This window comes from Barbatula barbatula, assembly GCF_947034865.1.
Source record: "Barbatula barbatula genome assembly, chromosome: 10".
NCBI classification, from domain to species: Eukaryota; Metazoa; Chordata; class Actinopteri; order Cypriniformes; family Nemacheilidae; genus Barbatula; species Barbatula barbatula.
This window is the reverse complement of record NC_136773.1, coordinates 14,375,925-14,520,103: the sequence shown is the minus strand read 5'-3', so window position 1 is coordinate 14,520,103 and position 144,179 is coordinate 14,375,925. Positions and strand designations below refer to the sequence as shown.

Genomic DNA, 144,179 nt, shown 5'->3' with positions numbered 1-144,179 from the left:
AATTCTGATTCTTCCAGACAATGAACAATTGAAGACATTTGCAAGGATGGGGGACACCAGCAGTCACCCACAACATACCAGTATGCTGGACCTGTTCTTTCTTTTTTTCTGAATGCTCACAGCAGATGAATGATCAGCAGTACTAATCACAGCCATACTCATTCTATATAAAACCAACACTGATCTCACATCATTCCTTCCTACACAGCTAGTCAACACACAAAATAGGGCAAGGCTGTATAAATGGAAGACCGTGTTTCTCTCTCTATCCTGCTCTGCCAGCATCACCCAGTGCAAATTGGGCCGCACGGCTCTAGCTGTGTAACTGGCCATTCACGTGGACTATGAGATACAACATCTAATAAACCACAGTCGATTCTAGCATATGGGAAATGCAGCTTGGCAGGAACGGTAATCCATTCCGTTTCTTTTCCCCCCCTACAAGCAATTTTATGATGGCCTATCAGAGAACTTTGCTGAGAATGATCTGGTTGGCCAAACTTTAGAGGAAGGCATAAAAGAAGCAGATGTAGATCGAGAATTTGTTACAAGCCCTGTGGCACACGTTTCAGAGCACGAGTCTTTTTAATAACATTCACGCTCAAATTTGGCGCTCTTGATCTTTATTGCACCTTAGTCAGTTATTCACTTAATCATATAGTAAATTAATTTCATTTTTCACCCTGGGAAGTTTCCGCTCTCAATTAAGATAAATTACATCCTTGATGAGAGGAGTTAGCTTGATTCTATTGATATCCTTTTTTTACATTGGTCTAGCGCAGGTTAATGGGTGTGTTTTCCTGTGAAATATGTAGTGAAAATATTGAAAAAAATAGAGCATATTATTGACAGTGGAGACACAGTTTATTGTTGAAGGTTTGCTTTGGAAGCCTTATGATGTGTAATACCATTACACCGTGTCCGTATGGTAGGATAGTAGTACATCTTAGCCAATGTACAGCTGTAAAGCAAGTTTATACAAAAAATGTGTGGCAGTCTCAAGAATGTATTTACTCAAGAGGAAAAAAAGGTATTAAATAAAGATGAGCCTATAGACCTATTCGGAAACATAAACAATGCTGGTTCAGAGGAACTTCCTATTTCAGTTTTTAAACAGTGCACAAACGTTTGAATGGAATAAACAAAACAAACATTTATAACCATTTAAGATGTTTAACAAATATCTTTAAGATCAAAGAAAAAAAGGGAAACAGAAGTGCTTCTGGACCAGTTTTTACATATTCCAAATGGCCTATATACATTCTTTCTAAGAGCAGTCTCTTGCCTGACGGCGAAAGTTTGGAGCCTTTTGCAGCTCAGCCAAGACCCGCCTGTTTAAAAAAGAACTTGTAAACATGGCTGTTTCCTGGTGGAATGCTAAAGATTTCCTCAGTTGAGGCTTCTGATAATCCTGTAGAAGTTAGCCAATCAGATTAGGTTTGGCCACCCTTATAAATATGCAAAAACGCATCAGGCGAACAAATTGTGGGAGGCCCATGGTATCATGATCAAATTAGTCAAATTTTTTATAAACGAACATCCAAGCTGTGGGGGATGTCTGTGTATCGTTTTGTGAACGATGGGCTTTTGATTCCGGCATAGTTCTGTGGGTGCAGATTCTGTGTGGGCATAATAATCAATTACATTTTTCAGAACCTTCAATAAGATCTCATTAAGGTGTCACTACAAAAGTGGTTCAAAATGTAGATCTATTTTAGATGTACAAAGCACATCAAGTAAGTCACTAAATTAAGGTAATTTAATACAGATTCCTTGGGAAATTTGTTCACAGTGATGAATCATCTGTAGGTTGTTTAGACTGAAGCACAGTTCCTCTGTTTAATTTGAGAATGAAAAATTAATTGACACCGATGCTGCTAATACAAAAAACTAAATGTGCACTGAATTTGCAGAACTCCTGCCAAGGTTTGCAGCGATGTTGTGCAGTCAGTAGGTAGTGATCCTTTTGAAGAACAGAGACTTGGACTTGGGCTTTGATTCGGTCTCATATCTTGGTGTTACAAGCTCTCTGCTTCTCAGACTGTTTGATTAGCACTTGCAAGATGTTCCTTCACATCTTTTGACTTTCACACAAACAAAAGTTCGCTAACTACTGTGGGGGAGTTGGTCGACATTTGTGGGCAGATAAAGTATAGATGAATGAATAAATTCAAATCTAGATAGAAGCCTAACGTGACTTTCTGTGTAGAAAGAAGGCTGTAAGACTCAGCGCTACAGGAGTGACTCATTTCTCTTTGAAATATGTCTCGCTTAAGCTGTTGCATATGCTGCTCTGTGACATCAGACTCTGAAGGCTGACTGTAATATGTAAGCTGGGGTCAGAGAATTTTGGTGGTGTGAGAATATATTTTTATTGAAATTTGTGTATAGTATCAGTACTGATTTTTCACTAGCACTTATAAGGCGGAGTTGAGAAGTGAGTGAGTGCATTTGTATATAAAGTTTAAAACTGAAAACTTTCAGATTCATTTTATTCCTTAGTTTGACATCACACCCATTTGTTCTTTGATTTTGTTTGAAGTACAGTGGAGCTTTAGATATGGTGCCCGTAGTCCCAGGGGTACCCTGACAAAGAGACAAGAGGACAGTTCATAATAGAAGTCTACGGAGGAGAGGCTTCAGTACGCCGAGTCAGCTGCTTTTGTGAGAAAACAATTGATCACATAATGAATTAATAGCCTGTGCAAATCTTCAAGGTGAGCAGTTAATCTTAAAATGAATATTCTCTCATAATTTACTCACTCTTATGCCATCCAAGATGTGTATGATCTTCTTCTGTTGAACATTGTTATATTTTTATTTGGAAGCACATCCATCCTTCATTAAAGTCCATACAGAACCGAATATAACTAGTAAATTGTAATTTGTCTGTTTCCTCACAAGACAAAAACAGAGAACTGACATTGTCAACATGCTGCCATTTAAATGTAGTGCTTAGTTCTGCTTCTTTTATGTACATTTTCTCTCACAAAAGTATCGTACTGGAGAGATTCATGGGTGTCTGAAGCACAAACAATGTGGGTGGATCCTCCCCAGCGAAAGTTTTAGAGAGTTAAAGCGAAGTCTCTTTTTCAGCATCTTCAGTGGTGTTCAAATCCACCTTTTGACAAACTCGCTCTTTAACATTTTCACATCACATATCAGATCGTACAGGCACTTATTATCAACAAAATGAAATATTTCAAAAATTGCTAACAGGTGGTTATTAATAAAGTGCATGGTAAGGTAGGGGTAGTAGTGAGGTCTCAATGGAGGTCAGTGAAGCAGCAGATACGATTTTGGTTTTAGACAAAAACAGAAAGAAGCTCTACCCGTACAACTAGCTGCCCGGGGGGTTACCACTTTGGCCATGGAGTGAACTGACTTTTTTATAGGCATGCAGGCAGACAGACAGCATCAGAAGTGAGAAGGGGCAATGGGACAGGGAGCTGGTAACATTTCTATTGAGTGGGGTTTAGAGCTGCTGCAACCCTTTGCAACTGCGGAGGATAAGTGTAGCAGTTGAGTGCTCGTCTGACAGCAAGAAGCTCCAAAATACCTGGAGAGCTGTCTGTAAGCATTCCCATTCATCTTTCTACAGCTGCTTAGCTGGCACACGCCCCTCTCCATATACCCCAAGAAAGTATATGCCATCTTTTCCTTGCTTGACTTTTGACTTGCTCCGCAGCCACGAAAAAATGACATCACAACACGGCAGCACACAAGTCAAAAGTTTCAAAGGACTACAGATAGGACGAGGCAAACTAGTGCGCTAGTGCGAGATGTTAGTCATTCATGAATCTTGCATACAATTAGTTCTCTGAAAAACTATGGGGAGTAACCTCTCTCACCATCTTGACGGTCGTAAAGAATATAGATGAATAAGTCCACGCTTCTGCTGCTTTGTGCTGTTTTGCATGATAATGATTTTTACCTCAAGTCTAGCACAAAGAGTTGGGCACAGAAACTGACCTACAGTTCTTCACTGTATCGGAGGTACCGTCAATGTTCCTCTGGGATATAATTAAACTTCGACTTCAAAGCTGACATGGCACAAACAACAGTGCACTGAACTACTTGTAGTCAGTCACAGCAAGATCTTTGTTATGTAACTGGACGATAAAATTTAAAGGACTGGATCATACGAAATTAAAATTGTGTTGTTTTTTATGCACACTGGTTGTTGCAAACCCGTGTGCTGTTCTTTCTATGGTGCACCAAATTTATTATGTTGCTTTTGACATACAATACGCTATCAAATCACTACCAATAAAAGTTTCATGACATGCGCTATAAAGCTGTAAGTCCACCAGAGCGTTTTAACGGCAAACATCAGGCACTGAAGTCTCAGCCAAGCCGTTCTGCTTGCTATGATATGGAATATCTACCAAAATAATGTTATAAGTATCTGATTTAACAGATAGTTTTACTCAACAATGGTTTATAAGATTTTTGTCCCGCCCCTCCTGCACTGTGATTGGACAGTTAAGTATGTTAAATGTTTCATTGACGAGTGCACTATTTTTCTAATTTGTTTTTCAATGCCGAAAAAACGGCCCATTTTATAAAAGCGCTGCTCTTCCATTGCAAACAATTGAAAAAACTTGCTGACCTTAAGACAAAATGCTTTGGCGAACACGGTCACCCCGTATTTACACAGGGTGTCACGGTAACGCTTCTCATTTACTTTGAATGGGTGACATCACTTTGCCGAACTGAATTGTGGGTCTGTTGGCGTGGAATCACTGGTGTCGCTCACGGCAGGAGTTTCTCAACTTTCTTAAGCGCCAACGCAGGTGTCAGCCATTCAGATCGCCTTATGCAAAAAACCTAGTGCAGACACTAGCCAATTGCGTTCATGCAAGACCGGAGAACAGTGTGATTAGCTGTTGTCACTATGACGATCGTGTCAGTCCATGCTTCAGACACACCCTCCGTCGGGTGTTGATGCTGACGCCCCGTGTGAATGAAGGGTCTTCAGTCTCTTGGAGTAGTTAAATAGGTTTGGATGAGTAACACACCATCAGTTAAGTTAAGTCATTATGTACTGATAATTCTGTGTTCTACTAAATTTGCATTGGAGTTCATGTCCATAACAAAATATCTGATCATTACACATGTAAAATATTTCTGTTATAAAGTTTCTGTTGATATTCATAATGTCAGTGAATAAATTATCTAAATTGCTGATCTCAAGTTATTATGTTACTTCAGCTCCTTAATGGTACTTTTATGGTGTCACACTCCTTTTTGGGTCTTGACATTGAAATTTGCTGCGTAAGGAAATTTCTGCTTTGGTGTTTCAATTAGGAAAGGCATAAAACAGAACTGCAGTGGATAAAGTACTAGGTTGAGTAAATGAAAACAGATTTCTTTGAACTCCTTTATGATCTCTTGTACAGTTGCCGGACCTTGGCCCAACACGCTTTTAAAACGGTTATTAGTCAGTCTTATTGAGGACCTTGTTATGAAATCCAGGCTTTTGATAGAGTTTGAAATGTAGTCAGACGATTTCATGCAATGACTTATAGCAACTAATAAGGGTCACATATTTTATGGATGAAGTGGAAAATGTGAAATATAGTTGAATAATTGATCAGGCCTAATGATTCATAAATTAATCATTTTAAATTATCTTTGTACCACAAGCTGCTCACCCAGCATGCAAGTATTTGAAAATATAGCACATATATGGCATGCAGTTTTGGTGCAGCTCTTCTAGAAAATTCAGCTATCAATTTATCCTCATTTTATTCACAAGACGTCAGGAGTGTCCGATGCTCTTGGGGCAAACAAATTTTAACATGACATTGATTTATTGACTAAAAGAGATGCTCTCATACAAATGCGGAACTTTCAAAAGCTCAGTCAGGAGCTCAATATAAAGAGGGTTTCTGAGTGTTGCTGTATCACGTGCAAATATTCCTTTACAACCAAGTAAATTTGTTGCTACTGGTTACCAGATTTCAGTGCATATGTTTGGACAGAGCTCTGCTTGTACTCAGCTTTATCTTCTTCGGTATCTTCCTCTAAGTTTCAGTTGAATAGGCCTGACTGTTATGGCCTTGCATCTTCTGACATCAACACAATTTGTATTTTATGCATTTCAGAGCAATGAAATATCAAGTAAGAGATCACAGAATGCCTGAATTGTTAAAGCTGAAGAATTTCTCACTTTAACATGATTGGTGTAAAGGGTAGCCATTTCCTATCCGTCTTATGTGGTACCTCTTAATGTTAAGGACAATTTCTTTTCTCTTTGAGAAACATGCAGACTCTCTCAGGTGAAATCAAATAAATAATATTATTATCTTGGATGACACCCTCATCGTCCTGGGCTCTTCAACCTTGTTCAGGCCAAGGACCCTTTTGTGGGTGGAGAGACAGAACAGTTGTCACATTTAATATCAACTTGTGTGTTAAGAAAGGTTTAACGTATAGTACAAAATGATTTTACATTTTTTGGAAACATTTATGTTGTACAGATTTGTATAACATTCTTATTTTACATAATGAATTTAAATGTGGAAGGATCAATAAAACATTTAGCTTTAAACTTGGGCATACATTTTTTTAGAAGTTTTGTGAAATATGCATTTTAAATAGTTTACATTAAACAACAAACAATAAAGGGATAGTTCATCCAAAAATGAAATAAACTGTCATCATTTGCTCACCCTCAGGTTGTTTCAAACCTATATAAAAGTCTTTGTTCCAATGAACACAGAGAAAGCTATTTGGAAGAATGTTAGCAATTTTCAGGTCTGGGACATCGTCTACTAGCCTGACTACGTCAGACTTTGTACTTCTGCTCAATTTCAGTTCAGTTAGCTTCTGTACTCCGTCTGATATAGCAAACCAGCTCCCAGATTATCTCCGGCAGCTTTCCAACCAACAAACAGAGGGCGGGCTGAGAGCCGTGACGTTGAGCCGTATTTAAGTAAAAGAACTAGACCTATGTCCAAACTAGCATTGTAGTGCTTATCCCACCTAGGTGACACAGCTCCTTGATGGCAAGTCCACGGCCTTCCTCAGCGTTTTTATGGTCCTTGGAGTTTAAGAGGGTGTATCTTGGTCTATTTTATCTGCCGAACTTGAACTGGCATCCCTTGGACAGGTCAGTGTCTCCTTTCTTTTCCAGTCCTTGAATATTGCCATGTCCTGTTGTAATCTTGCAATTAGGTCGCAGCATTTCCGACAAACTCGTAATGATCAAAGAGCTGTGTTTAACATAACTAATCCTAACTTTTCTGACAGTTGGCTGCAAATATTTTCTTGTCTGTCTTTGCTGTCAAACAGGGGCGATTCTAGGATTTTATTTCAGGGGGGCTCAGCCCCCAATAAGGGTATGATTAAAAAAATATTATTTGACTATTAGGGTAGGTTTGTATACTACTAACCTTATTGCTATCCACTATTTCATTGTATTCGAGAAATGTATGTATAATAATATAGACAAAACATGTATTAATGTAATTGTCTATTGGAAATATGTTTAATCTGTTCTATATTTATTTCTATTTATTAAAAATAACAACATGAATTATCAATTTGCCACTTCTATAAATCAATTACTTAAAATAAAACACAAATCCCTTTACTCTACTCTTACTCTAATGTATCATGATACACTAATGATTCATTATTACTTAATACAAAAAAATATTTAATATTAAAAAACAAAATAACTCCACATGATGTTTCTCTCTCTGTGCCATTTGTTGCTTTCAGACAATGATGTGTGTATTTAACCATTTCTGGGCATGGCTGCACAATGTAATGCCGAGATACACAATAATATGTTTTAAATTTTAAAAAGTAAATTAAATCATGATCGTTTTCTAAATTATGTTTTCATAGGTGTTTTCATGTTCCCTTTCTGTCGGTCTCTCGACGTTGTGTCGAAGCCGACAGATGGGGTTCGCCCTTGAGAACCAATCGTCTCTGACTATTTTGAAAAGGCCAATGAAATTGGCGAATGAAATTTGCATGCCGGGCTCCGCCCCCGGATATCCGGGTATAAAAGGGGAGCCGGCGTGCTCATTCATTCACCTTTTGTTCTTCGGAGCCTTCGCATCTGATGACATTCTTCGAATTGCCGATTTCTACGACGCGGTGCAGCGGAGATTCCCCTGGGCGTCCTGGCAGTTCCTGAGGTATTTTTCTAAAAGAGCAATTTCCTCAGCGTGGCATTGCCCGCTGATCTCTTGGGTGCAGTACACTCATCGAGGACGGGGACGGACACGGTGGTTGCCGCAAGTGTTCGGGGGTCCGATCACTGTGGCAGCCTCGTGGATTCGTCCTGCCCGCACGGCGCGCGGATGGCTATTCAGACGTTGCGTCACTGCGCGCGGATGGCTAGTCAGACGTTGCGTCACTGCGGGCGGACGGCTATTCAGACGTTGCGTCACGTTGGCTACGTTCTGTCAAGAGCAAGCCACCACCTCGTTTGCTTCCCGTTCTGTGACCGCAGCGGCTACGGCCCTGCCGTCAGCGGCGGCGAGCAGCGAGGGTGATGTGGGGATTATCGTGAGCGTTAATCCGTCAGCCGGTCGGCTCGCGGACCGCTCGCGCCCCGTCTCGCTTGTTTAGCAGGTCCCCAAGGATGGTCCTAAGCCATCTTATTCCTCAGCCACGCGCTCGGACACGAGCCGTGGAGATGAGGTGTCTCTTGCAACATCGGAGCGCGACCTGCTGGCATCAGACTCTGGCGATTCCCTGAAGCTCCCTCCCTCGGGAGGTCGAGCACAGGTGAGAGCAGACGTCAAGATGTCAGCCATGCTCGCTCGGACCGCCGTGAGCGTCGGGTTGCGGTGCAGCCCTGGTGCTCGCGGCTGGGTACTCGCACATTGGGCCCGGCTCAAGTGCCAAGTTTTACCGAGCTGCATAAGGAGTTCAGTAAGACCTGGAGCGTCCCTTTCGGCGCGCTTCCGTCTAGCTGACTCTATCGCCCTCTCTTCCCTCGGGGCGGGGAGGCAGCTAGGGACTATGTCAATGCACCCTGGGTGGAGCATGCAGTCGCGGGTATCCGCAGACGGCGGCCACCTGGGGGGCTTGACCTAGACTCACCGTCCAGGGCATGTAAGGTCTCAACATCTCTGGTGTTGAGGCTGGCAGTGCCGTGGACCAAGCTGCCTCCACTCTTACGCATGGCCTTCCTGCAGGCCAGGGCGCTAAAGAGAGCCCCACGGGGTAAGACCGACCCAAGTAGTGCCGCCGCCGACTGGCCCTCCGGGGACCGCGGTGGCAGCGCAGGCTGGGTCGGACGATGTCCACATCAGTGGCCCGGAAAGATGCCTCGGACCCAATCTTGCGCAGGGGGGCGATGTCGAGAAAGGCCACTTTCCCGACTCCCCTCTCGCAAGGTCGGCTGATTGGTGGCGCTGTCAAGGACTGCTCCAGCAGCCTTTTGACAGTGTAGAAACAGACCGGCCTGCTGTGACCCGGCCGCCTTTCGGCCGTCGAGGTCTCGCACGTGGTCTGCCCCCAGCAGCCCTGGCCTTCTCCAGCGTCGACTCCGGTTCTGGTGCCCCCGCAGGTGGCCCCCCGGAGGAGGACGTCAAGAGAAGGACCACCTAGAGAGATTGAACCATCGGGCCCGACCCAGCCTGGGTTGCTGGATGGTCGGACTGGGGCGGTCCCTGCCGCGTCCCAAACACCTTCTGGGCCCCTTCGGGGGCCTAGTGCCCGCCTTCTCACAAGGAGAGGTCTCTCTCTGGGTCCCACTTGCAGCCGCTCTCACCCTCTGAAAGATGGTGTTCGGCAACTCGACGTTGCGTCGTGGCGGCACGCAATGACGAGTATAAAGCAGCCCTCAGCACTCTCGCTTCGACGGTGCGTCGAGCTGCGCCATCGCCTGGCAGGTGATTTAGCGGAGCCGTTCCCCCCGGGGAGAACAGCACTGCTAGTCATTGAACCAACCCCCGCGGGTTGATGAAGTAGATCGCAGCCCCCCCTGTGAGGTCTCTGGGTGCTTGGTTAGCATTTCAAACCATCACGGTGGCTGGGAGTGTGGTCCGTCTCGGCATTCGATCCAGCTCGCCAGACCTCCGCCGGACTTCAGGCATCCTCTTACCTCAGCAGAGGCAGGGATGTTCCTGTGCTCCAGGCCGGGGCTGCCACCCCTCTGGCGAAGGCTATCGAACCGTCCCCTCGGCCGAGATGTCCAGTGGCTTCGACAGCCGCACTTCATCATCCCCAAAACCAGGGGTCGCTGCATACCTTGAGCAGCACCTTGCAAGGGTGCCGTTCGGGAGGCGCAGAAGCGCGTCCTGGTGTCTGTCAGACGCCAGGAGTGGTTCATGACAACTGACCGCATACTCTCATGTACAGTTCCCTCGGCACTGTCGAGGGGCTGGCATGTCAGTAAACGGGTCAGCCGGGAAAAAGAGAGCAGCTCTCCCTGGCGCGGAGCTCCCCCTTTTCCTGGTAGAGAACTCAACACTGTCTCCATGACGGCGTGCTCGCTCACGAGCACGCACAGTCAGTGCTGAGCTGCTTGAACTTTCAGGCAGCAGCCAGCGGTCCCCTGAAATCAGTTTCAGAGGCTCCTGGGCATGGTGTCCTCGGGGGTGGCCTGTCCCCCTCGGGTTGACGCACATGGGACCGCGACAGCACTGACTACAGAGATGAGTTCCCTGGAGAGCGTGGCGCACCGGCAGTAGGCGTATCGTCATTACACCTGCTGCCATCGCATCCTAACCCCGAGCAGGTCTTGAGGCCGGTCGTGGAACGACAGACGCCTCCCTACGGGGTGCGGGTGCGGTGTGCAATGGGCGCGCAGTGTCGGGTCGCTGGACGGGCCCCCGCCTGCGTTGGCAGATCACTGCCTTCAAGTTGCTAGCTGTCCTGCTTGCACTGATGAGGCTCCGGCCTCTCGTGCAGAGCCAGCATACTGGCCCGGACAGCACGACCGGCGTAGCGTACTAAACCTCAGGGTGGCACTCGCTCGCTGCAGTCATCGCAACTCGCCCAAAACGCCTCCTCCCGTGGAGACAGCAGGTGGCAAAGCCCCTGCAGGTCACATGCCCACCGGGCGTCCTGAACCAGACAGCCAAGCGCTCTCTCGTCAGTTGACACCCCGTGGGAAGTGATGACTCCACCCCTGCGGGCTGGCCTGGGTGTAGTTTGGGCGGGCACCGGGGGAACTGTCGCCTCCCTGAACACCACCCAGTACCGCTGGGCATTCCTTGGACGAGGACCCCCTCGACACGGAGGCCCTAGCGCGCAGCCTCCAGTGGAGACAGCAGGTGGCAAAGCCCCTGCAGGTCACATGACCACCGGATGTCCTGAACCAGACAGCCAAGCGCTCTCTCGTCAGTTGACGCCTCGTGGGAAGTGACGACTCCACCCCTGGTGGAGACAGCAGGTGGCAAGGCCCCTGCAGGTCACACGCCACCGGGTGTCCTGAACCAGACAGCCAAGCGCTCTCTCGTCAGTTGACACCTCGTGCGAAGTGACGACTCCACCACTGCGGCCGGCTTGGGTGTGGTTTGGGCGGGCACAGGTGGACCTGTTGCCTCCCTGAACACCCCCCAGTGCCGCTGGGCACTCCCTGGTCGAGGCTCCCCCCCGACACGGAGGCCCTAGCGCGCAGCTGGCCGCGGGACAAGCGGAACTACGCTTCCCCCCAGTGAGCTTCATTGCGCAGGTCCTGTGCAAGGTCTGGGAAGGGAGTATCAAGTGCTGCTAGTTGCGCCTTACGGGCCCAACTACACTTGGTCCTCGGAGCTAATACTCCTGACGACAACTCCCCCTGGCCAAATCCCCTGGCGAAGGGCCTACTCGCAGGGGATGGACACGTTGTGGCGTTCGAGCCGGACCTCTGGGTCTGGCTCCTGGATGGGACGAGGAGTTCCTGGATGACCTACCCCCCTCAGTGGTGGAGACTGTCACTCAGGCAAGGGCCATGCCCACAAGGCTGGATGCCTTTAAGTGGCGCCCCTTCTCGTCCTGGTGCTCTTCTCGAGGAGAAGACCCGCGGAATTGCTCGCTCAGGAACGTGCTGTCCTATTGCAGGAGAGGCTGGGGAGTAATCTCCCCTTCCACATTGGAACGTGGGTACCCGCTGTCGCGGTTATCACGTACCAGTTGCTGGTGAGCCTCTGGGGCGGCATGACCTGATTATTAGGTTCCTCTAGGGCGCGAGGGGCTAAGGCCTCGTCCGCGCCCCGTACCCTCTTGGGACCTTAAGGTGGACCTTTGGGTCCCCTTTTTTCGGGCCCTGCCGAGAGCCCCTTCCTCGTTCTGCGAGGGGGGTTGGCTCTCCTGCTGGGGCTCGAGTCCATCCAGAGGGTGAGGCACCTGCAAGCATTCCGTGTCCACCGATTGCCAAATTTCAGGCCCGGTGACTCTCACGTGATCCTGAGACCCCGGCCGACTTACGTGCCCAAAGTTCCGCCGCCCCCCTTTGGGACTAGGTGGTGAACTTGCAGGCGCTCCCACACCGGGAGAAGGACCCAACCTGTACGTGGGGTGTCCAGTAAGCGCATTGCGCCTCTACTCGAACCACACTGAGGGCTTCAAGGCCCTGAGCAGCTCTTGTCTGTTATGGAGGTCAGCAACGGGAGTGCTGTATCCGAGGAGAGTTGTAGCGCTGGGTCGCACACGCCGTCACTACGGCGTGCCGATCCTAGCCCGTGCCCATTTGAGTGACGGTACACTCCGCTCGGGGTGTGACCTCCTCGTGGGCATCGGCTTAGTGCGCCTCTCTGGCAGACATCTGTAGAGCTGCGGGTTGGGCTACGCTATACCTCGCAGAGGCTTACAACCTCCGTGGGGAGTCGGCAGCTCGAGTCTTGCCAGCAGGTGAGACCAGCAGTCGTGGGGCGTACGCCTGCCCATAGCGCCATTCCCCTTCTGAGGTGGACCAGTGCGCTATGGGCTGCCTCCCTTCTTTCCCCAAGGGTGAAGAATAGGCAGTCCGTCCATCCATCAATAGCACTCAGGGCGGCGGGCTCGGCGGAGCAGCCCTGCCGCCTATGGCCGGGTATCAAGCTGAGTTATTACATATAGCTCTAACCGGACCTAGTGCCCCACACGTAGTAACCCCCCACTAGGGTGGTTCCGTCTGAGATGTCGTCATGAGATGGTTCCCCGCGTGGCAACCCATGACCTCCCCAGGTGGACATCCACCTTGCGGCATTCCGCACATACCTCCCATGAGTTCTCCCCTATTTGGTGAGACCATGTTGGTGTCTCCACTGTATTCCCCCCTAGGGTGGGAAGTGGTCTCCGTAGCGCACGTCCTCATTGAAGGAACAGCGCTTACCCAGTAGCCCTACGACTGGATGGCCCTCGCCAATGGGGCCGTCTGAGTTGGCAGAGGGCAGGGGCTACTCATCTTTGCCAAAAGCTCTGGGAGCCCCTGCCTGCCCACTGGAAGGTTACAAATTTCGCGATAGCGCTCACGTGTGGCTCGCCCAGGCCGGTCAACGTCGCTTCGCTAGAGATTGTGACGCGGCTAGTGCCGTGGCGTTTTCCATAGGAACCCCATCTGTCGGCTTCGACACAACGTCGAGAGACCGACAGAAAGGGAACGTCCCGGTTACGTATGTAACCTCTGTTCCCTGATGGAGGGAACAAGACGTTGTGTCCTTCTTGCCACGACAATAGCCGTCCGCTGCAGCAGTCACGAGATGCTCTCAGGCTCCTCAGCACAAAGGTGAATGAATGAGCACGCCGGCTCCCCTTTTATACCCGGATATCCGGGGGCGGAGCCCGGCATGCAAATTTCATTCGCCAATTTCATTGGCCTTTTCAAAATAGTCAGAGACGATTGGTTCTCAAGGGCGAACCCCATCTGTCGGCTTCGACACAACGTCTTGTTCCCTCCATCAGGGAACAGAGGTTACATACGTAACCGGGACGTTTTCACGCTTCATTTTTGTTGGAAGAAAAAACAACTACCACACTATTGGATGAGAAACCGAACCGTGTATTGGTCCAGTAACATTATGTAAACTGCAATTACAAGAACTGCACCGATGCAGATGTCATATCATAGCAATCTATCAATAAATGCACACACACACACACACACGCACACGTACACACGCACACACCTTGTACTCTCTGATGTTCGCTCCGCTCGGCGCCCCTGCGGATTTGAAAAACGCACTGAATCCATGCAGACTCAGATCAGGGGAGGAGCCGTAACTTGACGCAGCACGCCGCCGTTACAAATTTGTTTTTAAAGGGGACTGAAGCGATCACAAATTAATCAATCAAACAATTTTTAGGGGGGCTGGGTAGAAGTTTTTCTGGGGCTGACGCCCCTGCTGTCAAATATTAGTTTACTTGCACTAATTGTACCTTGGATGCGTAGATTGTTCACAGCCATCTTCACTCCAGTATTTCGCTCGATGGACCTGTGTTTACAGCGGAAGTTCAAGGCGGCTGAGCCTGCGTATTACATATGTTATAACCAAGCGTTATGTGATTGGCTTACGGGTACATCAATGATTTGCTTCCCCCCCTACGATAATGCTTACAACCAAGTAAATTTGTTGCTACTGGTTACCAGATTTCAGTGCATATGTTTTGACAGAGCTCTACTTGTACTCAGCTTTATCTTCTTCGGTATCTTCCCCTAAGTTTCAGTTGAATAGGCCTGACTGTTACGGCCTTGCATCTTCTGACACAATTTGTATTTTATGCATTTAAGAGCAATGATATATCAAGCAAAAGATCACGGAATGCCTAGATTCTTAACGCTGAAGAATTTCTCACTTTGACATGACTGTATACGAAGCAAAGCGAAGTAGCAAAGTTTGGTATTACCAGTCTAATCATCACTTCCGTAGTAGGAAAATTTTTTGGTATTTTCTTGTTCTGTCAAACACATAATGAGATATTTTGAAGAATGTAGGATCACAAAGATTTCTCGGGCACCTTTGACTACCATTAAATTGTTCGTACTGGTAGTCAATGATGTCCCGGAACTGAAAATTACTAACATTCTTATTTTGAAATTCTGATATTACATGAGCTGAGTAAATGATGACAGAATTTTCAGTTTTTGATTAACTTTCCCTTTAACATCTTGGTTTTAGCCATAAGATTCCCAATTACTGTCAAGGCTGTTTCTGTTACGATCGGCAAATGAACAATGATGGGAAAAATGCGTTTGCCTTTTAATTAATGTTTATTTTAATTAAAAAAACTACTTGCATAGAAAATCAAATCACAGTCATTAGTAATTTATGTCAAGGCATTGCACACAATGGTGCATTGTCTTTTTTTATACACCAACAAGACAATTAAATGTATCGTTCCAAAACCAACATGCTGGGCTAACACAGCCTGCGGATTGTTTTTCCATCCTTCTCTTAGCCCGCCTTGTTTTCTGAAAGCACTCAAAATAACTGCGCTAATTTCAGTAAATAAATTATTAAGGATATAATTTGTCTCGAAATCAGCAATGTGACCGCAACAATCCATGGTGAGTTTGAGCGACAGGGAAAGACCCCAGATGAGAACAGCAGAAAATGCGCTTAATTCATGGCATTACTGTTGTGGAGAACTCTCAGGGGTGGCATGTAATGCTGATTGCATTTCCTACACCTGTCAGGGAAGAGCAGCGCAACGATGGCTTTAGATTAAAGCAGCTCTTTGGAGGAGCCGAGAAGAAGACTCCATTAAATCACTGACGTGCCTCCTCTCTCTACTGCACGGCATTAAATCTAGGCATGCCAACCTTCCTCTCCAACTCTCCAAAGCACTAACCATCTGTTTATTCTGCCCACTTTTCCTGCCTTTTTTACAGCCACCATTAGGACTTTATCTGCCTCCTACGTAAACAGCTCAGTATTTATTACCCAGTCTGGTCAAGTAAAGACTAATTAGTTACAAGATGAAACATGTTGATGTGGTAAATGTATCATGTTTCATCAAATCAAAATATAGACCCAGAGATGGCTGGTTTTTTTTCTGATTGGAAAAAAAAGCAATTCTTTCAATGCTTATTTCCTGGTATCATTAAGTAATCAGATTATTGATATTCTGTGGTATGAGTAATGGAAACTATCCCATCGATCTTATTGAGGCTTTAACCTGTTCAGCAGACTTACAACTTACCTGCATAAATACAAAACAGACAACACAGCTATCCAGGCAAAATGCCTCTCAACAGAAGTACACCACTACAGCAGCCTATTTACACAGATTGCTGAGGGATCCAGGGCTAATAGAAGTGTCAAGTGCAATTTTAATGAATTGCTACATGGCCAGTGATCAATATGTGATTACCCTCAACTTAGCAAGGCATAACTTAGACCCCCAAACAGTTAAGAGGCTCTGAACGAAAAAAAGTTTAGTGTTTTTAAATTACTCATACATACCAAGCTTTTCAAATCAATAATGTAGCTGGAAGTAACTACGTCAACCAGGAAGACAAAGTTAAAGTATATAGCTAACAATACATTTTTATAAACTATCGTACCTTTACCATCAGAGGGGCTTCTGCTGCGTGTTTTGCTGAACGCTGCACTATAGTTCTTCAGAAAGAAAAGGTGCAGTTTCTTTAGAGATGAATGTCGTAGAAATCTTCTTTTGATTTTGATCCTACTGTAAGTTTTCATTGTTTGTATGGTCTGCCTATTTATGACTTGGGTATTGACTTTGTTCTTTTGCATTTGGTGAGCATTGTATAATTCAAACAATATGGAGGCTGTGCATGCGTCATGGAGGTTGTCTCATTTTAGTTAAAAACATTATAAAATTAACTTTTATTTCTCTTAAGTCAAACTCCACCTTATTTTAACATTGGGGTCCACTGCCAGACCCCCGAGGAAAAAGGTTTGTAGCACCAAAAACTACAGATAGTCTTTTGGCCATTTCTATCCCAAATTTTATTACACACCACAGAAGAAATGGCGGGTGCGATACTGTGTGAGAAAATGGATGTGTGTTATGAGAGCTTGAGAAAACAGTCAATGGCGTTTCATAGCGAATGCGTGCAGGTTGGCTGCCCTGGTATTGTAGTTTGAAGGCATCCTGGGGTTTTCTTCAAAAGTCATCCTTCAGGTTAAAAAATGACGAAAATGTCTTCCATTGCTTTGGGGTCCATGTTATGCGCTTCTTAAACTAAACCATTGGTCTTCATAAGTTGCCTGTTGATACAAGTGACCTCAGAATGGATGTCTGCCGTAAATTTCAGCTTTTTGAAGCTCCGTTTAGTTTTCATGAAGTCAATGAACCTGATTATTTCAGTGCTAATTTTTTGAGACTGCACTTTTGTGTCACTTAGCAACTCGCTGAGGTGTCTGTAAGCTTTCCATGTTCACCACGATTTTGCTTTACTTGTTTTACAGGATGTTAAATTACCAGAATTTCTGGCACATGGTTATCTGTCTTTGTAAGGTGGTTAGTTGCGTCATTAGGCTTTGAATATCAAAGTGTTATTTGCTGGCTAAATTGCAAGACCTTTTTATAGCTGACACCTCATGGTAATTTGTGAATGAACCTGAAGTGATTAATGTGATTCATCATTGCAGCTGCATTTATAATTGGATATAATAAGTTATATATTAAACTCTGATGTTTGTTTTTTGCACACACACTATATATGTTGTACTATATACATGTTGTAGTATATGTAAATCATGTTTTTGATCATTGAGGTTGTTCACACAAAACACATCTTTGCATCAAAAGCGCAAGATGCAGCTCTCAGGATTGGTTTACAAAAAATGCGCAGAGCAGAAAGGGAGGGTCACTAGACACACCTTTGAGATGTGATGCTATAACCGAATGTGTTTGCCATGCTGTAAACAAAAGCTTGAAACTCTTGCCCCCTATGGTCTTTTCCGATTGGTGTTGTGACATTTAGTGATGTTAATGAACAGTACTGCATGTAAAAGTAGAAGTAATTTTAACTTGAAACGCCTTCCTAAAAGCACGCCTTCATATCGTTGCTGTCCTTCCTAAAACCTCTGATGTTCACATTTGTTGTTTTCTGTGTCGTTTTAAAATGATCCATTCTGTGTTGTCAAGCACTTTTTAATACTTTTTATTGGTCAGTTATTTGCAAAACCCAATGACAGATATAATGGGTGACTAATAATAATATACAAAGAAAAGTGTATGAGACACGAGCACAACAGTCAAACTCACATTTTTATAAATAAACCGTTGTTTTTATAGATAAACACTGGAAAGGTAGCACAGTGGAATGAAAACGTGTTCTGAACATCATCTTGGAGTGACTCAAGGAATGTGACGATAAAAATAAAATGTGTGGTTAATGCAAAATCCTTACAGTTCGTGTCCAAAAAACATAGTAGTATCATGGTGCTTTGTGATTCACCACCAGTTAAACTGATTATTTTTGTTGTTGTTAAAGCGACAATCCGCGACTGCCTGTGTACCATCCGTGATCGTCTTCCCCTCAGAAAATACATACAATATAAGCATGTAACATGATATGTACTTTAATCTGTGTCCCTCTTGGTTATGGTGAGATAGTGACTGACGCGATCGTTTGTTTTCGCTTATAAATATAAACATAAGCCTGGATATCTTGATTGACAGGAGTTTAATCCAATCAGCAGATTTGCGATTCTGTTTTATCACAGATTTTTATTTTGCTTCTAGATTTGTTTTTAGTTCTGCAACTTGTTGTTTTGTGTTGCACTTCTCGGCCACGGTATAAATATAATCAGAAATAAATAATTGAGTAAATACATAGACAGATCAGTGTTCAAAACGATTGTCTTTTCTAACCCTGATTCACAACGGTAAGCTTATAATAATGATTTATAATTAGCTCTGTCGGGTTGCCCCATGCAGGAAATTTGAATTTGGGGGAGTACCTCTTTGCGTCATTTACATTACGTCCGTAAACACCAAGGATTTGTTATCACGTGTGTGTGTGTGTGTAGATGGCGCCGCAGAGGCACTGCTACGGGTGACAGAGTGTTGTTCATTCTTATAAACGGAACTTCGAATCATTAACATCTAGATGGCTGTGTTAAAAAGTGATCATATGGGGAATATCATGTAAACATATTAATTTATTAAGGTCTGACTCTGATTACATCTGGGGAATCATCTGTTGTATTAACTGTTTGTAACCTTGCACTCTGGAAAGCTAAAGTGACAGCTTTGTGCTAAAGCCAAAGCTAATATCGACAGGGATTTTGAGAGTTGGCTCCGACATCTGAAAGGATTGGAATTAACGGTTAAAACATCACTATCGTGAAGTCTTTGTTTCATGTAGTCAGAACAAAAGCGGCAGATATTGTATGTAGTCAGAACAAAAGCGGCAGATATTGTATGTGTTCAGACGACATGTTTCAGATATACAGCATTACTTGTAGGATGTTAGGTAGGCGCTATTTTTCATGTTATTAAGAGCTTTTGTCTATATCAGGCGCAACGCCATATCAAGCGCTACAATTGATTCTATATAAATGATGTTTTCAAAATGTTGTTTCGTACTGAATCTGGAATAAACACAGTCACATGTTACTGTCTTGTTGATGTAAAGATGTGCTCTGATGTGGTGTGATCAGTCAGTCATTTAGCACAGAACTCGGATTCATCCGCGCAGTGCCAAAGCACAACCCACTTAAAAAAATATATATGCACATATAACTGACATTTATGTTTCAAACTCAAATGTTGAAAAGAGGCCAAAGTTAAGGACTGCAGCTTTAATGTGTCTTGTTTTACAAGAATTGTAATATCAGTGGAATAAAAAATGTCTATGGTTTCAGGTATTGGCTGCAGTTCTACCATGGCTTCTTTGGTTCTCTGATAATGAAACTTTATAATGCTCTTCATTCTGCTGCACCAGCTGTTATTCTCTCTCTCAGGGACGGTGTTCACCTCTTCTTGCGTTCCTTCACAGAGCACTTAACATTCTGCTGCTTCTAGCTCTCCTAGTGTCACAGAGACTCTTGTGCTGTTGAGGAAAGCTATGATGAAAAGAAAAGGGTATACATTTGCCTAATGATTCATTAGTCATCATTGCACTCATTACAACATTCTGGACGTCAGCTGCCTGCCGATGCAAACGAATGCCAAAGCGAGCTTGCTCAAAGCTCAGTTCGGGGCCTTTCTCACTTCTTGCTCTCTCTCATTCAGCCAGCTTTCTGCATACCGCATGTCATGTTGAAAAATGGTCATTGGAGGAAAAATGGATCTCCATTAGTGTTGCCCAAAGGTTGCACTAAACCAGCACAGAGTTGCCACAAAAAAGTATAATCTTAGAGGTGGAGACTGGTCGCAGTCATGTTTTGTTGATCTCAGAGACTTGGCTACCTTATAAGTACTTTAAAGCTACACTAGAAAAGAAGGATGTGTTAATAATTTTTGTTTTTGTTTTATGGATTTATAACATGCGTCAGTTTATGTTAATTTTGTGTTAAACAAATAAAATAGACAACACAAGGTTGAGTTAAAAGTAACAAAAAGGTGTAGACAAAGAGTGTGTTTCAGAGTATAGAGAACGTGAAGCTACATTATGCTGTGTTGAATCTTGGGAGGATCGCTGCTAGTGCGTTCAATGCACGTTTAATTTTCTTGGTTAATTTGGAAATATATCTATGGTAGGTTGGTCTTGGTGTGTTGTAAACTGCAATAGCATTACGCAGAGTCGTTCAGGAAATGCCCCTGGTTCTTTCACTTTAGATCTCTCTATATATCAAATAAAACAGTAAACTGCAAAATGCAACATTGGCTTCACATTCTCTTTAGATTAAGGAACTATGAGTACAGTGGCTTTTAGGGAACTTTTCACAGGACACGTAATGAAACTGAGGTTATTCACAACATGATTTATAAACAATGTTCGGGAGGAGCATGTGCAGATAAATAACTTGGCTGGCTTTCTATTATCCTATCCTATCAGCACTAAAAACAGCTAAGCCTTTATACCTCCATTCTCTCGAACTTCATCCACAGCGCTGCACATAAGAGACACAAACACAGCAGCTTGTTTGCTTTACACAGTTGTTTCGACAAAACTATTCCTAAATGAGAAACTAAACCTCAAGAAGGTTTTCATTGGTACAGGGATTCTATTCTCGCTGCTAACGGTTCAGATGCTGGCATCTGTAAACAATATGTTGGTCATGCTCGCAAGATCACCATATTTCGACTCAATTCGGCAAACGGCATATCAGTGCTCATACGTTGACTTTTATCTCGTAGCATAAACGTCAGTTCGCACAATATGGCTGTACACATATCGTTCATATCTTTTCAACATAGCATGCCGTTCCCACCCACGTCTTGCCCAAATTCTGTCCCAAAACGTCCTGCCCAGTGCTTGAGTGCAAGATCTCCCTCATCTCTTGTCTGCAAAACCCGAACACTACTGCATCTTGGACAAATGATCCCAGCTGTATTTGATAACTCTGTGAACATAAATTCCGTGCGACACATACAGATGCGCACAGCAATTTGAAAATATAACAACATTTTATTGCATAATTGAGACCGTTTGGGTGACAGTGACATGCTCACTCTCTGTTCGCGCATACAGATAGGCATCATGCACACACTGGCTACACTCTGTCTGCAAGCGCAGGTACCACCTACACAAGAGTTAATCACGATCGACATAAACTTGTAAAAGGTCATTGTAAACCTTTAAAAACTTAGTGAACACACAATGGTCTGTTATTGCCGTGGCATTTCTAAGATCATCAACGCATACCTGTCCCGGCCAGAAAGCGGACAAAGTCCCCAGATGTTCATTATAAAGGTCTGGTTAAACGACACTACATTTGATCACAACCACATCCCGATCAAAGCCCTGCTCCTGAGAAAGGGCCTTTGGTCATCAGGCTGCAGTAGCAGGCCCTCGGCAAGCCCGGGCCGTGCCCCAGACTCCTCCATTGCTAGCCCTTGACCGCTTCAACTTTCAGCACCATGCTGGCCCACACTGCCACAAGCAGCCTCAGCAGCACGAGCATGCCTCCGCTGGTGAGACAGATCTATCTTCAGCCCTTTGCGTCTTCCTCTTTTACTCATCTGCCTACGTCAAATTCTAGATGCAAGAGGCTGCCTCCCCTCCTGACTTTCCATCTGCCTTTGCCCAACATTTACATTTAGTCATTTAGCAGACGCTTTTATCCAAAGCGACTTACAGAGGAGCCCAAGGAGCTGACCCAAGAGAGAAGCTGCCCTCACTTCTTTCATGTCCCACCTCAGCACCACCAAAAACCTCAAAGCCAGCTCCATTGAAGGGAACCTAAGCGGAATCCCTTTTTCCCCAAACTCATTTCAGGCTCACCCACCCTAGCCGTAGCCAGCTCTCAGACATTGATGCTCATCAAAAGCATCGAAAGAGCCCAGTGCACCCGCCCAATCCCCAAACAACCCATCAACCTGGAGTTATAAACTAAATGCATTTCCATCACCTGCAAAGGCTACCACTCAATCCTCACCGTACCTACGCATGTCGCCATTTTCACTCTAGCCTCCCCCGGCTTCCTCAGATTGTCGGAACTCACCACCACTTCCAGCTTCAACCCAAAACTCCACCCAACCATCTCAGACCTTTCAATTTTAGACAAAGAAACGATCTCCCATTTCATCAAGCACAGCAAGACCAATCAAACGAAAAGAGAACACTACTTCTCTCTTAACCTTCAGTCTCCGATTCAACCATACCAAACCTTCTCAGTCTACCTGTAGCTTCGATGCCCACAGGAGCCCTCGCCAGTATGCCACTACGCATACTATCCATCCCACTCATATTATCCATTACTCATATTTACTGTGGTTGGGGTTACTACATGACATGACCGAAGTGGAAAATAAGCAATTGAGTCAACAGTTGTATACCTGAGATTTTATAGCTTGATGCTTCATTGTGCCTTGTTGCTAGCGTTAGGATTAAATGAGGATACTATTGCTTTGTGAGCATCTGCACTAGACTGCAATTTATGTTTTTATGTAGTGACTTGCTTGTCATCAATTATTGTACGTTTTATATACATTCCTATCTATTTTACATTCAGCTGTCAATGAAAATGAAAAACAAATGTCTGGTAAAATCAATTCATAATTCTATATTCATCATTCAGTAACCCGGCGAAATGTTTATTGCAACTTGCTGCTCATAAACATTTAGAATTTGTGATATATCGAGACAGCCCTGTATAATTTATTGAACGTCTTTTAATTTGATGTAACTGAAAATGTTGAGTAGAAACATTCTGTAGTTTGTTAAACTCTGAATTTCCCATCACATAAAAATAAAAGAATCTATCAAATGTCACCTTTCGCTCATGGAAGGGTTTGTCGTACAATGAAATGAACGTGTCTGAAACGAACCCATCATTTAACATGTTTTAATAGCTCCCCTGCTGCCTGTGATTAAATGTCTTTCAGCGCGTGCTTTGCAGCTTGGAAACGAGCGTTCTGTGTTGTTAATGGGATGATAGGCAGTTACAGCCTTCTCTCTGCCCATAAAAGAGGTTCCTGATACTGCACCGGGTGCACACGGGCTCTACGTTATCATCCGACAGTCCTTTGAAATGCTTTTAATGCGCTAGGTTCGAAACAGAAAATTGCCACCACCCCCGTTTACTGATTTTTCAACTTGCAATTAGCGGTAATTTGTCTGCTCTTTTCTCTGCTGTTGTGTCATATCTGCCTGACAGCCACATCCTGTTGTTTGTCTATTGTCTTATGCAGAAGGCCTGCAGCGTGATGAAACAAACATTTCACACTGTTCCGACACGCATCTCCTTTGTCTGTAGCAGTACATTTTGATGGAATGGATTATTTTCATTTGTATGGCTGCCTGGAAAGAACGGTTTGTTGTGTTGATATATTTGTTAGATTGAAATCTGTTGCATCCTTCAGTATCAGGCACTGGCAGATGGCTTCACAACCACACGGCGTACAACAAGGCAGCTCCGTCTCTTTTAGCTCACAAATAGTTGCGTTCATTCTCCGCCGACAGTCCATGGGACGGAACAGTCTTAAATAATCCTCCTTTGTCTCAATACATTTTAAAGACAGGGATCTGTATATGCCAGAACCATAAGCAAGTGAGCCCCTCGCTCGAGAAAACGTCAAACAAATTGTGATGGCTCATGCCTTCGTTTTGGATAAAGTGCGCGTCTGTGATACAGACCTCCTCCAAAGCCTACAGATGTCAGGGACATCTATCCCACAAGCTTTTGCCTCGTGTCTCAAGGTCGCATGTTTGGGTCACACACACACAGGTTAATGTATCACTCAGGGGATGAGACTGGAGAGTCTGTGGCTTTGTCATTGGACAGAAGGTTGAATGGTTTTAGTGTGAAAAGAGGATTATTGAGCCGTTTTGCTTGCTGCGACCTGACATGCTCTTTTCTCTGGCATTAAATCCATAATTAATTTGCATGATTTTTTAATGTGCTGTTCATTGTGTTCGTACTCATATATTTGTCTCATTAATTGCACAAGGAGGCTCGCAAGTGCATCTGAGGTTTCTCTGTCAACTCTGTCATGTAGTTTCAAGGAGTTAGTCAAGTGAAAAGGGCAAAGAAATAAACTGAATTTTCATTTATAATGTCGAGCTTTAGAAAGAGAGGCCTATTCCTTTTTTAGGACATCTTTGAAAGTCATTACAAATTGGTGGACCACATGTAATAAATTGATGAGGGATCAATTGGAACGTTCAATATGTTGTAATGGAATAGACGAATCTGCAGGTGGTTGAATGATCAAGCTTTAAAAATATTTCAAGTTTATGATATTATTGTATTGCTGATTTAAAACACAGCATGTTCTCGTAACCATCTCACAGAATTGGATTTTTTACCCAATTCAAGTAGCTGTACTTGTGAAACTGTAAATGGCTCCCCGGGCAGTCCTATCTGCTTTTGGTGCTGCCCAAATTGACGCCGCGTGAGCTGACTAGCCTTATAGGAACCTTAAACAAGACCCACTTACATATGACAGACTGTCTGTTTCTGTGGCTTACGCACAGAAGTTGCACTTGTATTGTTTTAAGAACATAGTTTAATATGGCACCCATGAGATGACGTGTACCCTTTTCAAACCCCCTTAATTCTCTTAAGATTAGAGCTCTTTTCATCTGATGGCAGTCTGTTGGATGACAGATCTCCCTGAACATAAAAGATAACCCCTTTGATCGGACAGCGTCACATTTAACACGATCAACCCATGTCATCTTGTATTGCACTCGTAATCGCTGCATTTCATGCACATCTTAAACCCCTTACACCCCGCCGGAGTGGGTGAGCGGGGCTTTTGTGCATGCACGCTGCTTGTTTTCTGCAGGTAAAATGGATGACTGCTGTCTATTGACTGTCTCTAAGGGTGGTGAGGGAAATGTGAGTAATTGTCGTAGGAAGAGGCCATCCCACGTTGGGCGTGCTCACCGTAAGAGCCAGATCCTCTTGGCTGCACTCGCAACCCTGCGGCTTGTTGCAGATTCCCGCAATCTATATCTGTGAGATAAACCGTGAGCTTGCATAGTGTGCGTAGTGCAGTCAGCATTGTTATTTTTTATTGTTAGCTTGTTTTTAACAGGCTTTCTAGATGATTATTGTGGAAGGGTGGGGACCAGGTGGTATAACTCCAAAAAGGTTGAGGTAACTTTGCGGCTATAGCAGATGTGGAGGTAGTTACGTTCTTTAATGGTCATTTGAATTCCCTTTGCACGGATCATTTACTTCTTTCATATGATGAATTATTAATTCTTCCGTGGATGTAATTTTACCTCCTAATATGGAGCAATAAAAATATAATTGTGAATTGTGCCCAAAGAGAAGTAATTGGCCTGTTATTGGCGCTTGTTCTTAGTAATTAATGCGAAGAGTGCTGGAACGGTTAAACAACATATGCTTATTTATTTTCTCCTCATGCCGTTTGGATCGTTTAATAGATGCTGCAGTGTCACGTCAAAACGTTGAGCATGTTGGCTTTTTTCCCCTCTTGGATTTGTTTTGACAGCCCTCAGAGTTCCTCTGGTGCGAGGCTTTGCTACTGAGCTCCGCATTCAGCCGTCCTCTTAGTCACGTCTTCGTCATAGCCAGTGTTTTCCTCCCCCCTGGGGCACGTCCGGATTTGATTGTGTCATAGTTTTTGTTTTTTGCTATTTTTTGACTGATTGAAGTGACCTGCTTCTGACTTTTTGGTCAAAAGATACGCCTAAAACGGTGTGAGGTCACTGAAACTTTTATCGTTGTTGTCGGCGCTGTCAGAAAGTTCAGCGGGAGTCTTACCTCTCTGGTTTATGATATTTTCCTGCTGACACTCAGGCAGGCAACCAGATGAGAAGAGCTGTCGGCAGAGATGGGTAGATGGATGTGTTCTAATCTTTCTAGAGAGCGAGTGACCATGGAAAAACATGTCTCTGTTGAAGTAGGTTTGAAATGACACTTTATCCATGCCAAGTATGAGAGCAAACAATGCTTATGAGTTAATTGATTGTTTGTTTACTGTTGTCTTTGGTATATAAGAATGATTGTTTCACTTTTTAGCTCAAAGAAACATTTTTCTACTGTACGGTCTTTTGCTTTATAAAGATTGACGTCTATATGTTGATAAAAATTCACATAAATCACAGCATCCCATAATTCTGCTTTCTATATTCATCTTTCACATTGTTTAAATTCACATACTTTATATGGATCATCGGTTTGGCAACATTACAAGCATATATCAATAAGAAAACAATTAATGAGGACTATTCCTCGCAGTTTACTCAAGTGTTTATAAATAATTCAGCCCCAAATATGAATGGTTTATTTTTCTTTGAAAGCACGGAGAGGATATAAGAGTCTATAAGAATAATGTTTAAATGGTCATTAGCAAATATTTGTTGTTATTTGTCTAAATTTCCAGCACTAACCCAGCGTGTTGGTGAAACGTTTTTTCTTATGTAATCAAATTTATACTGTGAACTCTGTGACATTATTATTTTCCTAATAACTATTTTTGTCTTTTCAAGTACAAACATCTAAACATCCTTAAAGCAAGACAAATTCACCCAAGAAACATTGCATTATATAACAACTTTTTATATTGAACATATTTTTTATAAGCCATTGGCATTTGTTCTTGTTTTTAGCATAAATCTTAATTCAGAATATATCGTCTAATCTTTATAATTATTTTACACAATTTTGCCTCTTACTTGTTTAGATCATTTTAATTGCAAAACATAAATATCAAAGTAGAATGTGTTTCTCGCAGCACAAATGCACCATGACACAAATGATATTTTTTGGCGTGTTCATTGTTCAAGTGCTCCTCATTTCTCTTACATCTCACATGAGATAGGTTTCTCTTCACCTTGTCTGCTGTGACACAGGCCGCTTGAGGTGTGACTAAGACAGATAAGAGCAGATTACTAAAGAGACTTATTGAAGTCCCAAGGGCCAGAGCCCTACTTCCTGAGTGCCCATGCATCCCATGATACTCTAATTAGACGCAAATCAAATAAGTGAGAATGGTAAAGAATTAGAAGCAGAGTAGAACTAAAGGACAATAGACTCCAAACTCCATTAGGGGTGTAATGGAAACCATTCATCATTCTTTTATAACACGACCTCCACCACGGATGTATCTTTCCTCCTTTTTTGCTGTTCAGATCATAGAACCAGAATCACTCAGCCCTCCATGACTAAAAGCGATGGCTACCCCTAAATAGGTTAAAAGAGAGGTGGCTACTTAGACAAATCTCTGTGTTTCAGTGTCCTTAAATAATAAATCCTTTATTTAGGATGCTGTGGCCCAGGTATCAAAGCAACGTTGTTGTTTTTTAAAGTCTTTTCTAGGCTGTGTGAAAGTGTTTGAAAAGTTAAATATTATTCAAAGCTAAATTGTGTATGTATGAGTATGTGTTTTTTTACTCAATTCCGTTCACTGTAAAAATTAAAAGGGTACATTAACAGTAAAAACTGAAAACTGTGTTTTTAGGGGAATTCATGCTTTTTACTTCAAAAAAACATTTGAACGTGTTTTGCCACAAATTAGCATATCATTAGCATATTAGCTGACCTTCTCCATATTTTGTGTTTTTTTGGCTATAAGTCATTACTATTGGTTACCCTTTATGTTTGCTGGTGGGTTTTTCAAATATATATTATATTGTGCAAATATATATTATATTAGTGCTTGCCAACTTTGTCAACATTTATATAATTTACCAATCATTGAAAGGTATGATGTGTAATTTTTTTCTTGGATCTATTATAGAAATGCAAAATGATATATATATAACAATGTCTATAGAGTTGTCAAATTTCTTACATAATGAAGTTTTTATTAGCTTTGAATTAGCTATTTCTATCTACACACACCGCGGGTTCACTCACCGTGTTGTTTCTACAGTAGCCCATGACGGACAGACTGCTCTACAGAGCTCGTTTTGTAAATACATTACCTCCTTCGGCAAAGAAGTAAAAATGTGACCACATCTTAGCTCTGTGTCAGCCACCGCAGTGCTTCGAAATAGAGGGGTGAGCGGTGCAATTCACAACCTCACTGATAGATGCCGTGCGTTCATGAGAGCACTTCTTCTTCGTCTTCTTCTTGGACGAGAGAACTTTGACGCATGCATATTAGGTTTAGAAGCCGGCACTCTGACTCACAACGTGGAAAAGTGCTCTCGTTCAAGAAGACGACGAAGTGCTCTTGTGAACGCACCCCCTACACTGACAAGACAGAGACAAAGCCAAAGATATCGATCATTTAGGAAGTCGTAATTTAGGTTTGTTTTTCGTACAGAAAGCATTCTCGTTGCTTCACATAAATTCAGCTGAGCCACTATGCGCAGATGGACCAATTTAACAATGTCTCTAGTACTTTTTGGACCTTGGCAAAAACTGACACCATGACGTCTTTGAGGAGGCCTGGAAATCTCTCAGATGTCACCTAAATATCTTTCCTTTGTGCTGCCAAGACGCCGGAAGTTCTCTAAACATGTTTAACATCATGTGGGAGAGTAACAAATCACACAAAGTTTATTTTTGGGTGAGCTTCCCCTTTAAATGTCCAATTACATTTTCACAGCATTGTTTCAAGCGTTAAAACAACCGTTTCTGAAAAGGTGGATGGAGATATCCAATAAAGTAAAGTGGTTAGATGACTCTTAAATGTATCATCGTAGGTTTACCCTCTTAATCGCACAGTATGACACAAGGAGCTGGGAAATGTCTCATCAATTACCTTGATGGACAACAGAGAACAAAATGTCAAACTAATGAACCCTAACATCAAAGTGCAATCTCCTCCAAAATTGATTAATGTACTCTTTGTGGAGTAACACTGCCCGACTCGAGCCCTGATAATCGCCCTGCCCTGTCTGAAGGCTGCAGGTAATAACGCAAGACAGATGGATATCATGTGGGACGCACCAGCAGGTATTCATCTCACTGTAAAACACAGAAAAGAGAGGCAGAAAGCTACTGGCTGTATTGATGCTGACATCACCTTACCACCTCAAATCCTTCACTAGTCTTCCTTTCCCGGACCACCCAACCGCCCCCTCCCCCTAGTTCCTGGCCATTAATAAATCCATTAGTCTCCGCTATTTGAAACCGAAGAACCACATGCTTTCACATACACGCATCGCTTAAAGTGTTGCATCTGTCTGCTGCGGCGTGTGCGCCTGTGCACCAGAGAGAGAGAGAGAGGGAGAGAGAGCGGGTGAGCGAGCGAGGAGAGGGAGAGAGGAAGAGCGAAGGAAAAAGCAGACGATCGAGAGACAAGGGGGAAAGAGACGCCGAGTGCATGAGAGCAAGACAAAGCAATGAAATTCATCGGAGCTCTTTACCTACTGTTCCTCCTCCCCGCTTTGAGCTTCAACAGCAGGTAAGAGCCGATTTACAGCTCTGGCATAATCCATCCATCCATTCCTTCTGTCAGTCTGTCGGGGACACAATGGCTTGTGATTTTCATCTGTGACAGCCCAGTGTGGTTTGGGGTCACTGTCTGTGCTCACAAGTATGTGCATTGCCATGCGAGTGGACGAGAGACGCGGAGAGCAATTGAGACGGCACGGAGAGGCATGCTGAAAGATGCTTTAAAGCTCAACTTTTCCTCCTTCTGCTCCCAGGGCTTGGCTATAGCTCTGCAGACAAAACAGAGACGTTCCATTCTGGCATAGAGAGCGAGTAAAAGGAGCCAGTGGTTTTTGGCTTATAGAGGGTGTTTCGGTAGATCTGGCGATGGAGCAAGTTTTGTATCATTCAGAGCGACGGGATGTTTGGGTATGGCAGAATGCGTTTGTGCATGTATTTGCAGATAGAGTAATGCAGCGAGGGGAAGATTCAGAGACGGTGAATAAAGAGAGAAGCATATAGGCTATGCGAGGAGGAGTCTTGCCGAGTCAGGGAGTTTCAAGGATTGATCATTAATTTAACTACTGATAAAGTCATACCTCTTCCCTTTTTAAACCCTGAACCATTTTCTTCTGGGGGACAAAACCACTGCACACTGAAAGGTCAGAAAGCACATAGGCGAGCGTTAAGCATCCACTTCACAGTCATTTTGAGAAATGAAAAGCATATTAAAAGTGGATTTGTTCTGCAAATACTTCTGCCCTTTAGATTTGTCTGGGCAGTGGTCCCATGCTTCTAATGCAAACATTGAATAGTGATTTGGTCAAATATACAGACTTATTGTACACAACTGATTGTAAAACAGATGATCTCTGTTTGTTCAGGTGTCCTCGCTTAATGAGTAACTTTAAACTTGTGAGCGGTAATGAAAATCAGATGAGATTTGAATAGCATTTTTCTATGATATTTTACAGGACAGCAACATCTTAACTATATATTAACACTACTGTAAACATGTCTTCCAGGTTTAAAACAGAAATTATTGATTAAAAAGCTAAATGTAAAATGTCTCTAAAATAGTCCGATCTTTGGCTGTTAGTGGTGAATTAGTTAAATTAGTTAACACACATGGTTTCTACTTTAATGTTTTCTGTTCTACATTTACTATTATATCCAGTTTTCAATGTTTAAAAAAAGGCATGCAGCAGTATCATGTAGACATGTGGCACACTCTCAAACGGTTAACTACAGTATTAAGATCCAGTGCAGTGAAGCAGAAACAGAAACCTACAACCAATCAAGTACAGATGTAGACATGTGGTGGAGTAAAAAGCAACACTTGCCCTAATTTTCTCTTATTAACTCAAGACTGAGCATCATGAAGGCGGCCGTACGTTTCAGTCATCACAAGCATTTAAAACAAGCTTTTGAGATCTTGTAATGATGTGCCTCTACTGTAATTTGTTTAGATCTTGTTTTTCCATTCATGATGTTTGTATGTTTTTATATATGCCAGAGCAAGGTGCGCAGGTCTGTACAACATACGCCACATGTCTCTGGAATTAATGTACTCTGAAAGCAACCATGACCCATATTTTCAAGAATTGAACATTTTTAAGTTTAATTTTGAATTATTCAAATTTACACGGATCTGACAAAAACGGCAACAAATATATTTATTCTTAATCGAACATCCACAACGTTGGTGTTTGAAAGCATTTAACAAATGGTAACAAATGATCAAAAGCATCAAACAACTGAGTCAATCTAAATATTAACTTTCAGCAGAACACATACAGTAGTTCTACATATTATGTAGTTTGTTGTCATTTACTGGTTCGTTTTTTTCTCATTTAGATTCTTTAAAAGCGAGGTAATAAAGTGTGGCTTTCATTTAGGAATACAGAATTCCAACTCAGCAGTAAACAGCACTCACGCCGATAGCAAATGCTCACAATGTACACCAACAGTTCATCAATTCTGCTTACCGGTCTGCCCAGCTCAACTGACGACCGTATTGAACTACATATGTATAAATCAGCGAGCCATACTATTCAGCATTTTGTAAAGAGAAATGATTACATTATGCTGCATAAGCATTCAACGTTTCAGGAAGCCTTCTCAAAACAGAACTGTACTCAATGATTTCATCAGATCCTCATAAACACTGCACAAATGGCTGTTGTTGGCCCTATCGGTAGTGGATTCCTTCCAATACCACATTTGCATGGCATGGCCGTTGGGCGATCCTACTGGAAGCTAGCGGTTTGTCTGATGATGATGATGCTGTATTTAATTTTAAAGGCATGACCTTGCCACAGACCCATAAGCAGAAGATATTTGATGGTGGAAGAAAAAGACCATTCCTGTGTTCATTGTCGCACCTGTAGGTTTGCACTGCATTTTGTCTACTAATACTGCACATGTCAGATTTTTTCAGGCGTTGATAAGAGGCCATGCACTTTTACATGGAATTCTTGTACCTTATGTATCATGCATCACCATTAAAATATTCTATATACAGTATGTCAGGGTTGGGCCAATAGACATCCGTTGCCGATGGCTGACAGCAATCATGATGTTGGGCCTGCATCGTGATTCTCCTGCCTGACGAAATGTTCGTCACCAGGAGGGTCTGCGGTCGTCCAAGACAAATGTTGACAACCGACTGAGTCCACAGTATGACATTCTGCGCATGTGTCAAGCTCGTCCATTCGCCCTTATCTGAGGTTGAGTGTGATTTGTAATCTGTGTACACGAGACTGAGACGGACGTAGAAAGCGATAGCAAACAGTGAATTGTAGTAATGCACTCACGGTGTGTGTGTGTAAACTTGTCAATGACGACCTGAACGGTGCGCATCCGCAATGGCAGCGGGAAACATCAGTGACCCGTGACCAGCACTTGTGACTAATAACACAGGCACCAACACAAGCTTATTTTTCGAAACTGATATAACCCCAGCCTTATTAATAATACTTAATAATACTAATTAATAATGGTATGGATACTTGAATTAACCCAGATACATAGTTTGCTCATCTGCACTACGTCTCGGACTCTGAACGTCTGTAATACGTCTGCTAAAGATCTGGAAACATCTGCTGCGTAAAAACATCTGCTAAACATCATGTTCATCCATTCTAAATCATAAACATCTTACAGACATCTTCTAGATGCAGATGAGCAAACTATGTATTGGAGATGTCTTGCATGAGGCCTAGAAGGTTGTTTGGGGTTGACGTATTGAGATCATGACCAGCCAACAATTTTCTTTAGTGGGGCGAGTATACTTAGTATTACTGTCTATTTTACAAAGGTTTCTATTCAAATCGAAGTAATTCTCACAGTTATCAATGCTCCTGTGTGTCATGCTGCTTAAATGTATCTGTGAGAGTCTTTCTCATAAAGCTCAGACAGGTTGTTAAATGTCTCTTATCACTCGCTCTGTATTGTGGGTCTGGGTTTCAGTTCCTCCTCGGCTCACTGTTACAACTGTCAGTGCTCCTCAGTTCCGCTCGCACGCCTACAGCGTCTCCCTCAGGATCTCGCTCTTTCTCTCTGATGGCTCAAACTTTGATGTAGGGAACCGTGGAAGCCTCTTCTGCCAAACCTTTGCCTCCAGTGGAGTGACTGAAATGTCAAAAAGAGCATTGTGCGAAGTTATAAATGAAAGGGTGGGAACCCCCATTCTCAACCTGTATCAAGAATAGTGTTTAGACCATGCAATTGCTGGGATACTATGTTTTTGCTTTCATCATGCGAAGCCTTGGAGGCAGTGTTGTCATGTGGGAAAAGACTGGGAAGACAAACTCATTGCTGTGTGGATCAATGGTGGCTGGCGGAGGGGGTCATACGTCTCATAGCTTTGCTCCGTGGACTCGATCATTAACCATAAATCTCTCATTTAATGGGTCGAACATTCTCACTAATATCTTTGTGCTCCGGCAACTAGGATGCGATAAAATATTCCGTTCTTGCTTTGGGTGAATACCGACCTTGAATAATGCTTTGTGGTAGTCATGGCAACCGTGATTGTTCCCTTGATAGGAATAGTTTTGTCTGTAAGTGTACTAGCAGAATTTGCTGTGAACACAGTGATGAGTGACTGTCATGTGATTTTCTGTCCTTTGTGTGCTTTGTTTTTGTTACAGATTTTGTTTTATTTGTTGTTTCTCCAAGAGAGCAATGGAACCCAGGGAGAGGAAATTGAGTTGTTTTCTTCTCAGCTTCTCAGACCCCAGTTATCTTCAGGGTAGCTATCTCCTTTTAGAAGAAATCTCCAAACAATATCTCAAATGGTGTTGCCAAGATACGGAAGTCTGAATACCAAAGTATTCCGATGTCAGAGATTCGATATGAACTTCCAAGACCAAATTTTCAACATGAATGTGGAAAATTCTAAATGTACTGTATGTCCACAGTTGTCTCGATTGTGGGTATTTTTATTTCTCCTACAGAATTTATTAACATAAAATACCAAGTTACTTTAATAAAGCAACAGAAAACTTTGTTTCGTCAACCTCTTTATCTGGTATGACAAATCATTTTTTTGCATTAATCACTTTACTATTGTTGTTAATTCATGTTAAACCAGATGAACACAATTAAACTTTTTCAAAAGATTGGGGTTTGAGAAGAATTTGTTTCCTTTTCCTCCTTTTTCATTTTTATTTCTTCCACTTTATTCTCTAGCAGCATCTTGGGGGTTAAGCACCTGAAATGAAAAAAGAAGTTTTGAAATATCCAGCTTGACGCAATCGCTTTCATCTGACAGACTCTTGCACTATGTGTCACTGATAGATTCGAAAGAATATGAAACTCTCAACTGTGCTTATATCTCAACTCTGCTTTTAAAGCCGTTCAGAGCTGCGAGAAACACGTGCTAGGCTGGAGAATAGAACAGATTTGCTGGCAGATCCAGAGGTGCCCATGCATGACCGCGCCCAGAGTGCTTGGCATCGTGAGCAGTAAAAGGAAAAGGTCCAACATTTTCTGAGCTCACCTGCGTGATGCAACCACCTTACGCGCTTCTTTCTGTCCTCAGGTCACATCTGTGGTGTGCGTCGTTGAGGGGAGCTTCCATTACAAGCTGTGATTACATTTTGGGTTTATTTATGATGCAAGATTCCTTTAATTCATATTTTAACAGGCTGAATGAGCCCCGATTGTGGTATATTAATGTGTGGCAAAAAAGCTAAATGTTGGGCCTGGGTAACAGTTTTAACTGTTTTAACCTGCCCTACATAGTAAGCATTAATAAGGAATAAAACGTTTCAGCAATTACAGCTTTCTGTGGTTAGTTGAGCCCATAGCTATTTGCAAGCATGGTGTTGGAGGGGGATGGTGCCTTTGATTAAATTAGCCAATGAGAAAGAGAGATTCAAGAGTGATGCTCTGAATGCAAGGACGATGTCATAATGTGTGAACATATGCATGCAGATTGGGGAAAATCGGACGTTCCTGAGGAGAGGCTGCGTTGTCCTGCACTCTTGCCTTGACTGAGAGCGAACATTGAAATGCGAGGGGCATACTGTAATCACAGCGTCATGGCAACCAAGCAGGCTGTCTAAGAGTCGCAAAGTAAATGAACAAAAACCTCACTTTGCTACCACAAATATTAAGGTAATGGATTCACCTGGTGGTATTTGAGAACAATCACTATTTACAAGAAATGTCAATATTCCATAATCTAATTTGAGTGTCAGTATCAGGATAATTTTGTATGAAGAGGGGTAAGCGCCTATTCCCAAAAATTTGACTGAGAAACAATCGGCAGTAAAAGGTTAAAGAAAGGGTGCCAGCAGGATACCAGGGTCTCCTTGTTTCCCTTGAGCTCATTTTGTTCTCATTGAGTCTGCGAATTAGCCTGGAAGGGTCAAACTGGTAAAAACACACGGACCAATTACAGAGTAAACAGCTCACCCACTCGGACATCACCACATTTGGTCCACCTAATATTGAATTAACTTGAAATGACTTGGAATAACATTAAAACGATCTGTCACTGAGATGGTGAGAATTTGTAAAGCTTGGTTAAATTAAAGCTGCACCCCTGTGACTGTGACCTTCTCGATGTCCGTCCTGCTGTGTTGGCAAAGAATTGGATGACTTATGGTCTAAAAAGGTGACTAACAGTTAGTAGTAAAAAACAAACAATATGATGTTGCCTTCTGAAACCTTGGATGTCCAAATTTGCAGTTTTCCAGGAAATGTAAAAAACACTGTTCTTTTTAAATGTTTAAATATGTTACTGTCAAAGCTTACTTGACATAAATCCTTTTTTGTTAGAAATTTCCTAAACCCAGTCATAAAGGGAGAATAATGGATAATGATTTATGGCAAAAAATTAAAATCACAAAATATGGAGTTACAAGGTTTATAAAGAACAGCAGTTATTATACATTTGAAGGCTTTCAGATCATGGCACTGAGAAAAATCGGCATAAATAATTTACCAAATCTTTTGAACATTTTGAAAAGTAGTCTTTGTGATGTGTCGACCTTTAGATCATGTTTTAGTAGCGTTTGCTCATTTCCATGTCAAAACAGGAATTTCAGCCATTTATTCACATTCGATTTGGAAATCAAATGTGCAAAATTATGCAAATCTTTTAGATAGCACATTAAGTGGGAAGTTTTTCTTCATAAACGCAGCAATTGTTTGATTAATTTAAATGCTTGAATCTGCTTTAGACATACGTTTCATTTGATAACATCATTGCACTTTTTATTTTCAAGAAAAAGTTTTATTAGTAAAGCTTTTTTAAGTAAAGTGTGCAATTGGTCCTGGGATCAAAACATGCATGGTATAAAGGCTTTTTGATAATAAAACTAAATTGCATCTATATGTCAGCAGATGTAAATCAGGAGCAAGAGTGCATTTTTTGCATTTTATTTTATGGCCTCATTGAAATGGAGAGCAGACAGTGGATGAGTTATTGAGGTGAAGAATGTTTGTGTGAGAGAAAAAAAAAATATAAAAAATCTACGGATAAGACAAATGGCCTCTTTTTTTTAGACACCCGCGTGCAGCGCTGTTCAGTATGCGTGTAGGTTTGCAAGCAAGTGGTGTCAATCAATGTCATAAGTGGTCTTCTTATATAGACCGAGGATGTCGTACATCATAACCGTAGGCACTTTTAGCCAGCTTCAGGAGATGATTTTACATTGTGTGCCACATGCTGACACATGAATGTATGCGGAATTCTCTACCAGATATAATATCAGAAATCTTAAAGGCATGCATTATAAACACTCTAACAGGATTGTGTGGAACATACAAATAAATAAGAAACACAAGTGCTTTGGAAAAAGAAGAGAGAAAATGACTGCAGGGGATTTGTCAAAGGGATTTGATGTATGTCTTTCCCAGTGGTTTGCCGTTTGGAGCTGTACATCAGCAGGACTTCCACTGAGAGAGTGGGTAAAGGTGGAGTGTTTTTCACTTTTTTAAAAGTTAATGCCCACAGGAGTGAGTTGGATTATATTGTCTGGGTGTTCAGCATTTAAATTTCGCAGACATTGAAGCATGTCTGGTTCTTGTCGGCGTACAAGTAAATTGAACTGTCAAAAAAACTCACAGTTTAGGACCGTGCACAAAAACCTCGGGAACCCTCCAACTCGCACTGAAAAGAATGTAATAAACACTTTGTTGTGGCATCCAAAAGAACCTCCATTTTCAGTCAAAGCAGAGTGGGAGGCTATTTATTTGGATACTGGACGTCTTTCAGTTGCTCAAATGAATATAGATTCTCCAGCAAAAGCGCTTGCCACTGTTGTGCTGACGTAATTGAGAAAAAGACAATAGCATCTTGGGTCTGTTCAGAGAATTTGCAAGCCAGCATGAAGAGCTGCCTTTTATTTATTTATTTCTTTAGTGAACGCTATGATTGGCTAATTCCAAATTCCGAACACTCATCTGATCTCATATGGAGCATAAGCAAAGCTTGTCCTTGGTTCAGGCTGCAGCTATTAGAGAGAAGAAATGTTAAAACTAACCAATGTTTCTGTTCCTTTTCTCATTCTCTCGGGGTCAAGTCGCTTCTTTTTGCTGTCATCTTAATTTTGAGAGTAATTGTTATGTACGTCTAGATTGGTGATGAACTGGAAAGTTCATGAATAGAAGCTGGTAAAAAACCCTGGGGCGGAATAAACATTTTTGTTGTTTTCCGCTGGACTCACTTGAGTGCGCCACATTTGTACCAGTGTTTCTGAGGAAAGTTTGTCTTTTATAAGGGATTTGAGCGAAATGCATTGCTAGAGGCAACATATAAAGGTCACAGAATATAAATGAATTTGTCTGCCTCAACAGCTTTACACTCGTGGATTTTTCATGAAATGCTACGTTGAATATTTAAATTAGTTGATTGCTTATAAACTATTGACTGTATTATGTAGCATAGGTATATATATGATGTACCCACATAATCTATATATTAACACAGAAAATAACTGGTTATTTAATTAATAATTGAAGCATTAAAACAGTATATTGGTATATTTAACTGTTGCATGGCTACGAAAAGCAATGTTTATTTTTAGACATTTTTATTGAAGAAATGATTACAGAGATTAATAATTGCAGAGACCTTAGCATCATGGAAGCTCGGACACTTTATAGACTTTATATGTTTCATCCGATGCGTGTGCCTGGCCCATGCAAATAACAATTTATTTTATATTTAATTGACATGAATGTTTTATATTAATATTTTATTGTATATTATTTGTATTAAATTAAATGAATATTACTCAACCGTTATTGATTCTTAGCTGATGTCTACTGAAAGTGACGTAAAGTACATATTGTTGTACTGTACATGTATATGTTGTTCCTGAAACCGTATATAGACTCTGGGAATCTGTGGTCTTTGGAGCACGATCATATGTTTTAGTTTGATTTACTTTGATTTTCACTGCAGTGATGGTTACACCGTGTCTACAACGGACGCGACACGCAAGTCGTGGGATGGCAACCCGCTTATTCTCAATTGTTTTGTTGCGCCGTGCCGTGCCGCATCCAGTGTGGACAAAATTTGAAATTATAATGGGTTCTAATGCGTTTCTATTGTGTTTTGTCGTGTCGTGTTGAGGCCGGTGCAGACACGGTGTTAGGTTTAGTGGTGGGGTTAGGGAGGGGCTTCAATCCTTTTCCAATAACCGTGTCTTTTTGTACAATTCACATTGTTCATATTAACAAATTCATAAAAATGATCCACCTCAAAAATAATTATGTATTCCTGTGAGATTAGGTTGGCACACCATAAATATCATGTTGAAAACTGTTTGTTCAACTCAATTGTTCAACTCAAAATCGTGCTTTTTCTGGCCGGCACATTTCATTGTTGCATCTTCTAAATCACCTTTGGAGTGTAAGGTCAGTTCCATTTTTCCGTGTGGGAAAAAATTCTATGTTTATCATTCTTATTGATTTATGAGAAATTATGATTTATGGTGTGGATGGAATCAATCCGAGGTCTGGATCTAATTGGTGACCTCTGATCCACACCAATACTGTTATTGTTGCAGTAAATTTGAAGTTGCCCTTCCTCAGAGGAATTCTGCCGTTGCAGGTAAATTACTCTAAAATGCTGTTTTCCCTTGACTTGTCTTTTTTTGATCCTGAGCTTTAATAAAGCCCTGATTATAAAATCAAACACCCCCTTAGGACCCTGCGGATCTGCCTTGTTCTTTTCATTTTGAACTTTATGCATGCTTTAGACGAAAGGGAAAGTAACCTTGACCGCCTCTCTCGAAGAAAAATGGCCGGCTGTCAGTCAAACATTAATCTCCCAGCATCTATGCGACCCGAGGCGTGTCAGGACAAGGCTAGAGGGAAGGGTGGGCTTGTGTGTCTCTGTGTGTGTGTGTGTTTACAGATGTGCATGTATTGACGTTTGGAGATCTAAGGAGGATGAGAGTCCCAAAGTTTCAGGTCGTTTGTGGATTTTATTTGGCTGTCAATCAAATCATCAAGATTGATCGGGGTCCAGGGAGCGGAGTGGCTTTTTCCCAGTATGGATTGTGACAGTGAACAATACTGTGATGCACTGACATAAGCAGTTTGCTAGAATGTCACATAGTTTTATTTTAAAAGGACAGTGGACGACTGACCGATCCTAATACTGAATTATTTAATAGTCTAAAAGTTTTTAGCCTCCTTTCAAACGACGTCCTCCAACAGCCTCAGTTATGTGCGTTTATTTGTAGCAAATCAAGCCAGGCGGTTTGAAAGCATTAGCTGATTGAGAAGGCAAACTGCAAAGTCTTTCCACTACCAAAGATATATGGGTCTAAATGTATACAAGCTTTTCTGCATTTAGGTGCATTTCCACAGGCTCTCAGAGTAAATTAAACCGAAATAAATGATGTCTGTAAAACCAAAATATCATGACTTCCAATCTACCTTTTAGTCTGACTAATGCATGTTTTTTCTTCGCTTTCGTTATGAGTTCCAGCTTTAGACTGATCCGACGGAGAACGCCATGATGAGGACATTTTCGAAATCTTGAGCTGTTTTCTTAAAAAAGACAGTAGGAATAACTAACGTTGTACAACTTTTGAGCCATCTCTCAGGAGCGTCCGTGCAGGGTGTGGTTTAATGGATCGAATCTGATGCCTCTATTTATGCAACCAATTTTAGTGGAGTGGCGTGAATAATTTACGAGGAGAAAGATGGCAGGAGCAACAACAGACTATATCCTGGTGTTTATGTCAAGCAGCCGTCCATCCAGGAACGCTTCTTATAAATCACAATTGGATCTCAGTCTTGGCCTCCTTATGGTTTTGTCTTGTCTCTCTCCTTTAATAGTAATTGGTCCCCCTTGGAACCGAAAAGAAGGGGCAGAGATGCGTAACTCACTAGTGATTACTCGGATTAAAGAGTGCAAAGACTTGGTCAGGCTTGTGCAAAGACAAGTTCATGAATAATACATGCTACAAATCTATCGCTCTGATCATGAAGGGAGAATGGCCCCGGGCCGAAGGGAGACTGTATTTACGTTCAAGACTGGAGGGGCCCATAACTGGATGAGCAAAACTGATGTCTTTGCCTTGAGTTTTTCATAGCATGTTTTTTTCTAAGGTAAAAGAAGGCAGTTAAGAGTGTTGATGGGAAAGCGACGTGATGCAACTCTGCATCCAGTGTGGACAAAATGTTTAATTAAAATAGGTTCTAATGCGTTCTATTGTCTTTTGTCTCTTCGCATTGCACCACGTCCGGTCTAGACAAGCTGTAAGTAATCGTGCATTTGTTTACAATTCACAGCTTACAAATTCATACGATTAAGACACCTTGTAAAATAGTTACGAATAAGGTTGGAAAGCAAAAGACAGTACTGACATAAACCTAAACTAATGCTAGAAAGTGTGAAATCTAAAAGGAATGAATAACGTTGAAATAACGTTGTCCAACAGTGACACTTGGGGAATAGTATAAGATGCTGACAGATCTTTGCAGGAGATCTTCGAAAGATCTGTCTCTTTTCATAATGGCTGCAAAGAAATGCGACAGAAAAATCTATTTTGATGTAGCACGTTGTATAGCACCCCCTGTAGCACCCTTAAATATCTGCCTTTTGTTCACCAGTTTATGTTAACCCCTAATACCTCAACCTTTAAATCTGCCACTTTCCCATGCCTTATTTCATTTCCAAAATGTCATATTTGCTTCTGCCGCTCCCTCCCTACATAAATCTGAATTCCTTATCAGGATATCCGCTACACCCCGAATGACATTGAGGAATGAATACCGTTATTTTTATCTAATCTCTTTCACAAAGCATATTCTGTGTCTGCCTCCATCTCCTCTGACAGAGAAGCCGCTTGCATTAGCGCTGTATCTAGCTTCTGCACCGCCCTGACACCTCTCTGTGATAAGCCCCAACCCCCCCTACCCACAACCCCGGACCCACCCCACCCCCAGTGTGCGCATCAGTGGAGAGGGTGTATTCTGACACCAATAAAATAGCCAGCCAATAGTGCCGCAGTGGTACATTTATCTTTTCAAGACGATATTTCCATTCTTGGTTTTTCGGACCTTTTCTCAGCTCGGTCTATAGATCTATTTCCGCCACACCAGAGCAACTTCCCGCGTTGATTCTCTCTAAGAAAATGCCGGATCGAGACCAAACTGAGACGAGCGGCAAATCCATCCAGTTGTTTATAGGCTAGAACGTGCCTACACAGCGTGAGAGCAGCTCTCGGCTGGTGCTGCGATCTGAACTGCTATGTTAAATCAAATGCCTCATTTGGTTTGAAAGTTTTTCGGAGAAATTATGATTTTTTTTCACAGTTCTGCACTACGGGAGTTTTGCTGTGAAAAGCGTATCTTTGAGGAAGTAGTATTGGCAGGGCTCTGATGTACCATAAACACATTTGTAATTTTTCTTTTTTGTATTGATTTTAAACAGTAGATTACTACTGGGATGTTGTTGGTAATGAGAAACCACTCAGTGGTATATGGCTTTGGCAGTGACTTTATAGCTGGCATTGCCAGTGCAACAGTATGTGTTTATGTGTGTCTGCATCTGTCAGCAGTGTTTGTGCTAACAAGTGTTTACTGTGTGCTTCCTGTGTCTACATGCAGCTTCAAGAACGCAAATGTCGGCATAAACCCAGTGGGGCTCGAGTCCACATTGAAAATCTGGGATGGGAAATCTATTTTAAACATGCAAATAAACTGAATGTTTTTGGATTTAAAAAATGCAAAACAACAAAATATGATTGAATGAATTAAAGAAGTAAGAAGTAAAGAAAGATTATGGCACTACTAACCAAATGTGAGCATATTGTGACATGTATTCACCTAGATAATTTAAATAAAAACATAATTTATTCCCCCTTATGTCATGTCAACCATTTATGAATTTCTTTTTTTCTACAGAACACTAAAGTAGGTCATTTAAATATCGTTGATGAACAAACAACATTTGACACCATTGACTTCCATTGTATAGACACAAAACCATGCTGAAACATCTCTCAAAATATCTTCTTTTGTGTTCCACAAGAGTCATATACAGGTTTTTAACAACATCGCGGTGAATAAATTATGACATTGAATCATCCCTTGAACTCTTTTGTTGTCAGATTTCCTTGCATCAAGTGAAGCACACAAGATGATCTGTAAAAGACCACAACAAAAACAAAACCGTTATGTAGCTAAGATTCCGATTCCTGGACCACAGCTGAATGTGTGCCCATACGCCTGCTTGCACCAGCTTTTGTGCATTTGTTTGACACTCCGAGCCCTGGGGGTGCTGGGAACCGCTGGTTTCTGTGGTGAAGGTTGACGTGGTGCTAGACTCCGGTCAGCAGGGCTGGTGGTGAAACGTTTTTATGTTGCCGAAGTCCACAGCGGCCATTCGCCTGGCCCGCCTGTCGGAGGCTCTCCTGGCTGGGCTCGCGCCCGTGACGACGCTGACAGAATGACAGCAGGGGTGCGGAGGGGTGAATGTCAATGTGGGCAAGTGCTGGTTCCGCATGATCTGGGGCGCACACTTACTCAGACACACAAATACACGCACGCTCGCTCGCTCGCACACACATATTTTCATATCAAGTTTATTGAAGGAGTGCAGAAACATGAGGTGTTACAATAGAGAGCACTTGAGTTGAGAATTTATTCTAAAGGCTCCTGGCAAAGCAGAACCAAAACCAACCATTTTGCAGACCAATCGGGACCACTGTTGTAACTGAGTGTTACATTTTAGGTCTGGCCCAGAAGCATTTCCGGTTTCATTTTTAAATATAACATATCGCTTCTGTCCTTGTGAAACGTCTTCTACATATTTTGCGATTTTGATTATCAGTCATCCATGATGTTTGACACAAAGTTTCGCAAACATCTAACTAATGTAAAGTATTAATAAGTGCACGTCAACTTTGACAACACAGAATGAAATCATTTAAAAGGTACAGTTTTTTTCCATTTCCAGAAAAGCAGCAAATGGAAGTTATCTAAGGAGAGCAATAACGAAATTTGTTTAACGATTTGATTCGGTTATGTTCTGTTTAATTTTGTTCAAATGTTTGCGTAGTGTTAAAAACTGAAAGAGATACAATATTTACATCAAATATTTACATTTTGACACGATGCACTGTCGATTTTCATTTTATTTGAAACATTATAATGTGGTATGGACACTGACATTTGAAATTTAGCTACCGTAGCTGAACTATGGCTGTCACAGTGTTAGATTTTAACTACACAGGTATCATGTTATTAAAATGGTTTTGTAAATAATATCAATATATTTATTTATATATCTACTATGAACCATTTTTTCCTCACACATTTTTTAAAAATCATTTTTTAAGTATTGTCCAAATTTGAGACAAGTGTATTCAGTATTTTTATGAATAAAAATACAACTTGCATATTTCGTCTGTTATAAAAAGCAACCAAAGAAGCATGATGTCTGTCAGTCGGTGTGCCTATGAATATCAATGAATTACTGACCATGGAAATGGAAACAAAACCTCACGGGCTTATACAGTAATGTATGAAGATTTTGCGTCGAGCTTTGCCAAGCAGAACAGCAGTTATTATTATGAAATGACAAGAGGTTGTGGGGGCATGGCTCAATCTGTTGGTGTGGCCTAGTTAGGCTGTCATAAGATTGCCTGCAGATGTGAGGAAAGACGTGACTAATCAGGTGTGCAGACATTGTAGGCACCAATGGATACTACAGTATCTACAATATGCTTCCTTCAATATGCAAACAGATGGTGGCATCTCATGAACGTGTTATGACTTAAGGTTTATGAACACAGCCCAGAGCACACGTGGCTGTTTTTCACTATACGCATTGCTGAGCATATTTAGCAGCATACACAGATGCTTGTTCTGAACCTTTTTCCATTTTCGGTTCACTCATTCACATACAGCCAATTGCCACATGGGTGAATTAATGTGTCACACACACACACATACACACGCACACACACACCTGCAGGCTGAAAGAATGCCCATAATCACACTCTCCTCGACTGTGATGTTCACAATCCATTAACATTTGTGCCAGTCAGGATGTAGGGCATCTCTTGGAACATGAGTGTATCTGCGAAAGCAGCCTCTCTCTCTCTCTCTCTCTCTCTCTCTTAATCTCTTTTTCTTGCTCTCTCTTACCTAGCCCGCTTTGGAGGCTGAGTGAGCTATTTAAAGCTTTTTATTGACAAGTTTGTCATTTTTGCAAACTGATGCCACAGCATGAACTGTGCATATGTTAACTTAATATACATCTTGGCTATTCGTGGGGGATCTGATTCATCCTACAAAGCATACGATCTGAAAATCTATTCTTTGTATGGATGCTCGATACATCATGTTAATATAAGCTAGATGAACAAGACTATTGTGCTTTCATATGGTCTTGTTGGATGCTGGGAGTGAAGTGTTAACATCTTGATTAATCATAATGGAAATGCAATTTACATGCACAACGGAAGAAGACCAGCTGTTCTCGCGCCTGTCTCGAGATGCTAACTGTTCTGAGCTTTGGGACAAGCTGTTCTGAATTGAAATGTGGTAATACACATTCCTCTGGTCTTATTTTTGTGGGAGGTCTTGTGAGAGGTCGTTAAAACATTCACTTTTAACTCCTACTAGGCTTTTCTGTCATTGCAAGGTGAACCGAGTGCTTTCTGTGACATCACTAAATATAATTCCCAAAATTAAGACTAAATAGACTTCCCAAACATTGGTCAGGTAAATAGCTCCACCCCAAACTGTTGCGCTGTTCTGGATTGAAATAGAGCAACGTTTTACGTTGGAAAATTAGGAAATAATCCTATGAATGTCTTATAATTATAGAACAGTGCTGTGCAAATTAAAATTCAAACAAAATGACAGATAAAAATGATTTGTGTAATTCTTTAATACGTTATCTTGTCTCTATAACTTAATCCAAAAATGAATGCGCTGTTTCACTAAAATAATTTCAATGCTCTCAATATTTTTTGAGTCCCAAATGTATGTTTAACCACATTTCAAAATGTTTAATTAAAATGTGCTAATATTAACATAACAATGAATGCTCTTTTTATGTGAACAAGAACCATATTCTCCATAGTTCTGTAACATGTATGATTTCCCAAAGTATTTTCAAATGTTTAAATAATAATACAAAAGTTTCTTTTTTAGCCAAAGACAATTCTAGCAGTTTACATAGTATGTCTATGCACAAACCCATACACCTGAACAATATTTATGCCATAATAATCCATGCAATATCTGAAATCTTCTATGTCCACCTTAGTTCAGCTGTTGTTTGTTTTGCAAGAGTGTGTGAGATTTCTAGGATTTCAGCTGGAGAAGAGCCTGGGAAAGCTTTCATTTCAACACTCCTAAAAATACAATAATACCGTAGGCTAGCAAAACCAACACCAAATCCTTAGACTGATAAATGCTTACATCAGACCAAGAACTGTTGAGATTTTCAGAAAGTGTTTCTTTTTTTGATCTTACCAAAATTGGCATGGATGTGTTGCTTCTTGCGCAAGGGATTTCTCATTTGCTGTAATTCGAGGTTTTATTAAACCTATTATATAACTAATTGTATGAAAACACAATGCCATAAATAACCTTGTCAAGCAAACATCAGATAATAGTTCAATAATCCACGTTAGTTTGAATGTGTCGAATCCAAAACTGAGCTTTGTAAATGTTTATCTTACATATACTTTTTACAAATAAGCAACAAATCAATATTTTTTCAAGGTAATTTGACCGAAGAACATCTTTTTCTCTTTTTAAAGTTATTCACATTGATCGGTTTATCCAGTGTAAATGGTTAGTTTGGTGGTTGAGCTAAAGAAGCAAATCAGAACAGCTGTGGTTGCCGTGGCCTTGGTAGTCTTATCTTAACCTTGGACAATCAGACAAGCACTTCACATTTAAACTGTCATTGGGAACAAGGACATTGTCACACAGGGCTGTGTAGAATCCAGATTCAACAACTGGCAGGGCATGTGGGGTTTAGAAAAAAGAAGCCTTGCATATAAATGTGGTAAACGACAATTCTGTGCCTTCAACACTGAACAAGAATCCAGTGATCTCATTTCAAATGCAAATACTGGCATTTCATAAGCACAGTACTTAAAGTCAATGCGAACCTCTGTTCACAACCATTTTACATCTGTAGTATGCCATATTTACTAGTGCAGAAAAAAGAGAAATTACTCAGTGGAAAAAAAGAGCACCCTGCTCTTGATCTGACGTTTATAATGTCACTGTTAATGGAAACGCGTGCACAGTTTCGTTTCAATAACCAAAGCATTTCAAAAACCATATGGAATACATTTACTGAAATAGAATAAATAAAATACCCTAAATAGAAAACCAAAATGAATTAGTAAACTAGTTCGCCTACCTAGACCGCCTACTAGTTCGTTTTCTTCTTTATGCCGCTTACAAATTTGATAGACCAACTCTTTCGAAAGTTTGCGTGATACAAACAATATGAGGCGTTTGATGAACAGCACCATTTTTGGATCCCCAAAGAACCATTCAGTCAAAGGTTCTTTAAAGAACCATCTCTTTCCTAACTTTTTATAATCTGAAGAACCTTTTTTTGGTTCTAAAGAAACATTTTGTGAAAAAGAAAGGTGCGTCAGATGTTAAAGGTTCTTTATGGAACCAAAAGGTTCTTCTATGGCATCGAAGAATCTTTTGAAACACCTTTCTTTAAGAGCGTAGTTGGGTAGAAAATGTAGAGAACGCTGCACAGAAGGAGCAATACATGCATTGCACAACACATTGAAACAAGTGGGCCATAGTCATGTTATTTTGTGGATGGGGAACAAAGGAAGCGATGAAAGCAGCTGAACCTATTGGGTCCACGGACCAGGACTGAGACCCACTGCAGTACAGCATGTGAAAATATGGGGTAGAAGTTTGTGGGAGTTGAGTTGTAGTTAAAATTTTCTATTAATATTTACCATGTGGGAATAAAGAACATCAAACCGGCTTGCGTGGATGCTTAAGTGGTGTTTGTCAATCCGCCAAGTTCCAGCTCAGCCCCTCGTGTAGGGCTTTCTTCTCTGTATGTTGAGTTGAAAAGAAACGCCCACGTTAACTACTGTGTCCTCTTCAACGTTTGAGTGACAAGTGATGAGGAACCTCAAAGAGAAACTTCCCGTTTACTGACAGTGAACAGGGAGGGAATATTCCTATGTTTCTAAAGAAAGTTTTCTCCCTCACGCTGAACTAAAACTTTTCTACGGTAACATCTTTCCAGTTCAAACTCGGTGATGCTTAGAAGCTTTTCTGTGTAATCCTTTTGACTGTGATGAAGGTCAGACATCAGGGAAATAGACATCAGCTGCCTGTGTCACCGAAAGGTCTTTTTACTTTTGCCTAAAAAATATAATTCATCAAGTGAATGTTAGTACAGTATAAGATACTGTATAAAGTTAGGGTTTCTGCCATTATTTTAATAAGATCTCATTATTGCATTTGACTGGAAACAAGAAAAAACTGCAATTAAAATGAGAGTAAAGTGAGAGAAAATTGATGCTTTGAAAATGAAATGAGGCTCCTGCAAATGGAAAATTTAGATGATGTGCAACGAATAACTATTCTAAAGATGCTATTAGCCTGACACTTTCTCCAGTATTGATATAAAGAGCATTAATGAAGGTTTCTTTATCCACCCACTGACCTCATCAAATGACTTTCTTTGAGAATGAGACAATGAGATTCGAGTTAAAAGATATTTCTGTCCGACAAAAATCTAATACAATTTAAATGGGACTCACATGTCTTGTAATTTGACCATTGGAGAGGCTATATAGACTCTATAAAATTGTAGAAACGTTAAACTGAAACTCATTAGTAGTGAAATATAAACCCATTTGAAATGTTCTATCATCTTGATTTATTCAATGCTGATAAGGTTTCGGATCTGGTAGCTTTAAATTTACTAATCTATAGGCTTTCATTAAGTTTAATGAATGTAATAACATTTCCAAGATTTGCGGAAAGTGTTCACATAGAGAGTCTTTGATTTCACAAGTCACTCTGGGTTTTGCATGAATCAAATCCAATCCATAATGTTCCAAGCACAAACAGCACAGACTCTGCTAACACAACAGTGTAAATCCCATTAACCTAATGGATAGGACCAATAATGCAGCATTATCTCCACCTCAACCTGATTAGCAACGATGTTGTATTTGTAGGGATTTGCCAAACTGGCAGTCTGAGGTTGGCCCTGTAAAGCCAATAAGCCCCTTTATTTTCCTCCCTACAATCATCTGGATTGAAGTATCGTTTTGTATGTCAGTAGCTGAAAATGTTAAGGGAAATGCAAGCTTCTAAGCAACAATTTTCAGTTATATCACAAGCCCGCTTGACGCAAACCATGAGAGAAATAAATACTTAAAGCAGAGCACTAAATGTATCTGTAATATTGCATTGTGGATTCTACAGCTTCTAAAAGGTCAATGATTTGTAAAGTTAATTTTCTACAAATGACCACACTGCATCACTATATCACAAGAGCTGTAGACGTGCTTCAGGCTGTTGTCTCTGGAGTCACAAAATGTCAAGAGTCCTTTCCACACTGTTAAGCCGTCTATCTGCATTCCCCAAAGTGTGAGCTAAACCCACAGAGCTAAAGCTCTTAGATGATTGAACTCATGTTGCCTATGGAAGGTAAATCCTGCCAAATTTAAACAAATAAAATAAACAGTGAAAATGAAAACCAGATTAACAATTTCGTTATACATAACTGGACGCACAATACAATTACATTTATGCATTTGGCAGACGCTTTTGTCCTAAGGGACTTACAGTGCATTATACTATACATTTATTTCTATGTGCAATCCCTGGGATCAAACCCATGACCTCGGCATTGCTAGTGCCATGCTCTAACCACTGAGCTAAAATGAAAAATAAAACTAAATGCTTTTATTTTTACAAAAGAAAATGCATTGGTGATTTGACATTTCATTTTCACTAAAATCTTGAGGATTTTTTTTTACAAAGATTTGTATTAAAGCTCACACAATAATACTGACACAATTCAAATTGAAATGTAAAGTTTTATTTGCACATGATTTTCTCTTTTATTTTCTTTTTCCTTTTCAAAGTCATGTAAATTAAATGTTAATCAGTGGGTGTGGAAGAATTTTTTTTTCCTACGGATGGCATTAAAGGATGAACAATTCCTGTAAGTCACTTTTTTGTTAAATTGAAAGTAGGACTAAGCATATTGGGTTGATATTTTAATAACGGAAGAGGAGGTCAGTGCTGAAAATGTAATGTCAAATTATATTTGCCTGATACAGGAATTTTTTTTGTTTTCATCAGTCTTATATGGGCACAGTTCAGTGCAACTGTGCAGACCAATCGTGAGTACAGTGAAGCAATATGTCCATCCTCATTCAACCATGGTCCGTCATTTCCATCGCATTCTGCTGTGATATTTCAAGAGTTGCTCTGAATGAGTCCATATTTTCTTCTGTCTGTGAATCACTTCTTCATCGGCTGCTTTTTAAATCGAGTCCCAGAAAAAGTAAAACTAGTAAATAAACTAGAATTCCGCGTTGATACCTTTCCCATTGCCTCAAGGACTGGCCAATGGGGAAACAGGCAGACATATGTGTTCCTTGGCAGGGATGCGGAAAGGTTGGCGCAAGCTAGTTTCCGATCCGGTGGGGGATTTTGCTCAGGTGTTGCCTACAGAAAGGGGGACTCTACAGGAGGCGTCGTGACACCGTCAGCCAATAGGAGGGTAATCAGGAAGTGCTGTGAGATGCAATCAGCTCTGATGTGCCGGTGTCCGCGGGAGAGCCTGCATTCCCTGCCACGTGCAGCGAGCACATATGCCTCTTATAAAACCAGCAATACTTTAGGATGATGTCAGAAACTAGACTCTAAAGGATTGCCGCACCATAAAACAAACTGCTAAGCAGGGTGTGATGAAAAATGCAATGACGCATGCTTTTAAAGGGATAGTACACCCAAAAATAATCATCCTTGTGTCAGTAAAAAACCTGTATGCTGCTGTTTTATCCAATCAATCGAAAGCACACTGAAGGTGAACTTTTCTTTTAGTGGTAGAGACTTCAATCCTCTTGACTTTTGTTTATCTCTCTTGATGGTGTTCTCAAACGACTGACATGTTTGTAAGCCCACAGTGATTGACATGGATCTCCGCATTAGCTGGGAACGCCTGTCAATCCCCGCCCCTTCTGGGAAATCTGAACTTCTGGCGAGCCATTCATTCCCTTCCGTTTATTTTGCCTGAGCATCTCGGCCATATATTTAATGTGACAGTGAGTTCCCAGAGGAGTATTGATTAGATCGACCCTTAAGGTACTCTGAGTACATATTTATATTTCAGAGAGCTGCTGTCTGTGTGAATTTTGTCAGGAAATACTGTCAGATTGTAAAGCTTGTTCCTCTGGGTGATCATTTGACTTTCATATTTCACATATGACTAGAGGTGCTCAAGGGAAAGTTCAAAACTCATATCTGTCATGTAAGTCTTCAGGGACTGAATCATTTTTAGCGTTTGTGAATCGACCATACAACTTTTTCCCCTTTCAACCAAAAGCGGCGTTTAAAAGTGAAAAATTTATGTTTGTTAATGCTGTTGCTGTGTGGGACATAAGACAAAACTGGCATCCTAGGACATTTTTAATCAGCTTAGCCTCAGATAATACCCAATCTCGGCGTCTTATGCGTCTTTCCATCCTTAGACCCTACATGTCTTTGCTACCTCCCGAGTAGCTGTTGACCTACAGGCAGAAAATAGGCTTTAACTGTTGAGCGTATGAGGTAAATAAAGTTATTTCTTTTAGGGCCGTTTAACAATTAATCGCAATTAATTGCATCTAGAGTAAAAGTTTGTGTTTACATTATATGTCTGTGCACTGTGCATATTGATTTTGTATTTATACACATACAGGTTTCTATATATGGGAAATTATTTGTATGTATATATTAATATTGATATAATTCAAATGATAAACATTTAATCCTTTTTATATTTTTCTTAAATATATTCATGGATGTGAATACAACATAAATACAAAATCAATATGCACAGACATGCACACAAACTTTTATTCTGGATACGATTAATCACGATTAATTGTTGAACAGCCATAATTTATTTAGATGTATTTGCATCTGACAGGTGGCTCGTTAATTTATTTTCTTCTTTTGTACTCTTCATTATCAACCTAGTTTTCCAATCGTATTTAACATGCCAAAGCCTTTAGAGAGGTCTCATTGTTATCTCCTAATAAGAAAACCAATCTCAGCTGCCCTGATCCAAATGTTATCAGACGTTTGTTGCTTTAAGAAAAAAGAAACAGGTTCTACAACCTGTACAAACCTTTTTGTTTTCTCAATAAATGAATGACTCCGTTGTTGGCAAACTAATGGAATTTATAAGACGTTTTACTAACCGAGACGGTGATATTCTCTGATATTAAGTAAAAAGGCAAAGCAAATGAATAAATGGCTCTATTGCCTTGCAGGTATCTATTATTCAAATGCCTCTGCTTTTATTCAGTGAAGAGAATATATTTTACGCGTTTCGGTGTTGTATCGCAGTTATTTTATCTCACTTTCTAATGGCATGTTGCGTAAGTGTATGACTTTAAAACACAATAATGCGTCTGTTGTTACAGTTAGTTCTGACAGACTGAGAGTCATGACTCAACATGGATAGTTATCCAATGGAAGAAAAGTCCCGCCCACACTGATGCGCTGTGGGATACTGATTTGTACCGTCTCTGCCTGTGCCAGAACTGCATCGTAGCTACAGAACCAATACGAGCACAATGAAGCAGAAATGTGCAGGATCATGAACACAACCACATCTGTGTGTGTGTCACCATCTCTGAGGGCCGCTTTTGATAAAAATGATTCCACTGTGTACACAACTGTTCAATGCAATTATACTGTCCACAAATGTGGCCTCAGATTCACAAGAATCAACAGCATGACAACATTCAGCCACAAGAAAAATATTGACACTCGCGGTTGGCCTCAAAACTAAGTGGTTGACTGGTGTTCAATCTTAGCAGCCGAGAGAAATGCACACGTAGTTCAAGCCCGTAGGCAGGGGGGTTCGGGTGGTTCGAACGAACCCCCCCTCAGCTGCCAAAGGTCCAGAATTTAACTCGTTTTTTTTTTCATGTGATTATTGTCATCATTGTTTTAATCAATGCTTTTGACAAATTTCTGGGTTGCTGTTTCAAAATAATATGATTATTGTTGCTGGGCGTGTGCGTTTGTGTTTGTGTGTGTGTGCGCGTGCAGACAGAGAGAGAGTTCGAAAATTTGCGCCGCGTTAACCAATCAGGAGCTTGCTCTAGTAGGGCCGTGAGCGAGCGTTAAATGCCCCTCCCATGACGCGAATTCACGAATTTCACGCGCAAACGATGCGAGTAAACTCAAAATGTTCAACCGTCCAACTACATGCGAATAGCGCGATTTACCGCGTTTGGTGTGAACACTCTGAGACATTTAAAAAATTTTTTTTTAAATATAGGCCTACAGTTTCACTTATATCATGTCTATATTTGATAATAAATATTGGCTTTCAGACCCAAATTTCGCTAAGTTACTCACACAGCCTAATTATTTGTTAAATTCATAATGTACCATTGCGATAGAACTGAAGCGCGAACCATCGGAAAATTTCAAAGAGACGACAAAATGGCCAAGCGGTTGGGAAAGAGAGTGGTTAATTAATATGCATAAGTAAATGTTTTGAATTTGAGTAGCACTAAACTATTAACTATTAATAAACTATTCTACCATTAGGAGGCATAATAAATACATTTCAAATCATAATTAAATCTCCACCATAATTAAAGTTGTACCTCCGGCCCGTGTAATTTTCTGTTACAAACCGACCCGGCTCCGCATTAAAGACAGGGATAATTATGTGGCCCTTGCAGAAAAAAGTTTGGGGACCCCTGGTCTGCAAAATAATAGATACATAAACGTAGTGTAATTATAATAATAAAACATAGCAAAGAGGCATTGACAGAGAGTAAAGAAATTATGATGAGAATACTTATTATTAATATTTCAGTAAAGTTCATTAAATCTATTCTGTTGTTAGTTTGGTCTTTAAACTTATGAACTGTGTATGGACTGACAAAAGTGTTACATGAGGAACAATTTGACAACATTGCAATAAATATTTTAGGTGCATCAAAAAGCGTGCTGGTTAAAATACCAGCAGACAAACTAATCCAGCACAAATTAGTGCATAAAAGGTCACCAAAATGAAGTTTGAACGTCATAATTAAATACAAAATGAGGAGAAAAACTGCAAAAAGGTCCACTCTTCGAAAAAAAGAACCTCCCCTTTCAATAGGCTGGCTACGGACCTGTAGTTCGACAACTAAATTTACACAGCCCCATTGCCATGGGAACTCCCCTACTCTTTCACTGACCTAGATAGGCATGACCGGTCAAACACTAAACCATGGACCCAGGCAGCAGCATCCGCAAGATCCACTTAAATGAAAGATATGTAAATGTGCAGAAATGTGTTAGTCATTTGCTTAAGGGAATTGTTAGCTCCACTATGTCAATATTTCATGGTAAGCTCACATGACTGTACGGCACAAGTAAATCACACAACACTTTTGTAGCACTGCTTTATTTCTTTGTAGGATTATCATAACAGAAGATACAGGGCTTTGCGTTCCTTGCTTCCGCATCAGAACAGCTTTACAACATTAGTCACAGTTTGCTGCGAGAACAGTCTCTCAGACAGGACTCAATAAAACCCACTCACATAAAGTCCATCTCAAAGAGGGTCTTACTCGTGATGGTCCTCCAGACTGAGTCTCAAACCCGTAAATGTCAGTCTGAAGAGGTGAGTGTTAGCCTGCGGGCACAGAGACCTGCGTGGTTCTGCCATCTGATTGACTGCAGCGAACACGGTAAGGCCTATAAATGACCTATTACTGACAGCGTACAGAAGCACGCTGAGAGCCGAGCCCGAGTGCTGTCATAATTATCATTCTAGAGGGGCTCTAGTGAAGTAAGAGAGATGATGATATTCAATAGACTAGAGCTTAACTAAATGAAGAGGATGAGGATGCACTGCAGGTGAATTTTGCAAGCTGCATGTTTGTTTTATTCCTTTTTTGGGACTGAACTACTCTCAGAGAAGTAGACAGGAAGAAGGTGTGTCTAGCGGACAGACCGACTAGACAGACATCAATTTTGCAAAATATATTAGCACACTGAATACTACGTTGACTACATTTATAGCAGCATTTTGTCTGGGGAGTAGTAGGCATATATGATCTATGAATAAAATATATGTCCGTCAACTCATTAAAATGTATAAACATGCCGTTATTTAACCAACTGTACAGCAAATGCATTTGGGAGACACTGAAATGAATGGGCTTCAGTGCAGTGTTTGGAACTATTGGTCGCTCCATGTCAAGAGTTACTTCCACGTTCTATTCTTCCAACGGATGTCTATGCGAGTGTCATGGCTCTGCTAGGAACATCTTCTTACGATCTCATAGCAAGAGACTCGCGACTCAAAGCAACAGAGTCGCTGTCAGTGTGTACGCAGCTTTAGAAATTCCTGTAAACTTTCACAGTATTCTTATCATGTAGAATATAAAAGCTTCCTAAAACATAATTTCAAGATTAAGTGCAGATTACACGATTGTGTTTTGTAGAAATTCGAAAATCAAAGCTCTGTATTTAGGTCTTTTAGGTTAAATGAATAAAAAAAATCTTATTCCTGCCCAATGAAAATGGATGGGGACCAGGAAGCGTCCAAAAAAGCAAAAATCTTAAATTTTGTGCTATATATAAATTATTTGAAGTCCTACGATAGCTTTGAGGAACAAACCCGTTAGTCATGATTCAATTAAATCTTATCGTACAATCTTGCTTGGTAGCCGTGGTCACATAACATTACATTACATTTATGCATTTGGCAGTCGCTTTTATCCAAAGCGACCTACATTGCATTGTACTATACATTTGGTCACAATTCACTTTCATTGTATGGAAAAGAGCCCTTTGGATATTCTGCTATAAATAACACTGCTGATAAACTTGGTCACTTAATGGTCTAAGTCAATTATTCATGTTAAGTTTGTTGAATAAAGGGCCATCCATTGGAAAACCACCTTTTCCAGGATTAAGTAGCGGTCTGAAACAATTGTTTTAACTTTCCCCCAACCCAACAACAGAACCAAAAGCTGCACAGCTGCACTATCATGAAAATCAGCAGGGATGCAATTCCAAAAATAATAAATGCCACTGAATTCACTGATGACTTATAGAGGCAGCGTGAGATTATGCCTCAGTGCTTTGATGAGAGGTGATCTAAATGAGACGGAGCATGTGCTGCTCTCCTCTACATCACAATGGGCTGAAAAATAGAGAACAACAGCTTGATATGCTGAGGACCTAACGTAGCATTATTTGCGATTAACATTGGACCAGAGTGAAAGTACGTCACTGGAATTTTTATTTCTCCGTTCTGAGCTGCGATTATTGCCTTCTGGTATTTATTTCATATTCCGTGACGGTCCTTTTGTGGCTAGTAGGGACTGCTCTTTAGATATCGACTACCTGTCTGCTCTGGGCATGCTGTACCAATCTCATGTTCTGCTGCGTACAGCCCAGCTTATATCACATTACACGCTGACAACAGAGATGTTAAGGGCCAAACGCTGGCTGCATGCAGGTGCTGGTCAGATAATACAGGCTAAAAACAGGTCTGTCACCTCAATCCATCGTAACATTGTAAACATATTGAAATCGCTCGAATGTGTCAATGTTGCCAGGTTATGTACAAACTCAGCATTGTGCGGTGTACATTTACATTTAGTCATTTAGCAGAAGCTTTTATCCAAAGCGACTTACAACGAGTTCGGGGAGCAATAAGCGATATGTCATACAAAGAGAAACAGTACAATAGGTGCTAATACAAAGTTACTAGTTTCAACAAAAGCTAGATCACTACCTGTTGAGAGAAGAGGGTTAGTGTGTTTTTTTTCCTTTTTCTCTTAAGATGGTAACAGCTTGCTTTTATATTGCAATTTCCAATTATCAAAATTCGATCTGAAGATGTATTAGATCTTATGCATTATACTATATTTTCATTATAATACAGCGTGGTCAGGTTCAATAACTCATTGTTAAACAGCTGCATACAAGGTTGTTTTAATAAAGTGGCTTATGAGGGCACTTGCATATCGTCTTATTAAATTGAACCAATATATTGTCGTCTGGCATGTAGGATATATTCTTAGCATTAAAAGCGAGGGTTCAATACGCTGTGTGTGTGTCTGTGCATGTTTTATTGTTTTATACAGATATTTGGATATCAACTAAAACAATTTCCTTTGTAGAGCCATAAAAGTGCTGCACAAATTAAAACGTGCGTATACATGCAGTATAATTAACCATTTTGCTTATGGTAGTAAACAAATATTAGCATTATGTCTGTTCCTGTTATGTTTTCCAGACCCATAAATCTCATAAAGATTAGTTTTTGTATTTACCCCGAAACAGTACAAAGATCAAGACAACACAATTCAGGCTAGAACAGCCAAGCCCATAATAAATAACTTGGGAGCAGATTTTTGCCAATATAATTCATAATGAGTTACTACATAATTGATTTTGTCTTCCAACACGCAGTGGCATTAATTGGGTGTTTGTCTAAATCAGGCCTCATCCGTGTCACTTTCACACAGCCCTTTTTGTTAGTTTAGTCTCTTTCTTAAAAAAAACCCTGTGTGATTATAACAGATCACTGTATACTGTCACTTAATGCAAAATACGCTAAATAAACCACCGTGAGACGGCATTTATTAGATATTATTTACTAGAATAATTTAACTTGTTATATAAACACCATGTACTCTACAGAATGTCGTTCGAACCAATGCCAATGCTGGTGTGATAGCCTGTGTTTTCTTCTTTTTACCAGGTCTCTGCCGAACATGTACCGTTGCTAAATAAAAATATTTTTTTGCGCATGTGATGTTTATGTCAATTTTGACGGGCCAATTTTTATTTAGTTTAAGTCATAGACTTTTCACGAAAATGCAGTTTAGTTTTAGTTGTCCCCATGATTTTAGTTTTACTCTTGTTTTAGTTGACGAAATATGAAATAAAATTAACTCGATGAAATCCACAGGGATGGCAGGAGTGGAAGCTGGACAGACTCGGCAGACCCAAACGTACTGTAAGGGTCTGCTGGGAACACCTGGCTGAGTCTCCTGTCAGAGAGATCTTTAACTCCCACCTCCGGCAGAGCTTCAACCAGATCCCGAGGGAGGCTGGAGACATTGAGTCCGAGTGGACCATGTTCTCCACCTCCATTGTCGAAGCGGCCGCTCGGAGCTGTGGCCGCAAGGTCTCCGGTGAATGTCGAGGCGGGAATCACCGAACCCGGTGGTGAACACCGGAAGTAAGGGAAACCGTCAAGCAGAAGAAGGAGTCTTAACGGGCCTGGTTGGCTTGTGGGACTCCTGAGGCAGCTGACAGGTACCGGCAGGCCAAGCGGACTGCTGCCCGGGTGGTTTTGGAGGCAAAAACTCGGGCCTGGGAGGAGTTTGGTGAGGCCATGGAGAAGGACTATCGACTGGCCTCGAAGAGATTCTGGCAAACCGTCCGGCACCTCAGGAGAGGGAAACAGTGCCCTACCAACGCTGTTTACAGTGGAGGTGGGAGGCTGTTTACCTCAACTGGGGATGTCGTCGGACGGTGGAAGGAGTACTTCGAGGACCTCCTCAATCCCACCGTCACGTCCTCCATTGAGGAAGCAGAGGCTGAGGGCTCAGAGGTGGACTCGTCCATCACCCAAGCCGAAGTCTCTGAGGTAGTCAAGAAACTCCTCAGTGGCAAGGCACCGGTGGTGGATGAGATTCGCCCTGAGTACCTCAAGTCTCTGGATGTTGTGGGGCTGTCTTGGCTGACACGCCTCTGCAGCATCGCGTGGCGGTCGGGGACAGTGCCTCTGGGATGGCAGACCGGGGTGGTGGTCCCTCTTTTTAAGAAGGGGGACCGGAGGGTGTGTTCCAACTACAGGGGGATCACACTTCTCAGCCTTCCCGGGAAAGTCTATGCCAGGGTACTGGAGAGGAGAATAAGGCCGATAGTAGAACCTCGGATTCAGGAGGAACAGTGTGGTTTTCGTCCAGGCCGTGGAACGCTGGACCAGCTCTACACCCTCTACAGCGTGCTGGAGGGTTCATGGGAGTTTGCTCAACCAATCCACATGTGTTTTGTGGATTTGGAGAAGGCATTCGACTGTGTCCCTTGTGGCATCCTGTGGAGGGTCCTTCGGCAGTATGGGGTCTGTGGTCCTTTACTAAGGGCTGTCAGGTCCCTGTACGGCCGAAGCAGGAGCTTGGTTCGCATTGCCGGCAGTAAGTCGGACTTGTTCCCAGTGCATGTCGGACTCCGGCAGGGCTGCCCTTTGTCGCCGGTTCTGTTCGTAATTTTTATGGACAGAATTTCTAGGCGCAGCCAGGGGCCGGAGGGTGTCCGGTTTGGGGACCACACGATCTCGTCTCTGCTATTTGCGGATGATGTTGTCGTGTTGGCCCCTTCAAACCAGGACCTTCAGCATGCACTGGGACGGTTTACAGCAGAGTGTGAAGCGGCTGGAATGAAAATCAGTACCTCCAAATCCAAGGCCATGGTCCTCAGTCGGAAAAGGGTGGCTTGCCCACTTCAGGTTGGTGGAGAGTTCCTTCCTCAAGTGGAGGAGTTTAAGTATCTCGGGGTCTTGTTCACGAGTGAGGGAAGGATGGAACGGGAGATTGACAGACGGATCGGTGCAGCTTCTGCAGTAATGCGGTCGATGTACCGGTCCGTCGTGGTGAAGAAAGAGCTGAGCCGCAAGGCGAAGCTCTCAATTTACCGGTCAATCTACGTTCCTACTCTCACCTATGGTCATGAGCTTTGGGTCATGACCAAAAGGACAAGATCCCGGATACAGGCGGCTGAAATGAGCTTCCTCCGCAGGGTGGCTGGGCGATCCCTTAGAGATAGGGTGAGAAGCTCGGTCACCCGGGAGGAGCTCGGAGTAGAGCCGCTGCTCCTCCACATCGAGAGGGGTCAGCTGAGGTGGCTTGGGCATCTGTTACGGGCCCGTCCGACCGGGAGGAGACCCCGGGGAAGACCTAGGACACGCTGGTGGGACTATATCTCCCGGCTGGCCTGGGAACGCCTCGGTGTCCCCCCGGAAGAGCTGGAGGAAGTGTCTAGGGTGAGGGATGTCTGGGCATCTCTGCTTAGACTGCTGCCCCCGCGACCCGGCCCCGGATAAGCGGTAGAAAATGGATGGATGGATGGAAATCCACATTACATTTAATCTACTTAAAGACTCGTTGGCAGCGTTTTACGGGCGATTTTGAAGGAAAATAAGACACTTTGTAAACCGTGAGACACAGAATACATATGGCAGTGCTTCCTCAGAGACTTCTCTACCACATATATGAGATATGTAGCACATGCGTGAAAGATGATGTCCGTCAGGTCGGACAAGAATATTTTCGTCACATTTTTATACGTTTACGAAAATGTCAGCACATTTTTAATTTATATTTATCATTTTCGTTATCATGCATTCATTTGTTTAGTTAGTCTCGTTGAAAACATGTTGTTAACGAATAATTTTCTTCATAGTTTTCGTCAACAAAATTAACACTGAACCCTCAAACTTTTTAAAGTTAATCAGCCATTATCATATCTGTTCAACTTAAATGGTCTAGACAGGAGTTACTTAAGTACGACTTGGCAACATTTTATTCACTATATTTGACTATTCTCTTTTATGATGAACACGCGTCCTCCAGATGCGTTGTGCATGTATACAAAAACTTTGTGTGTTTAGAGATTAATTGTTGTTACATTTTATGCAGAACATTATAGATTATAAACTATATGAATGAATAATGTTAATAAAATGTTAAACCAAAATGACTTGAATTTCTCACGAGTCTCATGAGTCACCAATTCTCGAGTCAGCAGTCCACAAGTCCAAGTCAATTCGCAAGTCTCTGTTTTTTGTGACTTAAGTGCGACTCGAGTCCAAGTCGCGACTCGAGTTTCCATCTCTGGCCTGTAACATAGATAAGTAAATGGAATGCTGCATTCTGCTATGAAATGCGATTGACTTAATCTTCCCTTTCCATTCCAGTTAACTGGATATAATGTTATCCAAAGATTTTAACATCCTGGGTTACCAAAAGTTATGATGTTTTACCCAAAATTGAATAAATGAAAATTCTGTCATCATTTTTTACATACCCGCTTGTCATTTCAAACCTGTGTGACTTTCTTTCTTCTGCAGAACACACAAGAAGATATTTTGAAGATTGTTACATTGTTGGCGAACACTTTAAACAAGAGCATGTGACGACAGTATAGTACACAACTGTTTTAACTGTTTCACATACTTTTAGTTTTTGAGTAGTATAGAGTACACACTCTGCACTTAGATTGCATTAAGGAAACATACCGGAAAGCAAAGAATGCAGAAATTCATGAAATGGTCATTACTAGAGCTTTTATCCCATCAGTCTATTTTCACGTGTTCATCCGTCCATCTTGCCCTTCATTCCTTACAGTGCCTTTTATCCGTTTTCAGTCTCATTCTAATGTATTTATCCAGGTCTTCTGAGACACTCTTGTTGAGTATACTCTACCTTATTTGATTCACGTCTTTCAGTGCTCTCCCAGGATTGTATCCCTCTAATTGGGATGCCGAGTTAATTATTCTCTTGCCCACTGTTGGCAGGGTAACTGCAGCCTGTCTGGTTATGGTACAGCACCTGGCACTTAGTCTTGAGAACTCATCAAAGAGGATAATCACAGAAGGGTGTTAACTTCTCGGGCCATTTTCTATGAGAAAGAAAGAAGCAATTATAGATTATGTATAGAGCAGCATCTATAACCCCATCTTTTTAATGTTTATTATAACATTAATTATGCATGCCTTTTCTTCTGTGGATAAGTGGGTTCAGTCATTAGGTTGAAAGAGAACGTTAACTAGATTAAATTACGATGTAAATTAAGGAGTACAAGTTTCTTTTAACTCAAACCAAACAAGCACACAACAGATCTTTTCATGGTCTTTTTTCAATGCAACCGGACGTTTTCATTAAATGAATTAAAAGCTGTGACAAAGTATTGTGATCATTAGGAATCTTTTAACCTCAGGAATCAAAACCGGCCTGTAAAACCTATTCTACACAGATAGTCATATAACCCTTGGCTTTTTATAGCTTTTCATTAAGAACAAAGTTTCACGCCAGCTGTACTGGGACAAAGTAGGCCGTTGAGGATTTCTCCGTCTGATTTCCCACCCCATGAACAAATAGTGAACAAATGTGTTTGTTTAGAGCCAAATCATTAAACAAACTGCTTGTAATCACTATGGATTTGAGCAGCTGCATGCATACATTTTTGCAGAGCCCCAGTAAATATATTTGACTGTGTAGTCCACATTAGAATGAGGATAATGATTGTTGTTTGGTGCTGTATTATAGCTGTATGCATTATCGTCCTATTCTTTTTTGCCTGCTTGTTGTTGGTATGCTGCTGCATGGATTTTCTCTGTCCATGTTTGTTTCCTCTTTAATTGGGGAAGGATTGCTTTTGTTCTTGGCATTTTTAGCTCCTTGTAATTCCAACAGTTTATTACATTAGCTGTTATTACACTATTCCTGCAATGTTGACATTATTAAACGTTTAGTGTAAATATACATTGTATTACCCTGAAAGGAGGCAGAATACTGACAGCTAGTTATGTTTTATTTTTAGACCAGCATGAAACCAGCAAACCTTTACTTTACTTTCATCGGGTAACAAAGTATTACAAAGCCGACTAGAATGATTGTGATCCATGTCTTACCACACACTGTACACCCGAATTACGCACCACCATTGGATTTCTGTCAAAAAGATTTGATTGTGTAAAAAGTGTTAATAATTACCAATAACCGCTTAAACTAATATCCATCCTTCAGGGGGCATGTAATCACAGTCTATTGTCGCTAGAAAAATTTCTCTCGGAGGAAAGAAAAATACTGTAAAGTATAATATGTCATACATTTGGGAGTGACAGTTTGAGACAGTGGATATGATTATCATGCAGTCTGATCATTACCTGTGCTACTGGATGACAAATGCAAACTGTTTGGAACAAAGAGAATGTCGATCAAACCAAAGATGAATTTAGTTTTCAAACAAGTTTCTCTCTCTAGGAAATTGTTAATATAAAGGATGGCACTTGAATTCAGATGGACTTCTCATAGTCCTTATCTTTAATAACTTGTCAAGGACCAGCTCATATGAATTTCTGACAAATATTTTTAACCTTCACGGAAGACGAGATTGACATGCATTTGCTTCGCCTGCCGCGAGTTTGCATCTATACGCCTTTTTGCATTGCCTTTGTATGTCATTTACACGCGCAAACTGCTTAATTTGCGTTTGGCATGAACCTGCCATTAGTATTAGCTGTTACTGTTTTCACCGCAGGTCCCCTGACTTGGAATTCGCCATGTTGTTTCAACAGTAGCCCTAAGCAAAGAAGCAATAACGTGACAACATCTTTGTCCTGTGTCAGCCACCGTAGTGCTTTGAAAGGGAGGGGTGAGTGGTGTACTAAACTGCAGGATGCAATTCGTAACCTCACCGCCAGTATCGCTAAATTTCACAAACTGGACCATTCTTATCTATCTTAAATCCACAAACTTTACTGTAAATTATGTGTAATCCACTTTTGAGTAAATCAATTTACACTTTCAATTGGTTTGACACTATGGTGAGAATTCTGGTAATGACTCTCCGTCACCCGAGCGGGTGGAAATGAGTCACAGTTCTCCAAAGGCTCAGTTGGAATGAAATCATTTGAAGCCTAATGTGCAGAGCTCTTAGAGATTACCCCATTGCTCTGGAAGTGCCTGCTGGTGTTTTGGGATACACAAAAGGCTGGTTTGTTTACAATGTTTGGTCCGCTTGTGGACAAATGGATTTAATGCATACTGTAGGTGGAGGCATTTATTTTGCAGGACTATTGGTGGTCGATTCCCCATGTTTTTCATCCATTCTTCCCATGCCTCCCCCTGAGTACATCTAACAGTAGTGCTGAAACCGCTTGCAGAAAGAATAGGACATCAGCATGAAGAAAAGATCCCTCGATCGATAGTGACATAACTTCCCCTGAGGCTATTCATGCTCAGTACAACAGAGCAACATACATACGAAGAAGCTGACATTTACATCAGACACACGCCAAACATCTCCCAGAGGACCAAGGTGGGCTGATGCTCTTTGGCTAACAGAACCAGCGTGTGCGGTACAACAGGCAACAGGTACTTTACTGCAGGAGATCTTGGAACACAGACACCCCAATTATTGATGTGTCAGTCAGAAATTAAGTGGAAGATAAATATATAAACCTTCTAAAGCGAGACATAAAGCGTGTCGAATCCTAATTGCCAAAGTGAGTTGAACAACAGTTTGTATTTAGTTTCCCCTTTTATAAGGAGTCCAATTATTTGGCTCAAAGCTTTCCAATTGTCTTGCTTACAAATTTGCAAGCTTACAAGTTTAATTGGAGTTCATCTGGAGAGGATATCAAATCAAGCTTGATGTTCATGGCTGCAGAAATAAGGAAGAAAAAAATAACTTCCCCACTCCAAATAACAAGAGCCTCCTTTGTGAAAAGTTTTGAGATTAGAAAATAAATATAACATTTTTATCAAACGCATTTGGCTGTATCTGGTGTGCTTGTCAGGTGATAGAGAGACAGACTCTGCTCCCTCACGACCCGTGTGACAACTAAGGACTCGCTGATGGATTTAAATAACCGTAGGAAGTTGCACCACGAGGAAAGCTCAAATGATGCGCGCTTCACGCAACATAGTACACGTATCACACAGAGCCATAACTTTGAAGTGCACCTTAAATGTTTTGTTGGCAGAGGGGAAATTAAAAAGATACGGGAAATTCATTTTAACAATGTAACATGTTGCATTAAACACTCTACATAGACATTTCTATCGAAAAACATATGCTCGATGTAGACAAACACACTAGCAGTATTGTTATGTAGTCAGACTTTGAGAAAAGTATTAAGAGTTTTGGGAAGTATAAGGTGCCTATATATTTACAGTACTGCGAAGCAGTTCCTTTGACTAAAAAACAAGAGACACAGTAAAATAAACTGTGCAGATAACTGCAATTTTTAGGTTTGTGTGTGAGATGCCGTTATATCAAAATAAAAAAACGCAGTGCAACTTTTAAATAAAATAACCCCTTTGACGAAATAAAAGATATAAAAAGGAATAGCTGTTTAAACCACTATATTGTTTTATTTGTTTTTCTTTCTAGCAAATCTTATGGGACGCCATATGGAATATCTTGCAAGGATGCAGTACAATAATAAACAGTAATGTAATAAAAGTCCAAGTAACCCACCCAACTATGTAAAGTTATTAATTTCAGAGTTTAAATAATTCAAAGTTATACTGCTGCATTAAATCAATAAGAACTTGTTTGCATACAGTAAGTTTGACATTAAACATCGTGCCTGTGAATAAAAGACAATACTTTATCTATTTTTGCTTGATAAAAATGTGAAAGTAATAAAACTTTGCTGCCTTGAAGGATAATGAAAATATTTTTGAAGGAAATCTTTATTTTTCCATTATCTGTAACGCAACTTTGGAACGATGTGTAAATTGTATGTGTAAAACATCTTGCACAAATCAATTGAATTGAATTAAAAATAAAACTCATAATTGGTATTTTCTCTGTGGAGCTCTGGAAGTTGTCTTGTAACATTTTAAGATAAATGATTTGATCAGTCATGTCTGGAAACGTGTCCTTATGATTTGAAGCTGTATTAGTTCAGAAAGCAAAACGCCATCAAATTAAAATTGAGGTTTTGTGACATTTAGTCCAAGCAAGAGCAAAGCATGATATTCAATACTGTGAATACAAAACATACATTGTTTGTATATTCTGAATTTTATTCCTTTTGTGCAGGTGTTTGAATTGGGCCTTTGTCTCAGCTGATGATTGTAATGCTGTAAGTGATCCCAGCAGAATAGAGTTCAATCTTTCCCTGTCTGTTCACATTCATGTAATTGACTTATATAATTAGGGCCAAGATGAAAATTAGCTCCCAACCTCTTGGGAAACTGGGATTGACGATCCTATTCCAGAGGGTTTAAACAGTAGCCTGTCCAGTCATTCAAGGATTTCAGAGCCTGTGTCTTGCAAATGTTCTTCCCACTGTTAAAGATTACAACAGGGATTCAGGTCATTATTTTCCTATCAAACTATGAACCGGAAAAATCGCTGGGCTACTGCCACTGGTCACAGAAGTCCATCAGAACGGCATGAATGGTGAGTCACTTTGAGGGATTGATCATGCGCTAGATGAGAGGCAAGCTGAGATGGAAGAGCACTGATCGGATCAGCCATATAAACATAGATCAGTTTTTCCGCAATTATCAATGTGTATACACTGACAAAAAAGGTAAATTGTTACTTAAACTTCAGATTAATACTGGGGCACAGCAGAATAATACTGGGGTAGGACGGAGTGCCACTCCATAACACCAGAAGAGCCGCACACATGCGGGGAGCAGAGCGAGACGGTCAGCCTTTGTGCCGGGGCTCTGCCCCGGACGGCCCCAGCCAAATTTAGCACCCCTGCACGTGCTGTAAAATAAGGTGCAACTGAAAATCCTGTCTTCATTTACTCAACGTTTTTCAAATCTGTATCAATTTATTGCTTATCTTTCTTTGTAAATTTACAAAAGAAGAATGTAGGAAACATAACAGTTCTGGGGCACATTTGACTACCATTGCATTCCTACTATGGTAGTATGGTATGATATGTTTGGTCACAAGCATTCTTACAAATATCTTTTTCTGTGTTCATCAGAACAATAACATTTATACAGGTTTGGAACAACTAAAAAAGAATGATGTGCGATATGTTAAACGTGGCAAAATTATATTTCTCTCAAGTAATCCTGTCATAGGCAAAACATGCAGCGAGACCACCCAGTGCTAACTCACTTACGGAAACGGGTCAGAACAAATCATAGCAGACTAAGTATGAATGTGGGAATATTCATTGAAACTCATTACCATCTATGGGAAAATTCGGGCAAGAATTTTAAACAGTTTGTTGATGCAAGAGCATGAAGTGAGAAAATCCTCCATATTCATGCATGAACAAATCATCACATTTTTTAAAACATTTACGAAAAGCTGCTAACGCCACAGTTTTAAAATATCGCCTCAATTACTTTCGAGTGCGCGCAGAGCCGCTCTTCTGAATTACAATGAAATAGATTCTGCAATGCTGGAATGATAAGTTGCCTTGCAGCCATTGAAAGTCTGTCTATTTTTTCCTTATCATTCAGGCCATTACTTAACTAATTCAAGTTATTAGACGATTTTCCATTAATATCGAGTTACATGATTTATGGATTTTCTGTCATGAATGCTTCAGTAAGGAGAGGAATATTCATTCATCTTCTCTGTAGACTTTACAACCAAACTTTAGAGATGTGTCCTACTCGCTTAAATTTGGTAAAATAGAAATGCTCCACCTGTGCTACAGCATGTCAGGTCCATTATCAGCCTAGAAATATTGTATAAGGTGTATTATTTATTAAAACCCAAGACTTCAAGTACGTTTTAGCAATATTTCTCATCTCCTGAAAGATAACGAGCTAATAGTGTGCTACCTGTGATGTAAACAAAGCCGTCAGCAAGGGGCGAGTCAATGTCACAGGAGATCTCAAGCCTGACGTCTGTCCTCTGAGCAGAGCTGCAGACAGAGTCGGCTTAAAATAGATGTTGCAAAACATGAAGTGCATCGTCAATGTGGGTTTAGTCACCAGGATGTGGCCCTCACGGTGCACCATGTTTTACATAATAATCTTAGCTCTGGGCTGCTGCGAGGGGTGCATTAATGCAGAGCGATACTGATGCAGCGAAAAGGACAATACCTTTGCTACAATTTACTAAGAATGATGCACCCGCTGATAGCGTTGTTTGTTTGCATGCATTGTTGTGTTGGGTGGATTTACTATGGATTTACAAATCAGGTTATGCCACAGACGTGGCCACAAAATCTTTGTTGGACACATTTTTCAAGGTGGTGCAATTCCCAAGCTTCCTGGCCGGTTATAAATGTTTCGAACTAAAGTGCCATTATCTGGCATACTTTACACAGACTGTACAGCAGGTCTCAACCAGTGCAATTCAGACACCTCAAAGGGCTCGAGGGTGCTTCACTACACTGCATATCTGGATATATGCTCAGTTACATCGCTACTTTCAACATTTGCCAAATAGCTGCTGATCCAGGCAAAATGTACACAAACATCTTTTTATTAGAATTTCATTTGATCGTCTATATTCCATATACAGTAATAGCGTGATGGAAATTGAGGCAGGCAAATAGTGCTGAGTTTTGTAAATAATGCACAGTCTCATTTACTTAGAAAAGCGGCGGTTGTAAGAAAGAAACTATTTCAGCACATTTAGATCTTGGAAGGGCTAGTGAATAAGGGGCAGAACAGTTTCGCGTACTGTTTGTACCCCAAAGATTTTGTGAGAACTGTATTAGTTCCACAGACTCTTCAATGCAGGGAGTGGCATGATAAGTGTGTCGTGACATATATTTTGTGTAGATTTTAATAGGAAGTGATGCAGTGTTTGCTCCCCGAAGCACAATGCTACACAGGTTATAAATACATTTACTTGTGTTTTGTAGGACAAAACCAATTGCATGCTCTCTGAAGTCTTGTTTAGTCCTAATTTTGATACGTTTTTGATGGATTTGCTTTTTTGAAAGAGCTGTCACAAAGGTTAACAATGTGTTGAACGAACCGTGTCTTTTCCTGGGCAATAACGTGGAAATGTTTAATAGCTTTTTTGTAGCCAGACTCTGAGGTGTATGTCTACACTGAAATTGACTTCCAAAAATAAACCCGGTCTGAGAAATATTCACTGGAGTATAAAGTATAAAACTAGTTCTGGTCTCTTCTATATTGAGGGCCAATTTTATGTAGCTTACAAGGATAGCAGAGTACACAGTTCAGTACTTTTTTCACTTCTGCATAGCCTTTTAGATGATGAATGTGTGTCCTCGTCTGATTCATTCTCACCTTAGTTTAGTTTGCAGCTTGTTTAGCACTGAAACAGACATTTCTCAAAATATATTCTTTAGATTCCCGTGAAAAATGTCATACAGGTTTTGTAGAACGTGATGGTGAATAAATGATAACAGAATTCTCATTTGGGGCGAACAATCGCTTTAAATGTTTCTCTTATTAATGACATTTTGGACCTTAATCTAAATGATAATATCATTGTGGATTACAGACATAAACGCAACACACCAAATGCAAAAACTGGACGTGTGTGTCTGTGCAACCATCCCTGTTTATATGTGTGCGTGCATGCGCATAAATGTGTGTTAACATTTTCGAACTTTGATTCCCACCCAGCGAGACATGGGAATGGTGATGGTGCTTGACCTCCACACTGTCAACACTGTCAGCATGCTCCAAAGCAAAAACCCAGCTGAAACTAATTCACAGAGACAAATGCATCACTCTGGCACCTAAGCTAGCATGACTTTAAACCAGACCCTGTCCAATGTAATAAGACCAGCTAGTTTTAACTCGCCACTAATGCAGCCGCCCATTTTCTCCCCTCTAAGCTTGTGAATGGCTCAGTTTGGAGCTACTGCTCGCTGGCTGAGAAGCTTTTTCTGTAAGCCAACTGGTCATGTTGAGCTTCTGAGCCTGATATTGCTTTGATGGACTTTTTATGCATCTGAAATGTTAAAGCGTTTTATAGAAGTTCCTTATGTTTTCTATTTAATCCTTTTATTTCGTCATCCCTTCCTTTTACTAACATCCCTTTCTTTCTTTCTTTCTTTCTTTCTTTCTTTCTTTCTTTCTTTCTTTCTTTCTTTCTTTCTTTCTTTCTTTCTTTCTTTCTTTCTTTCTTTCTTTCTTTCTTTCTTTCTTTCTTTCTTTCTTTCTTTCTTTCTTTCTTTCTTTCTTTCTTTCTTTCTTTCTTTCTTGTATATGACTGGCTTTGTATTTATATGTATGTTGTTTGAAAAGCTTCATAGAATTCTTTATAACTGGTCTTATGAAGCTAATTTTTTCCCCTTGTGTACAACACGGTAAACATTTTTTTTCCGAAAGTAAGTGCCCTTCAGAAATACAAAACAAAAGCTCTCCTCCCTCAAAATGAAGATGCTTTTATCTCTTTCACTGAAAACTATTCAGTATTAGAATGGACCACAGGCTCTACTTTAAAGAGAATCAGTGATGATCAGAATTCACGGTCATTTTTTAATTAATTAAATCACTCATTAAATGTAAGAAGTCCTTTTGAATATGCTGAGCATGTGATATTCTGAGACTTTAGAGTATATTGATTGTTTCGCGTTAATGTCTAACAGCACTGGTCAAACACTGAAATTGAAAATGTTGCTGTCAATGAAAAGTCCTGCCAGTTTTATGATATCAGACTTCGATTTGTTTTCTGCCAGACATTTAAGCAGGTTATAAACACACACACTCCTGGTGCGTACCTTTATATCAGCTTGTGAGTGTGGATAAACCCAAAGGTTGGTACACTGTCAAACCCAATAAACAGCTGTCAGGTGACAGGGAATGCTTATCACTGACACCCTGGTATTGCTCGTTTAATACGCAGCGTTTTTCAGTCCCGTAGGTAGAAACTAGAGGTACACTCAGACAAACTATCATGGGACGGGCTGGAAGATCGCTCACATCAATTCGCTATCATTTTAAAAGCCTCTTGAGAGTTCCAGCAATCAAAATGACTTTTGTGCCTGATCAGTTTCTAATCCAATCGTGCATTGAAAGGTTAGAGATTTTCCTCTGTTGCTTTGAATCCCTTTTCCAAATAGTCTTCTTATAGGACTCACCCCAGCAGCACCATGGCATTACATTCATACACTAGATGACCGAAGCAATACTCCCTACAGCTGAGTATCGAATGTCTGCCACACATCCACACGTCAAGCTTTTACCTTTAGCTGACACCTAATTTGACCACACGTTTTTTTCCCCTGGACATCTCAGGATAGCCCGAGGAGATATTCTCATTTCCACATGAGCAATAACCTTGACACATGCTTTGTGGGGCTCTAAGTGGTCACTGATTGTTCCCTTGACATCTTGTCCCTACAACTTTAATGGGATGTCTAGCACATACAAGATTAGTGAAACCATTACCCCTTCCTCCAACATCCCGCCGGTCCTGACACCTACTTCATGGATGTGCCTCCACAAATATCAGTCTGGGGCTCAGGAGTTAGAGACACACAACCAATCCCAACTACTGTCAGCACTGTCATGTATTACAGCTGAATCGCTGTCCCAACATGATTTTAATTCATGTTTCCATGAGAAAGAGCGAGAAAAGACAGAATGTGAGAGAAGGTTAGAAAAAATGCTTAAAAAAGTTATCTACTAACAGTTATAAATCTGATGGTGGTAAGTTAGGGAACTTGGCCAAGGGGATGAGTTAAATATTTCTTGAAGACTTTGATATCTGTTTAGTAACCATGGCGATTTCAGCAGCTCAGACTGAATAAGCATGTGATAAATTTGGAAGTATGTGATAAGTTATGGTGCCTGGCCAATGTTGTATATAAAAAGCATGTGGGTGGGGATGATTGGCACATGATTGGTTTGCTGTTGAACATAGTATGGAGGACCAAGGCTGCATTAGAAATAAATGAATGTAATGCAATGTATATACACGATTTAAGGTAAAAAAATTCTGTATTTTACACACACCGTGCATGTTTGTATCTTCTCTTTGCTCCGCCTCTCTGAAATGCGCAGAATTTTTACAAAGCTCATCGCTCTGCAAAGCGAAGTGTGCTATGATTGGCTAGTTAACCAGTCCGTATTGATTGGTCCGAAATGTAAAGCCATACCATATTCGGAACATCAGGTTCCAAAGCAATTGTACTGACAGGTACACCCACCTTATCACTCTTAGTCGAATCATCACACGAACTGACGTAGATTTGTGGGGGTGTGGTTACAAGAGGCGTTTCAGTCACGTCGTGGTGAGTGCTCGCTTTTAGATAGAATGCATCTATTGTTTCGACACTACACTTTTGCAATTTTTCATGTCTAATACATGCATGGGCAACTTATAACACACCAAAGACACAGATAAACACGTTTTCACACCATATGAGCCCTTTAAAAGGAAAGTAAAAAAGCAAAATACTTAATTAAACAAATACAAATATTTTTGTAATAATCCCGAATTAGTATTATCCCTTTAGCATATTCCCTTTTTTCCTTTTTCTGTATTTATTTATAACTACATTTAATTAATTAACTCATGTATTGATTTTATTTTAGAATTATTTTCCCCCGTTTATTTCCATATTTAAATATTTCTACGTTTATTATTTGTCATATTTATTATTTTCATTTTTTTACTTTAATTTTTTTTCTGTCTAACATGGAAATGAGGAAGATCCATGGTTGAAGTTGAAGTTTGAAAGTGTATTACATTTATATATTTGATTTATCTTGAATTATCGCAGGCTTTGTCCTGGAAATGTTTAGCGACAGTGTCGGTTCTGCCCCAAACTATCTAGACCCAGTTTCATATAAAGGATGCAGATGTTTAACAGTCCCCTTGCACGCTTGTGTTCCCAGTTACATGAAGCCAATTTCCCTGTTCTCTAATTAGTGATATAAGTAACCACCGAGTTGTGTATTAGTATTCAGTGATAAACTGACAAACAGTTATGTTAAATTAATTTTCTTTTTAGCCTGGCAGTGCCTCTGAGCAAGGTTAGAACAATATCAATAACTTTGTGTTTTACCAATGTTCAGAAAGGCATATGAACACACACATTATAGGTTTATCTCTCTCTCGTCTCGGTCTGTCTTGCACTGTGAATGTAAACACAACACACGAATGCAGACTGTGCAGATGGATCCGTTTGTTATACATCTTCATCATTGGTCGGGATCAACATTTGGGATTTTATTTTGCAAACACAGTTGGCGGCTTTTGAAGCAGCACAACCCGTGCAGTCAGTGCTCCACTAAGATGAATGAGGTTTGAATTCTCAGGCCTACCACTGTCTCTGTGGCAGAAGAGTTGACTGCCATTTGGTTCTCGCTCTTCCTGGCACGTACGCATTGCGAAGGTGCTAAGAAAAGGAAAATATAATGAGGCCAAGAAGGGTTTAATCATTCTTATACATAAGGAACCAGATGCAGCCGCAGTGATGAGCTAACACGCTAACTCTCTGAAGATTGCCGAAACACTTCCACAAGCACATAGGTGGTAAGCGGGGACATTGGATTGTCTATTTGCACTCAGAATTAAAGCCTGGGGAGAAAACATTGCACCTGAGTCTAATTCTCCACAGGCAGTAATGATTGGCATGCTTATTTAGTTCTGCTCCTGCTACGTGCCGCGTGTTAACAATGAACAAACAAAGCATTACAAAATCCTGCCACCAGAAGCAGAATAATTGCTGGTGTTATCTGATACGTAATCAAGATGTATCATAATATTCCTGACCAGCAACGCCAATTTAGATTTCAGTCTGTCCTTTGACATAACGTTCAACCATCTGTTGAAGAGGTTCGATTAAGTAAATATTACATAAAACTGTCCTCTGATTTGACCCCAACGCTTCCCAGTGCTTACATTATTAATGTGACGCCACGTGACAAGAGGACACAAAGCACTTCATTATAAACCGTGGTGAATCTCTTTTTATTGCCCATGTTCTTGGGCATCATGTAATTTAGCCTACAGACTGAGACCATCTTATCACTTTCATTTAATCCAAATTGATGTAAATGGATTGAACGCCACTTGATATTGTGCATCTTGGAATTACAATTATGCCCCGAAAGAAATAATAATGTTCTGGGTAACATCAGCACTCGGGGTTATGAACTGGCATCGATGCTGCTCTCCTATGTCCCAAGTGTGCAAAAAGAGATAAAAAGGACCATTAAGCATTTTTTTGTATCTGAAACTCACACATGCTGTCCCAGTCTATCTGTTTACCTAATAGGGCGAATTAGGGTAATCTGAGTCACTGGGTGAAGCTTGAAAAGTCTGTGTTAATGATATCATATTCTAGTTCGGTTATCTGAGTCCATGGCCCTGATGTCATTAAACAGAGCAGAACAATTCTCTAATCCCCGGAAAATACGTTTATTTCGTATGATAAATACATAAACTTGCCTTAAATTGAACCAGACTTTTTAACTGACAATGTATGTGATGTTTTCAAGTTCTAAAATAAGATTTGTCAATTTATACGTTTTTAGTTTTACAACTTTATAAAATACTATTTAAAAAGTGGGACAGCAAGTTTTTTTTCTGGAATGTTTCTGGATATTCTCTTATACATTCTTAAAGGAATAGTTCAGCTTCAAAATGAAAATTCCGTCATTACTTTCACACCCTCTTGTCATTTCAAACCCGCATGGTTTCTAGACAAAAGATAGTTTGAAAAATATTAGTAACAGAAAACCGTTGGTCCGCCTTGGTTTTGGGTCCATACAGTACAATAGAAGTCAATAAAGACAAACAGTTTATGGTTACCAACATTTTTCTAAATATTTTCCTTTGTTTTTCTCAGAAGAAAGAAATTTATATAGGTTTAAAATAACAACAGGGTGAATGAATGGTGACAGAATTTTCATTTTAAGATGAACTATTCCTTTAATTCTTCATATTTATAAGCATAGTTTGAAATGTTACATTATGTTTAGGCATTACAGCATAGTCAGCAATATACTGTATATTGTGCAACAGTGAATCTGGTCACAACAGACCTATTAAATGAATCTGTCATTTTCTATTTTTCATCATGTCTCTGTGTTCTTCTTGTCTCAGTCATTCACTTTTACATTTTGCTTAGGGCTGGCCTGCAAAAACAAGTGTGATCCTGGTTTCTAAATCAGTGTCCTAAACTTGAAGTGAGCTGTGGCAGGTTATTTATATTTACATTTTTGGATTTGGCAGACACTTTTATCCAAAGCAACTTGCATTCACGTTATACATTTAATCAGTTCATGCATTGCCTGGAAATCAAACACATGATCTTGTTGTTTGAGTATTAAGGTAAATCAGTAGTAAAATGTAGATTTTAATTTGTGAACATGTAAAGTAAGTATTTGTACCTTTACACTAAAATATACACTCACAGCCCCAATGTGAAAATATTTATAAAAAACGAAAGTTGAATGTTGAGACAAAACTCACAAATATGTCTTCCGAATTTGAAGTTGCAGAAAAATTGTCACAAATGTGTAAACTGGCATTTACAAAATACGTTGGCAGATACAAATGCATAGCACATATTTACACATTTTCCTAGATTCAGATCTGAATTGCAACCACAAATAGGCATCTACAACCTCTCAAATCTGTCACTGCTGTTTCAAATCTTCCCGCCTTGACTTTTGCTACTACTTTCGCTATATACCCCTTGCGGAACTAACTTGTGTACTTGAAAGCAGAAGTAGCCACACCGCCCCCTAATGGCAGGAAAATCACAATAAAAGGATCAAGCCTATAACAGTTTACATTTTTTTTTAAATAATACTGTTTTCAACTTATGTGAAACCATCACACTTATGTACACAATCATGTATAACTATTCTTATGTACACTATCATGTATAACGTACTCGGTTACTAACGTAACCTTGGTTCCCTGAGATACGGAAACGAGTACTGCGTAGCAGGACGCTATGGGGGAAAACTCATTTTTCTCCGATGACTGAAGCAATTCAATAGCGCAGTGAAACTGCACGGTGATTGGTTGGAAAAAAGTAAAACTTTAAACCAATCGTAGCGGAGCTGCCGGACCAATGGCGATGGCACCCGCCAGAATGGGCAGGGCTTATGGCTATTTAAGCAGACGCATCGCCGTAGAGTCCTCAGGTTACTTCGACTGAAGCGACGACAATGCAGCTCGTAGCACGGCAGGAACGCAGTACTCGTTCCCATATCTCAGGAAACCGAGGTTACGTTAGTAACCTAGTACGTTCCCTATCGATACTTCACTCGTACTGCGTAGCAGGACGCTATGGGGAACCAGTATAATCATGCCGTGCTACAGATGGAACGAAAACACAGATAGTCTCGGAGCCTTGGCTCGGAGACGAGGTAGAACAGGGAATCCCTGAGAAGGCGGAGGAGGCCAAGCTAGTAGGTGGCCTAGTCCGGAAACGAATGATGAGGTCGTTTTTGCCCACTCCTTTTCCTACGATGAATTAGAATGTGGAAGCATGCGTCTTCCAGGTCCAGAGAGAAGAACCAGTCCTCTGGGCGTATTTGCGAGAGGATCTGCTTCATCGTGATTCAGATGTCTGAGATCGAGAACGGGGCGGAGGCCGCCTTCCTTCTTTGGTACGAGGAAGTATCGGCTGTAGAAGCCTGACTCGATTTGGTCTGGAGAAACCATTTCTATGGCTCCTTTGTCCAGTAAGTTCCTCAACTTTGTGCGCAGAACATGTGAATTTGAGTTCTGTACTCGGGTGGGGATGACCACGCGGAAGCGCGAGGGTCGACGAGCAAACTGGAGTGAATATCCTCGTGATATTTATCCAGAACCCAATGTGACACACCGGGGATGGCTCGCCAGGCCTTGGCCCGGGTGGCAAGGGGTTGGGTGCAATGGGGAGGTACGCCGCCTTTTGGGGGCTTGGCTCCCAAGGACAATGGAAGAGGAAGATTGCTCTTTTTTTGACAATGTTTGTTTTATTAAACATCTTGCAGTATGTTGTGTGGGCATTGGAACAGGCCCCGCACTTACAACCTTGCACATTATCAATATTTAGCTGGCACCCGGAACTGAACGGGGTGACTGGGCAGACATAAGAGCGGTCTTTGAAGGAGGGCCAGTTGGAGCGGGCCCTGTAGCCTTCCTCTTCCTTGCATCGGTCTCAGGAGGGGGCCTGAGGCGCAGGGTTCAGCGTGATCTTAGGCCGGGGACCCTGCCGTGGAGGATGCGGGTAGCGCCGTCCCGATCGGGAGCTTTGACGGCCGTCAGCTCCCGGAGCCTTCTTAGCAGCAGGGGTTCTTACCGGCTGTTGCGTCGAAGCTGTCTTGGGGTGGGTCGCCTTTTTCCTCTGCGCTGTCCACGGAGGTGAGAGCGGAGGAGGAAGAAGGTCGAAGACGGGCCGAGTAGGGGCAAAAACCATTCGTCCAGGCAGCTGCGAGCGGGTTACTCTGGGGGAGACCACTCTAAACCCAGCTCGTTGACTGCCTTTGTGAGGACCCGGAAGAGCTCGGGGTCCGCACTTGGCCCGTGTCCGCTGGGTTCCGGAGACTGAGAGGGGGCGAATCATGTACTGAGCCCGCTAATTCCTCCCCGTCCGAAGCCGCTAACGACATGGCGTCGTCATCCTCGAGTTCGTTTCCACCGAACGAGATCATGTCACTGGCGGCCGCCAGTGGAAGCTGATCTGTTTGGGTGAAGCAAACCGGGGAAAGCTCTCTCTCTGGAGAAGGCGAGGCACGCCGAGCGGGCGTGAGCTCGCGCTTCACAGAGCGCTTAGTTCCTCTACCCCGCTGCTTCATTTGCATAGTGGCCTGTGCGGGCAGAGGCGGGGGGGATCGAGGGGTGGAGTCACTCTCTGAAAAGAAAGTTATCCGCGAGCGCAGAGAGGAGAGACTCATACTCTCGCAGTGAGAGCATTCCGCCTCTTTGAGTGCGTTCTCAGCGTGGGAGAGACCCAAGCATGAGACGCACTCGTCGTGCCCGTCAGCGGCGTGCAGGAAGACCCCACACGAGTGACTGGGACGACGCGGCATTTGTAGCGCAGTGAAAACACAGCAGAAATTTGCTCTTTATCCGTCGCCGGATAGCGGCAGGGAAAATACCGTGCTGAGTAGCGAAACCGCTCGCTAGCGAAGCCGCCAACAGAATCCGCCGGAAGCGAAGCCGCTGAAGCGAAACAGCTGAGCAGGAGGTCGAATCCGCTGCAGGTGCTCTCTCGACGGCGAAGCAGTCAGTCTCGGGAAGCGAAGATCAAGTCTTCGTTGAAGGAGAAGAGATCTGAGGACTCTACGGCGATGCGTCTGCTTATATAGCCATAAGCCCCGCCCCTTCTGGTGGGTGCCATCTTCATTGGTCCGGCAGCTCCGCTACGATTGGTTTAAAGTTTTACTTTTTTTCCAACCAATCACCGTGCAGTTTTCACTGCGCTATTGAATTGCGGAGGAGTTTTCCTCCATAGCGTCCTGCTACGCAGTACGAGTGAAGTATCGATAGGGAACTATTCTTATGTACACTATCATGTATAACTATTCTGTGAATTATACTAACTTGTATAGATAACATTCCTTAACCTATTTTAATAACATCTCTATATACTATGGATATTATGTGGTTTGTTTTTAAATATAATGCCAGGCTGACTACAATGCCACCATAAGCAGTATCGGGGTTGTGGGTTTAACATGAAGATTTTTTTTCTAATGTAATGTTTGGATCTTTTACAGATTAGCTTAAAAATATGAAATCAATATTAAGTGTACAATTATTTACTCATGTGATAAAGATGCAGGATAATGCATCCAGTCGGTTGTTATCGCAGAATAAACCATTCCAGTGTGATACAAGAAATGATTGTAATAATGCAGATATGGAAGCCAAACTTGCTTCAGCTAAATTAGATTTTGAATAAGGTTGCTAATTTATACATCTCCCTTATCAGATTCAAGATCTATATTGTCATATAAACCTGAAATTATGTTTTCCAGATGGGTTACAAAAACAATTTAATAATATATAATAAAGGACAAACTAAGAACAAATATATACTACAGTAAATGAGAATAAAATAGAAAAGTAATTTTTTTGTAAAAAAGTGGCCGCAAGTAGTATTTTAATAAAGGAAAATGTATTTATGGTTTATAGTTTCACTGTTTCACCGTAAATTAATCATTAAAAAAACTCCTCTGAGCTTTCAAGTGCACAAGCTAGTTTTGCAACAGGTTTATAGCGAAAGTAGTTGCAAAAGTCAAGGTGTCAAGATTTGAAATGGCAGTGACAGATTTAAGAGGTTGTAGATGCCTATTTGTGGTTACAATTCAAATCTAAATCTAGGAAAACGTGTTAATATGTGCTATGCATTTGTATCTGCCAATGTATTTTGTAAATGCAAGTTTACAAATTTGTTAAAATGTTTCTGCAACTACAGATTTGTGAGTTTTGTCCAATAGTTGTTCAAATCTCAACATTCAACTTCAGTTTTTTTTACAAGTTTTCACATTTGGGCTGTGAGTGTACATTTTAGTGTACAGGTACAAATATCTACTTCACGTGTTCACAAATGAAAGTCGACATGCTCTCAAGTTTTGCTACTGATTTATTTTCATATTTGAGCTACAGAAAAAGTTATCAAATTAAGAGGAGGAAAATCTTTATTGCTTTAAATGTTTGACAATGCTTGACAAATCCAAATGTATCTAATTTGCAAAAAAGTCCCTGCTAGCAGACCCTGTTTCACTTTGTCTGCTAAATGACACAAGTTCAGATTTTAATTTGTTGATCATTCTCCTTTTTCGGTAAGAACCGCTCACATTTCTGATCATTCAGGTCAGTCCTGCAGCTTGTTTTGAAATCCGCGTCTGATCATTAAATACCGTGTCCTCTTCTTTAATGCCATGAAACGGCACAAAAGAAAATCAAATTAGATTTCCACGAAGGACCGTTCTGCTGGGGCAGCACTCAGTAAACGCTTCGCTGAAGAGGTGTCTCCACACGCGTCCCGGTCTGTTTGAAAATTGCCTTTGGAGTGTAGAGGCCCTGAACCATCCCACAGCAACACTTTACCCTTCCCTACACAGCTAAACCTGAAAGGTCATTCCTTTGTCTTCACAGGGTCTGTCAGATTGCTGTCTTTTCTCGTGTGTAAGAGCGTTGTAATGCTCTGAGTCAGTCAATACAGGTATCTGTGGTAATGGAAAGGGATTGATTTTTAATGTTGCTCTGCCCTTTGGAATGAAATGGAGACTCCTCTCACCATATCGGTAATCCATGCAACATGATTAAAATGCAAGCACATCGGTTAACTGAATTTACCAATGCCGGTGGATACTAGTCTAACTGGTTTGCACAAGAAAAAGTAGACATGTGGAATGTCATTATAGAGCTATAGTTAAAATAAATGAACATCTACTGACTGTGGATATTGATAGTCAGAGACATTTTCAAGTCAAATGTTGTACAGTATGATTTGTGTACCTCCTGTGACTTTTTCTTTTATAGTGTTAGTGGGGTAATCCGTCATGTTTGGTCAGTGGCACATTGAGCTGTGATTTGTGGGAAGAAATCGCAGCGTTGCATGCTGAACCGCTCTTGGCTCTATATGCCGTTGGACGATTTCCAAGCATCACTCATTGCTTTTTTTTGATTGATCACTATTACTAACAACTTTGATTTGTGAAACTTCCATTCTGGTACTTTTTCATACTTTACGGAGCTGTTTCAAAGCATCGGATTACGGAAAGCTTGTATTTACACCCACATAATATGTTTAAAGCTAATTGTGATCCTGATAAGAAGATTATTTGGAATCGGTTCATACACACAAACACAAAAAACAGCATGGGTGAACAGAAAGAGTCAGATTAAATGTAATTACCCCTCTTACAGAAATGTATACACTGCTGCTAAGCAAGATTACTGATAGCATAAAAAATGGTGAAGCGTAGCGTAAACCATCTTGGTGTGTACCAAAATAAAATAGCTTGAACATACATACTACTTAACAAAACAGGCCTAAGCGAACTATACAGTAAGATCTATAATCTTATGATGTATAATACTTGAACAAAGCTACAGTATATGTAAGCTTTCTTTTTCATCTCTCTTGCAGTTTTGAAATCTCTCTACTTTGCTCATGGGTCCAAAGAGTGTAGCCGTTTATATGAGCCGTTGAACGTCATGTGACTATTGACCGTGGAGCGACAGGAAAATGACATCATGACAACCCTGATTGGCTGATGACACCATGACAATGCACACAGCCTCAAGAGTGACTATTATAAACTATGAAAAGCAGACTGAATATTAAAAAAACATACCAGACAATGTCAAATACAGTCTTACATTCAAGGGCAAAATTTATCAGCAATTGCATTAGAACACATGAGTGCTGTCTTGTTTTCTACCTCTATTAAGCAGCGTGCAGAGTGGGACAAAATATATTCCAGGTATTCAATTGGCCTGGAAAATGCTCCAGATCCTGTGACAACACAACTCAAGCTGTAATGCAGGGCTGCTCTGGACACCTCCAGCTGGGCATTATTAAACATCTTAACATCTAAAAGAAGAGAGAGCTGTTGGAGAGAATCATCACATAACTAGATGTGGAAATGTGTTGAAACATCTATGTCAACTGATCCCATAACTCCCTAAAAATACCTTAGTTTATTTAAATAAGATTTATTAGGACATGGAAGCTTTGGTTGGTCCATATTAACAGTACTTACATCTGTATGCCTAAATGAAATGCTCAATAATTCATTAAGGATTACTTTTCAATTACAAGATAAAGATTGGAGCAATTTCTAAATAAGATACCCTTCGCAATCAGTTTGATTGACAGGCGATCTGACCAATCAAAACGCCAACATTATGTGCCTCCATCACTTATCGCTAAATGACGGAAATAAGCAGAGTTCACATCACAACTATACCAATACAGATACAAGACACGATATCGTTGGAATCATTAATATATAAATTACAGAAGGATGGTGCTTTAAGGTGGAATATAATACTTGATATATTTCTTGCATAGAATTACATGTATGAGCAAGCTGACAAAGATATGCTTTGTGTCCCTGTGATGTGATGCCTTCAGAGAGCTGCATTTTAAAGGAAAGACGTTTTTAGCAATAAAGTCGTAAAGCAACAGCTGTACTGTGTTTGTTGTATTTAACACAAATAAAGACGCTGATGGACTGTTTTTCTTTTCTGTACTGAACTAATATTCAAAAGTTTACTTTAATTTTCACAAAAAAAGATCTTGGCAGACCAAAACTCTGTCCGAAGTTACTCTCTCTCTCTCTCTCTCTCTCTCTCTCTAAAAATGTCATAACTGCAAATTTCTGAGTAAATATAAACACCTAATACACCACATTTAGCTTAGCTATAGGCCTACATCCATTTGTGTGACAGTAGCATCCTACTGCATCACGCAAGTTTGGAATTAAGTAACGTTATCGTCTGCTGGTGTGGACGCAATCATTGATATAATTATTGTCACAGTTATCTCAAATCCTGAATGTATCCCTCAAATGAATATCGCATACCTTTCTGTCTGAAATCGGCGTGACATTTTTCCAGAAATTCCTCACTGTTTCCCCAGGGAGTCCACACATTTACACTGGGAGCTCATGGCTGATAACGAATGTTTGTAGGACATAGCAAAACAGGAACGATGGGGCGCAGGGTTTTGCAAATGGTCAGTTATGAAGAATAAAAATGTAGTTTTAACTCAGAAATGCTTTACAATGGTGTGAAAACTGTGTATTGGCCATGTCTTGTACCCCTACATGCTGATGTTCATCACACATAGAATTGTAGATGGGCATTTCACTGCATCTAGACCATTTCACAGATCTCGTCTGCACACAGCAACATGAAAATATGAATTCGAAATTTCACGCCCTCTTCAAACTCGCTCTCATAGAAACAGATTATGAGTACAGAAGTATGGGGAAAAGATGACAAGTGCCCCAATTTTAGCTTTAGCTGAACAAATGATTTTGGGCATCCATGTATTTCAAAGCTGTCTGGAGTTTTGTCTCTTTCACCCATATTCTTTGCAGTGGAAAGACTAGACCTACTCCTGTCAAATTCATTTCACGTGTTTACTAAAAGTGAGCTCTTGTGAATTGGATCCTGAAGAGTTTTGTATTGTCAGCCCAGGGGGAAATGTAATTGCTCAGAGGTTACGGTTTCGTTGCTCGGGAGACTTAGTGGAGTTCTCAGTTTTTCATATTTCGTTTTCAACTTTGTCTTAGATGTTTCTCCTAAAAACCAAAGGATTAAATAAATATAGATTCAAATGAGACATATGTGGACATACAATAATGCAGACTAGTACTCACTAAGGATATACGGCTATAAAATTATGGTTAACTTCAGATATGTTTAGACATTTTAGATGAAAGTTAATGTTTGTAATTTCTGATTTTATATAGGAAAAATGTGAGCTATTATTTGTGATTTCGCATTCGGGACTACACCATTAACCCCGTCAATATAAACTAATTTAAACTGTATATAATATAAATCATTTGTATTCTTCTCTTCGTTTCTTATCTGTGTCATTGAATTCACTGTGGAAGAATCAGCTCTAGCTGTTGCATATTTATTGCATTATTACTCCTGGTTCTGTGGAAGGTTTTATTTTTTCAATGCCTTGACAATTCTTTGGAAAGAGCAGGTTTTTTGGTGGTTAGTTTTGGTTTCCATTATCATTCCATTTTCTTGTTCACAGTTATAATCTTTTGTAGCCAGACCTTGGACATTAACTCTGCGCTCATGTTTTACTCTACATGTTTTGTGTAAAATGCCGGACTCATATGCACTACAAAACCTGTGCTAACCCATAGAAGTTGGCAAAAGTTAGTCTATCATATAGCCATTTTGATTGAGAAAGTCTGTTCCAGTTTTGCATGCAATACGCATCAGATGTTTAATAAATGGACTGTGGGCAGTCTGTGTGGGTGCCGTCTGAGGCTGAGACTACAGTGGCCTTAACATTGGCACAGCTGACATTAACAGGCTGCCGACTCCTTACAAATACATCTATCCGACTCAAAGAACAAAAGAGCCTGAAGACTTGATCTGAATATTTAATCGAATGATATGGATACTGAAAACGATGACATTTCTGAACTCGAAGCTGCATCTCGTTTAATAGGAATAATGCTGTTTTTCTCAACAGTGCTTCATGCAGTGCTTCCCTTTTCATCCCCTTTCTCCTTCTTTTTGTTCTCATTTATTTTTTATGTAAAACTGACATTACAAAGAATCTCAATGCATGCAGAAAATATGTAGAGGATATTAAATCCCACATAGAAAAACAGTGTTAGCCGGCAGATGTTTGGCTGATATGCTCACAAGCTGTAGGGAGCATTCATCTTCACGCAGCTTTTAAACTTGAAATATCGTTGATGTCCTTCCGAATTCGCTCTTTTTCAGGAAATGAAGAAACAATGTACTTTTTAAATAATAAAATTCTCCATTGTCAAATTTGACAAGCTCTTTTTAATACGTTTTATGGTTAGATATTTGCAGACATGAAGGGTGACTAAAAATAATGACTAAAATCACGAAATGCCTAGATACAAGGTTCAGAAGGACAGCAGCAATATCAGAATAGAAAAAAATACATTAATCTCCCAAAGATTGTGGGATAGAGCTAGTGGTCAAATGGGGAAGTGATTATCTTTTATCTTTTAAATGTTTGTGCTTTAGACAAAATTAACAATAGAAAATAACACAAAAAAGATAATGCAATATAAATATCCAAACATTTTTTTTTTTATAGAAAATTACATTTATTAGTAAATGTAAGTAAAATGTCTCACATGTCCATACAGTAAACCAATATGCATTTTCTGACAACAAGCTGAGTTGTTTTCATCTCATGTAGGGACTACAATTTCCATTCCTTATGAGATTATATCATTCTGAAAGCACATAAAACGGCCCTGTAAAGCCATTAGCTCTACACAGAGAGCTCAGCCCAACAGTCTCTAATGGAAGATGAAGAGCGATTGGTCCTGGCGAGTTGGCTCAAGCCCAGTCTCTCCCCATCTGATCTGTACCTCTGCGTATATACATCCATACTGTGCTATAGCAGGAGCTTGTGAAACTCAGCACTTTCCACTTTAATGACCAGGGCTCAGCACTTCTTCATTACAGAGGAAGATCAGTTTCATATAATTCAAAGCCGACCACAGAAGCATACTGGGTGGGTATAGGGAGGTTCAGTCTAATGAGCTGGTGCGTACGTGTGGTTACTTCACTGCTTGTCATGTGCTGTTACTCAAATCTGCCTTCATCCCCAAACAATGGGTTTTTCGAAGAGCATCACCATTCATGTGTGCAGATAGTTTCTGTCAGATCTTTACATCTGACCATCTTTTCCTTGAGTTGGGTGGCGGTTTATCATCATCCATCACATGCGTTGTCTCTAATCACGATTATGTGATAGCTGGCATCGAGAAGCCAAAGAGAGCAGCATGCGATTACAAGGCTGTTTGTCTGACAGCCTGATTCTCATTAGAACGCTTTTTTTGTGGTCTCCCCCTGCCAAAACAGCTGTGTCAAAAGAGGTCACAGCATAATTATCAACCCGTAACAGTAATGACCAATTTATTCCCCATCCCCTCGTGCACGGGGAGCGGACGGAGGGGGTGTTCGACGACGAGCCCGACTCGATTTATTGACCTCTCAAAGGTCTGACCTGTAAGAGCCCGACTCCATTGGATAATGAATAAGCATGATTTTCTTTCCAACGCCGTCTTGTCTTTTACAGCGCAAACCCTTCATCAGTTTCACAGACATCACACGTTGGGAGTTTTACAGGCAGGATGCAGTCCGTCATGATTTATTTATTTTGCAGGTGTTGCCCTCATATCATGGTGGGTATGTATGACTGTGCTTTGGTTGTTGATGCGTTCTCTGACATAGAAAACAGGTTTGTCGGAGTGCAGCTCAGAATATGCCGGCAAAGCCCTTTGTTGAAACTATTTGACTTAACTTTGCGTAACTTATTTATGATTTGTATTCGGGACGATGACAAAGAGAAAATCAATTGTATTTATTTATCTTTTATGCACCGTGTTTAGCTGTGTCTTCTTTCAGGTTGGCAAAGTGTCGGTTTTTCAACGTGTTCCAAAAGTACGTTACAAATATTTTGTGTATTTGTATGTTGTCTATTTTGAGTGAGACATCCGGTGTTTTGAAATGGTGCACGTAGCGTCCGTGTGAAATAAGTACAGATATAAATTATTTTATAAAATATAAGTATAGCACACCTGGTGATGTCATGGTTGTGAGATTTTGGTTGACGTTTGATTGTCATACAAAAAACTGCGATTTACAATGCATTTACAGTTTTGTTCATATGAAAGTATGTGTAGATACAGCTTAAAGGGATAGTTAACCCAAAAATGAAAATCCTGTCTTGAATTACTCACCCTCTAGTTGTTCCAAAACCTGTATACATTTCATTGCTCGGTTAAACACAAAGAAAGATATTCGGTAGAATGTCAGTGACTGACAGTTCTGAGGCACCATTGACTAACATAGTAGCAAAGATTTTAATGGTTGTCAAAGGTGCCCCAGAACTGTTTGCGTTCCTTAATTCCTCAAAATATCTACTTTTGTGTTCAACAGAACAAAAAAATACAGTGAGGAAAATAATTATTTGATTCCCTGCTGATTTTGTAAGATTGGTTATGTGCCTATGTGGACCACAAATTAGTCCTGTCACTAAAATCATAAAGGTTGTGTGAAGTTTGACAATGAACATCAAAATGATTCAGAAAAGGCTTTGGAGAAACCGCTGTGAGACAAAAAAGGACTCGTGTTTTTGCAGGGAGAGAAATGCTGACTATGACCCCAAGAACACCATCCCTACAGAAAAGCACAGTGTTGAAAACATTATGCTTTAGGGCTTTTTCTCTGCTCAGGTACAGGGTGACTTCACAGTCACCGCATTAAGGGTCTGAAGGACGGGCCCATGTACCGTAAAATCTTGGACGAGAACCTCCTCCTCTTAACTAGATCACTGAAGATGGGTCGTGGATGTGCCTTTAACATGACAAAGACCCAAAACATATTGCCAAGACAACCAAAGAGTGGCTTAAGGAGAAGCACATTAAATGCCCTAGCCAGTCTCTAGACCCTAGTCCTGTAGAAAATCTGTGAAGGAGGCTAAAACTCCAATCTGCAGAGCGACAGCCAAGAAACCTTAAAGGTTTACAGAGGAGTGGACTAAAATGTATCCCGACACATGTGCAAACCTGGTGACCAACAATCAGAAATGTCTGACCCCACAAAGTTTTCTCCAGTAAGGATCCAAAACGTATTTCACTGACTGAAATGCAAATCAATTTATAGCGTCTATATAGCATTTTCCCCTGATTTTTTAATATTTTGGATCTATAAGACCCTTATAGAGAAATACTCTATAAGATCCTATAAGAAATCTTGCATCTTCTAAATCATACATTAAGAGATAAACCATACATTACATGGCATTTCTTTGTTGACAGAATGTTAAACTGTATGTGTGAGTGAAATTTAATGTGGATAAAAGCAATTTTTTGCCAAAGACCTAAGCGTAACAACAGAGAATCTCAGAAAGAACATTGAATCACACGTTCGGTTAGGAGTTTCCATTTTATGACACCCTGAATGTGTGAGTTTTGCCAAACATCCAATAATTCATCATCTATTCACAATGGCTTCAAGTGGAGAATGATTTTCCCAGGCATGCAATAGAGTTAAAGAAGTAATCGTCCTGTTTCGTTTCTCTTCCTTCAGCTATGAGGGGCTGGAAAAGAAGCTGAGGGCGGTTTTCACGGAGAGGACAGGAATTTTACGTCAACTTTCAAAAACATCAAAGGAGCTGGACAGCATAAAGGGTAACCTGCAGGTAAGACTCCCTCTGTAATATTTGTGTTGACTCCCAACGTTATAAATGCGTGATTTATGTTGCTAAAATGTGACTAATCCACAGGGCATCTTTGTTACATGATTTAATGCCTGCAGATGTAGGAGGCATTCAAGTGAGGGAGGTGTCTCAAATCCAATTTCCAAACATTTTGTAGGCACTCTTAGCTTCTGCGCTAGCTGTAATGCTGTTTCTGACATCTATTTTGCTCTGAATTAAGTCTACTGTTACCCTGTGTTGAGTTGCAATTTTTATTTTATTGATTTCTACTCTTAATGATTCAGATGTAAGTGCTTCTTGTACTTTAAATGAGTATTGAACTTATGTTAGACTTTTGTGCGCTTGTGAATATTTTAGTCTGACTTTGAACAAAACTCGGACAAAATAATTTTTTTATTTTACATCACATGTAATGAAAAACAAACTCAGGGATCAGACAAATGAACTATTCTTGAAATATATTATTCAATTTGAGATGATCTTAGCAACGTTAGACACAAGGTTTTTATATTTTAACTAACGCTTCTCGCAGAACTAAAACAATCTAAGAAGTGCATTGCAAAATAAAAAAGTTAAAAACAAGCAAAATATAACATCTCTGCATTAATTATTCTCTGTGACTATAAATAAATTGTTCAAGAACGGATACTACAATTCAGATACTGTAACGCTGAATGTATTTATATATGTCAAACAGAAATATAAAGTACCTGACTCATTAGCTCTTAAAACACACAATAGCATCATTTGTTGAAAGCACTATCAAACATTTCCAAGTACAGAAGAAAATATTTCACTGGTAAACTGTAATAACTTTAATTCAGACATGACGTGAACAGCATTAAAATAAGTGCACTAAACATATCATATGTATAATAATTTTTTTAAATGACAGTTTGACCAATAATGATACAGGCACCTCTAAAAGCAAACACAGCTGGCAAGCAAACATTTATAGCAATTGCTGGCACATATGGAGACTGATTAGCCACAGTAAGAACGCATTATTCCAGGCAAATCCATTTTAGGCTTCTGGCAACTGAACCAGTCAATCAAATACTTGATTGCCTTGTCCAATGGCAGTCAACCAGGCACCGGTCCCTGGGAAAAACCATACGCTCCAAGTGCATTAAAGCTAATTCGTAGCTACGATTTATTGTTCTGCTCAAGTGTAGCGAGCGTTAATGGATAAAGACAAAACAGCATAAATTTAACTGACAGAAATGGCCTGGATATAGATATGTTGAGCTTCTCTTTTTTGTTTCGAGTTGGGTCAGGGTGATTTTCATGTCTTTAAATGATCTCATTCATTGAAATTCCACGGATCACTCTGTGTATCTGTAAACCGCTTCTCTCCTGCGATTCTTGCATGAGAATGCATAGAAATGGGCAAGTAAGCTTAATGGGTCTGTCAAGACTTGATGCGGTGGCTCTACTCCGGTCTCTGTGGTGAGCCTGTGCCAAGCTGCAAGATCCCTTGAGTGGAAAACAGAGATCTCCTGTGAATTTATTGTAAAACCACGATCAACCCTATCCTTTTTTAATGTGATCAATTATGTATATGTGACCAATTAACCTTTTGGTGGAACAGATTTACAGTCCATACTGTTTATTTTTATAATGCGATTCCCTCTGAGTGTCGCTCATCATCATTAAACTTCGCCTGATGGAGCCCGTAGTCTTGGCAGAGGCGTGCGAGTTTGTGCCGGCAGATTCCTGCCAGCTTGGCCTGAACAGTCACTGCAATGCCAATCTCAATACAACTCAACAGCTGCACAGATGGTCTTCTACTGACAAAGCTTTGCTGCTGTTATTCACTGGGAACACAGAAGGGTCAACAAAGTGGGGCTGAGACGGAGCAACCGTGAAGGCTAATACATGACATGAGTGAGAGCGTGCTGAAGTTCATTTTAAAGCCGTTTTTCACAGGATCAGCGCTGAGTAAAACGATTTCTGCAGCACGACCACAAATCACACAACAAAAATTGCCATCAATAATATAATAATAAAAAAAGAAAAGTTAATTAACTATTTTTCTTTTGGATTGCTTTCTAAACTAAATTTTTATTGGATGTCTGATGCAGGACAAATTTTCAAAGAGTGTGACCCAGTCGGCGAAAACCAGACTAATGTCTCAATATCTAGCTAAGAGATATCGAGCATCTAAATGCGATTTCAAGCATTAATTCCACTCGTTTTTGTCATTAACATTTTTGCCATGCTCAATCAATATTGAAGATATCAAGGTTACGTTTTTACAAAATGTTCTTTATGTTGTGTTGTGTTATGTTATGTTGGATGCTTTTATGTAGCAAATGTCCTTCCGAAACTTCGGATGTCCACATTTTCTTTGTCGGAAAATGGAAAAAACACTGTACTTTTAAAATGATTAAATACTGTGTGTCATGATTCTCGAGTGGTGAGACACGGAGAGAGGACCCAGGTGCAGACAGCGGGTAAGGGGTTAACAAATAATTTAATAAATAATAAAACAAAGACCCACGAGGGGGTAACAGAACAAAACATGGATACATAACATGACAGGACTAAGACTAACTACACTGAAACAAAACTTAAATTAACTCTTTGACATAAACTACACATGACTTAACTAACATAACACAGGAACTCACCACACAAACCACAATGCCGGTGGTCCCGTCCAGTCCGGTGGTCCCGTCCAGTCCGGTGGTCCCGTCCAGTCCGGTGGTCCCGTCCAGTCCGGTGGTCCCGTCCAGTCCGGTGGTCCCGTCCAGTCCGGTGGTCCCAAGTCCAGCGTCAAGTCCTGCCCTGCCGGCCCTCCAACCTACAAACCAGTCAGCCTTGCCCCAGCCGTTCCCTACTACGGCCGTCCTGTCATGCCCTACCCCTTCTAGTTCCTCCCACTCCAAGAGAGGTATCCCTACCATGCCCAGGCCTTCCTATCCCATCCCTCCGCCCAGCTCTAGGAAGCAGGGTCCTGTCCCTCCTAAGTCCCCACCCAGTTATGTTCCCAAGTTTTTCCCACCAATAGCCCCGCCCCCTTGTTTCCCTGTTAGCAGCCCATTAGTGTTAGTCTTGTCTCCAGCCCTGATCCATCCTTCCCTTAGTGTTTCAGTCCCCTCACCTGCCTCGTGCAATCCTCCTGTTTGCTTTCCCTTAGTGTTTCATCCTTGTCACCTGTGGCCACTCTCCCTGTGTCATCAGTCCTTGTTAGTGTTTTCCCTTTATTAAGCCCCAGTTTTCCCTCTGTCCCTTGTCGGTTCATTGTCATTTTGTCATTATCGTACCTCCTCACGTCACCTTGTTGGATTATTCCTGTCTATGGATTATCGTGTTTGTTCCTGTTCTAAGTTTGTGGATTTTGTTGATTTATTATTCAAAGGACTTTGTTTGTTTTGTTCCCCATGTGGGAAGTTTTAGTTTACACTTTTGTCTTGTTTTAGTTCATGTTCTCCCCATCGAGGGTCTTTTGTTTAAATAAAGTTTTTGTTATTTAACTCTGCTGCCTGCGTTTGGGTTCTGTCCACACACCGTGACACTGTGAGCATATTTTAATGATACTTTATATTGGTTAGATATATACAAAACCCGTGAAGGGTGACTAACAATAATGATTTAGGGCCAAAAAAAATTAATCATGAAATGTGAAGATATTTCAGGAGAGGTTTCAGAAGGACATCAGCGAAATATCAAAATCATAAAATGACGCTCACAGACTAGGATTATAACATTTCATAATATAATAACGGGACTATAGTTCATAAACTATCTCTTTTGATGAACATTATGTTAATAAAGTAAGTGCTTCAATTAACATTAAGTCTTTTAAATGATGTTCTAAAAATGATATAATGTATTTTGCTTATAAGACGAGGCTTGAACTCTATTGAGTCAAATGAGAAATAAGACCTCTCCATTCTCAGTGTAAGCAGCCCTGCCTGGATGTGATCTGGGATCAGTCTATTTCTTTGCCTTTCCCCATTTCCCCAGAAATGACATAAAGGCTTGACCATATTATAGCCTCTGGCTCAAACAGCTGTGTTAAGTGTAAGACTGCCTGATAGGTAATCGATGTGTAATCATGTACTAGATTTTTCTAAACTGATTACACAATTCTCATACATGTAATCTTTTACCAATTTTTTCAAAGTCTATATCCATTAGTTGATGTAATTAATCAATGTCGATGATATGCTTATGATACACAACTCCACTTGTCACTTGCACCAGATGCCCACAGATCAATTAGGAGATGTAGGGTTCCTGGAGAACTATCTGCTATGTGAAGATGCACAGAGAAAGTATACCATGCCTAACAGACTCAATGGGCCTCATTCATGACACTTTCGTAAATATATCAGTAAATTCAGAGTAATTTGCGGGTAAAACAGTCCTTCCTGAAAACTTTCCTCCGGATATACAAATACTTTGTAAACATCAGATTTCATAGTAAAATGTGTGCATGTCGTAAGTGTCAAAACAGGGTGCGCATATGCTTTCTCATTCACAATTAGCATAATCCCCACCTACGAGTTACAGCCACACAAATTACGTATCTAGGAATGCTAGGACTTCATGGTTTGGCTATTATTATATTGCACAAATGCATAAGATACTCATAGGCGATATGCTTACCAATAAATTAATCAATTAAACTGTGTGTACCAAAGCATTTTTAGCCAGCTAAAATAATAATACCTGATGCTCTTCTAAAAACGACCACCTTTGGAGGCACTGTGTGTGTTATTCTGGAAATGCGTTGGTTTAGCCTACTTGTTACTAGTATCTTATTTTGAAGAATATAACTTAATATGAAAGTGCAGTAACCATTAATATTAAGTCAAGTCAAGTCAGCTTTATTTATTTAGCGCTTTTTACAATTTTCATTGTTACAAAGCAGCTGTACAAGAAAACATTGACTATAAGTAAAACATAAAAGGTTATGGAAGTCAAAACACAGGTCAAATATCAGACACACAATAAATTCCTATATGCAGTGTTAATTAAATAAGACTATCAAATTCTAGCAGCCCCCCCGGCCAGGCAAACAGTACAAAACAGTATGCAAACGGTGGCGAGGAACCCAAAACTCCATTGGAGGAGAAAAAAACCTCAGAGGGAAACCAGGCCTAACCAGGGGATTCCAGTTCCCCTCTGGCAAAAACTGCTGCCTCTGCACAAGCTCGACAGTGCTTGCACAACAAGGCAAAATAAAAAAAGTTAGATTTAAAATTATCATTAATAATCTAATAGCGACTGAAGTTTTGTAGAGTCGCCACGTCCTTCGTCCAGCATTTGTCAGGTCTGGGAATGGATTGCGCCCTGCCCGGTCCGGTAACCTTGGACTGCATCCTGCCCGCTCTGGTAACCTTGGAACAATGAGACAAGACTGGCTGAGAGTAGAGTACTGTTCTGCAATCTTTGATGCAACAAATGCATCAGTTGTTATTGGAAGTGTCCCTGGTTCCGGTTGATCTTACTAGTGCAGCCTAGATCTTTGAAATATATATATATTATGATAGTGTAGTGTATGCAAGATAAAAAAGATGCGTCTTTAGTCTAGATTTAAACTGACAGAGTGTGTCTGCCTCCCGGACAGTGCAGGGAAGACTGTTCCAAAGTTTAGGCACTAGATAGGAAAAGGATCTGCCGCCTGCACTTGATTTTGAAGTTGTAGGTATTACCAACTGACCTGACACCTGAGAGCGTAGTGCACGTGATGGACTATAATACGTTAGAAGTTCTCTCAAGTAGTGAGGAGCTAAACCATGCAAGGCTTTATAGGTAATAAGCACGATTTTAAAGTTTATGCAATGCTTTATAGGTAACCAGTGCAAGGTTGACAGAACCGGGCTAATATGCTCGTACTTTTTTGTACGCGTAAGAACTTGAGCTGCCGCATTTTGGACCAGTTGGATTTTTTGTAATAGGCCTGCAGGGCAACCACCTAATAGTGCATTACAGTAATCTAGTTTTGATGTCATAAAGGCATGTATAAGCTTCTCTGCATCTGATGGTGACAGCATATGACGTAGTTTAAATATATTTTTAAGATGGAAAAACACAATTTTACAGGTGTTGGCGACCTGGTTCTCAAATGACAGAGTACTATCGAATATAAAGCCAAGATTCTTAGCTGAAGATGAGGGTTTTATGGAAGATCCATCAATAGTTAAGCAGTATTCTTGGTTGTTACGTAGGGCGGTTTTCGGTCCGATAAGTAACACTTCAGTTTTGTCCGAGTTCAGTAATAAAAAATTGCTACTCATCCACTTTTTTATATCGACTATGCATTCCACTATTCGATGGAATTGCTGTGTTTCATGAGGCTTCGAGGAAATATAAAGTTGCGTATCATCAGCATAACAGTGAAAGCTTACTCTGTGTCGCTTTATTATATCTCCTAGAGGTAGCATGTATAATGCGAAGAGCATAGGCCCTAAGACTGAGCCCTGTGGTACACCGTACTGGACTTGCGATTTGCGTGATACCTCATTGTTTTTTGCTACATATTGAAAACGGTCGCATAAATAAGATCTAAGCCATTTCAAAGCTATTTCCTTAATACCAACATCATTTTCGAGTCTATGTAGGAGCATTCTGTGGTCAATGGTGTCGAATGCAGCACTAAGATCTAGCAGCACCAATAAGGAGATACAACCTCGCCGGACGCCATAAGCAGATCATTTGTAACTCTAATCAGAGCAGTCTCTGTACTGTGATGTGCTCTAAATCCAGACTGGAAATCTTCATTAATCTTATTCTCTTTGGAGGAAGGAGCATATTTGAATTGAGACTACTTTGTCCAGAACTTTAGATAAGAAAGGTAGATTCGAAATAGGTCTGTAGTTAACTAGTTCTCCAGGGTCCAGATGGGGTTTTTTGACAAGGGGTCTTATAACAGCCACCTTATATGCTCTAGGCACATGTCCTAATGTCAGAGATGAGTTAATAATGCTAAGTAGAGGATCTATAATTTCTGGGAGCATCTCTTTCAGTAGATTTGTAGGTATAGGGTCTAACATGCATGAAGTTGATTTAGATTATCTAATGATTTTAGAGAGTTCATCGTGATCTATAGTAGAAAATAAACGTAATTTCTCCGGTATTCACTTCTGGTTGCATAGTTATAATGTTTTCTCTAATATCTTGGATTTTATTTGTGAAATAGTCCATAAAATCATCACTGCCATGCTGGTAAACAAAATCAGAAGTCTCTGACGATTTATTTTTGGTTAATTTAGCCACTGTATCAAAAAAAACCTAGGGTTATGCTGGTTTTCTTCTATTAGTGATGAAAGGTAGGCAGATCTAGACGTTTTTTAGGGCTTTCCTGTATTTATTAATACTATCCTTCCAGGCAGTACGAAATACCTCTAATTTAGTTTTCTTAAAGTTGCGCTCCATTTTTCGTGCCGCTTTCTTTAGAGCCTGAGTGAGTTCATTATTCCACGGTGTCGGTCTGTCATTTTTAATCTTCTTTAAGCGCAGAGGAGTAACTATGTCTAGCGTTTCCGAGAAGGTGGCATTAATATTTTCAATGGTAAAGTCAAGATCTTCAACGTTATTACTCATGCTAGAAATTTGAGACAATTCTGGCAAATTATCAAGACACGCACCTTTTGTAGTTGAAGTTATTGTTCTACAATATTTGTAACTTGGAGTTTGATTTGCCACCATTGGGTAGTGAAGCAAGCATGATACCAGATAATGATCCGAAATGTCTTCACTCTGCTGAAGGATTTTTACGTCGCCCACGTTTATACCTTAAGACAATATTAAATCTAAAGTATAATTACGAAGGTGAGTAGGTCCCGACACATGTTGACTAACGCCCATGGAGTTAAGAGTGTCTTTAAAAGCCATTCCTAAAGCATCTGTATCATTATCTACATGAATGCTAAAGTCACCAACAACAAGGACTCTGTCTGCAGCCAGTACTAGTTCTGATAAGAACCCACCAAGAGATAACTTCTCCATTGTTGTGTATGATGGTTAGTCAATGTAGTGTTTGTCCCGCCTCTTCTCCACCGTAATCGGACGGCTGTGTAAAAAAGGACAGTGACGAGTTCTGCGTTTTACCCAAAGTTAAAAAGTAAAAAATCTACAAAATGTGAAGTAAAAAATCAACAAAATGTGAAGTAAAAATGATAAAAGACAGGTCAAAAGAACCTGTGAAATAGAACGTTGTAGCCTGATGTTTTACGGACTATTTTGGAATGGAGCAGATGTACATTTCTTTCGTACTAACTAAAATTTTGGAAATACGAAAATTTTCCTGGATATGTTAGAATGACTTTACGAATGATTATCACAAAAATATGTTCTGCTCGTATTTCATGATTGAGACCCAATGCCTTTACATCAATAATGACATCAAGAATGAGTCATAATGTTAAAAAGTTGGTTCATAGCTTAAAAGCAGATATTTGTAATGTCTGTCAAAACAGCATGCTATCTCAGCATCTCTAAAATATGTGATATTTTCCCCCTCCTGACAGTTAGAAACTTTGAGACAACATTCACATCCAGTCTTGACTGCAGTGTTTTGGCCGGTTTACCAAAAAGCTCAATCAAACACTCATTGGAGTTCAGAACACAGCGAGACTGCTGATGCTTGTTAAAATGAAGAATTGTGTTATACTGGCACTTAAATCCTCCTCTGGATACCCATGTCTTATAGAATTGATTTTAAGATCCTCTTAACCATGTTAAATGTCTTCATCGCGCTTTCTCAACATACCTCAGCAGAGTGATTGCTAAATTACACTTCTAAATCGCCCAACCACCGCCAGCCAGTGACACCTTACACATGGCAAAAAAAAGTGGTGTGTACATCTTTAGTCCCGAGCTGTTGTGAAACTCTCTCCCTGCAGACCCAAGAGTAGCTCATTCAATTCGTAAACTATCTTTATTTTGTCTTGTGTGTCATTTGTATGTTTTCTGTAAAGCAATTTGTAAACATTCTTTTACATGGTGCTATATAAATGGATTGATTCACTGCTCACAACAAGGGCTACAGCAGCTATAGGAATGATGTATATTGTTCTGAGCCCTTTACATCAATACTTCTTTGTTTTCCTCCCTTTCACCTCTACAGGCCTGTTTATGACTGGCCATTAACTGTGAAAACAAATTAAAAACATATCTGATTTATAAACATCTTTATGAGCATTTATTAATATTAGAACCCTTTGACGTACATTTTGAACAGCGGCATTAATCTGAATGAGAAAGTTTGAGTATCCATTTCTTGTTCTTTTCGTGGTTTCTCCATTATTCATGTTTATAAATATGCTGATTGAAGGAAATGGAAATGAGGCTATAATGAGAATTAGTGAGATTTCCTCTCTATGATCTCGCTGATGTTTCTCTGAGGAGGGAACAGATGCTTTTGACCTGCCCCATAAAGCAGCACTTTTCAAGACATTTTGCAGGCTTTCTGAAATAAATCAGTTTTTAGAAGGTGGTCGTACCTTTATACATGAATTCTGACATGTCTTACAGTTTCTGTCATGTCAAATCCTGAGATAAACAACTGAACACACAAATATATAATATCATAAAGCATACTCCGCAACCTTTCTGTTCTTTCCCGATAGACTCTAAAGAATGATGATGCTGTGCCCAAGAAGGATGTGCAGAGAATCCTGGAGCTCAGTCACAAGCAAAGGTAAGTAAGTGTCCATTTTTCACTTTGTTAGTCACATTGTCATCAGTCAATAAAGCAGAGTTTTTATAGTTTTGTTTTTGGTTACTTGTAAATAATAAATTAGTATTTTTGAAAAAAAAAAATTAATGTTAATTTTTGTTTGTGGTTTTGTTATGCATGTTTGTGATTCTATTTTAATTTTTTTATGGCTATTTAAATTTAACTGATTGCTTTTTCAGTTAGTTTTAATTTATTTTTGGTCAAGTTTCAGTCATTTTAGTTAAAGAATTATGAACTTAAACATATTTCAGTTTATTTCGTTTTACAAATAATATTTATGCTGATATTTTATGCTAATAGTCTAAATTTTGTTAAACTATAATACACTTGGAATGAGAGATTTCTAAAAGATACCCAAGATATCTTAATCCTAGAGATAACAGCGTTTTATTTTATTTATTTTTACATTTATTCATTTGGCAGACTTTTATCCAAGCGACTTACAAGTAGGAGAGCATATAGCATTTTGTCTACAAAAATGTATATATATTTAAAAAAAAATATTTAGCAAGTACTGTACATAAACCATCATTATTCACCACTATTGTCACAAAATGGCTTTGGACAGAACCCAGATGCAGGCAGACGAAGGTTAAATATAAATGTTTATTAAATAAAACACCCGCAATGGGGAAAAACAAGAACAAAAACACACTAGCCAACAAACACTAGAAACAAACACTTTCCACGAGGGGAAAAAACAAGGTCTATATAAAAGAGAAATAATAAGTCTACAAACTGGAACAGGAACAACATGTAATCCAACGACAAGACATCCGTGTTACACATGGACAGTAGACAATAGATAAAGACACCAACACTGAACAGAGAGAAACTGAGACCATATAAAGGGAGACACTAACGAGGAGTGATTACATGGGGAGAGTGGTGACAGCTGATGGGAATGAAACCCTAACGAGGTGAATTACAAAACAGACGATGGGAATGAAACCCTAATAAAATTACAGGAGATAGGAGGGTGGGGCTGAGAGACATAACAGGAAGACACGTGGCATTAAGTAACAACATAAAGCCACATGTCTCCACACATAACACAACAGAAACACGAAAGACGTGGCAATGTCATGACTCTGCCCAGGGAGCTAGAAAGCTCGAGACAGGAAGGACAGAGTCCTAACAACTATTACCTTGGTTTGAAACCGAAAGCTTATGATGATTTATGAGTTTACCTCATGGGTAAGATTTGCCGTAAATGTCAGTTTGACATACTGTAATTTGAAGATGAGTTCCTTAAACAAATTAAATTGTAGGTTTCAAACAAAGATGGAGAATTGCAGCTTTAAAGTTGTAACTCAGTTGTCTTTTATCTAAATCTGAATATTTAAAAAGGTGAAAACTAACTGTTCATTCCGACGGTAATGCTTCAATGTTAATGAATTACATTCAGACATCTGTGTATCACCACTAAATGAATATGAAAATAAACAGTGCAAGAATTAAACACATCTTTACTTAAGAGAAAGTAATTTAAGGACAGGGATGTCAGCCCATGCAGTATTTCCGTCAACTCTAAGCGAAATGAACTTTGAAAGATAAGAAGCTGTGTGTTCTTGAATTAATTACTCTCACACACCAACACCAGTAATTACAAACTGTTAGTAACTGTTTACATGGATTCGGCTGTAGACAGATGCTCCACCATTTGTTGTATACATCTAAGGCTCTCTTGGCGACTCCTGTTTCAAGAGCAACATGCTTCTTTAACACTGCTTTTACGACAAAACTGTCTTGGTTTAAATCAGATTGAATTGTCATGGGTTTTTTAGTGCTGAAGAACTCCGGAGCACTCCAAAATAGTCTTGGTGACATTATGGCAACAGATTGGATCCATCAACGTTCATCCATGTTGGCTGCGGAGAGTTAGTGACAGAATTCAATTTCCCCCTGTGTCAGGTGTGTGTAATGGCTTCTATTTTTAACCCCAATCAACAGCAGACAGATATTGAAATTCAGGGCAGATATGGTGAAGTTTCTGACCTTCACTCTCTTGATTAAAATGACAATATGAGCACTCCGTAGAAAAGAAATGAGCAGACCATTCCATGGGCATCTGCCATTGGAAAGTCATTGGACTGCGCTCAGTTTTGCCTTGTAAAATGCCACATGGTGACGTTTCTTGGAGGCTCGGCTTGGTCATATCAGATTATTACTTGGACAATTCAGTTGCCGATTTAAATGAGCCATCTGCTTGATAAGCATTAAGAAGCGTTATCGTAGCGTAGCGTCTCACAGAGTTAAAAATAAAACTATAAAATGTGGCTGCGAGCAGCAGTTAACAGAATCCAGCATGCTATAGTAAAATTAGCAGATACAATGGAAATTAAGCCATGTCCGAGCGTCACGATTGATGTGGATTTCGCTCATGTGGGTCTGTCCTTGACAGTGTGCAGGGTCTCACTTGTCATTTTATGATTCAGAAGGGCTCCATTTGTGGCCGTTGAGTGGCCTTATGTGAAGCATGCATTGATGTGCGCTTCACAGCGAATTACTACACAAAACTATACAGTATGCATCATAACGTCACCATAATGTGAACTTAAAGGGCTAAATGGTTAGAGGGCTGGGACAGGCCCAAGTGATTTCTGGGTTTTAAATTGAAAAATCTATGTAATTTTCTAGTTTTTCTCTGTATTTGTGATAAACCATAGAACAATTTATCAGACTCTGTACCTGATCAAGCCTCAGGACTTAAATATTTGTAATATTGCAGCTCAACATTAAAACCTGTCAGTTAACTTTCTCTGACTAGAAATAAACACATATTCCACTGCAATGACAAATTCCGTCTTTATTGTATTCATAAATCAAAAACTGCAGACATTTCTGTCTTTGAAAACCTGCAGAAGTATAACATGCCTGCTTCAACCTTCTTCCTTTAGAATCGAGACTGACAATGCAACCATCACTCATCTCAAACTAACTTCTTTCTTAAAGGAACAGATGTCTGTTTAAAGAATAACACACATTTTACATCACAGCCTATGCATTGATTGTCTTCCCTTTTCATTTAGATTCATGAAAGCGGAACAAATCTGTTTAAGAATGTAAACCTATAAAAGCCACATCTTAAAATAAACACCACTGAAACAGAAATTGATACGAAAAAGATTTACCCAAAATGTCAAACACTGAAAAATATTTTAATGGCAAAATACATAGGTCCTTGAGGCAAATTTGTTCCGGATGAGAAAAGAGACACTCCTGTCAAGTATCTCAAATAGGCTAGCGAGGCTGATGTTTTGAATATTGCAGATTCAACCACTAGTTGCTAAGCAACCATACATCCCATCCATCCCAAAATTACACAGAATGCAATTAGGCACAGATCCCTCATCCATGCATGTTTGGCCATTTCTCACCATTAAAAGTTAGAGGTGTTTCAAGTGAGGAAGATAATAATAGGCTTGAGGAAAAGCAGTAGGAAGCCGGGGCTGAAGGGCTGTTATGAAACAGCCCCAGTGTCAACATACTTGGCCCCACTTGACTAGCAGATAGTCGTAGATCTCCAAATAATTTTTAATTAGTTCCGATGTAGCAAGGATGTGTGACTGAAACTTTTGCATGCACAGTGCTGTGAAAGAGCGCTTGCCTGACTTCCCTATTCCCTCTTTAATTGCACATTTCTCTTACTGAATGATTTCATACCATTAAATAAATTGTCATGGTAACGCATAGAAAATTCCAAAAAATAAAGAATTATATAAATCATTACATTTTCTTCATAGAAAAATACTTCGATTGTTTCATTCTATTACTGCAGTCAGTCCTGTTTTATACAGTATTGACCCATGCACAGAAATCGCTACTTTAAAGCTTCTTCAGATGTGCTGTTGAAATGTTATTGAGATATATCAGCTTGCAAAGCCATTAGTAAGACCCCTGGGGCCTGTCCCGTAAATCTAGCTGTACAAACTCAGGGTTACAGGATTAGTTTTGGGATGATAAAACCAAACCAACGTGATCAAACTTTTTTGGTACCATTAAGCAGCACACAGAGTTTCTTTGTCAACTCAAGCTTTGATCCTGAAGCGCGTGCAAATGAACGAATGACGTCGACATCGCAAAACCAAACGCGTTCAACATGGATAGAGGGAGTTCTGTATGTTTCTCAGGAAATTATTATGCACAAATATACAAAAACTCAAAAATGTATTTCAGCCACGGAGTACTGCTGTTTCTGCTGTCTCCACAAGAGAGGACTGTTTCAGCGTTAATGCGCAAGTTAAACTACTTAATAATACATGCTTTAACTGTAGTATTGGCCTCTTATAGTAAGGTAAATACTACAGTAATGTAATACTGTATTTATGATGTTGTGTACTTGTGCCCCCACAGTGGATGAAAATATCCTGCCTTGTATCAGTTACCTTTCAGTTTACTTTTATTAATGAGGGTGAAGCATGTGATGAAGTGAAACTACTGTATCTGTGTGCTGACAGAGTTAAATATATAATTGTAATGTGCCATATATTATATTTTATATATAATAGATTATATTTGACGTTACTGGTGTCTTTGTTCTTGTAGGACATTTTACAACCTTCATACATAAACCCTTTCTCCCACCAACAGGCTATCAAACAGTCCTGTCAAAGAACAAAGAAGAGAAGATTGTATTGAAGCTTGAAATAAATTTTTGGTCACAAATTTAAATCATTTCAAGTGTTTTGTACTGTTCCCCATTTTATTTAACCTCCCAGCACTAACAAAACACGGATGCATTAGGGAATTATACAAGCATTACTGCATTGTATAGGCATACTTTATTATACATTATTTAGGTGAATTCTAAGTGTGACCTGGTTTTAAAAAAAAATATTAAAATAGCACTTTTAAAAGATATGTGATGTCACCTGTCATAACCTCCTCCAGAGCAGGCTAGCCGTGCAGTGTAAGTTACCATGGCTATAAACACCGATTAAAACCGAGCTACTGTCATGGTACCTAAAACTCAGGGTTGGAACAAACACTTCTGGGGCACTTTTGACTACGATTTCTAATTTTTCCTACTATGGTAGTCAATGGTGGCCAAGAACAGTTTGGTTTCAAGCATTTTCCCAAATATCTTTCTCTGTTCTCATCAGAACAAAGACATTTATAGGTTACAGATCTGGAACAACGTAAATGATGACAGATTTTCATTTTGGGGTCCTTTAAAGATGGTGGTGAATCTTCTCAGAAGTCTCCAACCTGCCAAAAATTATCCAATTGCACACGGCACCTCAAAGGATCATAGAAATGGCACACATTTCTAACATCAGCTGATGTCAGTGTACACATAACAATTAGAGAGAGACAAAATTGTATTCGTTGAGTATTAACGTTTTGAGTAGCAGGGCAAAAACATTTCAGGTGCATCTTTATACTGTAAATTATGTCTATTAAGAAGCATCAAGATCTCAAATAATTTTCTATGGACGGATGATTCAAAATGGACATTCATGGTCACACCAAATTTGTAGCTAAGTGAATACAGCATTGCACTGTGAATGTCATATCTACAGTGAATCACAGTGGTGGCAGTGTGATAGTAAGTGGCTGTTTTGCTGCATCGAGACCTGGATGACCTGTTATCATTGAAAGAAGCATGAATTCTGCTATGCACCAGACAATTCTTTAGGAGAATCATCTCCACCATCTGTGCGTGAGCTGAAGCTTAAGTGTAATTGAGTGATGCAGCGAGTCGGTGAGTCGGCTACACATGGCTGAAAATACACAATACGTAAAGTTATATAGTGGCTTAGTAAAAGCCTTGGCTTTTTGTTTTGAACAGCACAATGTAGATAAAAGGATCAGACCTCTTCGGTTTATAAAGTCTATCCATAATTAATTGCATTTAACATGGAAAAACAACTTAGCAAGCTTACATGGCACTGTATGGTCAAATGTCTATTGTTGAATCATTTTTACACAGTTTTGGTTGGTACATTTGTAGTCTTTTAAGAATGGGATTACACTAGGGTCATCTAAGTATAAATGGCCTCTGTGCCAGATTGAAATGATGTATAACCAGGGCTGGATTGGGACAAAAAAAGGGCCCTGGCATTTTTACTCAGACCGGCCCACCACAATGGGTCGGACACAACCAACCAGCACACCATCCTTGCGGTCCCTGTAGATATGCATATCTACTGTTCCATTCCCCCAAAAACCTACAAAGCTGAGAACTAAGTGCCATGGACCAGTGTACCAGTGCAAGTGGACCAGTGTACTCATTCTCTCTTGACTGACTCCCTGGTGATAGACCTACACCTACTTGTGGTGTGATTCGCGCAAATTGAGCGTTAGTAAGGGAAGCCAAACAATCCAATAGTGGGATGAGACAGCGGGGTATTACAGAACTCGCGCCACGCTGACATGTCATCTGCGCAATTCAATTTCCTATCGCCAACCAATGGGCAGCGTGGCACCAACCAATCCGCTGCACTGACCAATTAAAACATATACAATGTTCATTTGGCGCCACTCATTTACATTTTACCCATAAACCTCTGCTATTATTAACATAAATAGTTGAGGTAAAATGGCTAGGCGCAAAACGTACTAAAATAATAAAATAAATTACCTGAACGTGTAAACTGTCCAGGAGGTTGGCGTGCTCCTCAAGACTACGATATTGGAAGTCATTGAAGTTTCTGCTTTGTACACGTCTTTCCGTAGCCTGTATAGTATAGAGTCTATACATGTGTGCAGTTTTTCAAAGTATAGATGCAAAACACTACCGTTTACTTGTACACTATTAAAGATAATAAAAAAATATTATGCATTTCATCCTGATTTCCTTTGTCTTCTGTAGGGAAAAACTGATAGACTTGTGTAAATGTAAACAAATGTAAATGTTTTTAAGGAATGAGGGGTTTCTTTATTGTACATTTGAGTGTACGGTTTGCGCTGTTTAAATAACGTGTGCGCTGACGAGGAGTCGGCTGGCTGGGCGATTGAATCACGCAGATGACATGTCAGCGCGGCGCGAGCTCTGTAATACCCGCTGTCTCGTCCCACTTTTGGATTATTTGGCTTCCCATAGTTTGCACGAGTTGAAAAATCTGAACTTTGGCGAAAATTTGCGCCGCGTTTACGAACCAGGAGCTTGCTCTAGTAGGGCCGTGATTATGACATAGCGAGCGGAGGCAGGAATCCGAAACAACAATGAAGGACTGAAGGATTTGATGGACCCAGACATGGCGCCGAACGAGTCTACGTCGTTCTTCAGCCTTCTATAGCACATAATGCGCAGCTATCCTCTCAACTAAATCCATGTCCGCCATTTCGCAATTAGACAGAAGCCCCTCCATGACGCGAATGAAGCGAGTAAAAGCAAAATGTTCAAGCGTCCAACTAGACGCTAATAGCGCGATTTACTGCGTTTGGTAAGAACACTCTATAAGACACTGACTGCATCTGACACGAGAAACTGGGGGGGGGGGGGTGGAGTCTGTTAAGAGATGATTGGGCCAGCCCAGTGTCAGTATGGAAAATGAACCAATAGGCCGCTGTCCCTGCTTTATGGGCCGGTCGTTGGCCCATTAAAAAAATATTATATTATATCGGCCCCCGAGTGCGTCGGCCCACTGGGCATTTGCCCGGTATGCCAGATTACTAGTCCAGCACTGTGTAAAACCACCACCGTGAGTTTGGTGTTTAAATGCATCTGATGGTTTTTGACAGACTAAGGGCGTGTCGGATGAGATTGAGACTATGCCACTGTTACGGCACATGCTCTCACACATTGACATCCTGTCCCAATCTTGTCCTCATTCTTTCCTGTTCTCTCTCTTTCTTTTCACTAAACCAATCAATAAATGTGGCATAAAGGCTAAAAAGGAAATAAAAATGATAGATTTCTGGATACAATAGTACACATAGCAATAATGGGATATTGTAGATTGGCTATTACTGTGGATTGTTCGGTCTCTCCTGATCCCCCTTTCTCAGTTTCCAGGGATTTTCTTTATGCCCCACCACGCTCATTTGTCTTTCTGCCTTTCTTCCACAGGGATGAGATGAAGTCACTCCAGGCGGCTCTACAGAAGCAACTGGATGATGCAAATGAACGCGCAGAGAAGCAGCAGGCCACCGTGAGATGTGTTAAATTTATATACACTGCTTTTGGAGAACTTAAAAAAGGGCTGTGGTTAAAAACGGCTACTCTCATTCTTAATATTGAACTCATTCACTTTATTTTAACGTACCTTGCTTTATTTTAATCCTCTGACAGCATTACATTTACAATCATCACATAAACTGATAAGACAAAAAAGGTGAAATAACATGAAACACCCATCAGAGACCTTAACATTTGTTTACATGAAAAACAACAAGCAACAATCAACTGGATTCTAATTTTAAGTAAAATAACCATCTTTCAACTGGTCAAACAAAGCAATCTCACATATTAATGCCCCAGTGCTTGCTGGCCAAGATAGTAAATATTAACCAGATGCGATGTTCAATATGGCCACTCCAGCGAAGATTGTCCCGCCTTACAGCAATAACCGAGAATCTTCAATCGACAAAGACTGAAAAATCTTAGCTGCGGGGTTCTCTTGAGGGACTTGTCAGCCTGTGCACATGCGCAGTAATTTAAGCGACTTTAAAAAAGGTGAATGAAACAAATGTTATGGTGCAGTTCATCTACAATATGTTTTAAATGCTGTTTCTAAATATGCCATGTACATGGGATTTAAGCCGGCGATTGTAGAAATATCAGTATTCCCCATTCGCGTCTTGCTTGAATTATGCAATAACTGCCCTAACTGGCCAGAGGCGTACTGCAAACATGGCCGCCAAGTGGCAAGACTTTCGTAAACGGACTCTGTTGCTGGGAAAAGAGTGAATGGAAGTGAACTGAAAAAAAACAATATTTTTATTGTAGGCCAACTTAAAAATACATGAATTCAACTCGCCTGCTATGCTTGTCGGGCTGAATAATGTAAATTCTGGTTCTCGAATCTGATTAACTGAGAGACATGCAATATTCCACCAGTATCACCCAACCCAGTCTCACGGCAGTTTGTGGCATAGACACGAAATATGGAATCTATTAATGCGTGTTCATGGACACAAATATTCCCATTTTTCGTGTCAGTGAGCATAACCTTTTCTTGATGTCACTCAGCCTAACTTTCTTTTTGTGTCACTCAGCACGATTTTCAATACACAGACTGCGTGTGTATTTACATTGAAATATTCATAACCTGATATCAAAAGAAGTCGTACATATATTTTAGGATGTGGCTAACTAACACCTGTCTTCACCCCACACCCTAAAATCACAACAATGATAAATTGCTTCCCCTAACCCGGCCCCTAAACTAATGGCATAGGGGAAAATTCAAAACATACCATTGAAAGCGTAGGAAATAGGAATTCACACAAATGTGCCACCTTGTAAAATATCTATGAATTACCATCAGATTGTGTTGATATACTGTATATTTATACAAATATAAATTTTACATTTGGGCCTAATCAACTCACTTCATCTATTTACAATAGATCAGTGCAGAGAGTCATTGGGTTTTGTTATTGCTGTATTGAAGCATGTTTGGACTGAATATCATGACTCCATTTTGAAATGCTTTCATTCTGCTGTGGCACCATTGCACCCTCCCCTCTGACTCGTGTCTTAACTAATTACCAGGAAAACACTGGAATCCTCATTAGATGATCGCGGCAGCACGGAGGGCCCGGATAGAGTCTCATCTATTTTAGGCATTTACCTTAAGGTGCTGAAGAGTTACATTAAAGTAATTATGGAAAACTGTAGGAAGCACCTTGTTTGTTTTGAAGGAGAAAGACAGTTATCTGCATGCTGGAACTTTTATTTTTCCTCTCTGTGTGTGGCTGCGCGCGGTACTGCGGGGGATAGAGACACAGACACTCGTGTTCTGAATGAGAATGATTCACAGAGAATTAGCATTTTACCAGCTCTGGTTGTTCCTCCCATTCTTGGAAAAGTTCACCACCAATTGATACCAATTACAGATAGCAAAGCAGATCTGCAGCCTAAGGTACAGTATATTCACAAGCTGCCTTTGCAACAATTGTCCTGTTAATTTTCAGTGAAATTTTAATGTTTTACACGAGTGTTGAAACAGCCCAGCAAGCTCTGACCTTTTGTTTGGCTGTAAGTGACCTTTTATATTATATAGTCATTATGTGCTGTTGTTATTGTATTGAGGCCCAAATGTTTGCAGGGGAAATGAGGTGTGCCTAGAAAATAACTTTGAATCAGCTTTTCCAAATGGCATGTTAAAAACTTGTGATTTAATTTTATACCCTTAAAGGGATAGTTCATCCCAGAGCTGGTCCTCCCTATAAGCGAACTTAGCGGCTGCTTAGGGCGGCTGCTTTAATTTTATACCCTTAAAGGGATAGTTCATCCCAGAGCTGGTCCTCCCTATAAGCGAACTAAGCAGCTGCTTAGGGCCTCGCCGCCACTAGGGGGCCACCAAGAGCATATTAAATAACATTTTTTTCTGATATATTAAGGAGACACATCCATTTTCTAATGCAGGGTCGCACCTACTATTTCTTCTTTGGTGTGTTTAAAAATTTGTGCAACATTGAAATATCAAAATAAGTGAGGTGGCCAATCAAATGAAAGGCTGGAGTTACTGGTGACAGAGCCGAGCAGCGACCAATCAAATAAAAAAAGACAGAGCTACTGTCACGTCTTCGGCTATAGTTCAGCAAGACGCTTTAGATTTAAAGTTTAAAGAGTGCCGTGCAACACACAACATACTGTATGGAACAGGGAATTCATGTGGAAGGAGGAAAATCCAAGCTAATAGGTGGTATAATCCGGTTGATCGTCCCAACAATGTGCCAGGTGCCAGTGCAGTTTGTAGCAACCACGGTCCAGCAGCCTAGTCTTAAGCAGAAAGGACCCAGGCCTGCAAGGCCGGAACGTCCAGACTGTAGAATCTGGTAAATGTGGAAGGTGAAGCCCAGCAGGCCGCTGCACAGATATCCGCTATGGAGACTCCGCTAGACCACGCCCAGGAAGAGGTGACACCTCTAGTAGAATGGGCTCTAATTACCGTGAGGCATTGAAGGCCCACGGAAGACAATACCAGTGAGGTAGCCTCAACTTTCCATTAAGACAGTCTATGCTTCGAGACCGGGACCCTCTGGTGAAAAAAAAACTAACCTCACTATTCTTAGCTTTGTATACTGTGCTAGGCTTTAATGGACTAGTTTTTGATGCACATGTGTATTTTGTTGCCTATGTTTGCAATGTTTCCTCATCTGTAAGTCGCTTTGGATAAAAGCATCTGTTAAATGACTAAATGTAAATGTAAACAAAAAGCTGTACCAACCACCTGAAGTGGGCGGAGCGCTCCGACTGGACAGAGAAGGTTCATCTCTGGGTCCTGCAGAGAGCCTCACTACCTGTGCTGTGAACGGAGTAGAGAGCACCTTAGGTACCTAGCCATGCCTTGATTTGAGGACTGCTTGATCCTGTTGCCTGCCTGAGAAAGGAGGTCCCGGCTCAGGGAAATAGGCCACGAGTCTGCTACGAGCAGCTGAGCCAGTTCCGCAACCCCAGGCTGGTTCTGCCACAGTGGGGCTACGAACAACACCTTGTGCACCTGTTCTCTGGTCCTCCTGATCATCTGCTTTATGAGAGCGATCGAGGCAAAAAGATCGACCTCTGCCTTGCCGAAAATTTCCCAGATTTGCTAAACCGACCTGGGGTGGAGCATCCATCCCTCTGTAGGGACATTGCTCCGAGATAACATATCTGCTCCCCGGTTCAGTCTGCCCGGAACACGAGTTACCCTCAGAGAGCACAGATTGCACAAGGCCCATTCCAGTGGGCGTAGTACCAGGGAAAAAAGGGCGTCTTGAGGATAGGCCTCCCCGGTGATTTATGTAGGATACCACCGTCATGCTGTTTAATCGGACTAAGGTCCCATAAGACCGGCAGGAAGTAGCGAAGGGCCAGCTATACTGCCTGCATCTCCAGGCAGTTGATGTGAATGCTTCTTTCCTGATTCAACCAGTGGCCAAAGGCCGGTCATGACCACCTTACATCTGCATGTGGTGCCCAGAGACACACCCTGCTCGAGCCAAAGGGGATCCTTCCAAGGGGCTATGGCGGTTATGCAGACTGGTCCACCCAAATGTGTAGACGTCCGAGACGGCAAGTGTGTGGCGGAACTCTCGGTTTCAGCCAGTATTGACCATGGTCTGGCGCGTTTTAGCAAGGTTGATCCTGAGCCCCAGGCATTCCAGGTGGCTGAGGAGGAGGGACCTGTGAGACCTTAGCTCGTCCTCAGACTGTAAACAAGCCAGTCGTCAAGGTAGTTCAGAATGCGGATTCCTGTCTGCCTGAGAGGGGATAGAGCCAAGTCCATGCACTTCGTGAAAGTGCAGGAAGCCAGAGATATTGAATGGAGGCGAATCTCAAGAATCGTTTGTGATGGGGGGCTATCTGGATGTGGAAGAATGCGTCCTTCAGATCCAGGGAGACGAACCAGTCCTCTGGGAATATTTGCGAGAGGATCTGACAACTTTTCTCAAGAACTGCTGAATAGCGAAGCCGCTGAGCAGGAGATCGAATCCGCTGCAGATGCTTTTCGACCGCGAAGCCGTCAGTCTCGAGTAGAGAAAAAAAAAGCTGTCGCTAAAGGAGAAGAGATCTGAGGACCCTACGGCGATGTGTCTGCTTATATAACCATAAGGCCGCCCCTTTTGGCGGGGGCAATAGCCAAAGGTCTGTGCAGCTTCGCTGCCATCGGTTTTGAAGTTTTACTTTTCACAAACCAATGGCCGTGCAGTTTCTCTGCGTTATTGATAAAAGCTTCAGTCATCTGAGAAAAGGGAGTTTTCCCATAGCTTCCTGGTACGCAGTACGAGTGAAGTATTGATAGGGAACAACGGTGGTTCCCATTCACTTGCATTGGTTTTGGGAAAGTGAAGTGAATGGGTACCACAGTTGTTTAGTTACCAACATTTTTCTCCTGATTGGATGAGCCAAGCTGACAAACACACATCTGTGACCAGACATTGTTTGTTTTGCTTGAATTAATGCACCAAGTTACTTGCTAACAGCAAACTGTAATGCTTAGCGGAGGAGCTGTTTATTCCGACAACTATCAATACTACATGTAACTGTTTATTGAAGAGTTTGTTTCTTGTATTGTAGCTCTATTGGCAAGCCCTGTCTGAGAACAGCCCTCACCCGTGGTCAAATCACTGTAACGCATGCCCTCTATTTAAATATTTATGCATTGACTGCAGTACAGTATATCAACACACGAACTCAGACTGAATTCAATTAAAGTGCTAATCAGAATGAATACACCCGCGGGTACGCTGCTGTATTGTCTTTAAACGCACAAAGCTGCTAGACCTCAGTTGTGTTGTTTTTTTCCACAGTGTCTGCAAGGCCGTAGAGAGAGAGAGAGAGAGAGAGAGAGAGAGAGAGAGAGAGAGAGAGAGAGAGAGAGAGAGAGAGAGAGAGAGAGAGAGAGAGAGAGAGAGAGAGAGAGAGAGAGAGAGAGAGAGAGAGAGAGAGAGAGAGAGAGAGAGAGAGAGAGAGAGAGAGAGAGAGAGAGAGAGAGAGAGAGAGAGAGAGAGAGAGAGAGAGAGAGAGAGAAAGAGAGAGAATGTGTTGTGGTAGTTTGACATTCAGGGCTGAGCTGGGTGAATAAGGAAAAAGGAGCAATAGTGGAACGGTCTATTTGATTGGTATTGCCGTTCGCCTGCGGGCTGTAAACACTTCTGATTGTTTTTTTTGGCTGTTTGTACCACACTCTGGATTGTTTGGGGAAACCTTCACTCTCACAGTCATATTCCATATAGGTTCATGTTGCAATATGTTAACAAGACTGCTTTTCGTTTGAATATTTATCAGCATTGATTTCACTGGGAGTAAAGATGATGTTTTGCATACAAACCTTTTGCACACATTACTTTATCAGGGTGGGTGTACAGTTAAATCTGATTTATCCTTGGTTTAAAAAAAGGTTTTAATAAAATATGGGTAATAATTATTATTACCACCTAAAAGGGATGGTTCCCCAAAATAAAATCCTGCATTTATTTCAGGTGGTTTCTTCAACATAAAAGAAGATATTTTGAGAAATGGTTTTGTGTTCATACAATGGAATTCAATGGGGACCAATGTTGTTTGGTTACCAGCGTTCTTGAAAATCTTCTTTTGTGTTGTCTCTTGTCATACAGGTTTGAAATGACAAGAGGGTGAGTGAATGAGTGAAGCATTCTCATTTTAGGCTGAACTAACCTGTTAAGTCATATTAAACATCATGCACAATAATGATGGTATTTTTACATATGTTACATTTCTTTTTCTTTATTTTTTCCATGCAGATCAAGTTTTTGAAGATGGAGATGGAAAAGAAGACCAAAATCATTAAAGACCTTCAACAAGAGGTACTGAACCCTATGATGTTTTCTTTTCCAAGGAATTAATTATTGTTAAGGTATGCCTTAGATGCCTTAAAAACTCTTATCAGTTATATCAGTTTTGATGGGGAATGTGTTTTGTATGTGTTGTAGGTTTAGAATCAAGTTAGGGATCTATACCTTTCCTATTATTCAATCCGATTTGAAGGGTGTTATGATTAGGGTTTTGTGTAGGGTTTAGGTTAGGGCTGTTTTTTACCGGATTTAAAAACACAGAAAACCCCCCAAAATAATTCCTAGCCAAATTATAGTGAGCCATTTCTGAAAACATCAATTCTATTCAATTATATATTCAAATAAATGGAATGTTGATGTAAAATTACTGTAGTTAATTTTTGCAGTCTCAGTCACGCATAGCTAGTCGCATAGATAGTTGTGTTTTCACAATGGCTTTGTTAATTAAACCAAACTTCACCTAAACTGCACTATGGCAAGAGAAACGACGCAGCCAATCTTGATGCAGCGCTGATAATCTTGATGGTCGGGTCTCGCTCATCGGTTGGCTCGTGGGCGGGCTGTTTCTTTCACCTTGCTTTGCTTTTCCGGGAGAGTGGCCAATAAAAAGAATAGGATGCCTTTGACGACACAGGGATCCAGAATTATATAAAACTTTCCAATAAAAAATAGAGTGCTGGTGAAACGGAGGCCAGCTAGTGAATAGCTGTGCAGTGTGTAAACCTCACTCCCCGACCAACAGAAACACTTTAGCAACAGATGCTAGAGACTCCTCGTTAGAGCGCCCGTCTCCCATCCGGACCGATGCTGGTTCGAGTAGAACCGGTTACACTGGGGGAGTGTATCAAGGACAGAAATACTACGTCAAACGTCCAACTTGTTTTTTAACATGTTGACCATGTTAAGCATGAGAAGCCAGGATGTTTAAACAGTGTAAAGAAGTCAGAATGCATAACATACAGCACGATACCCAATCTTTAAACATAAAATGAAACGTCTTTCTTAGTTTACCTGAGGTCAAGCCAAAGGTAATGACATCATGACTGCTCAAATTATATTAAAAAAGCATTCGTGATATTCCTACCTCACATCACTTTCATCATCCAATTTAGCTTCAGATTTTCATTAAATAGGAAATTCTGGAGTACGATTTATGGTTACATGCTCTTCACATCTGAAGTTGCATGGTTTTTCTTTTTCAAATGACCAACCTCTTTTGTCTCGGCGCATTGTGCCCTATCTACCTGGGTGGACTCCTGTGTCATTTTAGCTTGTTACAAGCCTACCGCATGTCACTTTTAATGACAGCTGCCATTTTTCTGACAGACTTGGGCAGTCATTCCTCTTTAGGGGGGGCGATTGCAAGTGTGCGGATTTGATAGTAATTCAACCTCATTGAATCATATTGCAATGCGATTCTGCTTCATTACCTCAAACACTCTCTGCCTTTACACCCTTTCTCTCTTCCTCGTTTCTTTTAATTTCTCCTATTCACACACACATACTCATTCACTTTAATATAACACCTCTGTGGCCCACCACTTATTATATATTCCTCAGTCAATTTGTTGGTGTGGGCGATAGTGACTCTTTACCCAGAAGGTGCCGTAATTACAGTTAAAGTAGAAAAGTGCCTGTTGAGTCAGTGTTAAAGGAAAAGTTCATCTCAAACTCCAAATTGTATTATTTTTGCCCACCCACATGACGTTCAACATGTTTTAAGACCTCCAGGCATCTTCGGAACACAAATAAAGATAATTAGGTGACATCCGAGAGATTTCCAGGCCTCCTCATAGACATCATGGTTATAGTTGTTGTCAAGGTCCAGAAAAGTACTAAAGACATTGTTAAATGGGTCTATCTGCTCATAGGGGCTCAATTGAAAAAATTTTAAGCAAGGAGAATACTTAATGTGCGAAAAACAGAACAAAATAACAACTTTAAATCGACGCATGTGCATTCGATCACAATTTTGATTTTGAGATTAACTTTTCCTTTCATTTAATGACGGAAGTTGAGAGCTTATGGTGATCATAGTCTGACATGCAAGTGTACGACTGAGATAACATGTTTGCCATTTCAGTTGTTTTAAAATTTGGTGTCAAACGTCAGTCAGTGTAAAAGCCACAGTGGAAAGTTTTCCAACCTTTGTAAAAAATTTGCTCAGTGAAAACTGCACTTAGTTATGTGCACACTATACAACAATCCAATTAGAACAATATGCTCTTGAGGGCGATCTCTTTTGTTTCTGTAGATGTTGACACGTATGTTGTACTGACATTAAAATATCAAGAATCCTTCTTTTTGTTCTGTACAAAGTTACAAGCTACAACGTCTTATGGAATGCAAAATCTTGATACAATATATGCAATCTCAAATCTGCTCTCAACTTTAAGTCAAGTCAAGTCAACTTTATTTATGTAGCGCTTTTTACAATTTTCATTGTTACAAAGCAGCTGTACAAGAAAAGATATTGACTATAAGAAAAACATATAAGCTTATGCAAGTCAAAACACAGGTTGAATATCAGATAGACTAAAAATTCCTCTATGCAGTGTTAATTGAATAAAACTATAAAACTTGGGTGGCGAGGAAACCAAAACTCCTTTGGAGGAGAAAAAAAACCCTCCAAGGCGGTGAATCCGCTGTCAACAGAAACACTGTCTTTTAATGGCAATGAAAAAAATGTAATCCATATGACCCTTATATAAATCATTTGTACTCGTTGCATTAATCATGAAGCCCAACAATTATGAAATAACAATGAAACACATTAATGTTGCAATGTAACGTTAATTAAAGTATGACTCATTTACTGATGTGTGCGGTCACAGCTCTTTTGGAAATCGCACAGAACAGATCCAGTCGAACAGAATAAAACCATTAACCTTTGTCAAATTAAGTCAGTGCATTATTGCATTACCTAAACATAATGCCAACCTGTTTAATTTCATTCATTTTAAAATCAACCATATAACTTTAGTATGAAAAGGATTTGAAAACATTTGCATGTTTGGCAAAGTGATATTGATGTGCAGATGATATTATGTGATTCAAGTACACAAAAAAAGTATTGTTGAATTCACACTTTATGTATGAATAGTAATGAGTTAGTAAGAGAGTGAGAGAGTGAGACCGTGTGTGTGTGTGAGAGAGAGAGAGAGAGAGAGAGAGAGAGAGAGAGAGAATAAGTTAAAAGTTTTTTCTTGGAGCATGACGCATGCAAAGCCAAGCTCAGGGGTCCGATCCCATGGGATTGCACATAGTCAGAAACAAATGTATGAATGTAAATGTAAATGTAAAAGAGAGCGGGTCAGACAGGAACAGAGAGAGACAAAAAAAGAAGAGGTGGAGAGAAGGACTAGATTAAATTTAGCACCACCATCATTTCTGTATTGATTCTTAATCTGCCATCATCTATTTCCATAAAGACATCCACTGCAGGTTATTACAGAAATGAGGCATATACTCCTGGGTCACCTTGAGCTTCAATAAGCTTGTGAGGGTACTGTCAAAATGAACTCAATGAAAACAGTCGAAGCATTTCTTTTGTCCGCACGATTGCTTTTGTCTGCAGGGACAGGGGTATCGTTAAATTGAATGTATTTACCTAACACAAGAAGTCGTAGCTTGTTTTGATGTAACAAAGCCGTGTGTATAGCATCTGCTGATTTATTGCTACTTCTGCCTTCAGAACAAAAGCTTGAAGAACAAACTTCTGTCTGGAAACAAGCTGTGTGACCTGCATGCAGAGGAGGTAACTGATGCACACACACAGTCAAAAAGTCTTCATTCTTTACAGAGGGGCAGAGTAATTGGACTGCACTTGGGAATAGAAATTTCTACTTAAAGTACCATTGAAATTAAGTAATTGTTTTTCCAAGAAAAAATACACATTTGCCTTATTGCAATTTAATTTAGACCTCTAAATTACAGTTAGTCATTGTTTTGTCGCTGTATTTGCCCATTGCATTGAGTAAACAAGGCACTGACCGAGTTACAAGACAATCAAATTACATTCACTTTTATAGCCATTGACATTCATGTGAGTGTCCAAACTGTATTCGGACACAGGTCTTTTTTCCTTGTGAAGAGACTTTGACCTAAAGCAATACATTTAATCGCAGACAAACATGACTCAAGTGTGAATCAATCCATATTCAGTTTTATTTACAGTATATAGCACTTTTCACACTTTTGCAAGAAAAATAAAGACAGAATACGTGGCATTATAATACATGGCATATTTTTTAACAAAACGATGAATGTTGCTGAAATTCAAATAAATACAATGAAATAAATACTTGGATTGGATTGCCTGCCAGAATTCAATGTCAAACAGGTCATTTGTCAAACTTTCTTCAAAACTTCATCTAAAGTAAATTTTGTTAATAAGAAGATGTTTGTATAATTTTAGCTGGAATCAAAAATTTGAATGACTTTTTTTACTTAATACCTTGTAGTCATTACAAGCCTGAATCTCTGACAAGCTACTGTAGCTGCAAGTGCACTGGCCCATGTGATCTGATAGTAATGAAGTCTCATTAGTTTTGTGGAGGTGTTGTAAACTTCATTTATGGGTAGATTACATAGGACACTAAGGCTATGGAGAAAGAAATGTGTCAGTCTTGAAATGGTTTCAATTGTGGCAGTAAAACAACAGGCAGACAGCAAAGACAATGTCATACTGTGAAGTGAGCGTTATTGTGTGTAAGTGTATGTGTTGATGTGTTAATGTGATTGCGCCATTGAGTGGTCCCTGCAGTCCATTGAAGGCAAGCATTTTATATTTCTTCGCTTAGTTAAGGTTTCTCCTTTGAATTGGATCTTTGCCCAGCAAGCATCCACAAAGGGACACTTTGGGACTGCCAAAATAAACCCAGCTACACAATCCAAAACCAATTTTACTATTTGAATAACCTAACACCTATTTTCTCTTATCTTCATTTTGCAGTCCAAAAAAATCCAAGCCCAGCTGAAAGAGTTGAGGTATGGCAAAAAGGATTTAATTTTTAAGGTAAGAACCAAACAAAGAGGACGTGTCATTACTGTAACCTTGCATGCTGTGCAGGGACCTTAAAACGATTTTTTTACATGAACAGGTTATCCACAGGCCTAGGTTCACAGAGCGTAGTGTGTGGTGGCCTATTAACTACTGTGTGTTTCCACCCAGAGACATTTTTATTTGAATGTTATTACTTTTAATTTCTCAAGTGTTTATGTAATAGATCACAAAGCATCGTATTTTATTCACGGTCAGATCTCTTGGTATTCCATGAAATAGCCATACAAGTCATAAAGTAAAATAAATGATGCCAGAAATAAGAATTTTGGGTGAATTGTCCCCACTTGACTTTTAAGAATGTTCTTACAGTAGACTTACAGAAGATTAAATGTACAAACTAGCAAACAAAGAAATGTAAATGTCACTGTTATATACACAATGATCAGCATTTTTGGCCAGAAAAAAGGAAACAAAATTAGGTAATATTCACATTTTAATTGAAAGATTTGACCTTTTCATGTAGGGATTAGAGTGAAGATTCATATAAAAAGAGTGACCTTTCGTCCCATTGACCTTTCCTCTCTTATTTGCAGTGTTAGATGAGAAAATGTCAGCTGATATTTTCAGCACAGTGCCCTTTGGTTCATGATATAAGCACTGGGTTTTCACACAAAATGCATCACTTTAGCACTATCGATTTTTTTCTAGCTAGACTAACATACTGTATGTTGCAAAAGTGTATTTTCTGTTCATAATAAACATTATAATAATTATTGTTAGGTTTCATAAAACAACTATAATTTAGGTGTTTATATTATGAGTAGTTAAAGGGTAGAAATACAGATGGCTGCTATATGAAGAATAAATATGCAATATGCAACTGGGTTTGTTTTTCTCCAGAAATGTTTTTATCTTGGCTGTACGTCTGTGTATTTATCCCCAACTGAAATTGATGACAACTATTCTTGCCTTTATATTCAAGATTAAAGACAGTTTTTCGGAATTTGTATCTACAGTTGCCCTTTAAGTACATTGTGAACAGGCATCGTTCAATAAGCAATAGAAAAATAATTCCATAACATATAAAAGCACGGCGTCGCTGGAGAGAGAGAATGAGCGAGACTTCTTTGTCAGTCCTAGACTTTGAGTATTTTGCCATATCTAGGCATTAAATCGATTTTTTCTTATTTAAAGTGCAGTCATTTATCACAATCATGTTTTGTTGAATTGGAGTGAAGTGGCTGAATTATGTGCATGTTTTCAAATCATTCAAAGAGAGGAAGAGAAAGAGACTGTCACATTGTGTGGCTTTGTGCTGTTTGCCAAAAAGGCATTAGCATTTGCTTGGCAGTTGCCCTCATCATCATGGTCTAGCATCAGTTCTCTTACCGGAGCTTTCTTATTTATGATCTGCCTATGATTACATTAGCATTAATGAGTGTGTTATTCAGCAGATTATGGATATGCTGGTTTTTGCATATGTCCTTGATGTGATGCATAATCTGTTTTATTACTGTAAAAAAACTTTTAAAATCTCAGTGGACTTCATTGTTATGGCACTGGAAAGTCGCTGAAAATGATTACGAAGAGATGAGATTAAATTGTGCATTAAGTAAGAGCAATGGTGTAATAGCTTGTTATAAACCACGATTGGAATGATTGCAATGTTCTTTGTATTAATTACAGTATACTTTGAATATACTTTTCCTTATAAATTGGCAGCTGCTTACAAGCAATAAACAATATTTCACAATCTACTGTAATTATAGTTACAATTATATTGATTGAAAACAAACGCGGCTGTACAAAACACAGTTTAAAATGCTACAGTGTACACAGTCACAGGCTTACAGTTATAACGTAACACAACATTTGATTTATGTGATCTCATTAGTTTTTCCATATTTTCACCTTTAAACTGGTATTTGTGTTAACTGTGTGTATGTCCTTGTGTGTGCATATGTACATAATTCATATTCATAGGTATTAGTGCAAAATGTGGTTCTAGTACATGTACATTTGGACAGGCTTTGGAACACACAATGCAATCATTTAAAAAGAGAAGATGTTGTTCGCAACATCAAACAAGCAAGTTTTTTGAGGTTTTAACGTGTAAGACTCATCTTGTTTTATTTATAAATGAGATTAAATATGTTTTGAAGAGTCTCCATATTTTAAAGGGTTTATGTTTTGATTTTAATATTGGGTAAGTTTTTTACATTGGGTGTCAGCATTACAAGGGTTAAAGGGTACAACATGTATGTATGAATACAATTGCTATGGAATCGTGCTTAAACGCTTAGTCACTTAGCGCAGGATGTCTTAAAGCTATATTTCTCTGGACTAATGTGACTTCCATTGATTTTATTTCCTGTACAAAACTGAAAGCGTATAATAGTTTCCAACGGTTTCACCTTTCTGTGTTTTTCTCCAAATGAATGACTTTTCAACACAGGCAAAGCTTTACTTTTTATGTTTTTAGGAACATTCAAACTTATAAAGAGTGGAAAATCATAGCCCATTCATGTTGTCTTTCAGATTGCTTCATGTATGAAGTCTCAAACCACATTTATGTTCATTCTGTCAATAATGAATGCTGAATATCTCGTTTATATCTAAGCGTATTGCTTTCCATTGGTCGGATAACACATGCTAATGATTCCAGATGGAGAATGTTTTTACCTGTTCAGCTCTGCTATTCATGTCTCAATGAATCAGCTAGTAGCAATATTTATGAAAACCTAATGATAGGGTGAAGGCAGGTCATTACATATTTCTGCATGAATAAAGAACATCGTGGCTGATTACCAGATCAACAAGCATTTACAGTAAAGCTCACATTACCAACATGTTGTTTCTAGATACTGCTGGCAGTTTCATACGTTCATAAACAAATTAGGTTTTTTATTTAAACAGCAAAAAGATTCTTCATATTTTATGCAATGTTTGCCATGAATGTAAATCTATAACTTAAACCAAGACTTATGCCCTGTGTAGGGTCAGCAATTGATGGATCTGGAGAATAAACTCAGAGTTGCCAAAGATGAATTGGAGAAGGCTGCACTAGACAAGGCAAGTATGAGATCTCAAAATGACCAACTTCCATATCAATAAAACTTTCAAGCGATCGAATAATGTTATAAATGAATCAGTGTAGGACGAAACTATGCACGATCACTTCCACGTTTTGTCTCAGCCAACTCAGTCTGTTGCACAGCGTCCATAGGTGACAATGAAGTTTTTCACTAATATGCACTTCGGATTACGGTCAGTGTCATAAGTGAAATTATCCAAACACTACATCATATATCAACAACCAAACAGGGGAAAGGCTTCAAGCCATGCGTTTTAAGCTAAATCCACAAATATGATAAAAAACAACGTAAACTTACTCGAGGCTTGATCACAGAGGCACTCAACAATGCTCAGCAGTAGGGCTGTACGTTGCCTGAAATTTGAAAGTTTTTCTTAAGTAAACATTGTTATCGTTTGATGACACATGACCTCAGCACTATGAGAGCGGAAGTGACTTAGCTGGCTGAGATTTAAGCAGAATTCACCCTGCGTGCATAGTGTCTATTGCACTGATATACAATAATCTTTATAAAAATACATGAATCCAACTCCGTTAATATGCTTGTTGGTTCACAAATCAGATTACAAATCAGAATACTGCATATATATATATATATAAACAGTATATATTATATATATATAATCGAAAAAAGCTGCATTAAGATTGTCAGGACCCAGGCTTGAACTCGGGTCTCTGGTGTGAGAATTTGCCTCTTTACCAGATGACCCACTAGGCAGATGTGAAACCCAAAAGGTGAAGCAGACACAGCAGATTTCAGAAGGCAATTTATTCTCTGAAAGTTCACACGGCAACTTTGTCGTATCCAATCCAACGGAGGGAAAAAAAACTCAAAGTACCAAAAAATTAAAATGATAAAAAATAAAATGAAAGATACAATGAACTCAAAAGACTCAGTCGGAGTCCATCAACAAGGAAAGTCAAACGTTCAACTCGTACATCCATCGACGTTGACTCACCAGAATAACCAACACAAATAGGGCAAGGATGGGTCACACACACTTCAAACACCAAGCACAAAACAAAGGAAACGGAGAGCTTAAATACAAGCTGCATAAACAGGAAACAGGTGAAACTGATGACATTAATGACACAGGTGAAGGGCAAATAAGCACTCAATGGGGCCACTAGTGGCCAAAAAGGGAACAATGGGTAAACCCTGACAGAACCCCCCCCTCTAGGAACGACTCCTGACGTTCCCACTAGGTCTATTAGGACGACAGGCATTAAACTGACGAATTAATTCTGGGTCCAAAATGTCTTTGGCAGAAACCCAGGAGTGCTCCTCAGGGCCGTAACCCTCCCAGTCCACCAGATACTGCCATGATCGCTGCACCTTGCGGGAGTCCAGTATCCGGCGGACAGTGTAAGCAGGTTGGCCTGCAATGATGCGAGGTGGAGGGGGAGGTCTGCCTGCAGGGATGAAGGGAGAAGACACAACAGGTTTAAGTAATGAAACATGAAATGAGGGGTTGATTCTTAGTGTCCTGGGTAAGTATAAGCGGTAAGTGACAGGGTTTACTCTCCTGGCTACTTTAAATGGCCCGATGAACCTTTGGGCCAGCTTGCGGGACTCCACATGTAGGGGTAAGTTTTTAGTCGAGAGCCATACTCTCTGGCCTGGGCGCAAGGTAGGGCAGGGTCTGCGACGTCTGTTGGCCTGACGTTGATATAGTTGAGAGGTGCGTAGGAGTTTGAGACGAACTCTTTTCCACGTTAGTCTGCAACGTCGGACAAATCTTTGGGCTGAGGGCACACCAACTACGGCTTCCTGCTCAGGGAATAGTGGGGGGGTATAGCCAAACTGGCACTCGAAAGGGGACATACCAGTAGCAGAAGAGCGTAGGGTATTGTGAGCATATTCTGCCCAGACGATGAAGGAGGACCACGTGGAAGGATTGCTCGAAGCCATGCACCTGAGTGTGGTCTCTAACTCCTGGTTCATCCTCTCGGTCTGGCCATTGGACTCTGGGTGATAGCCCGATGACAGGCTGGCAGTAGTTCCTAGGAGCTGGCAGAACGCTCTCCAGAACCTTGAGGAGAACTGGGGGCCTCTATCCGAAACCATTTCCTGGGGGATGCCGTAGATACGGAATACCTGGTTAATGACCAATTCAGCAGTTTCCTTAGCAGTGGGTAACTTGAGCAGGGGAATGAACCTGGCAGCCTTGGAGAATCGGTCGACGATAACCAAAATCACAGTATTGCCTTGAGATGGGGGAAGACCAGTGATACAATCCAGAGAAATGTGGGACCAGGGCCGATGAGGGATGGGCAGGGGATGGAGTAACCCCTGAGGACGGAGGTGAGACGGCTTCCCTTGGTTGCATATTGGACATGCCTTAATAAAGGTGCTTACATCGATCTTGACTGTGGGCCACCAAAATCGCCTTTGAATAAACTCCAGGGTGCGACCAATACCCGGATGACAAGTCAGATGGGAAGAGTGCCCCCACTGAAGGACCTGTGACCGTGCCGCTTTGGGGACAAACAGACAGTTAGTAGGCCCCCCTCCTGGACTGGGCTCAGTGGCCTGTGCTTTCCTCACAGTGTCCTCAATTCCCCAACAAACTGGAGCTACAATCCTGGTGTTGGGAATGATAGGCATCTCAGTGTCACTTCGGGTGGGGAGGGTATGAACTCGGGACAGAGCATCTGGTTTGAGGTTTTTAGACCCAGGTCGATAGGAGAGGACAAACCTGAATCGACTGAAGAAGAGGGACCATCGAGCTTGTCTGGCATTCAATCGTTTTGCCTGTTGGATGTATTCCAGGTTCTTATGGTCAGTAAGTACCTTGAAGGTATGAGTCGCCCCCTCAAGCCAGTGTCTCCACTCCTCCAACGCCATTTTGACTGCGAGAAGTTCCCGATCCCCCACATCATAGTTCCTCTCTGTGGACGTGAGCCGATGGGAAAAGAAGGCACAAGGGTGGAGTCTCTTGTCCTCACCTCTCTGGGACGACACAGCCCCAACTCCCACATCCGAAGCATCCACCTCCACCACAAAGGGTTTGTCCAATTCAGGGAGAGTCAGGATGGGAGCAGAGATAATGTGTTGCTTGAGTTTCAGAAAGGATGACTCTGCTCCTGCACTCCAGAGAAACTTTGTGTTGCCTCCCTTGGTAAGGGCAGAGAGGGGCGCTGCTACAGAGCTAAAGTTTTTGATGAACTTTCGGTAGAAGTTGGTGAAGCCGATAAATCGCTGAACCTCTTTGAGGGATGTGGGCCTGGGCCAGTTCGCTACTGCCTCAACCTTCTTAGGATCCATTCGCATGCGACCAGGCTCCACAATGAATCCCAGAAACTGTACTCGGGAGGCATGAAATTCACATTTCTCGGGTTTAACATAGAGGTGGTTGTCTAAGAGACGTTTGAGTACTTTCCTAACATGCTCAATATGATCTTGGAGAGAAGCAGAGAAGATGAGGATGTCGTCCAGATAGACAAACACAAAGAGGTTAAGCATGTCTCGAAGCACATCATTGATGAGAGCTTGAAATACTGCCGGGGCGTTGGTTAGGCCAAAGGGCATCACTAAGTATTCGTAATGGCCAGTGGGTGTGTTAAAGGCAGTTTTCCACTCGTCCCCTTGTCTGATGCGTACAAGATGGTATGCGTTACGTAGATCCAGTTTGGTGAAAAAAGATGCTCCTTGTAGTAGTTCAAAAGCTGTAGCCATGAGAGGAAGAGGGTACCGGTTGCGGACAGTGATGCTGTTGAGGCCTCGGTAGTCAACACATGGGCGTAATCCTCCACCTTTCTTGGCCACAAAGAAAAACCCGGCTCCTGCAGGTGATGTGGATGGACGAATGAGTCCTGCAGCTAGAGACTCCTGGATGTAGGTGCCCATGGCAGCCCTTTCCGGGGAGGACAACGAGAAGATCCGGCCTCTGGGAGGACATGACCCAGGGAGCAAATCAATACTGCAATCATAGGAACGGTGGGGAGGTAAGGTGGAGGCCTTCTTCTTGCTAAGCACCGCTTTGAGATCATGATAGCACTTAGGGACTCGAGACACATCAATGGATTCTTGAATCTCGGGAGAAGGGTCAGGGGAACTCGAGAATATACACGTAGCATGACAGGTAGGGCCCCATTGACGGATAGACCCCACAGACCAGTCAATGTGAGGATTGTGGTAATGAAGCCAGGGGTAACCAAGGATAAGAGGAAACTCTGGAGACTGGATAAGGTGGAATCCTATCATCTCTTGATGCTGGGAAATGGATAGTCGAAGTGGAATGGTCAACCGTGTGACAAGACCTGGTCCTAGGGGTTTCCCATCCAGGGCGGTGACTTCCAAGGGTGTGCTGAGAGATTCGGTGGGAACATTGTTCTCCTTAGCCCAGGAGCTGTCCATAAAGTTCCCTGCTGCGCCAGAGTCAACCAAGGCTTGAAAAGGTACGTGTTGATTGCCCCAGGAGATGGTGACCAGCAGGAGAAGTCGATCCTTGGAAGTGTGGGAGGATCTGATGTTCCCTGTTACAGTCCTCCCTGGCCTGCACGGGATTGAACGTTTCCCTGGAGCTCAGGACAGACAGCCCGGATATGACCAGACTTGCCACAGTACAGGCAGCAATGATTCCTCATCCTACGGTCTCTCTCAGCTTGGGAGATACGGGTACCCCCTAGTTGCATGGGCTCAGGGGGTAGTTGTGCCGATCCTGGGGTAGACTCGAAATGGGGAGTGACTTGGAATGAACAGGAGTGTCTGCGGCCTAGTTCCCTCTCTCTCAGCCGGTTGTCGAGTCGAATAGCTAGTTTGATGAGGGCCTCGGGATCTTCCGACGGTTCTTGCTTTGCAAGCTCATCTTGTAGAGGGTCAGTGAGGCCATTCAAGAAACACATCCTAAGTGCCTCGTTGTTCCAGCCACTTCCTGCAGCTATGACTCAGTCGGAGTCCATCAACAAGGAAAGTCAAACGTTCAACTCGTACATCCATCGACGTTGACTCACCAGAATAACCAACACAAATAGGGCAAGGATGGGTCACACACACTTCAAACACCAAGCACAAAACAAAGGAAACGGATGACATTAATGACACAGGTGAAGGGCAAATAAGCACTCAATGGGGCCACTAGTGGCCAAAAAGGGAACAATGGGTAAACCCTGACAAAGATGCATTATTTGTGTTGCTGACAGATGTAAATTGTTAGAACTACAAGTAAACAAAAAAGCAATTATCAAGAAAATCTTTGGTTATTTTCTCTGCATTATTTACCTGATGCAAGAATCATTTTTGCAGTGCTGCATTACATTATTCCAATTCAAATTGTTGGTTTTCCTTCTGCTATCTTTTAAAATGCAAACTTGGAGCATGAATTCCATTATCTTTTTAGGCCAGGGATTTAGCAATTTAGGCAGAGAGCGTGGAACAAATGAATAGATAAATGGTTTGAGGACCGAAGGATAAAATGACAGAGTGATAAACATTTGCCCATTAATCTCATGTGTGTTGTCTCATTTCATTTGTTGCAGGAGTCACAGCTTAAAGCCCTGAAGGACACAGTCCATATCTGCTTTTCATCTGTCCTGCACAGCCAGACAGGAAGTCTACACAGATTTACAGCCACACCCACCAATCTGTTGAGGTATTCCGCCCTGGTCAACAACTCAAGAGTCACCTTTCAACAGCCGCATGCAAAGGTAAAAATCTGACGAAACTGACAACTCCTAACACCTTATTATTGTTTCAAACAGAAAATATACAAATCATTGATGTTTTCTTGGATGAGTGCATTTTTCCACATCATATTTTTCTTAGTCGTTGAATAAATATGTGTAAATTACTTCAGCGATGCGATAGAGCGGTGGTATTTTTATTAAGCTTTTTTGAGATTGCTTGATCTGTTGCATGGGTTGACTAACTTACAATCATCACGACATTGTTGTGTATCCTCACGCATTTTTAAGGGGGTATATCATATGATTTTTCATTTCATTTTTATTTATATATTTTTTAAGCACATTTACACAACTGGTAATTGAACAGAGTGCTGTATCACATAAACTACACCACTGGTTTAACGTACCTTAACCACGACCAGGGATGCCTACGTCTCTGTCAAGCCTTGTCATAAACATTAAACTTTAGTCCTTATTAAACGAATAAAGTTATAAATCACGCGTTATGCGTTTCTTCCCCATAGAAGTCCATTATAAGGAAACAGCTTAACATAGCCTACCGAAACAAAGACCACGTGAAAACAAACTTATATAAAATTTACATGAAACCACATGATTGACAACCATCTTTCAGTGATCTATTTTTAGAGTGTGCGCGTGCACGCGCATCAACAGAGGCAGACTGTGTCCTGCCGGGATGTGGTTTAAAAATCATGACAAACTAATTTGAAAGTGAGGGGGACATGAACAGGATTTTGAAAGGTGAGGGGGAAATGCCCCCCTGTCCCCAGTTGAAATTACGCCCCTGGACACAACAATTGACAAGCAATGCTATTTAATGTGGTTAATGCAAGCTTAGACAAGCAGCCATATTGTTATCAAAGCAGTTTAAAGAGAAATCTCTCATTGCATATGCTTACTGAGATAACAGGCCATAAAACGTACTTGATTTATTTTGCACACACACAGTGTGATGAGATCCGCATGTCTCTCGAAATGAAGCAGCGGGGAAGCACTTGGTCTCAGGGCGAATCGTTGTTTAGAATCTTGATCTTATAAGCACCACCCAGAGGACAGTGCAGTGTTTTTTTGATTATGCTCCAATAGTCCTGTCTGCAACAAAGAAGTCTCCACAGAACCATATCAGAGAACATAAAATAGTCTTATAAAACCAGACTATCAGATGATGCTTCAGCGTATTTTCTTCTACTGTAAATAAGCTGATTTTTAGAAAAGAAAAGTTTTCATGCTCTTTTAAATAGGTAAAATGTCACAGAAAATATATATCAAATAATATGTAAAATCCGCTTTCTGTAGAATAATTAAAAAACCCTGAGCTGTACTCCTTTCAATAAGACCTTTATGGGAGAGCTGACACGAATATAAACCTTGGCACAAGTCAAGAAGTTGTTTATGAACACAACGGTCAATACACATGCTGTGGTAAATTAACATGGTATTCACTTCATTGTACCATTGAGATAAAACATGTTATGATACATCGGTTCAAGGTTTCTTCTCCTAAAAAATATTCCTTGTTTAAACAAATCAATGAACACATACTATACTATAACAGAATACATTGGAATCAATATGCATTCTGATTTAGATTTTCGTGACCGTCCCTATTCGTGCAACCACGCCAAATAATGTCAGCCAATGGTTCTTTTACTCTGTTGAAAGATTGATCTCAAGGTTTTAAGGAACAGCCATGTTTTAGTGACCATTAAATTATATTGATCATGACTTAAAAGTCCAATGTGTAATTTCTGCAGGATCTATTGACAGAAATGCGATATAATAGACCTAACTGTGTCCTCAGATGTGTATAAAGACCTTACATAATGAAAGGTTACGTTTTATTACCTTAGAATGAGCTGTTTATATCTACATACACCACGGGTCCCCTTACATGAAATTCATATTGTTGTTTCTACAGTAGCCCAAAACGTACAAACTGCTCTACAGAGCACGTTTCGAAAATGCATTATCTCTTTCAACAAATAAGCGAAAACATGACGATATCTAAGTCCTGTGTCAGCCACCATAGTCCTTCGAAAGGGAGGGATGTTGCAGTCGCATGATTGTCACAGAGATCACGTTTAGCTGCGTGTTCATCATTTATAATATGAGACATTAGTTTAAAAACAATTGGATTTAGATAAGAAACATTGAAATCACGTAGGTCGCTGCAGGTACTGTATAAAATTAAAATGTCACAAAGACATGCATACAAAATAAAACATTTGCCATTATTTTCACACCCTAATGTCAGTCCATATCTGTACGACTGACTTTGACGGGAGACATTTTGGTGAACTCTCACTTTTAGAAGGTCGAAGATATTGGTTATAACTAGTTTTGATCTTGTTATCTCAGCTGTCACAACAGCTGATGGAAATAGTACAGAGAGTGACAACGCTGGAACCAGCCTGACGCTTCTCTATGTCGAGTTAAACACTATTAATGAACTGGCAATCTGAACAAACAGGGAAACATAATATTCATGCCACCGCTTTCCCCTGCAGGTATCTGTACCGCACATCCGCTAATGAGCTCGTCTTAATCCAAAGAGGCCAAGCCGATTAATTAAAGCAGGTGTTTTGAAAAACTACAGAGAATTGAAAACCTCATTTAGATAACCCATAACAGTCGCCCGACGGCATCTGGACTTGTTGGACTACACATCAAAACTGTATGTAATAAAAAAATAGCTCAACATTTTAAATGTAACCTTAATGGCATAAAAAGCTCAAGCTAAAGGCCTGTTCACACGAGAATGAAACTATATGTATTTTGCTATCCACATCAAAGCTCTATTCCTTGTCAACCAGCTTTACTTGCATTTCATTCTCTTATATACTTTCCATAAAAAGTCTATTCGAGGGTATATATATATCACACGTCTCATTTTAGTATATGACTGAGCACTTGAGTTGATGCCAGATGACTTGTTCAAATCTGTCTTATCAAAACTCGGGCCTCGATGGATATCACACTGATTTTCAATGGGGAAGCAATAAGTGTGTCATATTCTATTTCATTGACTCTGAAGAGCAGAGAGTTCCAAACGAAATTATTGTTATATCATTACACCTCCAGAGAGACAGGTCAGGGAGTGTATGAAGTTTGTTACTTACCATAGTATTTACCTCATCTGTCTTCTTTTAGTTTTCGTAGAAACCTTATTTCCCATAGTGCATAGTTCTTTAATTCACACCAATATTGATTTACCTAGAGACCACATCTCAGCACTTTCAGCACATACTGTATAATCGCATACGTATTTGAAGGGATAGTTCTTTGTTTCTTTCCCAGAAGAAAAGAAGGTATTTCAAAGAACGCGGATAACCAAACAACAATGGACGGCGTTGACTTCCATTGTATGGACACGAAACCACTGAGACATTTCTCACGATATCCTCCGCATGAGTGTTAAGAAATGATGACAGAATTAGTGCTTGTTTTAAAAAGACTGAAACTGCTTTCATCTCATGCAAGGTCGATATACTGTATACTGTATATAAAAATAAAGTACATGATATACAGTAAACACTGAACCAGCAGAAAAGCTCTTAAGTATTTTTATTTGTGAAAGTGCTGTTAGGCTAACTGCACAGCTGCAATTTTCTGTAAGACTGTTTAGATAAAAGCATTTGCTAAATGGAAAACAATAACAAAAATGTGTGCTTTGTGCTTTAACTTTAAAAGCCACGAATGTACAATAGATCACAATAGAAAGAAACACTTAACAACAGATCTCGAATTAACCAAAGTGGAAAATTGTTTGCGATTTTATAATAAAGCGTCTGGAGAATTTAACCCCACGCATTTACCCTGTTTTCTAATCCTCTGTGTGTCTAATGCAATTCCGTTTTCTTTATGTGTTCTTCCTTAAGGACATCCCAAAAGTTCTCCGAATCACAACAACGAGTAAATTGCCTGTGAGCAGTGCCGTAATGAGAAGAGATGGCTCAGGACTGAAAGACTGCCGGATGGTGAAGGTAAATCTTTAGTGCCCTTATACTCCGATGGCCACTTCATACCCTCTGGCCTAAATGGACCAACTTATGTTCATTGAGTCTCTGTGTAGCCATTCTCCATCACTTAGATCATTTACAACTTTACATAAAATTTATTTCGGAAATAAGCTTTGAAGTACTTGCAGCATCTCTTAGCAGTTTTGTGATCAATGCTGTATTGAACTGTTGCAAGTGGACCAATGCAAAGAAATACAGCTCCATTTAGTTAAATGTAAAGTTTGATTTCTGCCCTGCTAGTGGCACCAGATAGATTGAAATAATGATGTTTTCAAACAGGTTCCCTATACAATTCCCCTCTGCCTTGTTTTACTCAATCAAGTAGTCAGTCCCATTAGCAGAATATGTATACTATTTATCCATTATCAATATTACTATCTATTAAAAAGTAAAAATTTATATTTCACAAGAAAAAAACTGATCTGCAGAGAGCCTAAAACAAAACTGGTCATCAACCTTGCAAACTACTGCAGACTATTCTGATGGTCAATGAATACACTTTGTTCTTGATGCTGTATGTCGGGAAACTCAGACAAAACTGTGACGTGACACAGTGGTCAGATTGTGAAAGGAAATGGGTTTTCTATTGTTGTCTGCGCACTAAAGCAAGAAAGATCCAAATATTTTAACATTGAAAAAATGACTAAAATTCACCTTTTAAAATGTCTCATTCTATAAAAAATAAAACTCAATAAAGCAAATTATGTTTAATAATGGGACCGACGTGCACTGCTCGGCTGACCTCAAAATGATAGTTCTCTCTGTTTTTGTTCTCTTTACCGTTGAGTGCATTTCAAAGTTTTTTGGAGTGGCACTTGCTCAAACTTCCCTTTTACGGGATGAAAATAGGCAGCCCAATTTTCCACTAACAAACCCTCACAGATAATGGACGGTAGCCAAACGCACAGATTAGAGTCCCTTTTTGCGAACAACACGTGTGCAGATGCTAAGCACAAAGCGGCCTTATTTGAACCCCAATCTTCATGAAAGCAATAGATGTTGTGTATCCGTCTGACACATGAGGCGCAATTCACCGGTGCGGATGGTTCGAGACGCCGCTGGGACGATGAACCTGGACCATTGCTTCACAGATATCAACAGAGCAGAGAGGAGAACTATAGCATGCAGGAGATATATCTCACTGTCTTCTGACATGTGGTTATCAACTACTGTGACAGCACTGTGTGTGTTTGCGGGTAAGCGATTGTGGTTGTCGCAACAGAAGTTGTTGTTTGTTGGGGGAATGTGTGTGAGGGAAAACAAGAGCATTGTGAAGAAGTTTGCTGAGACAAGAAACAGAAAAACAGACAAAGAGAGAGAGAGAGAGATCGACAGCAAGACACAGAAACTCAGGGACGAGATGTCATCCATGGTAGATGATATGTCATGAAGATTGTCTTTTAATGAAAATGTTCCCAAAGCGGCGTCACCCTGCTGATACTACTGATGAGAGGGAGAGAGAGATACATTATTATGAGGAGAGCTAGCTCAATGTAAAACAGTCTGTTTTTGCATCAATAACGTTTTATCATTTATGAATGTTGCAAAATATTATATTTTATTAATGGAATGGCTAGATTAAAGATTGATATATTTTGCTATTTATTTGTCATTTATTAGTATGCAAGCTTTCACGCTAACACAGAGTTCATGGGTCTGTGATGATCTTATGTTATCCCAGCATGATTTGAGTATGTTCCAAAGATCACCTTCAGTGTTTTTCAACGAGAGCCAGTGGCCGAACGCATCTTAATGTTTAAAAAATGTGTCTATTTATAGAGACAGTTCACCCAAAAATAATTTCTTAATTTACTCACCCTTTAGTTGTTCCAAATCTGTATGAAATATATTATGTTATAATTATATTAGCGAAATATATTTGGAAAAAAGTTCTTGACTACCATAATAGAAACAAATATAATGGTATAGTCAAAGTACCCCTAGAGTTTGCTTTCCTACATTCTTCAAAATCTCTTATTTTGTTTTCAACATCAGCAATTTTTCCTTCTATGGTAGTCAATGGTGGCCCAGAACCGTGGTTAAATGAAATACAGAATTTTTATTTTTGGGCGAACTGTTGCTTGTGAACAGATCAATCTTTTCTTCTATATGTTTCAGACATGAATGCATGTACGGCATATCAATTTAAAGTCACTTGTTTCAGTCCATCCTTTTAAAGTGTTCCTCGCAGACACAACCTTGTTTTAAGGACACAGCAGTTAGAAACAGTGAAGTAAAATGAACATAAGCTACAAAACGTTTGATAGATACTCTTTTACAGTCCATATAAAGCTGTGCTTCCAACCTATAACACCTCCATTTTTATCTCTGTATTTTTGTCCTGTCAGAATCTCTTTTTTTATCAGTGCAGTTTAGAATTTACAAGAAAATGTTATTTTCATCTATTAAATGTGTTGCCATGTGTAAGACCGTGATTGAAATCAAGCTTGTTTCAGGGCTACAGAGAGACAAGTGTATAAAACATTTCCTTAAAATACTCTATCCCTTGAGGTATATTATTATTCTGTTTTCTATCCAATGCCGTATAATGTTCATAGTGCAGGGCTTTTGGGGAATATGCAAATGGAAAAGAGTTAAAGCCTATACATAGTGTTCCATTGTGGTTTACATGCATGTGTTTTCTTAAACACATTTTTAAAATAAGTAGTAGAACATTCGTGTTGAACAAAAACATACATACACGCAAGACTTGAATGCAGATCTTCTTAATACAACAGCAGTTCATCTTTAAAAAGAAAATAGAAGTCCTCATGCACTACATAGACTAATCCAACAATTCTGAACCCAAACTATAGCTTTGTGCTATAGGAACGCTGTATGGAAAGACCTCCACATATATCACATTTGTTCCCTGAAGAAATTAAAGTAATACTGTTTTAGATCCAGATGTAAGAGTAAATGATGAGAGAGTACTGTTCCTTTAAACAAACTTGTTTTCGTCTGTGTCTTTCTTTATAATTTCAGGTGGGAGCAGAATGTTCCAATAATCAGACTGAGAGCACATCTGAGATGAGAAAGATGTTTGGACACAGTCAAGTAAGTGTTCTGCTGTGCACCACTGAGGTGCTTATGAAGACAGAATTCATAATGATTTCATTACACAAAACAATTGATCCTGCTGAACTGCTGTATGAGGTATCGTGTCTGCTATAAAATAACATCTGCAGCCGGGTCCAAAGGTATGAGAAATGATATTTTATATCTATAACTTATTACAGTTTTGTCGATTTAAACTCTATTATTAGTATTAAAGTTTTAGTGGTCAGTTGAAAATAAACATTGAATCATTTAATAACCCGTGTTAGTGTATTTCATTTTTGTTCGGTTAATAGCATGTACACTCCAGGAGTTATCAACAATAAATAAAGAATAAGATACACACATAAACGTGATTTAGAATTCTTATTTGTTTAAATACATTCAAATAATTTACATTTGCAGTATTATTACGTTATTTTTGACAGACACTTTACCCAAAGCAATTTATATTGTTGTTTCTGTAGCTCAACTGGTAGAGCATTGGAAGTTCTTTCATCATTTGCTCACCCTCTTGTCAAACCTGTATGACTTTCACTTCTATTGCATGGACACAAAACCAATGCAAGTCAAAGGGTAGCGCCATTGTTCAGTTACCAAGATTCTTCCAAATATCTTCTTTTGCAAAAGAAAGAAAGTCAAACAGGTGAGCAAATGATGACAGAATTGTCTTTTTTGGGGAAACTCTCCTTTTTAGTTATTCATATACAGTATATGTGCATATCAAACCTGGGACTTGATGTTTTTATCACCATAGAGTACCTAAAACATATTTATTTCCAGGTGTAAACACTTTTAATCTCAGATTTTCAGTGTGCTTTCCGACTTTTTGACCCCGCTGTATATCTACAAAATTCACACACAGTATACATGTCATGCTTTCTGGAATATCATGTTCCCATGTTATGGAAGCAAGGCATCTAGATGCCATAACAATATATCCACACACACGTGTAACTGTTTGCTTCAGCGCTAACAAGTGCCAGCATTGTGAACGGCAACAAGCCGACAGGTTTTTGTCAAATTATAGGTCAGTCTGACACAGTCGGATGAAACGTAGAGAAAGGTGTAAATGTCTAATCACCTGCTCTGTTTGTGCTAGACTCCAGTGCACTATGATATGTATGTCTTTTCTTCTCTTGTCATCTCTATTCTATAGCCGCAGACCCCGGAGCAAATTGGACAAGGCCAGGCAAGGACATCAGAGGAAAGTGTGAAAACAGAAGGAGACCTAAAAAAGACACAAACGGCCACACACAACTAAGAGACTGTGGAAGACTTAGCAGATTTTCTGCATGGTTAAAAAATGATGTCAGACCTGTTTAAGCCCCTCGTCATTCACTGAGCTAAGCACACACAAACACACACACGCACATAATGCAGGGTGCCAGACAGACACAAAAAACTCAATCTAACACTGCTAATGTAGAAAAAGGAATTCCCATGATTCAATTCTGAACTTTTTTGATAAGAACCAACAGCATAGTATGGCATGCATTATAGAGTTTTAGATTTTCCTTTCAAGAGGTTACGATGGTACTGGTTGTTTGAAATAACTGTTACTTTTTTGTTTGCAATCTATTATGAGTTAATTTCTCCCAAAGTTAGGACACGGTGTTCTTTGATTTGTGTTGTTTGTACTTAAAAAAAGAACACTATTTCTGGCACCGCAGACCAGAATTTCCTTGTTAAACGTCACACTGGGACGGGGAGGCGGGATGGGGGTAGCATCAGTTTTGTAAATGTGGCTGCGGCTCAAATTTACCTGTACAGTTCTGAGCAGCTTCAGTTAAAAACTGAACGAGTCCTGTCATTTTTTAAACAATAGCCCAGATTCACTGAACGGAAACGGAGTCAACACTGAGAGAACTGTTTAAAACAGCAAAAATGTGAAGGTATGGTGTGTCTCGTGTTGTAGCAAAGATTAATTTACTCTTCCTACTCCATATTATGAGGTATTATAGGCTCAAGTTGGCTGGCCAACTATCGCTGTTGAATATTTCGAAGCTTTTGGTGCCAGAGTTCAAGAGAAAAACTCGACTCACAGTGAGTCGTCTCCCTAAGAATGATGTGCCATGCACCGAGTACTTAATCTACTGCTACATCTCTCTGTTTCTCTACTTTCTTGTGTCCTTTCAATAAACCGTGATTTTTCGCTAAATGTGTGCAGAATAAATGGTTATTTGTGGAGTAAAACTACAGGCTGTCCATACGTTCATGAGTCCTCTGAGTTTATTTCTCAGTTTAATTAGAGTTTCTGGAAAGGGCCCGGTCTGCGTTCAAGTATGAGGTCAATAACCCAGATCCCACAGGATCAGAGGAAAACCCTTATTGGTTTATCCTGTACGTGAGCAGCACATCATCATTTCTTGGGAGCTCTGTTTCTTAGGCCTCCTATACCATTGATTTCTCTTTCTCTTTCTTCTTTTGCTCTCACGTCAAGAATGATCCATTCTCTTTTTTCATCAACTTTAAGCTGACATGGTAGTTAGTGGGGATAATTTCAGAAATCAGAGTCATTATGGTGTCTTGATGGAAAAGCTTTTTTTTAAAAACGACATTAGACAAAAGCAGAAGCTCAGTGTCTTTGGAAAATAAAGCTGACATTACGGTTTCATAACAATTATGGTAATTTCTCTGTATTTTTGTATTTCCATCACATACAGAAAGTGTCATTTATGTCCATGTGAAAAGTACAGACAAATGGTTAACAAGTGAAAACTTTGAAGGAACAACACAGGTCGGAAAAGTCCACCTGTAAATTATGATTTCAGGCAATTTGCTAGTTTGCAACCGCCACACTTTGCCAATTATCATCAAAACTTCTGAGGGCAGAACATGCCAAATGTATTCCGGAGAGAGACTCCACATAAATGTTTGAGCTGGTCACGATGGTTTGAGAAGCCTCCTCTTTAATCTTTGCACAGGAAAAGGGAGTGGGAGTGACAAATCTGTGCAGCGTTTTGCAAATGCCAATTTACCTATGGCAACACTGCAGCTTCCAAAAATACGACGTTGTCTTCCTCTGAAAATCAGCCTCTACGAGATCTTATAAATAAATATGAGTCGCGATCAAAAAATGATTAATATCGGCCTCTCTGAAACAGCCTTGCGGAAATGATGTCTGTGTGATCACATTTACTGGAAAGAGAGATTGACAAACTTTTCAAAGTCAAGTGCTTCATTCAGTCGTGCGGCACACAGAATGAGACATTAATTTCATATTTCAATATTACCTCCGGTCTTTGAAGCTCACGACTCACGAGTGTTGGGTGATTAAAAGCATTGTTCTGGAATCGCTACAGCATTCGGGTGAAATGCAGCACGGCTAATTTAAGTAATGATCCAAAAATGAGATGCAATGACATTATTTTGGCTTTATTGAGAGTTCAACACTTGTGGCATCTCCTTTGATCCGACAACTCTGACCATTTTGTTATAGTCAATCTCCATTAAAACGTCTATGCTGTTTGCTTGAATTTGAGAATCGCAGTCTGAGGGGCTAATTACTGCTCAGAAAGCCAATTTTCCCTTTTTCGTACGATCTAACCCACTCAACTCTGGGAAAGATGTAGGAAATAGAGCCCATCAGCAACTTCAAAGTGAATTTAAATGGCTACATCAATACTTTTTCCATTCAAATTCTGGAAGCGCTCAACCAATGCCCAGACACCCACAGCTTTCAGCTCTTTACACTTTGAGTTATGAGGGGAACTAGTGGTAAAACATTGCTTTCAGACAGAATAACAACAAGCTATCGTCGGCGAGGAAACGAAAACTAAAGAATCTGTTAGGCCAGCTGTTCATTGGTGACGTACCAATAAAATCGTCAAGATTTCTGGTTGTTCAGTAAAGCACATACGTACAGAATAAGAAAAGAATGCATTTGGACTCTATGCAGACGATACATCTTTAGATCTTAGCAACAAGCAATGTATACAGAAAGCATTTTAAATTGGAGATAAGACAACTATGAATATATGTAGACTGTCCCTAAAATATATTTGCACACAAGCTGATGTAATGAGGAAAATATTTTATTATCTTCAAAACGCCACCATTTTTTTATGTAAGTATGTGGACATAGTGGTAGTAAATCATTAAGATCATTTCAAGCAAACTATTCCTCAAGGATGAAGGATGGTTTCATGGCAACAGCATCTCTATCCAGTTCATTGACGCCAACGCTGAAGCAAACTGTAACATGAGATGTGCACATAAAAATGCAGCGATAGGCCAGCCGTAAAGTCACAGTGAGGACAGATTTTACAGCGAACAGCTGTGGGTCTTAGCAGTAAAGTATCTCATTGCCTCCCACACACGGCATAAAAAAGACAATTATTCACCCATAATCTTTCACCTTTTATATTCATACTGTCTCCAACTTTTCATTGTTTACAGGGAGAATGCCATTCATTCTACTCCTTTATAAACTGATGACATCAGGGGCATTAACTTTACCTCAGTAATACACATAAACATCATGCTGGATTACAATAGTGTTAAAATAGACTTTGATAGTTCTATGAAATACACTAATAATCGATTTTTCGTATAAAGTATGAAAAAAAAATGTCTCCTGTCTGAAAACCCTCTGAAGTCGTTTTTTATTTACTGTTTCTATCAAATCATCCAACAAAATGAACTTTCTATGAAAAAATTGCCTATATAATATTTTTTGTAGATTTTTTATATTTACAGTGACATACACATAGATCAAATTGCTTAATTGAAGTGTTTATTATAAAATACATGAATTTTTGTGTACCATGAAATTATTTACTGCAATAATCACACTTTTTCCATAATTTGTATGCCTACGACTGGGTTTCCATACCTAATCTCATAAATAGATTATTTTACTTGGGTCTGGATTTCACAGACGGGGTAACAAATGTTTATTTGGACATGCAGAACATGTATTAAAACCAGACAAACTTCGCCATCTTGTTTCACACAGCACGGGTACATCCTACCAATAAAACATTGTTCAGAGCTAAATGATGTACAAAACATTCACAGCTTGACAGTGTCATACCAATATCAAGGGGTTTAATCTATATATTAGATTATATTAGATTTTTCTAATATAAGAGAAAAATCCACATCACTATTCGTAAGTGTATGCGGCTTATAACTAAACCATTGGTCCTCTGTTAGGGCCCACAATTTCTAAGACGTTGGTGCTTAAGTCAATTTAAACTATAAAGGTCAACAATGCAATCCATCTAAATAGCACTCAGTGCAATCTAAGCCTACAACATAATTAAATAGTGGCACTAATTACCCATCCTGCCCTTGTCTTCTATTTCTGCTGTAGTGCAGTCTGCTCATTAAAGGTGAATATGCCCACACATTTCATGATAGATGGGAATGTGTGGCCATTACTGTCACATAATGAAATCAATTAGCTATTTTTAAGTTGCGCCAAACAACCGAAAAGTGTCTCGTTTGATCTAATGAAGTTAAGGGATCTGATTTACATCCTTATTAAATTAAGTCCAAACTTTGTCGTCACTTTTACAAAAACAGATCGTGTTCCAGGTTTAGGTGACTTATTAAAAATAATAAGATTCTGGTTTTAATGCTTGTTTTAATGTGGTCCAAACTTAACGTCCAGTACACATCCGCAAAGAATAGAGTCCCTCTATTTATGAAAACAAGCAATAAATAACATAAGCTAACAAGTAAAAAATATGACTAGCCAAGGTCCAGACATAGTCACCCATCATCGCTTCATCCCACCTTCCCTGTGCTACATAATTTCTTCACTCTTTTGAAAGTGAAAATTTTTGAATATGTGAAAATTTGAACAGTTTTTGTTTATTTGCAATATTCCGATACATCGTAATGAATGATATCAGCTCAAAATTTACTTGAGCTAAATATACACTAAAGCATTGATGCTACATGAAAATGTTACCACAATAATTAAAAATGTTATTATATTTATGATATGTTTAAAAATAAAAATGTTGTAACACTGGATATTTGCAACTGGTCAGACAAACACAGACCGGATGTTAACATGGAGCCAGGCGTGTGCGTCCGTTGAAACCACCTAAGGGATTTATCATTAATTTGTTTTTCTGAATTATTATTGACGAGTGTTACATATAAATATTTAAACTGTAAAGAACATGTGAAAAATATGAGTAATGTGTGGTGAACTTTGACTTAACAGTTAAGCAGGAGAAGAACATAGAACCACAAGGGCAGTTGAAAATATCTGTTGCTATACTTTCCATATAACAGGTTGCTTTTGTTTCATTTGATATATCTACAAACTAAAAGGCAGAGATGGCAGAAGATGGTGTTGCATCTCTGTTAAAGGTCATTCTTGAGCCCTTTCATTATTCCTAAGAAGTGAAACCTTGAAATGAACCTGCTATTGGACAATAAACTAGCAAACTACACAATTAACTTAGACTGCAATTTCATCCCTTATAGTAATTTCCACTGCTGCATTACTAGTCATTATCAGGTCTCCGCCTCGCGTCGTCTTCTTGAAAATACATGCAATCTAATTAATATCATCACTAAGCATTGGATTCTAAAACAACTGTGGACCTGAATCATGTGGTAATGAAAATGGTTGATGAAAAAACACACTTCATACGAGACATTGCTGAATGTGATGAAAGCTGTTATCTTTAGCTGAGCTGATTTTATAAATAAAAAGGATGGTGTGTGTGATGTTACTGGCTATATTTCTTTGGCAGGGAATTGGAGGCTCTTTATTTCTCTCCTCGGTGTAGCTTGCTAGCTCCTATTGAGGTTCATCAACAACCATTCAGGGAGAGTGGAAAAAAAGGGCAAGAAAAGCTGAGACATCATCATTTGGGTTAAAAGTGCTTTTCGATGGGTTTTCATTTTGCAAATAATACTGACTTCGTAGAAAATTGACAAGAGCCACTCATGACAAAATGTGAAGGTCCCAGAGACTCAACGCATGAGATTGTGGACGAATTAGGAATGTGGCACTACAGCTATCTGATCACTAATACGCTTCTTTTCGTCTCTTCAGAGACAATTGAATTGCACCAGAAAGACTCCAAGTACCATTGCAGATATTGGTGTGATCTTCTCCTAAAACACCTTAAATTACACAAAACAGCTTTTGAATGTTAATAGAAAATGTCTGACACCTCAGGCAAAGATGTGACAATAGTAAAACAGTCAAATGTATTGGAACAGATGTATTTGCTACATTGTAAAATGACGACAAAATTGTCCGATCCGGCAAGCTGGTAAATTTGTGTCCTTTGTGATAACGTAGTAATTATCATCTTATTAAAATGTGAACGTTTCTTCAAAGGTGTTGTAAACAATTTACCGTATGTACTGTAACTCGAATAATGCATAAGAAAAAACTAAATTCAAACCGCCATTTGGAAAACCCATAAAGGAAATGTAGGAAAATCCTGAGGGAACGTGCAGCGAAGTGTTAATGCTCTTCTGGGTTTTTGGACTGCAACCTCAACCACTCTACAGCTGTTGAATACTGTGGTGAGTAAAAAAATATGCCGGGTTTTGCTGCACGGCTCACGGCGCAGAATCCATTTTGTTTGCCTTACAAAGCGGCAAAAGAGCAAATATATATTTTGATTAATCTCAGAATTAAAGCTGGAGTTCATCTCTTTATTGGGTTAAAAATGAACAGTTGCTGAAAAAGCACATACATCAGTGACAGTCTCTGTACCTTAGGCTGAGTCATAATGCTAAGCTTGTAATAATGATTTATAAATAAAGCTGTTGGGTATACGATACCACTGGAATTGTCAGTCTGACATCATTTGACTTAAACCCATGTAAAGATAAGTACATAAAGTAAACCATTTAATGTTTTAAGCAGAAGCATAAGTAACAGATTCCAGCTTTAAAGGGAGAGTTCATTTATCACGTATTCATGTCAAGTGTTTATGACTTTTTTATTTTGGGTGAACTATCCGAAGCATAGCAAGCATTTTAGACACATACTATTTTATTTTGAGCGCTGTAGCCTATCGATGAATGTAACCATGTTCCAGACATTCAACGAAAGACCTTCTGAGAGTTACATTACTTCATATTTTTTAATATTTTAGTATGGGTTTAAAAAAGCATGGGCTGCACTTACAGCATAGTATGTGGGGCTTTTCCTAGAAGCAAAAAGGCCAGTTAAAGGGTAATGAGGGTTTGACAGCTCTATGATTAATGTCAACTACAAATGTGTAAGTTGCTTTCAAATAAGATTACATTAAATGTAAGTTTTAGCGGAAAGTCGATGTGATGCTTGACCTGAAAGTTTTGACGATCAGTGCAATGAGGAATTCCAACAATAGATCTGTCCCAATTTATTCCAGAATTTACAAACAGTGGTGGAAATTAAAAATTGACAAAGACAGTAATGCCATGTTATTGTTCTCAATCTGTAGATGAAGTTATGCACTTGAAATGCTGGCTCTGTGACTGCTCAGGGTATGGTGAAGGAAAACACTTGTGTAATGCGTTTAGCTATTCCCGCAGCTGGAAACAGATTCCAGACATCCTCAGGAGCCCCTGACAGTAGCTGTATGCAAGTACAGACTGAAAACACATCTGTTTACCTGTGCTTTCTTAAATTAATTATTATGATGCATTTTTATATCATTGAACCATCGAACATTTTATTTAGTCTTTTATCTTTTTATTTATTACTTGTCATCCATATTTTATTTCTTTCCTCATTCATTTTTTTATCATTTTCATATAGAAGACTCATCTGTTAAGCCTAGACGACATCAATAGTGCTATGAATGTGGATTAACTTGTTATTTTCATGAACTGAAGCAGAAGGTTCAGAACAAGGTATGTGTCCTCCATAAATTGTTTTTCTGTTGCTCTCTGTTTTTCTTTGCAAGGATACAATTGTGCTGGCATCGTCTATACTTATTTACTCAAAATCATTTACAACCACTGTGTAAAATAATTGTTTTTTAATAAACAGCACAGTATGGTGGTGACATTGATGGGAAATTGTTGTTCTCGGGTTTTAAAGCTTTCAACGTGTGCAGGTATGCAGGGAATAGTAATACAATTAGGAAAAATGAACAAGTAGATGAATTTTGCCACACCGTAGTATTTATCTTTTTGCCAGGGGAAATATGGAGTGAAAGATTGTTTGGGGAAGAAATAATTAGAGATAAAGTGTGTAATTTGTTTTGTTAAAATAGTTTCTCCTTTACCAGTTTAATATACAGAAACAACAGAACGCCATTTGTAAGTTAATTTTCCTGAAAGAAAAAATGTAAAGACTGACTTAATGACATTATTAAAACTGATGTTTTGGTCCTACCCAACATGACAGCGCTTTAATAATGTTTGAGTTTATGGCAGCACCATCTGTTTTTTTAACCAATGAGAGACTGACATTGTTCAGAAAACCTGTTTAACAATACTTATCACTGCAATTCCATGTAGGGATGGTGGTATAAAAGGCTTTCAAAGGGAGATGGAATAACCTGAGGTCTGATGGTTAACAAAGCATCAGTGATTTTTCCCAGACTGTTGAATTAATTATACAAGACTTTTGAGGGGGCTGACAGACTTTAAAACTTCATTGCGTTGCCGAATCAAAGGCATCCCCTGCTGTTCCTGTAGCGACAACACTGGAACTGAATCACTTAACAATACATTTTATTCTGTTATAAGATAAATGAATGTGCTGTTCAGGCTCCATGTGAGAAAATGGGACAGGACAAGCAGAAACTTGTCCGCACTGTTCCCTAAAGGTAAAGACATACAGCCAATTTTCCATGGCTCAACCACAGATCAGGGCGCGAGTCTGGTGGTGGGGATTTGTTTTTCATTGCAGACCTATTGTTTTGCTGCCTTTTATGTGAGATTATTAATTTAAACCAACAGTAGAATATAGTCTTATGAACCGTCTCTGCTTGTTGAGATTCATTGAGACCATCAGAAGACTTCACTGGTTACTATGCATAAAACCCCAAAACATGGAGCAGAATGAATAAAGTAGAGAAAATAGAAGTAAATGGATATTTCTAAAACACAAAGCAACAAAATGTAATTATTGTGAATTTAACTGAATGAGACCTAGCAATACAAATCTCATTTATTACATTAGATGTAATAAACAATGTAACTGCTTCAGTCTTGTGACAATTGAATTGAGGCACAGTCTTTGTTTTTTGCTAAAAAAGTAATAGACACCGCAAAGGGTCATTATCTATTGATTGTATTATCTTCAATGCATAATGTAGTTAATACTGTCTAAAAAACACAAAAATGTGAGAACCTGAGAGGTTAAAGACACCCAACAGACAAATATGCCGGATGTGTTTGGTCATTTAAAAAAATATTTGGCTGGGAGTCTATATGGAATATCAAAAGTAAAAAGGCTTTGGTAAAAAGTTAAATTTGGCACAGATGGTCTGCGCTTCTATTTAAAAAATGTGTTGACAACCAACAGGTCAACGTTGCACTTCTGAACTTTTGCACTGTGCGGACTAGAAATGGAATTCTTCTTTCCTCTTGTTCTCTGGGTCATGATGAGTTCAGCATAGTGGAAAAGTCAACCTGATGATTTATAGTTTTCCAACTCCTACACATTTTGACCAATCCCAAATTTATTTCAGATGGTCTGTCAACCAAGCCCCGCAAATGGAAAACATTAAGCTGTAACTTGCCAATGTGCTGGTGTATTTAACCGAAACGTGATATGGTTGGAAATATGCCCTTGAGGACCTCATGCATTTGGGGACTTCACTCTCTGATGGTCAACAATTTGTCAAAAGTGTTCACACTCTTTAAACAGGTGATCCTCAAGTCATAATACCGCTGTCCTCTGATTCTTTGAGGCTCAGTTAAATTGAAAGGTGTCTACCACAGCTGTAGCTGGCATCATATTTGTTGCTTGCAGCTATTTTTTCAACCACTATTATGCCTCCCAAAAATGGAAGCCCTGTCATGTGTTCCCATCCCCGAACAGCTATTGCTGCAGTTTGTACTTTGTGATGGTGATCACAGTGGTACACTGTGTCTCGCAAATATATGTGGTCAAAGTGTGATTTTCAAGGGTGTTTTTTTGCACACTAATGCCTGTGGCATATTCTTTTTTTACCTGTGCACGAGCGTATGCGTACAGCAAAACGCACAGCCTTGCAGAGGATACTGCTTTCGTCTCGTACGCATACACACAGGTATTGACGCATGCGCATTGCGACATAATGGCTGCTACTTGTTTCGGAAGGCTGTGTCCTTGATCATCCGGAGGTCTCATCCTCAAAAGGATGAGGTATACAGAGGATCCTCAATTTAGAATTAAACGAGACGTCCTAAATAGGAAACACTGGCAGAAAAGGAAACAGGAAGTACCACGTTGCTATGACAACACGTTGTACTCGCACACCGGTTAAATTCATTACAATTATTTCTACATGATTTTAGGAGGTGAAAAGTTGGTTACTTTCTACCCTAAACATTGCCAAAATAGTAAACAAATGTACTAACTCTGACATGTTACAGGTGTACTGTTGTTGATATGCATTGTCCTGTTGAATAAATAAAGTAAGAAATTTATATTTTGATGTGCAACTGCTGCCGTTTATTCAAATAACAGACATTGGCCAACGCAAAGAATTGTGGGTTATCGCTAGCAATGAAGGATACACCTCATGTGTCCTCTGAACATTCTCGGGAAAG

General features: G+C 40.2%; 1 protein-coding gene across 1 annotated transcript; it reads left to right on the top strand.

Annotated features, from left to right (window-relative positions):
• The first annotated feature begins 29,501 nt into the window (after positions 1-29,501).
• On the top strand, positions 29,502-134,686 carry luzp2 (leucine zipper protein 2). Its single transcript, XM_079466597.1, has 12 exons — positions 29,502-29,793; positions 87,432-87,543; positions 97,146-97,216; positions 105,273-105,354; positions 111,620-111,682; positions 115,365-115,427; positions 116,625-116,687; positions 119,673-119,747; positions 125,251-125,418; positions 129,297-129,401; positions 132,423-132,494; positions 133,654-134,686. Exons 1-12 carry the CDS (start codon positions 29,732-29,734, stop codon positions 133,756-133,758), a joined length of 1,041 nt encoding a protein of 346 aa, XP_079322723.1. The 5' UTR covers positions 29,502-29,731; the 3' UTR covers positions 133,759-134,686.
• The last annotated feature ends 9,493 nt before the right edge of the window (positions 134,687-144,179 follow it).

Bases quoted from the DNA above. Each gene is read 5' to 3' on its own strand.
- luzp2 (XM_079466597.1), top strand. From the start codon at position 29,732: ATGAAATTCATCGGAGCTCTTTACCTACTGTTCCTCCTCCCCGCTTTG. The intron at 111,683-115,364 runs GTACTGAACCCT...TTCTGCCTTCAG, and splicing joins TTAAAGACCTTCAACAAGAG to AACAAAAGCTTGAAGAACAA. The intron at 116,688-119,672 runs GTAAGAACCAAA...TGCCCTGTGTAG, and splicing joins AAAAGGATTTAATTTTTAAG to GGTCAGCAATTGATGGATCT.